Genomic DNA, 144,179 nt, shown 5'->3' with positions numbered 1-144,179 from the left:
AACAAACACATGCTCAGAGATATACACGTATATGAATGTATATATATTTCCATACGCATAAATGCATGCACATCAGATCCCAATTTGTCTCTATCCAAACTAAATTAAACGGGAGGGAAATTTCTGAGCTCCTCCAGGCCTGTTTTATGCATATGCAGTCCTCATTCACATACTTAATGAAGTGAAACACTTTGTAATATAGCAACCTGGAAGAGTTTCTGCAGACTACATTCTTAATCCTTGCAAATTTAATACACAGAAGCTTTACTTGCCAGATTCTAACATTAAAGAAATTAAATTATTCTGTGGATTCGTCCATGTAATTCTACAGTTAATTTTTCTAAGTGTGAGTATTTAGCACGTAAATCTCTCCTGATTCCAAATGGTTTTCTGGGGTTATTTGACATCTAAGAAATATTTATCTCTGTACTCCAGAGACACAGACCACAGGTACTGAGGCCTGACATCTCCTCAGGTGAGGTGACAGCTTTAAAGACATGTACATTTGTCTGACAGTCCATCAGGTTATTTTCGAACTTTTTTTTTTTCTTTTAGGATGGTCTGTGAATCAATAGAGGTAAGGTGTTGGGATGGCAGCCTCTTACCAGAGATTTTCCTACTTGCCTATTTCAACACTTTGTTTAGTTACTGACTCTCATGCCTGCTTCATAATCCAGTTCCTTCTCTGACTTGGAAACAAAGGTAAGTGGTCCTGAAAGCTGGTTACAGTAGTCTCCAATTAGTGGGCTCCTTTTTGATTTGATTTTTTTTCTGTTCATAATTATGCTGTGCTTGAAATGTAAACAATGGGAAAAGGTTAAGTGATAACTGAAATAGCCATTAGACTCTTCTATTTTCCCTCTCCTCTCTGAGGAAACCTCAAAGTTGGTGTAAGAGTGTTTTACTCTGACCTCAGTATGCTTTGACACTTGTTTTAACTGTAGTATCTTGAACATGCGGATTCTTTGTAACCCAAACAAAATCTTCCATTTCCTAGCCAGGTACCCTCCCTCCACTACTGTAGAGGCAGTATATTGCCCACTGAATAGTTGTACAAAAACTGCAGAGATTGAGCTGCCTGGTCAGGATGATAAAGTGTCCAGAGCATGTTTTGGAACTTGGAGACCTGTATGTTCAAATACTTTATCTCAATGTAGAGCAAGGAGATAAAGCTGAATCTCCTAATACTATGTTTGTGTTTCTGAACTGTTTTGTTTCTTTTGATGCCCTACTCCCTATTCTCACAGACTCCAGACTCAATTTTAAGAAACTTTTCCCAAATAGGAGAAAAAAAAGTTCATTTCCCTCAGAAACCTTTGCTTTCCTTAAAAAAAATCACAATCAATTCTGTCAACTCAGCATTGAGCATCCAATGCCTCCCAAAGTCTTACAGGTCCGATTTGTGTGTTCATTGCCTGACTACTTGCTCCATAAGAAGATATGAAAGGAGGGGATATGGAAAACTTTTTCCCTAAATCAGTTTTCTATCCTTTTCTAAAGGATTCTGTTGCCAGGGACTATAACAACAGGAGCAACTACAATGCACAGGGAAAAATATAGCAGGACTTTCAGAGTGGTTTCTGAAACTTCTCTTCTACTTACTGTCCTGGTTTGAGGTAAAACCAAACCAATTTTCTGTTTTGTAATTTTACTTTTTAGCTGGGCCTCTTCTAGCTGACTAAACTCTGAAATTAACAGCATATTGTTCAGAAACTGTTAACTCTCAAAGTGAGAAGACCTGATTATACCAAGGAATGGTGTGCAGAGAGGCTCTTGCTTTGACTTATTGCTATAACAACCAAGGTCAGCGAACTTCGCTGTTTGCCCCGTTAGAGGGTCGGAAGCAGAGAAGCGCAGACGGGTCCCACCCGTAGGGAGGAGCAGAGGGGACAGGTGACCCCAAACTGACCAACAGGGTATTCCATCCCATCTGCATCACGCTCAGTGTAAAAGCTGAGCGATAAAAGGGTCAACTCTGTTTCTTCAATGGCCTGCGTCAGAGGAGAACCGTGTCTGTTCATCTGCCTTTGATCCCGATCCGAGCATTCCTGACTCTAGTTCCGGAATTCAGCTCCTGTCCGTCACTGACTCCAGTCTGGGACTTTCCCTGTCTCTGCTGGTGACTCGATCATCATCATCCTGGGAGCTGGATACGGTTTTGTATATATTGTATACTTTTTAAAAATTATTTTTATTATTCTATTATTATTTACTATTTCCTTATGTATTATTATTTCCATTAAAGTTGTTTAGTTCTTTTTCTAAACTCGTAAATCTCCTTATCTCTTCGTCTCCTCTCTCGGGGGGGGGGGGGTGGGGGAAGGGTCATCTGTCGTTCTGCTTGGCCAATCCGGCCAAAACCATGACACTTAAACACACCTGACTTCTCCAATTCTGCTTTGCCACACAGACTATGCAATTTCCTGCAAATGTACTGGTAGCTCTGCAGGCTGGAAGGGTAGCTAGGCAATGGAACTGATGTGCTGCTTCAAGTCGGATTTTCTCCTAAAGATGCATTTATTGGACTTAATTTCAAGATGCAAAGGAAAATTCAATATAATGATGGTTTCATTCCCATCTGAAATCAAAAGAATTTATGCTACTACCTTCTGCTGTAGCAGAATAAAACCCCAGAATTTGCATTTTGCTTAAAATGCTTTTCTTTCTCACATATTTCGGTTTAAGGGCTGGAATCGACAGTTAACCAAAACTGCAGCTCCCCTTTCCTCCTAATCCACAGGAACAGTCAGGTCGCAGCAGTCTCTGAAAAAGTTCAGTGCACGAATACAGACAGAGCTCTTTAACAAATAACACCCTCTCCCCTAGCTGAGCTGAAAGGAGCTATCAATCACCCAGAAAGCCTGATACAGCTGTTCACTGCCCAGGAACATCAAGGACCAGAAAAGAACATCTTTATGCTGTAGCACTAGAACAGCTACTTTTAAAAAGCATAGTTTTCCAACCGCCTCCCCTTACCATGCCAAGTTTTTGTCACTGTTTGGGCTGGAGTAACACAGAACCAACAAGTGCATTGTGAGGCTGTAAAGGAGGAATAAATGGTCAACAAGGGTGAAACAAACACCTCTGAATTAGCTGTTTGGATAATGTCTTGGGAGCTGGCACTGCATGGAGGTAGATTTTAAAGACAAACGATAGAATGAAATTTCTTGATGAGCCTTCTGGGTACACTGGAGGTACAGAATCTAAGTCCACTGGTGCTTGAAGCATCAAAGCTCAAACACTTTTCATGATCAGGAGCCTCAATTAGTTATTTTTATTACCCTATTTTAATTCATAATAATTGTAATGCTATTTGCATACAGAATATCAAAAGAAATAGGCCATTGTAAATCAACATATGCTTTTTAATTGGCAAAATTCTTCTGAACTGAGAACTTAAAAATGCAACTAGAGCTGTTTTCTTATTTACTTATTTCTAGAATAGAATGGAAAACCTCTAGGGTCGGTTATTTTAAGCAACAGTTTCTGACAGGTTGTGAATTAACTTGGATTGCAAAGTCACCTTGAAAAGCTCATCTCACTAATTTTGTACAAAAAGAAATAAGGAACAAAATACTCTGGAAAAAATAGTGCTTTCAGTAATTCTTCTTCAATATTGTGGTTAGAAACCTCTGGAGTTCTTACATCTTGTTTTGTGGACGTACTCTTCCTCTCCCCACCCCCTTCAAAACATTACAGAACAGTATGGATTAACTGGGTAGGATACTCCTGTCTAAACATCAATGTCTGGAGAACCTACACAGGGCTGGCAAATATAATACAGTCCCTGCAAGGCGCACATCCCTCTAGTGAGCCATCTGGAATCAAGGCAAGATACTTCGAGCTTTCTAAAATGTTACTAGATGCTGCGTTCAGCAGACATCTGAATCCTGCACGTTATCTTGCTAAATAAGGCTCTGATCCTGCATCTCTCTCACTACCTTCCAGATGCAGGCTTTGGCAACGTAAGCTGTTATGATTGTGACATGCAGATGATGATGATGTAAAACTTCTGCAGCACTTTCCGGAGCAGATGGGAAAGTGTCAAGATGTAAGTTCCCTACATGAAATCTCAGGGAGTGGGAGAGGTGACATAGAGAATAAAAGGGAGAGGTGACATAGAGAATAAAAGGTGATGAATGGAAAACAGGCATGTGTATATATGTATATATACATCTAAATAAAATTAAATCTCCAAGTCACTTGCACTAAGTAGACGAACCACATCTTACTTGCATTCAGTCAACATTTAATTCCAAATAATTATTCTTCTGTGTTGAGTATGGGGAAATAAAAACAACAGTGAAATAGCCATTTCTTTTTAGAATACAATCTAACAGAATCAGTCTAACGTAGCTGTGAGAATTTGAAATCAACAGAATATTTCAGAAAAAAACCAAATCAACAGAGAAAAAAATTCTCACATTTTAAAAATTTCCATCTAAATATAAATAATAAAAAAAATTGTAGTGTTGTCTGCATTTAGTGGATGTAATACAAAAATAGACAGTAAAATAATGATATTTAGAATTCGCATCTAAAGTCTTCTAAACCATTTCACTTTCTCTGATGTTCTGAGAGGCACTATTGTAATACACTTTTAGTACAGCATATCCATATTGACTACTTTGTATATAAATACATACACTAAGTCAGCACATACTTCTTGCATTCTGAAAATTCCATTTAAAGGTATGTATGTGCTGAATAACTCTCAAAATAAATTTATTGAAAGAGTTGGAAGTTAAGATGGAGAGGAGAAGTGTAGCAGGCAAAAGAGGAAGAAAGAGCTATTTTTTGTTGGGGGATTTTTGAAAGCATTCATTTTTGAATCCGCTCTTCTTGAAGCTGATGATAAAACTCCTATGAATTTTGGTGACAAAAAGACCAGTTCCCAGACCTTTTGAAATTTTCTTCCCATCAGTGTAAGTCTCTCCTTACTGAAGAGTTGCTTCTGTGACTTCACGCTTAACTGAACAAAAGAAAACACTATTCTTCTGAGACTGCGAGAGAGGAGGCCGAATGAGTGAAAGAATAATAGCAGAGCAAGAAATAAAGAGCTAGGCTTTCTGCTGCTGTGCAGCTGAAGCCAATGGAGCAACGTGCGCTACATAAGGAGGAAGCCCAGAAAGTTTGGTAATAATTTATGGTTACGTACTAGGTATTCAGGAAGCATATGCATCGTATTTCATAGGCTCTGCCTTCATTAAATGTCGATCCAAAAGTATAATTAAAGAATGAGAAAAATACATATGCACAGAAACGCAATCACTGAGATCTTTACTTTTTAGTTCTCAGGCCCCAAGAAGAGTTGATATATTGCTGTAGCTGCTGCTTTTAGATAAAGAAGTCTGATGTGATTTGTTCGTAGGAATGGTGTAGGGGTTTTTTGGGGACACAAAAAGGTATCTTACCTGTTTTTGTCACTGCTATTACTCTCATACTAAAATGAACTGTAATTTGCCATGTTTGAATATACTGTAGTGAAAATTACAACCTGAAAATAAAGTCTTCTGGTCATGTATACAGGATGCAATTCCCATCAATCCTGCAGCTTCTGTGAAGACTTTTAAAGTAAATAGCCTTTTGCATGGACTTTCTAATTAACAGTTAAAAGGAAACAGAATGAATGCAATAAAATCAATTACTTGAATATCTCAACATTTATGTATCCCTTTTCTAGAACTGGTTTCTCCCTTAAGGACTAAATGTCCCTGGAAGTCCCGCTGGTCTTGATGCTTTCTGTGTCTTTCCTACATGTGCTGGAAGTTTTCCCTTTTCCTCAAATCTTCCCTACATCAAAACTAAGTTGCATAAACTAAGAACAATTTTGTTGGGTCTTTGCAATCTCACAGTCTTTTTGGGTCAAATGAAGAAGTAGTGTCCAAGCACCATAGAATAAGGAAATGTGGTCTGCAAATCAGTAGGCAAACACACCTAACCAAACCCAGTTTCAGGGCGATGGAGGTCCCTTGGCCAGTGTTGCTGCACGGTGCTACAGTGGTTTAGAGATCTCTTCATTGGCCAGCTGCTCACATTAGACCATGGCAAAACATTCAGTGACTTTAGCAATTGAAGGTTAGACCAATGAGTAATTTTGAAAGTCTCATTATCAATTTCTAGCGCATTTTTCAGTACTAGCACTGATCAAAAACTAGGGATTTTTATGAGGAAAAAATGAGAAAAATCAGTCTGTTGATGCATTTTTGTAGTGTCCTTTTAAAAAAAAAAAAGTCATTTGATCTATCTTTTAGGCTGAATATTGTCTTATAGCCAAAAAAACTCAACGCACTACACCCCAAAAAAAACCCAAACCAACTATAACTTATGTTTACTTCGTGCTTAAATGTTACAGGAAATTTCTTTTAAATGTCTGGAAATTTTCATTTTTCTATGTTGTGTTTTATAAAAGATCATATTTAAATGATCGAGTCCCTTTGTAATAAACTAGTACATTTCAAATTTGGACAGAATAACCCAAGAGAGCTTAAGATTTTGCTTCTGGAACTGTCCTTACCATCACCAATATAAATTTTTAAAGCTTGTATTTATACAATTATAACACAGAAGTTTTATTAATAGCCATCTGAGGTATGGCAATAATTCCCTATACTTAGAAAGTCAAAATAATTACTCTCATACTTTTATAACTTATGGCCCAGCGTACACTGACTTTTAATAGCTACTACATAATAACTGTACTTTGCAACATAAGTACTTACCACAAAATGGTATATATTAACCACGCAGAGTGTCAGAAATACAGCTGCATGTGGTTTTGTTTTGTAACAGAGAATGGCAATGCTAATGTGAATACACAGCTGTTGAAAACAACAGCCTTCTCAAGACAAAAATTACTTCATTATTACTATGTTCAGTAAGGCTGGCAGGGGTCTTCCAATGTAAGTGCTTAAATTTAATTAATAGATGGAAAAAATGTAAACTTGGACACTTTGTCCTTGCTGAAATTTTGTTTCCCAGCATCACCTCACCTCATATTGATACCTTTTGTAAAAGATCTTATTTTAGCAAGGCAGGGCATCATTTTCCAGATTCTCAGTGTCATCCAAAAGGGATATGCTAAAATGGATATGAAATTCCAGTTGAGGCTAACCTAACCTTCTTTTTTTTTTTTGCAATCATGTCTGTAGGGTCATTTCTTTATTTCTGGAAGTACCATCCTCAAAGTGAACAGGACTGTCCAAAGTATATGCAGTAATTAGTCTAGAAACCTCCTGGCTCTGGTCCAGCAAACTGATCCCTATGGAGGAAGACTGTAAGAGAATTCAGGGCAGAATCTCAGCTTTTATTGCTACCTCACAGATGAGTTCAAGATGAATATGCAACATTTTCAGCATATCCTACAGTGATTTAAATGTTTCTGATATTATTCCCATTCCAGCCAGGAGAGTTGAATCCTACAAGGGAAGTAGGACAACTCTCTTTTTTCTTTCTTTTTTCTCTCATTAATAACCAACGGGATGTAATAAACATGCAGACCACATTTCCTGAAGGCTCCTCAGCTGACGGGGTACACCTAAGGACCAGTGCGGTTTCAAGCAAGCAAGAAAGGATGACTGTGGGAGCCCTGGCAGATGCTGCGATTCTCTTGGCCCATAAGGAGTCCAACCTCGTGTTAGAATGACAGAATAGTGGTGCTTTCTGCTTTTCCTCGATACGCAGACTTGTTCATTTGTGACTGCTGACTGATCATTAAACTGCTTCCCACGGTGGTGGTTCTTTGCACCAGAGATCCTTCCGCATCCCCTGAATCGCAGCTCAAGGCAGCTGTGGGGAAGCTCTCCTAGAGCACGTTCAGAGCATCTTACTATTGCGGAGTCAGATGTTTACAGGGAGGTGACTGTCATGTGGATAAAAGGAGATTCTGCGTAGTTAAATTGTCTGTTCTACATCTTTAGAGACAAGGAAAGGCATTAATGCATTAAGGCTTTTTTCTCTGTGTGTGTTACTTTTTTCTTTTCCTTGAAAAGCAATTCTTTCAGAGGAATCATCCAAGCATTTACTCCTTTAAAGTTAAAGGCAGATCTTAGATTTAAAAGCTGAGTATATGCTAACTTTGACAGGAGGAAAAATACAGATCAGCCAGCAATCAATAGAAGAGTCTGGCCTTCTGCATTTGAATCCTGTAAGGCACCGTTGCCAGAAAGAGCTCCCTGGTTTGTTTTTAAAACACCTCCTTCCCTCTGTTCCTTCTTCCTTTGAAGTGAATTTCTTTCTCCTGCCGTTAGTGCTGTCACTGCTAAATTATATATGCCCTTGTGTTCTAAAAATTCTGCATCAGCCACAGTATTCAAGTACCACTTTTTTTCTGTGGCTTGCAGCCGTACGAAACTCAGATTGTCATGGTTTGGGCTCAAACGAATGACAGATGCTCTCCCCAGTGCCCTCCTCAAACCAGGACACAGGTTTTCAAAGCAATTCTTCCTCTTTGAATGCCTCACTACCCTTTTACTGTGTATTCTCCAAAAAGAAGGAATATCCTCCAAAAAGAAGGAATGAAGTAGGCTTGTTCCAGCGCTGCAGTATTAGCCCCCTGCCTATCTATCTTCCACAACAGAAAGATTTTCCATGGTCCAAGATCAGATTTAAGAAAATCAATCCAGTTAATCAATGTAGAATTACATTGTAAAATTAGGGTTATCTCCTGGATACCCAGTTTCCTTGGAGCAGCTATAAGGATCTCCATTAGTTAAGGTCCCAATAACATGAAACACTGGGTAAAAAAAAGAGGAAAAAAAAAGCTATTTTCCTTTCTTCCTTCAGAAAGGAAGAGTCGTGATACTTGGGCCTAAATATGATCTCAATCTAACCATGGCAAATCCATCGAAGTTTTGGCTTAATGAGATTGCAGCGAACAGCTCCAAAGTCTCAAAAATAGAAAAGTTTTGTTTTGTTTTGTTTTGTTTTGTTTTGTTTTGTTTTGTTTTGTTTTGTTTTGTTTTGTTTTGTTTCTATAGTAGTTCACAGCCTAATACAATGAATACAACAATAAGATCTGGAAAAATACACTGTCTGTTTGTCTATAATTATGTAATAAAAGCGGGAAAAACAAGATGAAGGAAGTATGTTTCCCTCTTTTGCAGGAGGATAAAGGACTCAGTTTTTTGCTGAAACCAACCAGAATATTTTTTAACAATTCTTTTCTAGATTGCTGCAGTTTTCCACTTCAAAGTTAAGCAACTAAATCTAAAGGCACCTCACAATATAAATGAGTCCGAGGTCTGTTAGAGGTGGATTATTGGAAATTGAGCAATTCAAAGAGAAGTTCTTTGGAAAGAGGAGGTTAAATGAGTAGTGCCAATACCCATCTATGGTTCTGTTACTATGGTCCCAAAAAGCCACTTTGTTGCAAACACTTAGCAATGGATCTTTTTACCAGATCCAATCACCAAAGTCAGATAAAGTTTTTCTGTTGCCTCTAAGTATGCTCTATATCAGGCCCAAAGTTAGGGAAAAGAGTGCACTCAGGACAGCCATCAGTGCGGAATGCTCTTACATTGGAGAAAGTGTTGTTCTGGGTGTACAGACCGTATTAGTATGCACTGACACTGGCAAAATGGCTGTAACCTTTTCCAAAATACAGCTCTGGTTTGGCTGAAAAAACAGCCTTTTCTCTGCTGACTTGCCAGAGGAAAAGAGAAGTACGTCTTTCTTTACTTGCAAACTGTCGGTCACGCTGCAATGAGCACAGACATCATGAGTCACTCTTCTTTGAGCTCTAATCTCTGCTCGTAGTGACAAATGAACCTCGAAAATCAATCCAGTTCTGACTCCTCAACTCTTTTGGGAGTCACTTTTTTAGGAAAAAAATAAAACAAGTATATTCCATGCTTAGGATACTAAATTAGAGCATGTAAAATTGCGAGTATATTAAAATAAAATGTCAAAAAGCCTGCACCTGGAATGGTCTTGAAATCTTGTAATGAAAATTTAAGCTAACTCCCATTTTACGTTACCCTTCTAGGCTTATGGCATCCTAGCTCCTGCCTTTTGTAGGCTACCGCAAGTTGCAAAGTGACACAGTGCATATCTCTTCTACAAGTTAGCAGAAGACGCGTACACTATAAATGCCTTGAACTACAGTAAAAGGATCTAAAATCAATTACTTGATGTGCAATTCCTTCCCAAAAGGGCTGCTGTCTTCCTACATTCATTCTATTATTGTCCAAGATGACCAAACAAAGATATTGGCTATCTTGTTTATTGTCTATATACCTATCTAGCTAGGGACCTCCTTTGCCACTAGTTTTTGTGTCAATAACTATCTATTCCACTAGTTTTCTTGGTCCGAAGCCTTCCTCCAAAAGACTAAAAGGAGGTCTGCAAAGACAGAGGAACCTTCCAGAGTGTGTCAGAGGTAAACTTTTGAGAGAAATTGATATTCCATATTCTAACAGATTTCCTTGCTTAGTATCAGAAGAAATATTTTTTTATATAACTACCTCTGTCATGGCATCCACCGCACTCTGCAACAGTACTATCCATTTTTTGGTTTTGCTTGTGTTTTCAACAAAGCCTTAAAGATCACCACCAACTTAAATACTCCCTTCCTGAAAAATTTCACTGATAATTTTAAAAGTAACACTGGACAATGTTGTAACAGAAAAATACTGGTCCTAATTAGCCTGCAGGATTGCTACTGTTGTAACTATTTTAGTTGGGGATAAACTTTGCTTAAAAATGGAAAGAATTTCATCACTGAAATTAGCACAACTCCTGCTTTGTGAACAGCTGTATCAGAAGAAAAGCATTCCTCTAAAATAATTCCTCCTCTTGCTGCCTTTTACAGTGAGTTCAATGCACATTTAGCAAATGGGTTACACAACTTTTGCCACTATGGTCACAGATGTGCAACTGATATATGTAAAGAAGACCTTAAAAAACCTATGTGTTGTTTGCCTATTCTCCTCCTGGTCTTGCTGCTTGAATTTCTTTATTTTATACCATGTTGTCTTTAATGCTCTTACATATGGTCTTTCATATACCCAGTAAGAAAGAAAAACTAATTCTGAAATAAGATTAAATTGATGTAAAAGCATCAGTTTCCATCTGAAAGCACCACTGATATGTCCAGTACCAAAAGCTGCTTTTAAATTCCCTCTGGATTTGACTAACTTTCAATTTCATAACACTTCTTCAAATAAGCAAAGGAAATGAACAACAAACTAGTGAAATCTAGCAGTTACAAGGAGTGTAAGGTGTAAGGGTGGGTTTTATTTTTATGAGTAGAAGAAGATGAGTGAAGTAGGAGAGATGCATGAGAAGAAAGCTACAACCCTTGTAATTACAAGGCTCAATACTGCAAACCCTGCCAAAAATCCCTCTACCTGTTAATCACCCCACAAGATATTTCTAATTTGGGCAAAGGGAAGAAAGTGAATAGGTAAAATGGTCAGGTGCTTCACTGTGCTCGCACTAGGGTTTAAAATACAAGAAATCATAACTTTAACCTCCTCTAGGAAGGCTCTTCAGAAAATAACAGGAAAACTTAACTATCCAGCAGAATAAATTATATGGTTGTGCAATTGCAAGAAGATTGATATAACATTAAGACACTGCAAAAGGATGTGTCAGCACAAATACGAAAGCCATAAGTAATAAAAGACTCAAATAATAATATACGCACTCTCTCTATCATCATGATGCACCGTCATTTATGGATGGACCGCACCTGCATTCCTGCTGAATCCTCTGGCATGTGTCCATTCAGCCCATTTACTGTCAAGCAAGTATTCTCCTTTCCAGTAGATGTGATTCTTTCATTGCTACTCAGAGAAAACTACAGAAACATCCAAACCTAATGGATTTTTTGGAAACTGACTGTAAAAATAATCCTAAAAAGAAAGAAAAATTAAAATAATGTCTTTTTCAACTTCTGTCTAAATTCATTTCAAATTTTGGAATGCAAGCGCAGACTTACTTTTCATGATACCAGAAAACACTAGCAATGAGAGCAAAGCTGAAACCCATAATCACAGCACAGTTTCAGGGTCTATGATAGAGGGTGCACTTGGAAAATACATGTGGGTGCAGGAGGGTTGTCAGAACTGTTGGCTTGAATTGAGGCGCATAACCTCCTATAAAATCAATACAGAGCAAACAGTAGCTAAGCGCTTCATTCAGCGCTCTAACTTCCTCTCCGAACATGCCCAACTTTTAACGTTAGGAGATACTTTTCTCTGTTCAGTGGCTTCAGAGGCAGCGAAGGTGCCAAAGTAGTCTAAGTGAATCTCCAGCCTCTACCCTTAATGTGCAGTACAGCTGTGAAAAGCTTTTAAGTACATCCACAGAAGCATAATACAAAGCGGAGAGGTTGTAGGACAGCACTCATATTGTGTACCGCCGCTAAAGGTTTTACAAGGTGAATAATCCACAGAGTAGAATTGCTGTAGTGTGACTGATACCAGGCTAGGATGCAAAAGCATTTATTGCTTTATTAACGCCCATCAAAAGTAAACATTTCTCTGCATCAGGGGAAGAGTGGTAAACACACACAGACACATGCAAACACACACACACTTTAAATTTTGAAATTCAGGCCTGAAGTGACTTTCAATGCAATCCAGGCTGATTGACAAATTCAGTGAGAGCTATTGACAGGCTGATCACAAAAGCTGATTAATTTTCATACAGACAAAAGAAATTTTCTTAAAATAGATGAAAAAGAAAATCCTGTCATACCAAGCAACCTTTGGAGGTCTACATTTCTTCAAGCGCTGTGTCAATGCGAGAATTCTTAAGTGTATTATTCATGCACTCTCAACAGCGCTGTGATGAATGACACAAAGTAACGTAATCTGTATTTTATGATTCTTCCATCTAGGCTTGACACTCATGGAAAGGTTATTTCAATTTTAAGTGGAAAACTAAGATACGGCATTGGATATGAAATAACAACAATTTTTTTCAAACTCTTTCCAAGCTATGCAGCCGTCTCCCTAAAATTTGAACTTCATGCTCGTACCATTGTGATTGCGGCTTGTACTAGGGAAGTGTGAGTCAGTGCAGCGCATAAAGACTCGCGCTTTTCTTCACAAACTCTGTTAATAAGATTTCTGGATTCATTCTGCCTAACTTTACCTGTCTCAAAGTTAGATGTCTAGTCTAACCTCATTATCCACCTTTCCTCCATGGTCAATACGGCAGGAGACACACAGGCATACCTTCACAGACACATTTATCTCACTTTCCGCCGTCGCCTGACTGAGGTGGCTTATGTCAGGAGAAGCGGAGCCCACCTGCTTCACAGTTGTCAGAGACGTCAGTGGAACACCTTGGGTCCGACAGCCAGGCAGCTCTGCAGAGCCCAGCTACGCCGCCTTCCGCTCCAGCCTGACACCGCCGAAACCGGCAGCACGGAAAAACGATTCGGAGTCAATTTTTTTATTTACTTTGCACTCTCGCAACTCCATATATCCTAACTAAAGGGCAAGTTCTGGACTATTCAGCAATGTTTGGAAAATTTAGAAGATGGAGGAAGAAGAGAGTTTAAAATACAAGATTAAAGCTAACAAAAATCTGAAAATATAGTTAATATGCTAAGCCGTTTTTCAGATTTACAGCAGCAGACTATAATCTTTACCTGCTTTAAAATGTATTTACCAAGCCTTAGTAAAAAACAAATGGAAATCGTTCTTAATGTTTTTCTAAAGCTTTTCCATGTAATTTTTTCTGCCTTTTTCCAAATGCCAGCATCATGGTTTATTAAAAGAGCTCCATCTTCTGGCAGCTGATAAAGAACAGATCCTTCATAGATGTAGAAGAAAGGCTTAAAATCATTTGCAGAATTTAATGAAAAATTGATCCTGAGTAACCAGTATCTACAGCTGCATTCCACAGAGACTTTGTGACATTTTTATTTTAGAGTAATTTGTTACTTGTTAACCTTGATTTCTAACGTTTTGTCAGGAATCTTAGTGGTTATTGACTTAAAATAAAAGGGTGACATATTAAACAATGCTGAAGAAGGGAAGTAAATGTATACGCTGACAGCAACATAAGCAAAGAAAGACAACATGCTACCCCACCTTGTGTCAGGTCAGGCTCCTGATTGCGGTCTTTCAAAAAAAAAAAAAGGCCAAAAAAGTACTGAAAATTTAGCTCAGCTTTTCGGAAAGAGCAGAATAAACATGAAACGTATACATTCTTTACATTCTTCCACATTTTGTCTGCCTGCCTTCCCAGTAGCTCAATATTTAAAAAAGATTGCCAATGCCAAAGAAGGAAGATGGCATCCCGCAGTTTGTCATTTTTAGCACGCATCTCACCCTTAATTTTATTGCTGAGGGGCTCAGTAAAAAAAAAAGGGAAATGCAAAAACAAGCAATGAAATAGGAATGCTCTTTGTTTTATAGCCATTTCATCATTAGTAATTAATTGCACGTTCTTATAAATAGTATGAAAACTGTGTTTCAGTGAAATAATTATTGAGTATTCACCCTGCAATAATATTAGAAAAACAGACAGGGAAAAATGTAATGCATACAATCCATCAGATTTTCTTGTTTATATTTTTCTTAACTTTATATTAATTTGTCTCTGAAGCTGCACTTAGTTGATTTACTTTAAAAAATCAGCCACTTCCCAGTGACACCTCTAAAATCATATTTAGCCATATTACTTTATTGCAGATAAACTGGCCATAAACAAAACTAGGTTGGAATTCAGAGGAAGGTTTTTAAAAATCCAAGCAGTAAAGTCTTTCAGTCAGCACTGGGGTTAAAATATCTCACCACTTCTAACTTCTGCATGATTATATTTGTAGACCCACATGCTGGTAATGAAGGTTATTTAAAGCAGTCTTCCCGAAACTACATTAGATTTAGTAAAAAGTGCACTCGTTGCTACTGCTGAGAAGTGCTCTCCTTTTACACTGTTTGTAACAACTCCATCCAAAGATCTGCAACACCTGAAGCCCCCACGCTCTTTCTGCAGAGGTCATCTGCCCATGGCTTGACCCAGAATGTGCATGTAAAATGTGACATGCTATCACTCAAACCTGAAGGGACTGATCATAGTAGATTGCCTAAAAATACAGACTCTTTTGAATTATCAATAATCAAAGTACATCCTTGTCATTATTATCACCTGTACAGGGCTTTCCTGACTACATATACAAAATTCACGAAAAAGTCTCTGAAGACTGAAGGAGCTCTCATCATCCTGGGTTTTACCAAGAATATGGAGGAATCAGAAGCGATGAAATTCTGACCTCAGTTTGGTTTGGGATTGCGGCTGCCTGCAGAAGTTCCCATTTATTCCGAACAGCTATCCTCATTTGGGGCTCGGCTTAAGTCTATTTCCAGACATACTGTGTCTACTGTACAGAAGGCAAAAGTAGCAAACACTATTAAATTTGCAAATTATTCATCGTAGCATTCTTTAGTAGCTAGTTATGTGTTCTTCTCACTCTTTGTACTGAAAAATTTCTTCTGTTTTCACCCACCAGTTAGCTTAATCAAAATGAATTTGAGTAAAATTGACTTGGTTATTCTTGTGTACATTGTAGATGGAGAGAAAAATATACACATTCTTTTATGTGTTTAAAGTCTTTCAGGCAAAACAAGTGTGTTTAAAGAACAGGGATGTTATGTAGGGGTATCTCTGTCAGACATTGGCCGTGTTCTTTTCCAAAAGAAATCTGTTTTGGTTTCAGGAGGTTATGAAGGTCTGAAAACTGAGTATCAGTGAAGTATGTAATCATCTGGAAAATAGTGGTGTAATGAAGAAAAGACATATTGTTCTAATAAAAACTTTGGCCCAGAGTACATACAGCATGTAAGAAAGATCACGTTCAGGAAAACTAGATTCCAGTTTTGTCTCTGTTGGGTGATCACAGGCATGTATTTAATTTTCCGTACTTCAGTTTCTCCCCCTGAAAAATGGTGGTAACATAACTTCCCCCTCTAAAGAGAATTCTGCTTAAAAAAACATGTTAGAGCATATCACTACTTCAATGGAAACTAAGGCTTCAGCAAACACATCAGAGAGGTCAGCCTGACTCGATCACTAGAATATTTGGTAGACCCTCTGAAGCCTGGCCATCGCTCCTTACTTGAAGCTCCCCTGCTGTAGGGTTTCTATCTGCTGTCCTCCAGCCTGTTTACGTTGTCCTGGACATAGGCATTTTCTCTTGCAATATGGCTTGAATGGTGCCTACCACGACGAAGCCACCTGGGTCTGGAAAGGGATGCTTGATACTAATTGGAATTCAAATAATGGATCACAATACTTAAGTCTCCCCTGGATTTTCAATCATATGGTTGTATATATAGTCAGAAGAGTGGGGGAGTTTAGGTATTCATACAGCTAAAAATCAGGAAGGATGACATTTTATAGCATACCTTAAAAATGCCAAATGCACAAGGAACCTAGCTTCAGGGGAAATGACGTTGCTACAACATAAAGAGGAAAGAGATAAAGATACCAAATTTTGTCATAAATCACATTTCATTAGATGTGTTTTTAACTATATATAAAAATATTTTCAGAGACGGAGGGAACAGCAAGCTCTCAATCTATTAAATACATCCATTTTTCACACAAATTATCTCTGTAAAATATTGTGCTGTGTCTTAACACCTCATATCGGTTCTAAATCATCTTTGCTTCTAAATTTGAAAATGACTGTGGAAACGTCGATCCTCCTTATTTTCCCATAATATCATTGTTTAATCTACTGATTCCTCTTTATGGAGCCATCAGGGCAGAGCTGATGCTGTTCCGGGGCAGGGGAGACCTCTGCTGTGGCAATCTCGTGAAGGTGAAGCTCTGCTCCTGTGCTGTGCCCTAGCCAGGACCTGGCAACCATCGGCCCATCACACATAGGTATTGAGCAGCTGGGATTAAGCATCCCTCAGATACAATCAACGAGGAATAATAAATGAAAACAATACACATAAAGTGATACACAATCCTTCAAAAGCCTGCTGTACCCAACGTAGGGAGAGTCTCCCTATAGAATAAACAGGCTCAGGACCGGTTTGTAAAGATTTACACATAACAGGCTTTCCCAGATTCTTCTGTGTCACTTAGTTGTAACTCTGGCTACTTTGAGTCCTAAAAGCAGGTATCTGATTGTCCTCTGCAGATGGAAAAAACTGTGGCATGAAGGACTAAAAATTGGGGTTTTAAGAAGCTATCATATTTTGTAGAGCTGCAGTACTATGGCTTCCTGCAGTAATAGGTAACTTCTGTTTTGTGTATCTCTGATTAAATCAGTATGAAATCCTAGAAAGCGACTGCTTTGGCTGTGTTTTACACTACTTCTCTAAAGTCTTCTATTGCCATCTCCCACCTCATTTTCTGAGGTGCTGCCAAGAGGATGTTTAGAGCTCTCAACATTCAGGAGCAAAGCTGAGAGAGGACAAGAAAATGGTAAAAAGAATAGAAAAACTGTAAAGGGAATAATTTGTGCAGTAGATGGAAGCCCCTCAGACAAATTGTACAATACAAGAAACCTGCTATGAGAAAATCCTCCCAGCCAAAAAGAGAAATAAACTGTTGTCATGCAGTCATTAAAAAGCAACATCTCTATGCATGTCTGGAATCACACATACTCTCCCAAATGCTTCAGAAACAATATAACAGGGCCACCTACTGAAATGCAGCATCTCTTTTCCATATTATTTATTCCATTTGTATTACTGAAGCAGCATAATAAGGACAAATTAATCACAGAAGCTTCAGGGACTTATTTCACAGTGTATCAAGCAATTATATATTGAAGGTGATGAAATAACAGTGTCTTTGATGTAACTTCCCACCTAGGAACTGCAAAAGAAACCACTAGAACCTAGAAAATAAGAAAGAGAAGAAAATTAGGGAGAAAAAAAATTATAAAGGAATAGTCAAGACTACATTGCTCTAATGTTCTTTTCTTTGCACTCTTAAGAGAGTCAAACTGTTTGAAAATACCTAAAAAAGATCAGTCAGAAAGAGGGAGTGAGGGGGAGAGGGTTATCATTTTTATTAAACAGGAAACCCTTATAAAGGATTAACCCTACTGTTCATTATTCATATTAAAATATACATGTATAATATAATTTAATTCATTTTACTTTTCCTATCCCTCTGAGAGGGATAGGCTGTATACTGAAGATAAACTGATTAGAAATACACAGATGCTGCAAATAAAATGTTGCATATCTGAAGAAAATAAACATAAGGCTGGTGCCAAGAGAAAATATTAATTTGTCAGTAAATGTGTAATTGTAACTGGCCACAGATTTGGCAAGGAGACAAAAAAAAAACATTCACACAGAGGAATCCTGTGCCAGAAAATAAAGAAACTAAACTGAAGAAGATAAATTGCACCCCATCAGCAAGCTGGCCAGCTGTGGTATCATTTTGTGCTCTCTGGCTAGCAGGAACTCAGGGCCAGCCCACAGATTTGTTCTGTTTTTGACAATGGCACATCCCTCAAAGAAATCAGAATACAATAAATAAGTAGATAAATGTACATATTAGAGTTACAGCCAGGAAACAAAGCGCTGGCGTTTTGTTAAAAGGAGTAACTTTACCCTGGATTTCTAAAATGTGCTCGGCAGAAGGCAGTCCTGCAGCTGTCTTGCACAGCCTTGAAAGACCTTAATAGTGCTCTGAATACCAAATAATTTAAAGGAAAAAAAAATAAAAATTACTTACTTATAATGGCAAAAATTGCAGCTACACTGCCTCCTATCTACGTGTGTCCAGAGGGAGGCATGGGGAAGGATGGTACTGCGGTCCACCTATTGACTTCTCCTGAGCTGTAATATTTCAAGCCCATAGGCACAGAGGGAATTGCTTTCAAAATCCGGACATCCCCCAGCAGGAACACAGTTGTTACCCTCACCTCACAAACAACAGATCATGGCCCAAGAGGCAAGTACATAATCAGCTCTCAGTGTTGAGACCAGAGTTTTGCAGGAAAAGCAAAATACAATAATAGGGATCCCAAGCTTCTCTTAAGTATATGTCTTCCATTTACTCTCCTTCTCTACTGCTGAGAACAAGGTTACCCTTAAAACCACACAGGCATTTTCTGCTTTATTTGTCGAAATCTAATCTATTTTTACTCATAGATAACCACGCATCTCCCTCTGTATGGGACTAAGCTGGAGTTTGTGCCAGGCACATCCATACTCAACACTCAAAAGAGCACAAGGGTAACTGTAGGAATGTGTCTGAGAGAAAATGGTCACGTGAGCCAGCCTCCCTACTATGAGAGATTAGATTAAGAGCAAAACAGGTGGTAGAAGATGGAATTAGTACATGGGAAAAACGGGAACTGAGAAGGTAGAAAACATGTTGTGCTAATGACTAAGCAATTTACTATGTGAATTCTTGTAACCAACCTGATCTGTGAATGAACTGCATGGACAGTGCGTGAACAGAGACCATAAGCCAATCATATAGCTGCCGCTAGCGCGTGCTCTTACTGCCTGTCTCTATATACTCTGTGAAAACTTGAATAAAGGGAGAACGATCATACTCATATTGAGACTCCATCGTTACTCCGGGTCCGTCTCCCACTCCGACAGTTAACAGAATAAAAAAAGAAAAGATCAAAAAGAGGAGAATAATCACAAACACCCACAGTAAACTACTGAGCCACAGCTATATGGGCGCATTATGTGGGCTTCTGAGGGAAACAGGCTGTAATGTGGAGCCCTGCACTACCTTCTAAGCTCCCATGTAATATTAGACTCAGGAACACTGTAAAATGCTGGGACATTCCTTACATTCATTTTGTCTAACAGCACTCTAGGAAGTTAAGTTTGACCTTGCCGCCATACATTGTAACTACCAAAAGAAAGCCTCCGGATTATTTTTATGGATCTCCTTTTTAAGTGTGATGCATAATATACAGTACTAGAATATGAGTTAATTTAGATAAAGACGCTGTGTTAAATTTGGCTAGAAATGTAGAGTTAACTTCTGCTGCTGTTGTATTAGCAAACCTTTGCAGCAGAAAGTAGAAGAGGACTCACTTCCTTTCTCATTCTGTCTCTGTGCAAAACTCTACTTTATATTTTGATTAGTAAGAAACTACAGTACTTAAGTCAGATAAGGAGACTAGCACTGATCCCCATGCTACTATTTTATCTTATATAGTGTTGCTATGTTTGCAAAACCTCAGGCACTGATTTCATAGAATCACAGAACACAAAGTTGGAAGGGACCTCAAAGGATCATCTGGTTCAACCTTCCTTGCAAAAGCAAGGTCTAGGCAAGACAGCCCAGCACCCTGTCCAGCTGAATCTTAAAAGTGTCCAATGTTGGAGAATCCTCCACTTCCCTGGGGAGATTATTCCAGTGGCTGATTGTTCTTATAGTGAAAAATTTTCCTCTTGTGTCCAATCAGAACCTCCCTAGGAGTAACTGGTACCCGTTACCCCTCGTCTTTTCCATGTGACTCCTTGTAAAAAGGGAGTCTCCATCTTCTCTGTAGCCACCCTTTAAATACTGGAACATGGTGATAAGGTCTCCCCTAAGCCTTCTTTTCTCAAGGCTGAACAAACCCAGTTCTCTCAGCCTTTCCTCATACGACAGGTTTCCCAGTCCTTTGATCACCTTGGTGGTCCTTATCTGGACTCTCTCCAGCCTGTCCTCATCTTTTCTGTATAGCGGGGACCAAAACTGAACACAGCATTCCAGGTGTGGTCTGACAAGCGCTGAATAGAGTGGACAATGACTTCTTTATTTCTGCTGGTGATGCCCTTGTTGATGCAGCCCAGCATCCTGTTGGCTTTCTTTGCCCCAGCAGCACATTGTTCACTCATATTGAGCTTGTTGTCCACCAGGACCCCCTGGTGCCTTTCCACAGAGCTGCTCCCCAGCCAGGTAGATCCCAGCCTGTGCTGCACTCCTGCATTATGTTTTCCCAGGTGCAAGACCTTACGCTTGAGTTCATTGTTGAACTTCATAAGGTTCTTGTTAGCCCACTCTTCCAGCATATCCAGGTCTTCCTGCAGGGTGGCTCTCCCTTCTGAAGTGTCCACTTCCCCACTCAGTTTGGTGTCATCAGCAAACTTCATCAGGGTACACTTGATCCCATCATCCAGATCACTTATGAAGATATTTAACAGTGTTGGGCCCAGTATCAATCCCTGGGGGAGCCCACTTGTGACTGGTTCCCAGTTTGAACAGGAGATATTTACCACCACCCTCTGGGTGCAGCCTGTCAGACAGTTCCCACCCACCTCACAGACCACTTGTCTCGACGGTACACCCCTGCATGCATTAGTTCTGGTTTGTGACTTTGATGGCCACAGCAGAGAAAGCCACTATCAAGTACCAGGAGTCTATTGGCTCCTATCAGGACGCACAAGTTTCTGTGTGCTGTAATATATGCTGAACACAGCTGAGCAGGACAGGAGACTTAGGTACCATAAGGAGATATCAGAAGTCCAATTATCATTAGTCTGTGCCGGTAGAGAACGCCCAGATGATGTGTCTACAGGTGAAATTAAAATGAACTGATATAAATTTTTAACACATTTTGCAGCTCCCTCAAACACAAGAAAAAGTAAATTTACAGTAAGTATAACATGCTACATGGCAAATATTTGAGCTAAGCCAAGTTAGTGATTGAATTTGTTGGAAGAAGATTTCATTAAAGAAAAAAAATCCATAACTGAAGTTGTTAATCCTGCAGCGAAACTATTGCAGCTTGCATACTTAATTGTAGAACTGAGGACAAAGTTATAATATACTTTCATGTTGTACTAACTCTAAATTTGAGGAACCATAGAAGATTTCATTTTTTCTTCACCACCAAACTTTCAACTATAACAATCCATTAAAGGTAGCACAGACTTCTGCAGTGCCTGATAAGAAAAAAATGCATCATGGCTACTATTAGTCAAAGAAAAGACCACTATTGTCTTCTGTATGTTATCCTATGCTAACTTTAAAGTTCTTATTAGCTTTGTGAGTTAAGAGTACGCTTAGATCTGCCAGCTTCATAGTGGTTACCTTGGCACAGTTCTTTTCATTTTTTTCCTCCTTAGATTACCACTGCACATTTGAGAAGGCTATTTTACACCAATGTCCTCCTGATAAATGAACCCAACACAAACAACCATTACTCAGGCCAACCCCTTTCAGTACAAGGATGATAAAGAAAATGGAGTAAAGGTAGCAAAAGTATTTGTCTTTTATTGAACTGGAAGTAATATCTAGCAACTTGGACTTCCTTTAAGTCCCCTTTATTATCTGTACCAGTGTTTTATTTTTTTTTGCTTTGAGTAAAGTGATATTCTTGGAAATAATCATGCAAAATTTATTTACACTGAAATTTGCACAAGTATTAGTATATTTGTTTCAAATTCTTCTAGTATGCCCAGAGCCTCCTCTCCAGAGTCTGCAAGAATAAGGCAGGTCTTGAGACATAGTCAAAGAAGGGGATCAGCTATTGACTGAATCATGGTCTCTCTCTCTATAAAAATCAGAGAGAGTTTGCCCCAGTGAAGACATTACAACAACCTACTCACCATACAAACTACAAAATACAGGATTTACACTTCGGCAGAAGCAAGATCCAGTGCCCTTCTTGCAGCAGTTCTGGCCAGATATTACCTTTCGGTCCTAGCCCTGAGAAGCAGAGGCTGCTTGAGAGATGTGTTGAAGAAGGGCATCTCTGATCCTCTGCTAGGCTGGCCTTCCCAGTGGTATGAAATATACTCAGAAGCTCTGGGCCAGTTTTTTTCCTGACAGTACGGGCAGTGCCCTTCTTTGTAGCACCTCTTTGTCTTCTGGGACCCGCAGGCTGGCTTCTGCTGCCACCAGCCTTCCAGTGCCTGAACTTGGCTTGCAATTTTCTATGTTCATAATATGAGAAAAAATAAAAGCATCAAATTGCGCCCCTGAAGTATTTTCTATAGACTTCTCACCCACAGGTGCACTGATAGATCACGTACAGATTTCCCTTCCAAGTGTCTTTGGTGTTCCCTGTCCTTCCCACGTGATTCATCAATATCCCAGCCTACTCATGTTTAAAATTTTCATCCAGTCATTGCTAAACTTCTCTTCATATAAAACCCTTCCAGTCTTCATTCACTGGTGCACCAAATCTTGCACTGATCTGTTTTCATTCATTTAAAATTCCCTTGTAGGGCACTAATCACGTTTATTGGTCTCAGGAGTAGTTTATAAGCAGCCTCTGCTCTGAGCCCTTCTGCTAGTTTTATTGTTTGATATTGCATGCTTACCAGATTGTACAGTGATCCTTTAAAATGTCACAAATTAATCAGGGTCACCATTAAATGACAGAATTCCAGAAAGGCTGAATATTGGAGAAATACTGCTTGTATTCAATGTATGTTATTTATTTCCAAAATTAAGAACCAAGCACATGAGATAAAAAGGGAGAGGAGACATTACATACATTTTGGAGAGGAAAGGTTAATGTATTTGAACTGGAATAAGAAAGGGGTTTTACTGATTTGCAGTTAGCTGGAATCTGCTGGTGCTTACAGCCTGCCAACCTAAATGTTTTGAACATAAATGCCATTATTCATTTCGTAGTAGTCTGATTTCAGATTTCATACTGTCTAGTCCCCCTGGTGACTGCTACTTGATATTAACTCAGAGCAAAACTGCATGTCACTCTACTGTCTCTTCTTAGCTGCTGTTGCCAGTGTGAATATGGTTGTATTCCTGTGGCAGGTGGATAAATCCTATTTACCTATATCTCCATGGATTTTTGATACCTAATTACTGCTTGGTAAGCTCTCTGAGATCATTGATTTTAAAAAAAAGCCCTTCAGCCATCCCAAGAATCACAATACAGTGCTCCTAATAATATCTTCAATTTAAAAAGTCCTGTAGTACATTTTATCTGAACAGAGCTGCAAAGGAAAAAGAAAAAAGTTATCATTGTGCTAGCTTTTTTTTCTTTAGTGTGTAGATCAGTCAATGCAACTATCATAGTAAAATATATCAGGCCAACTCAAAACACATCCTCACGCTCCAGAACCATTATCTTCCACCACACGGAAGATTCAGTCTTCTCTAGAGCACAAATTCAGTTCCTCATAATATCAGTCTCTTACCAAGATCAAAACAGGTCTTTGACAGAAAACATGAATTCTGTATGAAGTCTACACATGGACCATAGAAGCACTTAGAGACACTGTAGTTTGCCTCGTGACAAACTGGAGACAGACATATGTATTCCTTCTTTTTATTTTGTATGCTGAAACGTCTCCACAGCCAGGACTCCAAAAAGAAATTCCTAAATTACCTAAAGTAAAGTACAAAGAAATCCAAGATTAGATTTTGGCTTTAAAGTTTTACCAGTACTCTAACCCTAGGTCTCATAGACCACAGAAATGGTTATGAATGATTTCCAGGACTTCTACTGGCTGCTGGAGAAAGAGTGGAAGGAAAGAGTGAAAAAAAGAAAAAAGTCATACTTCCTGGGGACTGTCAGAATAAGGTGCATCGTCATCAAAAGAAAAGAATGCCGTGTATCCCTGGAACTCCCTGCATGGAAAGAAGTAAGACACTGAGGTGTAATTTTGACAATAGTGGCATTGTAACACTACCACGTTGCGAGAACCTTGAGCTGCTCTGTAAAAGATCTTTCCAGTCTTTCTTTTCTAATCCATCAAGTCCCCAGCTGCTGTTTGTGAGAAGCATGCACTATTTCACTTTATGTCTTTCCAGATCCACCAACAGGAGTTTTATTTCATGTATCTCCAGAATCATGAAAGGCCATCAACTTTTCTTTATTAGAAAATCAGTTTGTTCCCATAACTTGCAATCCTGTGGTTTGCTCCAGATGATTATGACCCGTATTTTAATGTCTCACATCAGCAGAAACAGAATGCAGGCATTTATTAGCACATCTGTCATTTGTTCCTAGTTAGTCGTATAGTCTATGTCTTATTAAAGAAATTGGCTACTTAGCTCCAAAAATTTAGAGCTAGAAATCTTAATACAAAGATATTTTCCCCTAAAAGTATTAAAAAAAAAAAAAAGCAGATTCTTTGTCCTAAACCAAACTTGACTTCAATCAATAGCAAATAAAAAGAGGATATTTCTTTTACAAAATCGGTGTCCATGTCTAATACTTCTAAGTATACAGAGCCATATATATTCAAAATCATAATCTCACAAATTCAGTTACAAAAAAGTGAATTTGTTTTCTGGTCTGTCACCTCACTTTCTGCTGCACTTCTTTATCAGAAACATTAGAAGTAATTTTTTTTTCTCAAATACACCCCACGGTGTTGGTGACTTGAATGCCCCCCCACCCCATGATTTCCCACACTGTCCAATTGTTTTAGTTGTTAAAGACTTTTTCTTAATGACTAACTTAAGCTTTTTTCTTTCCTAGCTTCAGGCCATCACTTCTTGTCATGCCATCTTCTGAGACAGTGTAATTCCCTTCATTCATTTTTATTGTTACCTTGGTGGTGTTTATAGACTGTGATCATGTTCCTCCTGAGCCTTCTCTTTCTTAGACTATAAAATGTTGTTATTTCCCCTATGCTTATCCTTGGACTGGATAATTCTTGTTGAATCTTATTGTATTTTCTGGCTCCCTCCCTGCATGCCCCCAGTCTTCAGTACCAGACGTGCCTGCAGTTTGTCAAGTGACAGGCCCAGCGGCATGTCAGGCTCCTTCATGTCGTTCTACTGCATCATAATGATGCATGAGCTTTTTGGTTTATTAAAAATAACCTCAGAATCTACTGGAGTTCGTAATGTGTGGTCGTATTCTCACTTGGGGCTCGCACGGTGGGCAGGGCAGGACTTGGCAGCCGGGGTCCATTTGGCAGTGGGACGGGCTGTGTCTGGGGGGTCCTGCCTTGTCTGCCCCCAGCCAGGAGCAGAACAGACCAGGGGGGCATCAAGCAGCAGCCCCAGCCCCCGGCATTGGGCACATCCCTGGGGATGGGGATGGGGATGGACAGGCCCTGACAAGCAGTGTACTTCCTACTTTCTTGCCCTAGAATTAACGTGTTTATAATTTTTGACAGTCCATTTCATACAACTTTTACTCTATTGACATGGTCAGGTCATTTTGCAATTAGCTTTTGGGTCTCAGTGGCTTTCCTACCCAGCTGGTATTGGTTTTCAGAGAATCCTTCCATTTTGCTGGAAATAAGCCAGGGGACTTGGGGGGACACAACTGAGAAATGAAGTACTGAAATGTGCTGAGCTGGGAACCTCAGTCCTCAAACCAAAAGTACGTCCTAAAACATTAATATGAATGCTGTAAACAGGAATGATATATCAGATTAAAATATATAATTGTGCTGATACATTAAAAAATTCACTTTTTACAAAAGCTCCACTTCTACCAAATTATCTTCTTCCAAGGAAAAACAGCTTCACTGAGAAAAATTCATTTGTTCTGCTTAAGAGTAGTGAACTGATAGAAAAAAAGATGCAGCAATAACTATAATTGGATAGCTATAAAGTAAACCCTTAACAATTACGGTCTCTTAACAAACCCTTAACAAAAATGATCTCTCTGATGTCACCATTGTTAGGACTACAGCACACTATGGTCATCTAAACTAATTTGAAGAAAAATAAAATCCTTACAAAGAAGCAAGCCAGCAACGGGAAATTAATAATGAAGGTAAGCAAGAAGTGAGCATGTTTCTGAGCGTTATGTTATCTTTGTACTACAGTAGATGCTATCTGCAAACATAATCATTATTTAAGTTACACTTTATTCTACAAAAGTGCAATTCCTTTTGCTTCAGTAATCCTATTCCCCTTTCTAACCCTCTTAGGTTCTTCACTTTGCTATTTGTCTGATAGACATCAAAACCATGCTACAGTATCTTGGTCCAGCTGGTATACATCATACAATATGCTATTATACAATTGATATATAAAATTTCTTTACTGAACTCACTTTACCAGATAAATCAGGATATTGAGGATAAGGGATTGCTTTCGTTTGGCAAAATCACTTTAGTAAACCTATCTAGCTCCTCAGCTACCAAAGGCCATTTTCCAAAAAGTGGTCATGTGCTGGGCCTTAACGCTGTTATGCGGAGCCCAGCACAGACGTGCCAGGATGGATAGTCATATAGTGCCAGTGGCACATTCAAAGAACCTTCCCCATCTCCTCACCACCTTTCTTGGATTTTTTTTCGTTGTCTTTTTGTACAATCTGTTGGTAAGGGGTTAACACAGCTGACACAGAAATCATGTGGATTTGTGTAAACAGAATGAAAGATTAAGCTGACCATCTTTCTCTATATTTCTCTGTGTGTCTGTCCTATCAAGGGTGGACGTGCTGAGGGAAGGAGAAATATGGAGGTCAGATTATACAGTGCAACCACATAGCCCTGTGCCGAAGAGGATGACATTCAGCCGTGCATGTGTATGTATATGTTTGTTCACTTCTGTTTTTTTTCTTAAATTTAACCCACTGGAATTGAATTACACTGACCTTTCTCTCAGTCCTTTCTGACTCTCCTCAGCATGTAATATATGTGTATATATGGAGAGAGACATATATATTTCAATTCTAATAACTAGAAGAAAAGAACAGAATCATAGTTACTTACACAATTCCATTCCGTGCCTGTCATTTCAGTAATACAAACAGTACGTGCCTTTTTTCTTTTTTCTTTTTTTTTCCCCCCACTGGAATATGAAACAAGGCAGAGGAAAACACATTTCCACACTGCCATCCACTGATTAACTCGCTAGGACAGTTATTAGCCAGACCCCATTTGCAACCCATGTGGCGTGCTGCTGGGAGAGCTGACAGCCAGAAGAAGACTGATGATGGTAAGGGGTCAAATGCTGCTTTGCTACCCAGGAGGAGCCCTCAAAATAACTCCGCTGACTTTGAAATCAAAGCAGCAGCATGTTGCCACAAAACTCCAACGTGCAGCAGGACACAATGTAATCTTCGAGCAGAGTATCTCTCTTCAGTAGATATATACTTAATGTTTTTCTCACAATGTTTAAGAAAACACTCTCATCTTCAGTCAAGTTAGGCCGGCTCCGGTGTCTATTGAAGTCCATGACAAGAGTCCCACACAAAGCCAGCCTGAGCTCTGCCTGTTATCTGTTATGTTCTTATGTTGAAGGCTTTCAAACGTTTCTCTCATTATTTCACTGACTTCAGTCTGGTTTTACAAATAGTTCCCAATCTTACACTGAAAGCTGGAGTAGGAACAAAATTATTGTATAGTTGTTGTATAAAAGAAAGTGGGTCAAAAGAAGAAAGTTGCAGGCCAGGGTCTGGATCGGTTCCAGCAACGCTGCTCTCAGCTCTGATCTCTCCTAAAGTTCTTTCCTCTGTTCATTCATTTTTGGCACCATTTCAAACATAAAGAAATAGATATGAAAGTACTCTCTTTAGTAAAAATCCCATTTCTTAGGATATCCATGTATACGTTTCTGTCTCTACGTTTTCTTTCCAATGATTTGTAGTTATTCAGCCTAAGGCTATCTGTTTAAATACATTGCTTTAAAACACCAGCATCTTCCATTTCTAGTAGAGTTTTCTCTTTTTAATTTATTTCTTTCTTTTCCAAGGTTTATCTACAGTACTGTTTGCAACTCACTATTATGTGCAAACATCAACATCCCTGTGGGGCAGTGGTGTAATGAGATTCCAGAAATTCCATTTAAGGAAGGGGTGGGAAGGGGTGGTAATTTTACTTTTAAAGCTCCTCCTCTGCCAGTCAAAGGAAATCAACCAATGTTACTTTTTGTTCCACGTATGTATAAAAATTAACTGTAAGTGAAGTGTACTCGTTACAAAGGAATACCCAACAGATTTAATTATAAGGAAAGACTGTGACACTTACGGAATAAATATGACACTATATTCAAAACTTTTATGTATCCTTCATCCACTAGAGATTACTGAGCGGACCCCACCGCAGCTGAGGAGTCAGAAATTTGATTTTTAATGTCATAATCACAGCAATTAGTACATAGTGTCTGGATTTTGACACATCAGGCAGAGGTAGAAGGGCCTGTAAAATATAGTCTACTGATGAAAGAAAAAAACAAACAACACAACACAAAAAAAAACCCAAAACAAAAGAAAACCCAGAGCAGTCCTGCAGAGCTGATTCTGTACATGTGGATGGATCAGTGCCTCCAAGTGGCTCAGCTTCACAACCGCCAGTACAATCAGTAACCCTGGGTGACAAATCTAGGTTTCGTAATTTTTTTTAGAAAGAGCTGTCTAAATGTTGAGTTATTTAATCTTCATCATAAAATCAAAATACAGAATTGGAGGAGAACATAAAAATTACTTGCAGTGTTTCTCTGTGGGAGAACAAGAATTAGAGCGAGGAGCCAGAGGCCACCGAATACTCTTCCTTTGGATTTGAGGTTCTAACAGGGGGTAAATGCCTTGTTGCCGTCTCTTTGTTTTATCTTTTCCTCCACCTGACAAGGTCAATTTATTTTCAGTTAGAAGAAAAGGCAACTGGATGACTGAATATAACATTTGTAATGGGATACAAAAAAATCTCTTATTGTCTGAATGAGGTAACAACTCCTAATGTTCTATGGTATATGATGAGTGTGATCAGCCATTCCTACTCCATGTTGCTATTTTGAATAAAAGAACCTGTACAGGACCAAGTGTGTATTATAAATGCATTTTAAAATGTTTGAATTTAAGGGAAATCACAACAGATGTGGATATAAAAGACCAAATTCTCTGTTCTATTCCATCCATTTTCTCAGTATCATACAGATATATGACTATTACGTAATTTTTCTGAAGGCGACCTGCTTTATGTGGAGAGATGTTGGAAGGCTACAATGCTAATGCAATTTCTGACTGATTAACAATTTCTTAAGGCCTATTGTCAACTAGTACAGATCACTTGGGGCCCAAGGTTAAACTGTCCTACGCAAAGTCTGGAATCAGGCAGAGAAAAACTGGATCCTCCAGTCTTCCTTCTTTATCTCCTTCTGGATACAATGGAGAGAAAGGATCAAGAGATCTGAAACAAAGTGGTGTGTCATTAGCCAAGATTTTGTCTCTGTTCTCATCTGTCTCAAAGCATTGCTGCTCTTTCAGCTTCTGCTTCTCACTGGGAAAGAAATGAGTATAATTTGACATCATTTATGCTATAGTTTGATGGGATTTTTTCTTCTGTGGTGGAAAGTGGGGATAATGGAATGGTCTCCATGGCTAAAATGTTACCCCTTTGAAGTCAATGGGACAGATTTCGTCACTTGACTGTAACTGAGAACATGCTGCTCAGCCTGTGCTAGTGCAGAAGTTCTGCATCTCTTCTCCATCATTAAGCAGTTTCAATTTACAGCAGTTGTGGATCCTACTTTCTGTTTAACACAGGGCAGAATTTCATTTTCAGTGGTCATTAAATACAAATTCATGAAATAATTTAAATAAGGGGTTGCAGTGAACAAATATCTCAGGACAATATATATCCAAAGTAATTTTGGAAGGTCAGTTAATTAAGTTAAAATTTCATCCTCTCCTTTAGTTTAACCAAATGTGAGTTTTGCTCATTTAGTGGTAGGATTTATTTCACCTAACTATGTGCCTAGTCTGGGATTGTCATTGTTCTCTAACCTGCGGAGAGAAACAAGCACATCCAGAGAGAAATTAATTCCATTCTGTATTAGAAATCTATTTCTGGCTATAATGACCTACACTCTGAAAATATCTCCACCGACTAAAGAGCTGTCTAGACAACCACCTTAGGCTAAACACGTAATTTTCATATAACTAAAGTTATGTGAGACATAGCCTATTAAAGTGTCAATGAAGTTAGCCTCATACCATCTTCCAAGCTAATCGGAAAAGGTTATCCACAACATTCACGTGCACAAATCTGTGTTATCAACAAATAACACGTTTTTAATTAATGTTTTCACTAGTTGTCAAGGAAATATCAAGCCACCTACTTTCATGAAAGCATCCACTTTGGAAGTGCACAGTCCTCCATCAACAATAGCCGTTGCTTTGTGGCTGTAGCAAATTTATAAAAAATACTGCTCTGGATTCTTAAAATGTAAGCTATACAGTGAGGGATTCTACTCAACTACACCTGAATTCTTGAAGGAGGGCAGGTTGTTGTTTAAGGGGCATATTTTGTTGTTAAAGGTGGACCTTAGTTACCTTCTTGTATCTCCCTTTGTACAGTCACTATGGACAAAAGCTAAACCACTTGCTTTCAGAAATGTAAGCCAGGCAAAATTAAACTTATAATTTTCCCTTTAGTTCACTTCAGTATTCGTAGAAGTACAAAGTATAATACAAATCTATTGACTGTCTATTAAAGAAAATTAATTAATTCTGCCCCTAACTCCTCCAAGTAACATACAGTAACTTCTGGCTGCTAAGAAAATACAAAGATATCTTTTTTTAATGTGTCATGCATTTCTGCATGCAAGCAGTGGGTAACGGTAGTTCAAGGTACTTTGTTCTTACTGCCAAGCACAGAACAAGCTTCTTACGTTTTCTCTAACCTGGTTTTATACAGAATATCCTCTTAAATGGAACCAACACTATCTGAGACATATTTACATTTATACCAGAAGATTAAAGATGTGATTTGTAAGCCGAAATATTTTTTTGGAATTATCTCAGACAGTGTTTTCCAAAACCACCCCAGAGATCATGATGCTATTTTTATGCCAGTCCCTCTGTCAATTTGTTTGCGCTGTCACTATGAGATTTCCTGCCAAAAAAGGAAGGCAGCAGATACAGTACTTTTTTGTACATGACAGCCACGTCACAAGTCTGCTTCTCAGCTATGAAATGTGAAATGTTTGTCATGTTATTGGCATGAATGCACCAGTCAACACAGTTCTGCAGTGCAGAGATGATGACACATGCTATGAATAATTTCTTTTCCTGTTATGTTTTCTTGTTACCCACTGGGCAATGTGTGTTAGGTATTGCTTTCTGTGCCTGATCTACGTAGTATTTAGAGTTGTTACAGCAGACAGTTAAGATCAAGTTGTATTGATTCATGATCACACGTCTGGAAATCCCCAGGTTAGCTTTTAGTGCATCACAGAGTCATGGCTATGGCAACACTGAGGAAGGAGAGGACCAAGAACAGAGGCTTTGAAACTCTCGGGATGAGATTTTGCAAAAAGCAGGTGTTTTTTAAAATTCTAGAACTGCTAAATCCACGGGTTAGAGCATCATTGTCCACTTCTGTGCCTGCTTGCACACTATGCGTAAAAGGCTCGCTGCTGTGAGAGACTACACCAAGGGCTGAAAATCTTTTCTTACTCTTTTAATCTGATGTACCTGCTAAAATACTTACTATGTTAATTCCAGAAGGCTGAAGACTCTCAAAAGGATGCTTATGCATATTTCAAGCCTCGTGCTGTCAAAAGGTGCCTCCTTATCTTCTGAAATTGTATCTGCCCTGAGCTACAAAAGTGTAATTTCCATTTAGTTTGTCTGAGACACGTCAAAGGGGTATAATACTATATAGTGCAGAACTGGTATGCACTGTATTTATTCTTCCCTTTCATAGAAAAATAACACACAGTAAATGTTTTCCCGTTGACTTGGGATAGTGAGAGCAAACAAGGTGGCATAAAGAAGCTGAAAGCAGCTTCTTTGATTAATTATTTCCTTTTCCTTTTATTTCCTGCTTGTTATGCAAGGAGCAGACATACCACACCGATGAGCACAGTGCGAATGCTTATATTAATAGGTTTCCCTCAAAGTACACTTTCAAAAACATTAATTTGCTCAAATTATGTGTGCATAGGGTAAATCACTTTAACAAACTAAAATCCTGCAGAGTTTGACTCAAAATCCTATCATAGGTCATATTCACAACCGTTTTAAAAGGGATACAACTGACATGAACAAAGTGATACCAACTTCAACTTATACCTGCTGAGGAATGAGAGGTCTTAATACGGTTTTGATGGATATGGCATACCTGTGTACTAACAAATACGAACAGAAAGACACCCCAGTGGCAGTCCCTCTCTACATAAGTCAGAGGAGGCTGAGCACACTTCATAACTCTTTCTAATAGCTGAAGCGTCCTGCAATTAGAACAATGCCACCATTTTAAACTGCTTTAGCAGAGGAGACTCTGCTTATTATAATGTTATGGTGGCAGTATTTTCTACAAAGTTGCATTGTTTACTTATAGCCATGTGATGCAGGTGCCAATGAGTTTAATAGAGATTACCATTTAAAGGACAGAAGCATGGTTTTTTGCAGTGTTTACGTGCTGCGTAACTTTCAGTCTGTAGACATGATGAGCATCTAAATATGAAAGGGTTTTGTCGCTGTATTAGATCAGGTACATTTATAATGTGATGTCCGCTCCAGTCTTTTGCAGCAAACAGAGAAACGGATCATTGTAACAGAACCTAATGAAAAGGTAAAGCTACGACCTCTGGGGAACACAGACATTTTCTCTATGTGCCTTAATATTAAAACAGAAAAATGTATTAAAAAAATAGATTTTCTATTTGATTTCAAGAAATTGCTGTAAGCTCTTGCTACCTTTCAGATATTTGTTATTTAAAGAATAACATACTACTTAGAAGATACAAATGCAGGGGTGGATGTAAGATATTATTATTATTCTTTTTAATTGTTATTAATATTAATTTGTACATTCCTTAAATATATTAGAGCACTTAAATGAAAAGCGTGCCAGTGAAAACCAGAACCTGGACTTTGCAGGGCTGGGGGCTGTGTCTTGAAAGCTGGGAATGTGTATGAAACCTCCTGTATTTCACCACAGCTGATGGTCAGCTTGTCAATCCTAAATGACAGTTATACTAGTATATGGAAAAGGTAAAGAAAAAAAGGTTAAAAAAAAATCACTCAATGTACAAGAACCAAAAGGATTTCGTGCTGGAGATCTGTAGATGGAAAGAAATCTGGATAGGAGAAGATCAGGAAGAACACTGACACTTGGTAGAAGCGTATCTATGTGAGTGAAATTTCATATTTAGAAATAATTGATCAGCCTGTCACTGTAATGTTTCTAAAATTACTTGTTGCTTGCCATGACCGAGGATATGAGTTGTAGATGAAGGGCTGAATAGGAAGGTAACTACAGCAGGTGTCCTGACTGCCCTTTTCACTGCAGTGAATGACTGCCAGCGTCCCAGGGGAAGGGTGCATGCAAGGTCACCCAGGTCTGCAGAAGAGGCTTACAGAAGTGCAGGCCAAGAAGGTTTTTTTCTAGAGAAGTAAGGACAGGATAATGCAAATGAAAAGGTGGTTCAATCATGCGAAAAGCTGGGGATGTCTTAGCACTGGGAGAATGTATTTAAGGATTAATTCTCTCAACTGATGAAATCTCTGTAAGTAGCTGAGAAAATACACAGATAAGACAAGCTTTCAATTGCTAAATTACTGAAGAACGTTGTAAAAAATCATGTAGTGTCCATGCCTGATTTCAGTACAAAGGAAAAGGAAAATCAGGCAATCAAAACACAGGAAAGAGAAGGACTGTAAGAGGCGGAAAATGGTAAGATTTATAGGAAAAAGGTGCTAGGAAAACAATCATTGATTGAATGAAACCTAATCTACTTGGAAAATTCGGTGAAGGCAGTAAAAAGCTCAGAAAGCTTGTGCACTGTTGCAGGAACAAAACAGAAACAGCTGAATTACTGCCATAGGACATAAAAAACTTATATTTTACAAGCAGCAGACAGGCAAGAATAATAAAACACAGTTTCTGAAAGATATCTATTATTAAAGATAGCTAGAAATAAAAGTGCTGAGGAAACACTAAGTAAATAATGTTACAGGGAAGAGTGATAGAGCAGATAAAATGAGTCAAGCACTGGAAAATAGTATGGAGGAATTTGTTTCAATGTCCACAATCAACTTTAAATAGTGATGCTGTCTCAAATCATATGACTATTTATTCATTTACATTATGCAGAAGATCATAGAATCATAGAATCATAGAATCATAGAATCATAGGGTTGGAAGGGACCTCTGGAGATCATCTAGTCCAACCCCCCTGCCAGAGCAGGGTCACCTAGAGCAGGTTGCACAGGAACACGTCCAGGTGGGTTTTGAATGTCTCCAGAGTTGGAGACTCCACCACCTCTCTGGGCAGCCTGTTCCAGCGCTCTGCCACCCTCAGGGTAAAGAAGTTCCTCCTCATGTTTATGGAGACTCCACCACCTCTCTGGGCAGCCTGTTCCAGTGCTCTGCCACCCTCAGGGTAAAGAAGTTCCTCCTCATGTTTAGGTGGAACTTCCTATGTTCAAGTTTGTGCCCATTGCCTCTTGTCCTGTCCCCGGGCACCACTGAAAAGAGCCTGGCACCATCCTCCTGACACCCACCCTTTAAGTATTTATAAGTGTTGATAAGGTCACCCCTCAGACGTCTTTTCTCCAGACTGAAGAGACCCAAATCCCTCAGCCTTTCCTCATAAGAGAGGTGTTCCAGTCCCCTAATCATCTTTGTAGCTCTCTGCTGCACCCTTTCCAGCAGTTCCCTGTCCCTCTTGAACCGGGGAGCCCAGAACTGGACACAGTACTCCAGGTGCGGCCTCACCAAGGCAGAGTAGAGGGGGAGGATCGAAACAGTCCTGAGAACTCAGGCTGGAACCCAGATTTCTTATACTGCATTTGAGCATTCATTGCTTTCTCATTCACTTTTTTGTGCATTTGCCATGCTCTCAGGCTCTCTGTCCACTGGTTAATCCAGGGACTCTGGCCAGGAGCTAGGCTTGCCCAGACTGGATTGCTTCTGTGCATAAGGAACCTTACGTCACCAAATGAAGTGATGAGTCCTGGGGAACAACCTTTCTTAATAACTGCATTGCATGTTCCAGTAACATGTCCACATGCCACCAAAAAGCCATCCCAGGTGCCAAGGAAAACTCTCTGAACATTACTTGGGCTCACCAAGCTTTTTAAAAACAGTGTTTGTTGAGACCTTCAGTTTCACAAATCTCTTTTGACCACAGCAGAAACATTTCTTATCGGTTTAGGTCATCTTCTCTTAGTGGTAAGTATGAGGAAAGCCAGAATTCATTTTACTTTCATATACTGTTCCCCTAAGCCAGTCTGCACTGCTTGTGGAGACGAAGAGTTTGAGGCAGAAGGAAGACAAAACAAATCAAATGAGTAGTAGCACATTTTATTAGAAAAGTCAAAAACAGATTGAGGAAATGTGTCCTGCTCCCCAAATACCCTGGCTTTCTACCCCTGGCCAATTGCTAATGGAACACTTTGATTATTTCTTTTTCAAACCATAGATAAGGAAGGTATACATTTATGAATGTGGTGCTCCTTTCTAAATTCATTTACAAGTGTGTCTATACAAATTTGCAGATATGTAAACAACTGCATGTTTACCTGAGGTGAAGCTAATAAATGTTTAATGTATTCTAAAGCAAAATAACCTTTTCAAGCCAGTGCCACAGCTGAGTCTAATGCTTGCTGACAGACTCTATTTTGGCAATTATTTTTAAAGGTCTGTTTCTCTTCATTTTATTAGTGCATGATAAAGTCAAGCCCTAAGGCATCCAATTTCTGAGTTAAATGATGAAATACAGTAGTTACTGAAGAGGACTAAATTAAAAAGATATAAATGATATTATGCTTGGAAAAAAACCACCTCCATGCAGAGTGATTTTTTAGAAACTTGAGCTCTTACAAACTAGTAAGTATAAGGTGACAGTATTTTATTGACAGCTCCTATGCCTTTCAGTTGTACTAGATGGTAAGGTACACATTGTTACTGAATGCAAGAGAGAATATTAACCCCTCCGACTTTGTGCCGTTTAGAGTCAGCTGGTTCTTAACAGACTTGGTAGGAAAAGTATTGACAGAACTACTGAGAAAGGCTGCAAGCTGGCAAACCAGCAACAGCTATGCTGAGGGTGAGAGGATGCAAGCTATCGATTAAAAGCCTCTTCATTTTGGAAATGGCCATGATACAGATAGAAATGTGAACAGAAAAAGCTGTCTATCATTTCAAAACATACCTTTTTGTCCAATAAAGAAGCATGAAATAACTAATCTCTAAGCTCAAAGCCATGTTTCACTAATTGTCCAGACATTTCTAACACCAGGGAAAAAGGATTTAAAGCAGAACGCTGTTTCATCTTCTTAGGACTGCTTAGTTACATTTTACGGAGCAGTTTTAGGACTGAAAGGTGTTGTGCAATATATGGATGTAAAGAGAATTGCACCTATGTCTTTTTGGATACATGAAATACATCGCAGTGTCAATAGGAAATTAATAATCAGTTTACATAATCTTTTGAATTGTAGGCTTGAGAAAGAGGCCTAGGACAGCAGCAGTAATACTAGCTTACATAAGCTATTAAAAATAAACAGCATCTAGTAACAGCATTGCAGCATGACTACTAAATGGCCTGTGAGTCAAATAAATACTGCCTTTAGGGAAAATAAGCTTATTGATTACCTTGACCTTTATGGACAAGTATTATTGTTAGTTACTGGTGTACTGGAAATAGTCAGAAGCATAGGAGACGGGAAGCATCTGACCATGTGTAAATTCCTTCACTGTCTATACATAATCTAGTAATTTAGACTCCTTTTATAATCAGTGGTGAAAAAGTGGGAATTCTAGATTGTGAAATGGCTCACGTTAGAGAAGGTATCTTCAAATAAATCAGATGAATAATTCTTGTGTTTTCTTTAGTGATAATGGGATACCTGCTGTGGATATCTACATCACAAATGTACCAAAAGAGAATGTGATGAATTCTAACTCCAAATACAACAGAAATGAGTGGTATGTGCACATCTATGTGTGTGAGAAAGCAAGAAATAGAATACATACCTATTTTTGGAAGCACACACTTTCACCACATGAACACTGGTTCATGCTGAGTTTCTGACTTTCTGCAGTTCCATCAGTACGAATGTATTGTTTAAAAGCTTCTGCTACTTCACTGTCAATTTCTAGCACCTCTTTTTCAAGTAAACAGAAGTATAACTTCCAAAATATGTGAATTAAGCCTTCCAGTTTGTTCAGTCATGAAAAGAATTCAGCCGTACTGTGATGTTCTGGTTTGAGCACTGCACTTCAAAAAGAGATGCAGACCAGACAAAGAGATGAGAGGAGAATAATGAGAATATCTAGAAACATGCTACACGTGCAAAAAGTCTGAAGGACATAGGGTTGCTTAGATTAAAAATAACTAAAAAAAAAAAAAGGAATGGACACACTTGCAGTCTTTAAATACATAAAACTGTTGAGAAGAGAAAGGAAGTAATTTGTTTTCCATTTCTACAGTGGTGAGGAATAATGGGCTTCAGTTGCAGCAAGACACATTTAGGGTAGACAGTAAGGAAACATTTCATAACAACAAAGATGATGAAGTACTGCCCGTGTAATCTCAGGTGTCTTTGTCACTAGAGGTTTTTAAGTGGTCAATCAAGCCGCTGTCAGAAATGCTTTAGCTCTAATTGATCTTGCATTGCAGGTAGTAGCAAATGGGTTACATGGCCTCGGTATATTGTCTGTGAGGCATATCTGCTAGACCCCAGATTCCACTTCCCAGAGGTGAGGAGAATTTACCACTCAGAAATGGTGCATTGTTTTTCAACTTCTGATCTTCCAGCAATTAAACTGTCATCAACAAGGACACACTGTGAATGTAGTTTGACAAAAATAAATAACCTACTTGAAGAAGAAGAAACAGGATTTGACTTATTAGTCATGCAATCGTAACATAATTCAGGTTGGAAAGGATCTTTGGACATCATCTAGTCCAATCACCTCCTTCAAGCAGCTACATATGTGCACCAGAAGGCTCTAATTGCCCCGACTACTCTGTTACTGTTGTCGTCTGTAACCTCTTTGCCCAAGGATCAGCTGCCTGTGTCGAAGTCAGCTGTGAAACCCTGGTTCAGATTTCTGTGAAGACAACCAAGTTGTGAAAAAAACCAATGAGAAGCCTCATGTGGCTTTTCTAACCATGCACTCCATGCGCATGAGCTCACAAGCTGCATTTAACCTCAGGCCCTTGCTTTTCACCCCTCCTTGAGCTATAACGTGTGCATGTTGTGCACAGCCTTGTATCTTGTTGATCCTGGCCTTGTTGGCTTGACTTTCTGGCTTGACCTCAAACATGTTTTGTCACTACAGACTTATCTGGTGATCACATCTGGGGGATGATGTGATAGAGAGCAGCCCTGTGGAAAAGGACTTGGTGGTACTAGTGGATGAAAAGCTGGACATGAGCCAACAATGTGCGCTTGCAGCCCGGAAGGCCAATCGCATCCTGGGCTGCATCAAAAGAACTGTGGCCAGCAGATACAGAGAGGTGATTATCCCCCTCTACTCTGCTCCCGTGAGACCCCACCTGGAGTACTGCATCCCGCTCTGGAGCCCTCAGCACAAGAAGGACATGGACCTGTTGGAGCAGGTCCAGAGGAGGGCCACAAAGATGATCAAAGGGCTGGAACACCTCTCCTATGAAGACAGGCTGAGAGAGCTGGCGTTGTTTAGCCTGGAGAAGAGAAGGCTCCAGGGAGACCTTATAGCAGCCTTCCAGTACCTGAAGGGGGCCTATAAGAAAGCTGGGGAGGGGCTGTTTGCAAGGGCATCTAGCGTCCTTGCGCTAGGACGAGGGGCAATGGTTTTAAACTAGTGCAGGGTAGGTTTAGATCAGACATTAGGAAGTTCTTTACAGTGAGAGTGGTGAGAGACTGGAACAGGTTGCCCAGAGATGTGGTGGAGGCCTCATCCCCGGAGACATTCAAGGCCAGGCTTGATGAGGCTCTGAGCAACCTGATCTAGTTGAAGATGTCCCTGCTTACTGCAGGGCATTGGACTAGGTGACCTTTAAAGGTCCCTTCCAACCCAACACATTCTATGATTCTATGATCACTCAATGAATCTGGTTACCTTCACCAGAACTGCTCTCCTTATTTGGGTTCTGTGGAACTGTACTTGCATAATCCTTTCTTTTTGTCCTTCGTATTCCTTGCCAGATTCAATTCCAGGTCAGCCTGGGCTTCCTCAGCCTCATCCCTGCGTGATCAGACAGCAACTCCTGCCGAGCAGCCTGCTCATGCTGCTCCCTGGCACAGAGCTAACTCCCAAGTTTGGAGCAGGTTGCTCAAGGGCTTGCCCCGTTGAGATTCTGCGGCCTCTCTGTGCAACCTGTTCCTGCGCTTAACTGCTCTTACTGCAAAGACTCTTTTGTGCACCTCGAAGAAGAGTCCAGCTCTAGTCAAAACAAATTCAGCTTCGCAAATTCAGCTTCGCAAATTCAGCCTAAACAAATTCACCTTCGCAGCGCCTCCTCCTATGTTATATGCCTACCTATATTCAGGCCCATAAATACCTTAATGGCCCTCCACTGGATTCTCTCCAGTATGTTGATGTTTCTCTTGTACTCAGGTACTTAAACTGGGCAATTATAACTGGTTAATAACAAAACATTTAAAATTATGGTTGTCTTCAAAATTTTCTCCTCTTCTGAGTAATTCTTCTAATTACAGAAAATAACTTCTGACATTACTAAAGGAAAAAATATGCTGACATACAACAATAAGAATTTAAACAATCTAATCCTTCTAGCTAGCCATTCTCATCTCCCTAGGGCTGGGATGAGATGGGTTGGGAAGGATATTTAAGGAACAACAGAAATAGGAGACTGAAACAACAGTTTTAGGAAACTGAAACTTTTAAATTGGATTAGGGCACGTCTGAAACATTCTCCTTGTTCAAACACCCTTTTTGCCTCGTCAGACTGTGAAATGCTTGTGCGTCTGTTTTGTTTATTCTTTCCAACAACCAAAGAAGAAAGGAATAGACTGCAGTGATTTGATTTTTCAAGATGTTTTCAGTCAATGTTATAGAGTTCAGTCAGAGTTTCTATTTCTTTCAACAAAAAAAATCCAATAATCTAACACAGCCGCCTTTTAACATGATCCCTCTGACAATTTGGACTGAAAATTTTAGGCTGATTGCTGAAACTCACAGAAGAGAATCAGGAACAAAACAAAGGAAAGAAAAAAAATCAAATCTATGTCATTTACTCATATAAAAATGGCTGACAGCATTATTGGTAATGTTCTAAAGTATAAAAATAAAAGTCAAATTAAGTAGCAAGAATATATGTTTAAATAACATTTAAAGCTTTAGTTAGCCCTTGTAAGCCAGATTATGGAAGCTTTTATATATTTTCTTCTGACATTTTACTACTACATTTCCAAACCAGAGCTGCCATATTTTAAGGCAGGGGCTGTAAGAAAATGGTTAAAGAAAGGAGTTCAAAATGCTAATTTTGTATTCTCACGTTTTGTGTGAAGTGGGCCCCTATGTGCAATACGCATATGATGAGAAAGCTTCCTGACAACATGAAAGATATGCCTATTTTTTCAGAGGTAATTAAGAAAAAAAGCAACAATCAAACAATGTTAGTACCATGCAACGTTTCCAGCCCCTAGTCTGAGGAGAGCTACTTCTCTCCAAATATAATTATTAGTTGTGATTAATCATTTTCCCATGCAGCCTCACTAGGATCATTGATTCACTTTAGAACTTTTCCGTTTATTGCCTCAAAGGAAGATATTTATTTAAGCTAACAGCAAACAGGAATGAAGCTGAGCTGGAAGTGACGTCAAAATACTTAAACAGGAAGGTCTGAAACACAAAAATATAATCAAAGCAAAAGGACAATGTGCAAAATTTACATATTCATTCTCACCTTGCAATAAACAAATGCAATATGACACTTGTCTTAAAGTTTGCTTGCTCCTCCTATTAGCTCTGCCTGTTTTATTTTATTTTAAAAAAATAGGTCTGTTGAATGATGACTCCATGTTTAGCTTGTATGCTCAGCTATTTTTTTTCTTTCTCATGCTACAGAAATTGCTGCATATAGACAGTCTGGTTAAAGGATACACATACGCATTCACCCTTGCACTTATCCCATCAAAATTAAGGTTCTTCTTCAGATCCAGGGCAGATCATTCAAAAAACTCTGTTTCAGCCCCTTCTGTGCTAACACTACCATCTGACTGATCACTTAAACTAAGAGATTACGTGACTGCTAGTACAGATGAAGTCTTCAAGAGCACACAAAACTTTAGTTTATGTTCCCATTGAAACAACAGGTATTTATCAGGGATATTAGTCGGTGCTAACTTGATATAGGTGCCTTTTTTGAGGCATTTGGTGGTTAAGATAAATAATTTTGTAATGATGAACCACAGGAATAACTTACTCCTACATTGGAGTAGAATTCATCAGGGTTTTAATCTTAAAATGAAATGACATAAGTAGTATTTGGGAAGAGTTCCAGCCTAGATCCCTCAGCCCTCATGGCATGGCTGAACTGTGCACTGAGAACCCAGGTGCTCTGCGGGTATGAGCAGATCTTCCACGGTGTTGTAGGCCATGCAACCCGTTGAATTTAGCTTTGCAAGACTGGAATAGCCACTGAACTGACAAAGGTCCCCAAGACTAAGCCCCATTCCTTGCCAAAACAGTTGCTGGGGAGCAGCAAGAGGCAGGCTGCTCTACAGGGAGGGCAAACTACAGCTGAGGTTAACCACAGCACAGGCACCAGTGTCCTCACCAGCAGGGCACAGACCCACAGAATCTGAGCGGGGATGCCCATCAGAATGGGTCCCACCCACAGCCCAGGCAAAGCTGAGGTAGAGTCATGTCTAATATCAGTCCAGAAAATCTAATCAACAGCTCAGGAATGGCAGTGGGCAGGGCTGGAGAGAGGCAGATGAGGCAAAGACTGGGGGCCCAGCCTGAGGTGAAATGGGGCTCCTGGCCATGGACATACTGGGTGGGTGGGGGTCCCAGGTGAAGCGTTTCAGGGCACTAAGGCTATTTCACAAAGGGATTCAAGAGCCTCAGCAGAAGAGGTTTTCACTTTTAGCAAGAAGAAAATGCTCTCAGCAGGGCCTCTGAGCTGTCCTCCTACTTCTGTAGCAAAACATCCCAGTCTCATTAGAGTTAGAATTACCTTGGGTAACCGACTGTGAAGGAAAAGTAAATGACTGTAGACAGACCCATAAAACCAAAGAAATAATTAAATAGGTCCTTGTGGATAAGTAGCATTCCAGAAAAGAGAGCAATGGTTGAGCCTATTTATTATTTGGTAGATGGTGTTCTGACTTTATGGGAAGAATTAAAGCTGCTTATTACTTCTCCCATTTTCAGTATTGATCCTGGTATCATAAAAAATAGTGCTTGGATTATTATACCAACTGGTTTCTGGGAAGGTAGAAAGTACACAAACCATATATTTCACGTTTCCCTCCTGATGCAACAGCACCGCCCATCCTGCCTGTTTCACCCATGATTAGTGTTAGTTAAATTTAAAATTAATAAAACCTAAAAGTATAGATTAAAAGAGACTTCCTTGCTCTCTGATTCTAGTTCCTTGCTTTCTGTTCTACGAAACAATTAATAAATGACTAAGCTTGGCGTTTGAAGTAATAGGTGGTTTTGCCATCACTGTTTTTTTCCGAAGGCTACTCCAAGCTATTTCTTTGCATACCCTGTAGTCAGGATGAGCAATTGTCAACACTAGTAGGTCTTACAATCAAATGTTCCTGACAGATTTTAAAAAAGAAATGCCTAATTTTATGACTAGCAGTATCAAGCTATTTATTTTATCAACAAAAATGGATCAATTCTTATTCTTGACTGAATCCTTGAGTGGAAGAGGACAGATCGTTACACAATTGATAAGTAAACAAGGTCCCATCCTGTGGGGCAGGGATGGATTATCAGATCATCACAGTTTTCTCAGAAATATCACTGAGCCCCGTCTCAAAAGTTTATCAAATTGAATAAATGGTTTGATCAGAATTAACAGCTTCACTTGATATCCACTATATTCACTTGATACAGCACCAAAGTGTTGCAAGTAAGCGTGGTAGAGAGAATCTCCACCTGACAAAAATTCAAGACAGTTCAAGCTATGTAGTGACATTTTTCTGTTTATCAGTTTTGCTTCCTTCTCTATCGCTTCCCCCAACTTTTCTCCAGTCTGTGCCAGAGAGATGCTAACACTTTCCCAACAATGGAATAACATTTAAAAGGATCCTCTTTCCTCCAGCTCTGACAGTTTTTTCAACTATTTGACTATTGGCACTCTCTATTTATCTTATACTTAATTTATCTTTATACTACCGTGGCTACAACAGTACTGCCAACAGTAGAAGAAGGTCACTAGAGCAGCCTTAGTATTGGCAAAACAGTTTGAGTGCAGGAATAGTGGATTTGCTGTGTAAATTTGGATAACCTCAAGCTACTCTTATACATAAGAAAAGTTGAACTGGCTCCCAGCTTATCAGAATCATAGAAACAGAAATCTGTATTTAAGCTTAGTTCACCAGAACTCAAGGGAAGCTGTTTGGGCTCAAACAGTTACTCATTAGTCTTAGCTTAGTGTCTGAGTATTATTTAAAAGAGCTATATAGAATTTTTAAAAAGTAAACATCCCACACAGAAAGGGTAGCTGCTTCTATTTCAGTTGCCAGCTTTAACTTTGGATGTTGTAAGCTGGATCCATACCTCTCTGAACACCTGCCGATTATTTTTTCTGCCAGGAAATGTGGTATAGCAAAAAAAAAAAAAAAGAAAGAAAAAAAACCCCACACTAGGCTAGCCAGAAGGGCTTGTAATAACTTACCACTGTTCCCTAATAAAATCCTGATGTTCTCCCTTGAGGGAAATCAGAATTTCACAGCATAAGAATCCATAAATTAGATTTTAAAAACCTGAGGTAAAATTCTGAGGGGATAGTTTTTTCTTTATTATATGAACTTTCACTGGAAGAGAGAAGCTAAAGTCACTACTTCCTTTTATGAGAGCTGACCCTTGGTTTTGTTGGGTTTTTTTTATTTTGTGGTCATGAAAATTGCTGAATTTTTTACTAAGTCTGCTCCATTTGACATCTGACTACAGATTATTTTTTTTTAATTTTTTTTTTACCTATATGTGATGCTGTTGCAATTACCAATGTTTGTACTTAGCCATTGTGAGATGTCCCACTGATTTCACAAGGATGTTATGTCAGTAGTATTAAATGCATGCATCTATGACAACAGAGAGTTTAAAATAATGTAGTACATGAAACAGTGTATGCCTTTAAGCACTTTGGCAGTTAATTTTATGCACTTACTGCATTTTATGATGTTTTGTTGCATATTGCTTTTACAGTAAAGTCTATCGACAATTTTTTTGTCAAAGCTTCAGTGTATGGTGGTTCATGAGGGGCAAAAATATTAAATTCCAACACCTATGTAGTTGCAGAGAAAAGTTTGAACATCTGAGATATAACACGGTAACTTGAAGCAGTAAAAGAAACCTTAAGTTATTTTCTTAATCGACCTTTCAGCCAGTTTCCTAAGTATGAAAGACCCAACTTACTTTTTCAGAATGCAGTCTCAATAAATCTGGGTTGTAAGAGATCAGAGGGAGTTTTATGAAGATCAAGTAAAAATGAAGGGAAAAGAAAGATGAGACACCTGAGAATTATGCCAGTAAATTAAATTTACTGAGAGTATTCCTGGGTTTTGAAACTAGCTGGCACAGAAAAGCCTGTTTCCATACTAGTAATGGCTGTTATCCGGGGAAATCGGATGGTTGCATGCAAACTACTGGCAGCCTTCACTGGAACTTTCCAACTCCAGCATCATGCCCTGGAATTCTCTGGGTAAGGAAGTTACTTGTGGCTCATGAAAAAATCATGCCAAAAACACCAGCTAAAAAGCTAAAAGCTTACTAGTGTAGGCAGTTGTGTCCTGACACTCAGAAACAACACTACACATTGCAAAAGAGCTGGTAGTTCGTGTCCAGTATTCCAATGGCATGAAATATATATTATATATATAAAATTTTAGATATACATAAACATAAAAAAAACCACTGCTGTAATAGCCATATAATGTGACAACACTTCCTGTGGCTTCCTATGTACCTTACAGTTTCAAGCCTTATGTCTGTTCTCTAGAGACAGGTTCACACTGATTCAATTTTACATCATGTCCTTACACTGGGTTAATCTAATGCTCCGTTTAGTTATTCACTATTGGTCTCACACATTGCTCTTCTGCCCCAAATTAGAGCTAACAGTCCCCTGGCAACGGGAATTTTCAAGGAAATAACCTACAGAACACAGCACGGAAGCAAGACACTAGATGTCTGAAGTGCACACGTTTCTTTTGTCACGTATTTTCTGATGTGGTTCATAGCTCTGCCGTTCTTCAAGAAAATCCTCTTACTCACTGTGTCATGATCACAGAGCACTCTCAAGCTGGTTCAGCTGACACTTCCACCATTCAGTAGAACAGCATCTTACATGGACGAAGCTGGAGTATATAGAGATGATGACCAGTAGCTACTAAAAGGCTCCACAATAACATACAGCAACAGGGAATTCCTCCTGTCTGGATAAACTCTGTTGGTGTAAAGTTAGGAAAAAAATTGTGTGGAAGGAGCGTAGCTAGACTAGACAAATAAAATGGTTCCCATGCAGCTCCAACCAAATCCAAACTTCCTTGAACTATATAGCTGCTCTGTCTACTTGCAGATGACCTGTCTATCAGCCTCCGGGAGGTATTTTGGGTGTAGAGAGCATGACCTCAAGCTGAGGAACCTTATTACAGGAGAATACCAAACACTCCTTCTTGGTAACAGAAAACAGAGAGGACAAAACTATGGCTCTTGTTGGCCAAGCCCAGCCATGATCACCTCCTGTAGCTTTTTTCAGATGATTAACGGTGTAAACACTGTCTTAAAGTACAAGAAGCTTTTGAAGGCTTTGTGAACAAACTGCTTCACAAACTGCAGACCGGAGCAAATGTCTTGGACCCAAATAAAAGTCAAAAACCACACTCACATTTTGAAGCATTTTTCACTTCAAGGAGAGAACATCAGCTTTTGGGAATTTACACACCTGACAGGTGAAACAGTCAAATTTATTTCCAGAAAAGTGTTTTGTGCAAAAGTGTTTCAATTTGTCAAATTTGGTAGTTCTCTCCGCTGACAGAGAAAATGTCAGGTGTGGTAGCACAAACCAAACTACCTCAGGTAATGTTTGCATGCACGCGGCAGGAACAAAAGGGTTTTGTTATTACCCTGGGCTCTCTGACATGTAACAGCCACAGCAGAGCCAAGCACACTGCTCAGCACTGAGTGTGTGAGGCCGAAGCAATTGTATAAAAGATCAAAAGTCACATTTCTAGTCCTGTTTCTGCCATAAATCCTCCAAGGACTTTTGTGGTTTTGTGAATATCAATTACACATCTCTGCCCACATATTCAAGTAATCTCGAGCACATACTTCTGCCAACAACTGAAAGAGCCCTGCTGCTTTGGCCAGCACTGAAAGACCACTTCTTGTCCTCTGAAGCAACGCCATCTATGTCGCTCTGCTAAGCAACAAATCTGCTTTGTCTTTGTTCAGAGCCTGCTATTGTTATTCAGGAAAAGCCAATGCAGTTACCAAAAAGCTGAAATAATCTATCAAGAGATTGAATTGGTACAGAAAACAGTACAAAAATTGAATCCCTCAAAATTTCGACATCACATCATGCAATGCTACAGTGAATAGGCTATATCATTTGATGAAGTACAATGATGTGAATGAAACTTAATTCCAGCTTAGAACTCCATACAGTCACAATTGTTTTATAATTTTGCATTTTTATTTTTCCTCTTCACGCTTTTTTTCCCCTAGTAATTTAGATAGTCGTTTTTCTTTTAACTTGTGGCATTTATTAAAACACGGCAAAAATCAATTTCAATAAAATAACACAAATCACATGTGTGAAAAGGAAGTAGGAGAGAGAACTATTATGATATAGCCCACCTTTTCTTGTTTTACTGCCATATGTATTGTAACAGCTTAATACCCTGCTCTTCTCTGCAAGAGGCAAATAAAACCAGCAAAAACTGTTAAGTGGAAAACTTCTTCGCAAATACTACTTCAAAAGGATAACAATATTTGAGGAATGCAGGACTCAAGTTGTTTATCCAGCCAGCAAAATAAGTGGGTTTTTTGCTCGTCCAAGTGCTTTAAGGTTATATCCTCATCATTTTTATAACACATACTCTAAGAGCTTACAAATATGGACAAAATACTTCCTAAAGTTTCCCTAGACCAGTGAGATTTTTCTGAAATAAATCTTTGCTGCACAGCAAACTCTGAGATGTTGTTAGATGATTTTTAACGAATCCCTCCCCTACCTTCCGAGCTCCCTTCTTTTGAGGGATTTAAAAATATCTTACATTATTTCTAAATTAGTCACACTTGAAGCAATCACCAGGGGTTTCCTTGCAGGTCTCTCAGAAGTGGTTTCTTCACGGAAATGTTGACTTTATGAACTGTGAGAGGACTGGAGAAACTGACAAATTTGTCAAGCCTGAACTGGAATGTAAAGACAGCTGGTTTGATGCAGTAAATCATGTGAAAGCTATTTCCAAGGAGTCTTTTGACAAGCTGTCAGGACACTGGTTGGAGAAGCACCAGGTAGCACTAGTCAGGAGTGAAACGGTGACAATGGTGAGGAAACTCATGTCTTTTCAGCTCTGCATGCCACTTCTGGGGAACCAGTTGTCATATGATAGAAAATATCCTTCTTGTCAGATTGATTTTATGTGCTAGGGCTCTGCAAGCTGGCCGCTTAAAAGGTGCACATCAGGAAGTGTAACTTCAGGCACAAGAGATTAAACTATACACTTCCTTTCACAGCCAGTGGTGAGAGACAGGCTCTTCCACAGACTCCTTCAAAGATCACCGGTGATCACACGTAGGTAGTACAACCATCAGCTGCTCCGCCCAGTTCTGCATCATATTCAAACTCGCTGAGGGTGCACTCTGTCCCATTGTCTAGGCCATTAATGAAGATGTATTGGCCCCAGTATCAACTCCTGGGGCACACCACTATTAACTATCCTCCAGCAGAGCTTTGTCCTGATGACTGCAACCCTTTGAGCCCAGCGCCTCAGCCAGTCTTTAGCCTACTTCACTATCCACTTATCTAGCCTGTACTTAATCACCTTGGCCTCGGAGACAAGCTGTTATAAGAAATAGAGCCGATAGCCTTACCAACTTGAGAAAAAACTCTTCTCCCCTCATCCTCCAAGCCAGTCATCTGTCACAACCTAAAGGGTTACCCAGTCTTCAGGTATGTATAGATTGTGACCATGAGTTCTTAGGGTTCCATAATAGACAAGGACATGGAGGCTTTGTCCTCTAAATTTCTTTACTTTACTTTATCACAGATTACCACAAGTACCACAAAAATCACCACTAGCCAGTATACCTACGATTAATAAAGAAAAAAATATATACATGAGTATTGAGCTATTACAAATTATTATCAGCAATCAGTAATACAGTATCAGTCCATGGTATGGCACCAATCAATAATAGTAACAAACAGTAATAGCAGCAATCAATGGTATATCAAGAATTAATTGTATAGCAAGAATTAATTGTATAGCAAAAATCAATATAATAGCAACAGCCAATAACAGCAATAACCAAGTAGGTATATACTATTACTGGTTACTAGAAACATCATTAGTGAAGAAAATTTATCAACAATGTAACATTCATATTCGTATACTTATGAAAATTACTTTTATGGCTATATAATACCTGTATCAAGAAAATTAGACAGATTTCAGAAGGAGGTAGACCACTCCAGAGGGTGAACCAACCATCCCAGAGGTGGGAGGACAAACTGAACCGACCTCAGAAGTGTGGTCCTAGAGGGGGACCAACAGAACAACAGATGGAGTCTCACTGCAAAGATGATCCATGTCACAGAGTCTGGAGTCAGCCAGGCATCCCCAGCAAGAGTCCAAGATCTCATAGAAAGTTTGTGTGGAAAATTCAGCCTGTTTAGGGAAGAAAAAAATATATACAGTATGAGTAGTTCTTAGTGAGAGGCTCCATTTTGTGTAAACATTAACTCATTTTTAAATCATAGAGACATAAGAGAGCATAGGACAACCACCACTTTGAGCATCCAACAGGTGCAGTTAATTTTTATTTTTAACCTGTAACAGCCAATAGATGATTACGTTTTCTATTCTTTCAGATCAATTTTTATTTTTCCAGACTGTTTTCCTGTTCTTACAGTTGTAACAGCCAATGGCAGCTACTCATTCTTACTTTCTGAGGATGTTTCCCCTTTTTGTGGAAAATTGTGAACAATTTTCAGCAGTATTTAAAAAGAGTACCATTATCACCACATTGATTTAAAGGAAAAGCATTATGGCAGACTCACAGCCCCACCTGATAAGCTCTGATTTTTCACAAGACCCACCAATAGCTGACATCCTTTGGCTTTTATAAGAGCCTTACAAAATTTTAAAGTCTACTTTAGGGATACTTTCTCCTTAGTCATTTATCAATAAATCTAAGACCTAAATGTTAGTTTCCCCTTTCTTGGAATTCTCAGTCATCTTAGTTTTTGCCCTAAGGGAGATGGTATAGATTTACAGCAAGTTATAGATTTCTGGACAGATAGTAAAATGTTAAATGTATCTTTTATTGGTTTTATAGCCTTCTTTTTTCTTGTCCTGTTCCTTTTCTATCTTGTTTTCCATTTCAGTTCTTCATATCACCTGTTTTTTCATGGTTTTTGTTTTGGTTTGGTTTTTTTTGTAGATATGCCTATGACAGTTAAATAATTCATATAAGGATTGTTCATGACTTTACATAAATATCTACTAATTTCTGGAATGTCACTCTATATAGAGTCCACATAAATTCTCAGATGGTTACATGCAACACCTGTTGATATCAGTGAAAGCTATGCTCTGTCGTATGTTATCATTGGAGGCGTGACTGATAAAATTTCCACCTGATAAACATTTCCAGAACAATCTGATTCCTGACATCTATATAAGAAAGGAAGATTTTTAGTATTCTGAACAGTGCGTGATACCTTGTTTTGCAAGCACATCATGTAGGAAATCACTCTGTATTTCGGTGATTATTAAGTTTAGAGTGAGATTATGGTAGTAAACAGACTACCAATTAATCAATGTCTTACTATTATCTTGCCTATGAACTTCATGATTGTCATCTCTGCATCTTCACATTTGTGAGATATGACAAATTGCAGTACCACTGTCCTAAGAAAACTCTGTAGAAAACCCTCTCCATAGAGGGCAGAGGCACTGGCCCAGAGAGTACAGAAACCTTCATCTCCTTGTTTTCTTCTTCTGATCCCAAGAGTTTTATGAAACTACTATGAAGAAGCGTAGATGAGAAAAAAGGCAGAGTTAATAGGCAGCGATGGCATTTTCAGAGCTTAAGAGATGTACAAAGTAATTACCTTTAATCACTACTGCAGTCCTTTTTTTTTTTCCTTTTTAAATTATCTCTGTTTGTGATTTCTACCATCATTTAGCCAAATACACTAGCTACGGGATATCTGAATCCTCTGGAATGGTTATTGGATATTTCTCCAATGAAGGTAATGACCTACACACTTCATTATGATCCTTTTTTTAAAATCTTGTCCACCACAGTTCATGCCTTCTGGCTTTTTTTTCCCTCTTGACTTTTTCTCGCACGTGGAGACCTGCTTCTATCAGACCAACAGGAAAATGGACAGATGACTCACTAAGAAATTGGACTGCTGACCTTGGCAACGCTTAATCTGCTGCTGTGCTAAAACTACCTCTCATCAGGCTGACCTTATTACCTCGCTGGCCTTCTCTTGTCTTCCGCTGGTTTAAAGCACTTACTGTCAGCTGCTGTTGTTCTCTTCAGGACAATGTGATGTTAGCGCCTGATAAAGCTCCTACTTGCTACAGTAACAAACCTAATAAATAAGAATAAAAGTTGCCCACCCTGAGAGAAATTTAGAGCTGTATGTCAATATAAATGATAAATTATCTTTGTCAATGCATAGCAATATCTGTTGAATATCACGTAAGTGAGACTAATCGCTATAAAATAAACATTTCATATATTATTTGTTTAAACTAAAAGCCGTGAGGCAGGCTGAGAAAAAAAGAATGAAGAAAGCTGATGAGAGCATGCATAAATTCAAATTCCTGATGATTCTATTTGGTTCTTAAAGAGTGATGATGGGATCTGGATTTTCTGTCTGAAAAAGCAATATGGATAAAAGTTTCTGTGTCGATGTGGCAAGGTTTTGATAGTGGGCAGGGGTGGCCTCTATGGAAGAAGGTCAGGGGCTGTCCTGTGACAGACACAGTCAGTTCCAGATGGCTCTGGACTCACCGCTGGCCAAAGTGAAGTCAGTGTTGCCTCTGTGAAAATGTATTTAAGAAAGGACAGAAAACTCCATAGAGAGGAAGAAAGAACATGGAGAGAATGAGGGAACAGAGATAGGAGGAGGGAATCAGAGGGAAACAGCAAAAGAACAGTGAGGTCAGAGGGGCAGGAGGTGCTCCATGGCAGAGCAGACATTCCCAAAGGGACACAGCCCATGGAAGACCCATGCCAGAGCCGAGGAAAAGAGCAAAGAAGGAGCAACAAACAGAAACCACTATGTCCTGACTGCAAACATCACCACCAGCCCTCCACCACTGCTATTCCTTGCTTCACTGAAGGCACTCAGTGTAACCTGTGGCCATAACAAGGTGGGAGGAGACGTGTCTGATGTGAAGTCGAGCCGGGGAAAAGAAGCGGTGTGTTTTCCCTAAATGTTTTAATGCTTTTTCCTTGGTTTGTTTTCTGTTTCTTAATGCCTGAAAAAGTAATTAAATATTTATATTAATTTGAAATAAATTAATTTCCCCAAGTCGAGTCTATTCTGCCTGCCACAGTAACTGGTCACCAGGTGACCTCCTTGTCTTTCGACCCATGAGCTGTCTCGCTCCTGGTCTGTTTTCTCCTCTGTCATGCTGGAGGTGGGGAGAGTGAGAGAGCAGCTGGGTGGGTGCTTGGCTGCCAGCCAGGACCAACCCACCACAGACTTTTTTGGTAATTATCTTTTTGGTAAAGCTGCTGCCCTTTTCAGTAGTCCCTACTCTTAAAAAGAAATGAAGTTCATTTAGCAAAATCCACCTGTCTAAGCCACAGAGAAGCTAAAACTCCTGCAATCCTCACTACCGTAAATAATTCAGAGATAGCTTCACATTTGAGAAGACGTATTCAGATACATAGAGTTTGATCAATTGTAATGTTGCCCTGTGAACAGAATCACACAAAAGGTTCACATGAAACTAGAAAAGAAATACTCGTATTCACCAAGGTTAAGACAAACATGATCTACATGACTCTTCCTAATGTGTCTTCTTGGAAAAATGTCCTGTTTTTCTAGGAAATGCCATCTTGGACATCCTCTCTACAGCTATATATAATATCAACATTAATAATCATATGCCAATAAACTGACCTTCTCCTCTAAGAAAAGACTATTTGTATTAGCAAGAGTTGCAAGCTCCAAATTTGGTGTACTATTATGCTCCTTCATGCTTGACTGCTTTCTTAAAGATGCGGAAATCAGTACCAGGAACCTTTGTCTATATTCAGTGCAAATGCAGCATCCAACTGCAATTTTTCAAAATAATTAGATGCTTGGTTGAGCACCTCGTTTTAGTCAATTCAGTTGAACGCACACGTAATTATGATATATCAGAAAACACTGTTTACAATGTTTATTCCTTTTTGCTACTAATCAAATTATCAAATAAAATTAAAAATTTATTTTTGAAACCACTTAGCAATTCTTAGATTTTTATGAGTTATCTAAAAGACAACAATTAAACCAATAATATTAATACACACAAACCACAAAACGGAATGACACTGTCAATATTCAAAAAAGAACAAAGAACTAATGCGGCATGAAAACGTGGCAATGAACAATCATGCAAGATTGTGTATAATAAAACTAAATGATCGCTTTTAAGCATGTATTAACCACATCCAACCAAATACAACAAACATATACTAAGCCACAAAAAAGCAACAAAATGTAAATATTCATTTCACAGTCTGCATATGAACTGACTTCCATCCTTGGCTAGTGATATCTTTGGGTTCACATAAACAGCTTAGAATAATGCCATCTAACAGAAAAATAGAGCTTTAAGAAGTGAATAAATTTAAAGTAAGTAAAAGTTTCATACCAAATCTTATAGAACAGAGTTGAAATGACCTTCAGAATGTATCTTATCCATTCATTTACTCTGAGACAGATCAGCTAGTTAAACTAAATATTTTATTAACCTGGTCCAAAAAAATCCATTCAGTTATGCAGATTTCAGGAAAATTATTCCACGTCTCAACAATATTTTTTTTTTTTGGTCAGAAAGTCTGTCCTATTGTCTAACATGAATAAGTAATTTTGGAATTTTAGCTTATTACTTCTTCTCCTATGTACCATGGACACACAAAAATAATTATTTCTTCTTTGTTTCTAATTTTTATATACCACATGACTCCACATGAGAAAAACACACTCTTGACTTCAGGCTAAATAACCCCAGGTCTTTCCGTCCATCTTTGGAGGTCATGTTTCCTAGGCCTTTCATCATTTTTGCTGATGTCCTTCAGAACCTCTCCAACTGACCTATGTTTTTCTTGAATTTTTATGACAGAAACTGAACACATTACTGCAGCTTATCAGAGCTCTTGAACAGAAAGGTTATTTTATGTATCTTACAGGTTATCTATGTCATTTGTTCTTTTTCAGAACAGAATGACATGGCTGACTCATAATCAGCTTGAGATTCGTTCCTTTTTTCTCTAAAGAACTGCCACTTAGCCTGTTGTCTACCCTCACGCATTTATGCAGTTGACGATTTTTGCTTAAGTGCAGTATCTTTTGCTTGTCCCTGCTGACTGCATCTTATGTTTTAAAACCATTTTCTTCAATTTGACAAAATGCTTTTGTAGTACAACAAAGAACTGACATCTTCAGTATTTGACATTATTTAGGAGTCTTTCTTCAGATTACCACGCTCCCCAGTTGTGCTATATTTTAGAGACCAAGGCAACAACTCCACTGCCAAGGTTGCCAGCATATTCTCATAATTCTGGAGGTCCTGAATATCTGTTCTGACACTTTTATGGAAATTGAGCTCATGCAGTACCTCTCAAGAGCTCAGTAGTCTTTTAAATAAGGTCTTAACACAGCTGAAGAATCCTTATTTCTGCAAAATTCCATGTGGCTTTAACTCCCATAGGAATCCACAAGAATGTAAGAAATCAAGTACCGCACAGGTGCACTCAAAAAATGTGGCCAGTAATGAATGAAATCACAAGCACTCTTGAGTTAAGGAAACTCTAGAAGTAAAGATGAGTGCAAAATCATTACTAAACTCTTATATCAGATACTATCACAGAGGTCAGAAGTTTTTCCTCTGCTTCCTTCCCCCTTATCCAGTTGCCGAGGGACACTTTTTCATTTTAGTCATGGTCAAAAAAACAAGTAGCATATTTTGACTCAGTCTGAATATTTTGGCTATTTCCAAATGTAAAAAACCTGTTTGCTTACCACGTTTCTGAAAATGCTGTTTCTGTTTTTCTGTAATACAGAAGCTTCAAAAAATAATCATCCAGCCTAAGAAAATAAACCGATGTAAATGTTTGGAAGACTAAAGACGAACATCTTCAAAGTTATAAAAGTTTTAAAATAAGGTGGTCTGTCTTTCATGGTAGGACAACTTCTATTCAGCTTCACTGACGCTAAAGAGGTTAAGAGCACTGGATGCCCAACGCTTTAGCTTCGGGGTATCCAAAACCACATAAGGCCCTTTGAGTTAAAACCTGAATTAAGGATACAAACATTTGGGATATCTCAGGACAGGAGGTGAATGTAACCAGTGATAAAGTCATTCTATTTAAGCCACAGGTCTTTCCCTTCCTTTATTTACTTAGTTTTGATTTCCATTTAATTTTCCTTCTACTTTCATCTTACCAAAAGACATAAGAAATATATGATTAAAAAAAAAATACACGGATGCAAAGCCAAAGTGAGAATGTAAAAAAGCAGGAGAAAAACAGAGAGAAATACATTTTGAATAATCCCACTACAGTCCACGAAGATAGAATTATCAGAATTGAGCCCTAAGCGACAAAGATTTTTCAAGAAAAAGAACAAACACTTTTTGTACTTTTAGGGTATTTGATATATATCAAAAAGTCTGGGTTTTCTTAAATTATAATTCATTTTATGTATTGAAGTTTTTTCCAGGCTGGAGAATGCAATGATGTCTAGCAAACTGACACCATTATCACACTAGTGAAAGCTAAGTAACTTAATAGGAATAGGCTTCCCAGTAACATTTCTTCCCAAGTCTCCTCTTGCTTCCCATTGTATTTTTTGGTTTCAAAGTAAGTACCTCACTACATTATAAATTAACTCCAGTTCTAATTGTCTCAGTGTATTTTGACTGTAAACCTAGCAGGGTGGAGAATGGCTTTTTTGTTCGCCATCGCATTGTTAAACACAAAAGGATTCCAGTTCATGATGGCATCTGTTGATTTCCACAGGGGGGACAATGATGCCTGTGATAATAACCATAGTTAGACTTTCATTCCTGAAATTGAAGTTGAATTTTCCAAATAAACTGGTTAATAAGGAATGCTATTTAAAAAATCAGAAAAAAAATTCTCAGGTTTTAGTGTATATGACAGAAAAGCAGTTGCTTCAGTTAATGAAAATAACAGAGCAAGAAACACTTTACTATTTTACAAGTAATACTTAAATAGCTCTTATAGAAATAGTTCTATTTATCTGTGCTCACACAATTGCACCCTTTAATAAGTTCTTTTAATGACTTCCTTGAAAATATATGCCTAGGTTCCTGTCTGCCGTTGTCTACAACTGAAGCACTTACTGAAATTCACTTGCAAGGAATGGACATGCAAACAAATGCTCCGACATTAAGTACAAGCACTTAAAAGATTAAACACCTCAGTGATGCCATTTTGCTTTTAATTACCTTGTACCTATGAATGTTGTACTTTTCTTGCGGAAATGTCTTAAGATGCTCCTGGTTTTGTTCCTGTGTTTGCAACAAAAGAAAAGATTCAGTGCTTCTGAAGTGTGGGGGTTTCTTTTCATTATCTTACTCCCAGGACATGTCTCACACGAACACATCAGCTCCTTGGGAAAATATATAAATTAGATTTATTTTTGCAGTAGCCTTCTTAGCCAGTATAAGCTTATAATCATCAGTGCAGGAAGCACAAACTTCTATACCTAGTCAGACAGCTGAGGTTTTTGAATAAAGAACAATATTCCAACATGCTTAGGGCTATGGAGTATTTCATTTAAAACACAGAAAAACTACTATGGAAAGAGATAACTAATATTCATTATTGTTCATTTCTACAGAAGGCTTTTGGGTAGCTGCCTCATTAGAAAATAAAATCCTATTGCTAAGCAAATTAGCTAAGAACACAACCACAGAGCAAGCATATTTAATGAGTGCAATAAATTTAGAAAAGAAAAATGTCTCATTTTAAACAAAGAAGTAGACTTAATACTGGCAAACAAAAACCTAATCTACAGTATCTGTGATCATTCGATGAATAGGAAACCCTTGAAACCAATGGAAAGACTAACATTGACTTCAAACAGCTTTGGGTCAGGTTCCAAAATTTACACTGTAATAACTCTTTATAGTCTATTAACATCTGTCTTACTAATGCTCAAAACCCCAGTAATACAAGAGCTATTCCTTTGTGAGAGACTTCATGTATCATATATCACCTTCTTTTACAAACAAAACTTGGACATTTTCAGACATATTTTAGAATTGCTGAACCACAGAATTGCCACAAGCAAAGATGTCTCCAGAATCACAATAGCGGAGACCTTCTTCACACCTCTGCCTACATTCAGTCTCTTGCTTTTCCCTGGATCCTCTCCCACTTCTTTTCCTTATCCCCTAAATATAGGACAAAATTGCCTCCTGCCTAGAACGAGTCTTTCTTCACCCCCTACTCCATTAGTGAGTTATTTAATCCTGGCTTCTTCTGGTCAGGGAGCCAGTCATGAATCTGCTCTGAGTGAGCTGCTGAAATACCAGCAATAGTCTGTGAAAGTGTTCCACTGCTATCGTATAACTTGTACAACTTTAATGTACATACTTTGGTCTAATAAAAGTTTTATCCTCCTCTGCAAATCTTGCTTCTTAAATTGTCATAATGTACCCATTACATTAAATGTATGTTCTATTTATTTTTACATCCACATAAGCTATATCCATGTAAGTGAGCTTCAATTACATAGAACACTAATATAATACAAATAATGAAGAATTACTCATTTTGTTACTTCATATACATTTATTTCAAAAGACTCTAATTCTGTCCTCAGCATTTCAGATTTGCCACCAGTGACAACAAAACCCCATGGACCTGGCTGTCCTTGACAGAAGGAAAATAATTTAGGCAAGCACTCTGTAGTGAGAAGCATGCTATAATCATGATTTCTTACTGATTCATTGCACATGAACTATGTTTATAAAGCTGCAATTAGTAAAAATGCATTCTTGGAAATCATCTAGAAATGATTAAACATTTATACTGTAATCATTTCAGTAATTTTAATAAATCTGGGTTTTTAACTTCTATTAGCCTATCAACTCGTAACAAGCAACACATCATTTCAGATGTACTGCAACCGATCTCTGACCCGTAACTGACTGAATTTGGCCTGTATCCATAAAAATCTACTAAAAAATCAAGTGCTGTCATCAAAGCAAAATTAAAGGAGTAGAAAAGGGTTGCCTTCGGCTGTGGAGGTATTTGGAAGTAGTTTTACAATAGCTGTCAAATGAAATGAAAGCCGATCCTTTTTGAGCGCTGCATTATTTAGAATCTGAGTATATACTTCACATTTAACATTGTACCAACAACCTACAAGACGTCTCGTGCTGAACTTAGAAAACGTTATACCAAGACAGCTGCTAATGGAAATAGTCTGTATTCCTATAGGACAATTCTCTGGCTATTGTTTACTAACATATTAGGGGAAAATAAGGTCAAACAGATTTTTCAATATTGCTTATAGACTTGACTGCCATTGCAATGAGAGTTTTGCAAAACGCATTTGAAAATCTTGCCCAGCATGTTCAAATGGCTTCAAAAATTTGAAAAAACATGAGCTTGAGGCTAGTTTCCCAAACACCTATTCAGTTTCCCGCCTCATTAAGAGAACAGTCTTCAGTAGCTCCTGTGACTAGGTAGTGATTTAATGTATAAGGCTTCTATTTCTGAAAGCTTTGATTCGATGTCTTAAGTTACATATATTTTCGCTGCACAGGAGGAAGTTTTGGTCTTGCTGAAGTGAATGGAAAGTTTTCTTTACTTTCAGCGGGATCCAAATTTCAGCTGTATTTGGAAGTTTCAAGAATTCCTAAACTGGTTAGGAACACGGACATCAATTAATTACCTCTTTGCAACCTCCCATTTCAAAACACAAGTTCAAGAAACATGGCTACCATGTTGTTGTTTATCTATGAACTTTCATTTAGTAGTGAAAGCTTTAAACACGATTTATTGGACGTCACGCAGCACACCACTGCCAAGGACAGAATTCTGGTTTTTGGTGGTTTTGTGGTGATTTTCTTCCCCTCTGTAGAGGTGCTGTTTTCTACTATGACACTGTCATGGTTTCAGCTGGGATGGGGTTGACTTTCTTTCTGGCAGCTGGGTTAGTGCTGTGTTTTGGATTGGGGATGAGAACGGTGTTGGTAGCACACTGGTGCTTTTGGTTGTTGCTGGGCAGTCAGGGCCTTTTCTGCTCCTCACACCGCCCCGCCAGTGAGTAGTCTGGGGGTGCACAAAAAGTTGGGAGGGGACACAGGCAGGGGGACACAGACCCCAACTGACCAAAGGGATATTCCATACCATGTGATGTCATGCTCAGCATATAAAGCTGGAGGAAGAAGAAGGAAGCAGGGGGACATTTGAAGTGGGATCTATCTTTTTTATCAAAATTCTGCTTATATACATCTCCTTTATTCTTCTCTTTTAATTATATACAGGGTAGCACATACAAAACTCAAATTCCTCTAGGTTTCAGTTGACTTTATAAAAGAATTCAATAGCAAATTTAGAAAAGGTAGCTGGGAACTGAAGCAGCAAAAGATGACAGAAGTAAGAAGAGAAGATCAAGTAACCATTTAAATTACTCAGGAGTGCAACTTGCTGTTTCCAAATGATTTTAATTTAATTCATCTATAATGTATAAGCTTTCCGTGATTTCACTTCAACAATTATAATTGCTAAGCAGATCTTTTACAGACATGAAAAAAAGAAACAGAACAGAACAGAGAAGTGCATCGGTGGGTTAAAGCAGAATTCCCTCACTTCGCACTCTTTCAAATTTTCCAGTTTTTCTGACTCACTGACAAAAGGCTATAAAAATGTTTCATTCATGATTGTGTCATTCACTGTTTTATCAACTTTTTTTGATAATAAAGTTTTAACTGTGATCAATACTGTTGTTTTCAAAATGTACATTTAAAAATAGAGGTCATAAGACAGGACTTAAAATATACCACCAGAAATACTCACATGACAGAACTGAATAGTCTGAAAATAAGATGATTTCTCCAAACCTTTTGATGGAAACAAAGGACGTGGCCAAGTGATGCTCATCTTTCTCAACCTATCTGCTCTGCTGTAGCTGCCTCTTCAGATGGCCAGATCGTTAGTCCTCCAGGTAATGAGGTGTGCTCAAATTCACAGCTCCATCTTAGCTCTGACTGTGGGCTATTTTCATCATGCCTGTATAATAAGGTCTTAATCATGTTTTTGCTTATAAATAAGCATGCCACATTAATGCCCGATGTAAGGTATAGGACTAAAATTAATTGAAAACACTGATGATCAAAGAAAACTGCTCCAGAAAAGGTTGTCAACAATGAAAATGACTACAAAACATAAATGCCAATGAGTTCTTCTCCAGAGGCTTCTTGAACATGGATGCATTTAAGTTCCAATTCTTGAATTGAATTTGAATTCAAAGTGTAACTAAAACATTTCAGAGACTTAACTATAACAGTTCCAAAATAGAGGGAGGGTTGTGAAGGAAAAGAGTTAAAGGCCAAGAAAGCAAATAATGATTTCCAGTGGGGCTTTTTTAAAGTCGCCAAGGAAAGCTGTCCCAGATATCCAGGACAGCAGAGGCTGGCACAGGCGAGCACAGGCTGGCAGATGACACATCTCTGAGGTACGGGAGAGATAAAGCCAAAGTCTCTGAAGGAAGAAGCCTCGCTGTTGCGATGTTGAGCCATGTATGCTGCAGTTTCAAATTGGCAACCAACGCAAATGGGATCTTGGCATGCATCAACCTGCAGCATCCAAACATCAGCGAGCCCGCGGGACCCTGTGTCTCTGACAGTGACGAACTGTCAGGCTTTTCAAAGCCTGGCCTGATGCCTCCTGCCACTGAAACACCACCAGCAAGCGGCGGGGGTTTTTCCCCCATATTTTTTATCCCTCTGCAGGTGACAACGCTAAACTGCGCCTGAACCGGGGGGCGGCATCCACCATCGGACCGGTCCCTGAGGGCACTGGCCACCCCTTCCCAAGAGGGCTGGCAGAGGGCGCTGCCTCGGCGGGAACGTCCCCAACCCGCCGGCAGCCCGAGCGGAGGCGGGGGAAGGCCGGCACACCAGGCCGGCACACCGGGCCGGCACCGAGATGGCCGCTGACAGGCCTCACCGCCTCGCCGCGGGGCGGCGGGCCTCGGCCGAGGGGACACTTCGTTTCCCCCGCCTTTCCCTCCGCTGCCGCCGTCCCCTCCGCCAGCCCTACCCGCCCTGTGCCCACCCGGCCGCCGCGGGCACAGGGGTCTTCCCGCCACCGCACAGCACATGCTCGCTCCGCCCCCGGCGGGCCAACGGGCGGGGTGGCCTCCGCCGCCGCCGGTGCGCATGCGCGGGCCGCCCGCGCACGCTCGGTGCGGGCGGAAGTGGGTTGGCGGCGCTGGCAGACAGGTACTGGCGGGGTGGTGCAGGAGTAAGGCGGGACGGGCCGTCCTGTTACCCCCGCAGGGCTGAGGGGAGCGGGCGGGAGGGCCGGCTGTGGACGAGGGGTCTGTCGCAGCCCGGAGACCCTGCCGCCGCGACCTGGGCGCTGGGCCGCCGCCCCGGCGGGACAGAGCCCGTGGCGGTGTGTGAGGCTTCTGTGAGACCTACAGTTACCTTCCCTCCCTGAGCGACCCTGCACACGGCCTTTGCTGTGTCCCCGCTTTGACACACACAGGGCTTTGCCGATTAGAAGTTCTTTTTTCTTTTCCCTTCTTTTCCCTTCTTTTCCCTTCTTTTCCCTTCTTTTCCCTTCTTTTCCCTTCTTTTCCCTTCTTTTCCCTGACGCTGGCTGTACTGAAAATAATTTTTTTGCTGCAATATGCCTATGCTAATACACCTAAGCTCTTGGTTTTAAAGAACTTCTTGCAGTTGCTGGATTGGCTCTAATAACCATTCACATCCTGAAGGGATCTGCTTTTTAGCCCTCTGTTCCTGAGGTCTGTTTTGCTGACCGGCCTCTTTTCTAGAGCTGAAATGTTGTTGAGATGAACGTCAGTGGAAGAATTCGTTTTCCTCGGGTAACATTCGATTGTGGCCTCTTTTGCACAGTATCAGATTAGTAAATTTTAATCTGAAATTAATAAAGGAGATTTTGGTTTGGTTTTTTCTGGAGAATTCTTGTTGCGTTCTAGTGAAAGTAAGTATATATCAGCCATGTTATTAAGAGTAAGAATGGCCTAGGACTTATTTCCAGAAGATAAGTGCCTGAAGATCTATAGCAGCAGCAAGCTGAAGCCTTGCAACTGAGGGAATAAGATGTGCCACACTGCTGACTTGGTTTTTCGTTCTGTTTTGGTTAGCTGACGTGATGTTTTCTCTTGAGAATTCTCAGGGAAATCACAAGGTAGACTGTTACAGAAGTTCCAGACTACAGACTTTGTTCTTCATGAATGGCCTTCTTGATTTCATTAACACTGCTGTATAACAAAAGATTTCTCTTGAGACTGGTTGCAGGTTGAGTTCATGGTATTTCTGCACAGTCTCCTTTGTTTAATGGTGTAAGTGTTCACTTTTATGCGAAAATTTTGCAGAAACTATATAGTATATGGCTGTGTCTACATATGTGTGCACATTTAAAGTGAGGCATTACCTATTGAATAATTGCTTTAACTTTTCCACAATTTGCCCGAATATTGCGCTGACTAGTATTTGTGTTCACAGGGGCTTCAGAAATCTACCATTTGACTGACCACATCAATAAGATGCTGATGCTCTTGGCTATTCCTTCATTCTTTATGAAACTTTGGTGAGGCTTCCTCCAGAGGTCTACACGATCATCTGTTTTATTGTCTGATTTGGAGAAAGAGTTTACATGTCTTTCTGCAAGAAGCATCTGCTTTGATACATAGGCATGCCTCTGACTGCTGCAGCTTCCTTTTCCCAAAATAATATGAATCCCCTTTATGTGATTTTCATGTATCCCTAAAGTATTTCTTGGTTGTAGAGAAGGGAGTAGTCTTTCCAATTTACCTTTCGCATCTTGTGTTTCCTTTGCTTTTCTGTTCCAAAGCTACTCTCTCATTAGTTATTGAAAAAAATTTTTGTTCTAGAGTAGGCTACAGAGGGATAGTCCATTTATTGTAGTGACAGCTAGAATCAGGACCCAGTAGTGTGTGTCTTTGGCTTGAGCAAAAGCTCAAATTGTTGGGGGATCTGAGTAATCCAGGCAAAGAGGTGTTGATTACTTGGTCTTCTGTGCACTGGATTGAGGTACTATGACGATACACTGTAACAAAAACAGATCCAACTTTGAATTCCTCCTCCATGAAGTTAATTCTGGAGTTAAGATAGAGAATATTAATATGCTTAGTTTTCATTCTTGTTTTTTTTTTAGGATTATGGGCTTGTAGTTATTACAGTGGAGTTGTATTGTCTGTAATATTTCATTTATTTTCTAAATTTTTGTCAATATGAACTAAAAGTGATAAAGCGTGTCTTGCATCTTATAATTTATGATGCTATTAGGGGCTCAGGGTTTTTTTTCTTCTTTTAAATATGTCTTGATGAATTTTTACTGAAGAGAATAGCAGAATTGTAATATTTTAGATGACTAGGCATAGAAGATGGACTTATTCATCAAATAAGGGCAATCTCCGCCTTCTTCTAGAAAATGCTTGTTTCTCTTGATCTGGGAGGAAAAAACCAAGACATTAATTCTGACTGTCATTACCCTGTTTTCCTTATATTACTTGTTCCTCATGTCCTTAAATATATGAGGTCTATGGGACATCGTTCCATTACTGGTGAAAGGATATTCTGATTTGTTATCATCTGTGAAAGTTCAATTGATCTTCACTGAATCCTAGAGATTCTTCTTGCCCAAAAGAACTCAGCAACTTATATGTTCAGAATATCCTGGTTCTGTCAGGAGGTCGACTTGATCTTTCTGTCATGGCTAGTAAGATGTTTTGCACTGCTGGAATGTTCCTTGGGGCTTTAGGCTATTATAAGATATGTTGGTACCTTTAGTTTAACACTGACAGTGTATGAGAACTTTTTTGTATACTGAGCTTGCTACCTACAGCTTTTTGTAGTGAAATCTCTTAGAAACTTTGTACTGCTTTACTACATTAATTGCTATACAAAATTTGGCTATTTCATGTTGCTTAGAGAAGCACGGAGGAAGGGGAGAAACAGTGATGAATTGTCTTGATAAGAACAAATTTGCCTTTCCTATGTGGCTTTGTTTTGTTTCTGTCTTTCGGTCATGTTGCGCTTGTGTTCATGTCAACAGTTATGTATTTTTTGTGGCTGTGTGGTGTTAACTTCAGTTGCAACTGCAGGTTGTGGTTTCTTAATGATTTTCAGTGTGCACGGAAGGGTGATATAACTAATCTGAAAGTTTAACTTCTGGTGTTTTTCCAAACATAATTTAAGATTTATTTTTTTTAATTATAATCAAAGTTTAAAAAGCCTACAGAAAGAAGGTGTGAGGCTTTCACAAAAAGGCTTAAATATCCAGGTTCTTCCTGACACCCTATTTTGCAGTGCAAAGCTCAAAAATTACAGTCTTTAAACGTCTTCTAGAGCCACTGTTTGATTTTATAAGTGCATAAGCCTCTGAGTGTATACTTTGTCTTAAACACTGAAGTTACCAGGCTCTCAGAACCTGTACCTGTTGTGTGCTGCACCTAAAAGGAAATGCTAATTATTTTGCTTTCTGTGTGAACTGATGAAAAGACTGTGAGTCTGAAAGCTTCTCTTGTTTCTTGTGCGTGCACCCCAGACCATACCTAGCTGCCTAATTCAGGTCTGTGGGTGTTAAAACTCTCAAGCTGATAGTGAGAAGGATGAGATAGTCCTTCAGACGTATTATAAGAATTTTTCTCCTGCTTCTGGACTTAGAGATAGAGACATTCTGTGACTGCAGTATTTTGATGGAATAATGTCCTCGTTGCAGAAGAAAAAAAAAATAACTAAAATTACTGCATATTTCTGTTGAAGGTTAACTCTTGCTCAGAGCCATTTCTACTAGGCAATTGTTTTCTGGTGCACTGTGATTTAAGATGTTTTTTATGCTTTTGGAATACATGTTAATGTTTTGTATGCACTTAAAACAGAACTAGTGGATTGAAGTACGAGTGTTCCACTGTCAGAAATTTACGGTCTAGAAAATTAGCAGGTAGACAGTCAAGGCTAGGGCAGAGCAGCACATAAAAGTTCAGCCCATAGCCATCATCAGTGTTATATTTCACTTGCTTAAGCCAGTGATATATATCACTTCTTCAGGATATTACTTCTGGGTTCTCATACAGTGTACATCCTTTCATATAATTCTTTGCTTGTTAAAATTATTAAGTTTTTTTGGTCACTCTCTCTTCGTATTTTTGTCACTTTCAGCTATTGGAAGGTTGAAGTTCAGCCTTCAGTGAACTGTAGTTCACTGCCTCCTTCCTTCTTCTGTGTCTGTGTGTGTGTTGTGCATCCCTCCTGGGGACTTCCCTTCCAAGACTGTCCTATGGTGCTGTCTGCCTTTCTTGCAGCTTGTTTTTTTTAACCACCCATCTTTATGAATAGCTCTGTTTACGCCACTTACAGACTTCTTGAGCAGCGGACTCAAGTTTGGAGGGATTCTTGTTAATGTTATGCAGTCAGCCTTTTGGGAACAACAAAGATACTTGACAGACTTATTTTCACTTAGTTGCTATTCAGGAGAGCTGTGAGCACCAAGGGCGGCACTAAAGATATCTTCATGTAGATTTGGGAAGCCAGTGCTGTATCAGTTTGTTTTTGAAAATTTATTTTTATAGCTCTTAGAGCTGGATACTCATGTCTTTATTTTTTAATTGCAGAGAACAAGAATCTGGGAACTTTAGTGGTTAGCAGTTAAAATGCATGACCTTAGTTTTATATGTACAGAACTTTAAGATCGGGGAAAAAAATAAACATGTTGTTTTCTACTTGAATGTTATTTACATAAATGTCCTAAATTGCAGGAGTATCCAGTAAGTAAATAATATGGGCAGGTCCCACTGCATCAGCTTACACATGGCTCCCATTTAGAAATTTTCCTTTGTAACCGTGAAGTCACATGTGGAATATTTGTCCCATTAAAATAAATGGCAAAGGCTCTTTTTAAATGAAAGCAAGGGAGTTGCAGAATTTGAGGGCAATCATCAGAGAGCGATGAATTTTTAAACCTCAGTTCCTTTCTTTGTTTTAACAATGATGTTTGAATTTTAACAAACTGCATTTTGCTGTTAGACATCCTTGTGGGAGGAAAAAAAGCCCAGAAAAGTCTATTTAATTGCTCAGTACCGTAACAGAGAGAAATATATATTGAAAAAAAAAAAGTGTTAATCCATTATGTTCTACATCTCCCTAGCTCATTATAGTGTTGCTGGATGAAGATCAATATTGCTGATTAACTTTGAAGTTGACTGTTTCTAGGTGGAATAGATCAGCTTCTCAGCCTGCTAGAATATGGTGTGAAGTGGATACTTTCAACTGAAAAGCTTTGTAAGACTCATAGTTGCTTTTTTCACTAGAAGCTTGAAATCCTAGTAAGCCAATGACAATACTGTTCTGGTTCATGTTGAAAACGTACAGATAAAGACATAATTTTTAGCATCAGTTAGTGATATTTTATAGAAATTCTAACTCCTAATACTTCAGTAGTTAAAGCAGTCAACAGAGACAGAAGAACATCTGCACCAGGCTTTTGCCTCTTCTTCAGCTCAAGTAGAAATTGAAACCTGTTGGTTGTTGTACCTCCCAGCTCTGTGCTGGGCTGGGTTGACCTTGCCTGGCCCCCGGGTGCCCATCAAGCCCCTCTGTCACTCCCTCTCCTTGACAGGACAGGGAGGGAAAATACAACGAAAAGCTCGTAGGTAGGGACAAGAAGAGCACTCGTCAATTACCATCATGGGCAAGAGACTCAAACTTGGGGAAATTAATTTAATTTATTGCTGATCAAATCAGAGTAGGATAATGAGAAATCAGAACAAATCTAAAACCACCTTTCTCCCCCGCCATCCCGTCTTCCTGGGCTCAGCTTCAGTCCTGGCTTCTCCACCTTCTTCCCCTGAGCAGCACAGAGGGACATAGAATGGGGGTTGTTGTCAATTCATAACACTTCATCTCTGCCACTCCTTCCTCATGTTCTTCCCCTGCTCCAGCATGGGGTGCCACCCATGAGAGACAGTCCTTCATGAACTTCTCCAACGTGGGTTCTTCCGACAGGCCACAGTTCTTCACAAACTGCTCCAGTACACATCCTTTCCATAGGGTGTCACTGTATCCTATTGGATACATTTTAGAGATATATATATATATATTGGGTCTGTCTGGGACGAAGTGAACTGTCTTCATAGCAGCATGCATGGTACCGTGTTTTGGATTTGTGACTAAACCAGTGTTGATAACACAGCAGTATTTCAGCTGGGGGGACATGAGTGAGTGTCTCTGTGGGTGCCTATGGGCTGGCCAGGGTCAAGCCACCACAATAGCACAGACAGTGAGAAGGTAGAATTCTTGTCCAGTGCTTCCTACAGCTCACCTGTGAGGTTACAGCAGGACTGAAAAAGGTGTCACACATGTTGACTTTTGATTAATGTGCTGTGCCCCTCTCCCCTCCCCCCAAAAAAACCCCGCAAAACCACCAGCATTGAAACCAAAATTGGTCAACACCATTACTGTTGAGTTTTGTGGATGTTATTATGTCTTTCTAGCGCTTTGGCCATCAGGCGTTATGAAGGAAAAGAGTACCGAGATTCCAATTAGAGATTCGTGAACCCTTGTAAGAATTTAGTATCTGGTGTTTCGTATCAGGTAACTGACATTTGATAATACTTCAGTTTTACCCCAGTAAAAGAGTGACATTTTGTTAACATTTTATGATGTGTTGAAGCTCCCTGCCCTGCTGTCCGGTCCAGGTCGTTGATCTTCATTGTTTGTGTCTTCTGGGTTCCTTTCAGAAGAGTAAAATTCTCTGTGAGGCAAAAGACTCAAAAGTTTAAGTAATTGGGTGTAAGTTTGTCATTTATTTGTGTGAGGTGTAAGCCAACATGTTCTACTTTGCAGTTGGGACAGGTTAACATTGTACGCAGATAATTACTGAGGGGAACGTTGTTAATTTGTAACTGTTACTAATTCTTGTCCAGTTACCTGTCTCTATATAATTTCTGCTTGTATCCCACATAATAAACTTTTTGAGTTGTCTCTTCTTAGTAGTCAAGTTCTTAAATTTATTAATCCGTATTTGGTAAACTATGTCTGTTGTGCAGACTGCATGGCGTTTTGAGTAACGGTGCCTCCTGGAGCCTCTCTGTCTTCTGAATGTTGTAAGGCCTCCTTATTTCATGCACACTGGGGAGGGAGTTACAGAGAAGCAAGTTGCTTGTTGACTTAGGTTGTAAAGTAGGGGAATATATACTCTAAGCAGGGAAGATGCATGGAAGTGTGGCCTTGTTAACTTTCCAGTTACTGAGTCACCCAAGTTCTTGGGGCTGCTGAGTATTTCGGAGTAGATGAGGACTGATTTTCAAAGTCTAAGCTACAATTTAAAATTAGACCTTCAGGTCAGGAGCTAATATTTTTCTTATTTGAGATATGGTACTTATCAGACTCGCTAGAATGTATTTTGCTTTTAAACGCATACTTTATTGCCTGGATATAATAGCTTAAGAAACCAGAGGCTGTTTTGCTGTTACCGCTTTTTTAACTCTTAAATGTGTTAAGAAAAAAAAGCTGATATTGCTAGTGAAAGGTTAACTAGTCTTCTAATAATTGTAGGTTTAAAATTATTGTATATTATGGACAACTTCTCACTTCTGTATATGACAAAGTAAGAGCTGCAGTCTGTGACAAATGATAAGAGAGACGTACATAAATTGGAAGCTAGGAGAACTCATCCTGCTTATACTCATTTTGGCTGAGATACACTTGAACAAAAGTATTTTATAGAATTCTCATTAGCGAATGTGAATTCTTGGTATTATCTGTCAGTCAGGAGTAACAGCACTGGGGAATTTCTGGAAAAATGGGGAAGGAGGAAGGATGGACTCATTCAGAACTACAGAAATAGTCATGAGCAATAAGTGAAGTTGGGTATCTTTGGATACTGGAGTGACAATAAGATGGAATTTCGATTTTCTGAAGAACCTGGTATTTTTTTAAAGAATGTCTGTAATATTGCTGAGTGTCTGCACCTATATGCATTGACTTATGTTTATAACTTATGATCCAGTGGTCTTTCCATTTGGCAATGGCTTCCCATTTACGTTTAACTGTAAGTGAATGTTTTGTAAGATTTCAGTCTGTCTAGCACTGAAAAAGTACATCCTAACTGAAATGAAAACATATTTTAAGTTTTACTTAGTAGAATACCAAGTTTTGTGTCAAAACTAAAGTATAGGAAATATATATTTTATTTTTTTGTTGTTGTTCTTCACTGTCATATAAGGATTGCTAAAACTCTGTCTGAAATTAGGACTGTGGCTACAATACTGCTACCCAGGTTTTCAGAAATTAGAAAGTATTTTTTGCTTAGTTTATTAAAACTTCATGAAAACAGAAGATTGATAATGCTGTGACTTTTCTGTAGATACCCTCTTTAAATAAAAATTGTAGAGCAAAAATGCAGATACCCCAAGAAGAACAAGATGACCATGTAATGAGAAAATATAACAATAACTACGTACTGTTAGATGACTTTCTTATTTCTCATATGTTTAACCACTATAATAGACTAATCCTCCTCTCCCCCATTTAGCACACTGAGAACAAACAGTAGACAAGTCATACGTTTCTTAGCTTTTTTCCAGTGTTTAGTGTTTGTAGATGCCCATTTTATTTTCTTTATTATTTTTTCTTTACTTGATACATCAATCAAATTTTTTAATCTGTACGTAAGCGTTTTTTATTCATTATAAGTTAAAAGGATCACTTCGGTTTGATGCAGTCAGATTGTCTTATAGGGAAACAGCTGGATATAGAGACTGTTTATCCACGACCTGTCATTCAAAGTCTCTCTTTGGTTTTTAATGTGCATTTCTGTACAAAAAATATTCACATTATTTATATTACCCTTTGCATTCATATATAAAGTAATATTTTGTTGACATTTGCAGTGTTTTGGAACGTTTGCAAAATAAAGTAATTTGGATGTCTGTCTGTTGCCAAGGAAATGTTACTTTCTCTCCTTGCTATTTGTGGTACTAAGAGATGAGGCCAATCCCTCTGAAGATTTTTAGTGTTACATAATTAAACTTCCTTATTATGAAACAGATAGATAAATACTCCCCTTCTGAGTAAATTGCAACTTCTAGTAACTCTTTATTTGAACAAGATGAGTAGCTTCAGGTGTCTGTTTATCATTTTTGTTTAGATAAAGCAGCTATGCCTGTTCAATTGCTGAAGATCATTAAAGGAAAATCTGAGACTCCACTACCAAGCCATTTGCAGAAGGAGGAACTGAAACATTTGCAAGAGGGCTTTGATCATACCAACAAATATTTTCAGGTAACTTACTAATAAAAGAATTTTGGCTTATTTTGAAATACCTTCTGGTATATTTGTAAGGGACGTCCATATTCCAGCTCAGTTGGTGACTTGCTAGAGCTGTATGTCTTTGTGTGTATCTATTGCATACCCTTAAGCAACACAAAATTATGACCCTGTCGAACTTTGTTGCATGTTGCTGTTGACTTCATTGATTCACAGTTCTGCCCCTTCCTCTTGTCAGACTTAAATTTTATACTTTCTTAGTTTCTAAACTGTAGACCCATTTAAAAAACACATTAATATGCTGAAGGCTGTGCTGAAAATGGAGAGATTGGGGGAGGTTAAGTGGTATTTTGTTTTTAAAAAAAATAGAAATAAGCACCACCATCCTGTTAAAGATCAGATTTCAGAGTAATGATTTCTAAAGCAGTTTTCCTTTCTTGTATGAGGCAATGCGATATCCAGTGTTATGAAAAGAGGACTCTGTAGTAACTACCTGCATCAAGATACAGTTAGGTTTTTTATCATTACCAAGCGTGCATTTATATTTCACTGTAGTCCCAAATATACTTCATATTGGCAGTACAATCCTAGTGTACTAGTGAAATGTAGAATTTTTTTTTCATCCCTAAAACAAGTATATTCTGTAAAATGCAGTGTCAATTCTTGAGGGTTTTCTTTTTTAACCTGTTAAACTTTTTTTGTGAATGGGTCTGAAAAGCCTTTTAATCATCCCTGACACTTAAGGGGCAGGAAATCAACATCATGCCAAGCTTGCCTTCAGTCTGTTACCAAAAAAAAAAGGCAAAAAACAACAAAAAAAAGCAATCTAATTCTGTAGAAGAGCGTAGGTGGCTTGAATCTTTAAAAAATAGCACAAAAAATTTAAAAATGTGAGCTGAACTGGCCTGATGATTTTCTGTATCCAAAAACCATTTTTGTATCCTCATGTGTATATTCCCAGTTCTATCTCTACTGCTTATCTGACCCTGTGATGGAGTCTGTTGGTGAGAAAAAAACTGCCAGAAGACTATCCATATTGATGGACAGAGGGTAGTTTGCTGCTGCTCTCACTCTCTTGACTGGTTCATTATGGTGTCAAAGAGATGCCAGGAGTAGTGCAATTAGGTAAAGCGAAGGAGCAAAACTGCCCTTTTTGGAAGCAGGCAGCAGTAGTGGGATAGAAGGTGATTTGATTGAGAATGATCCAGACTCCCTTAGGTCTTGTAAAGGAACAAATGGAAACATCAATAACCAATGCTGCTAGTAAACAGGATTTTTATTCCTCAGGGTGTAGTTTTCTGTCACCATTCACCTGTAGGGCAAAAAGGCTTTCCAGCTTTTAAGACCTATGTCCGCAAGCACCCTTGACATGGAGGAACGGGGATTCTTGTTCACAAAGGAAATGCTGAAAGAGACAAAAACAGATTATAAATTAGAAAATGTTTCTGCCAAAATAAATGTTTCCATTAGGAAACCAGAACAATTATTACCAGACCATGATTTAAAGCATACATGCAATGTTATGGCTGATTACTGAAAGAGAAAGTGTATAGAATCTGTTTCTCATACTCCTGCCTTATGTTAAGAGAATTTCATACTGCTGCCGACACGGATTAGTAGGTGACTAAAACAGCTTGGCATAAAAACAGTACAACTGGAGAGCTGATAAAGCTAGTGCTAATGCACCATTGAATTCATAGGAAAATCCAGTTCTGCAGGCTGAGCTTGAAGCAAACCTTAGAATGCACTAATGTTAGGTTACCTTAGTGGTGGCACAATACACTGTCACACTAGACCTTCCAAAACAGGGATCAGGTCCTGCTTTGAGGAGGGGGGAAGGGGAGAGGAAGGTTTTTATGAAGTGTATTCTGAGAAAAAGCAACAAAAAACATCCAGTATGCTTCTCTCTGGCTGTTGTGCCTCAATCCTTTCGTTCTTCAGAAACTTTTTTGCTTTCTGGCATCCCTCTGAACAATAAAAATTTTAATTTAAATTTGTGGGAACACAGCACAAGCAGCGTCCATACATCCTCAGTCATGATGTCCATTAACTGAACCTGATGCCTTCTGCCATTAATTCATCATCCTCTGGATTTTACTGTGGCAAAGGTGAAGCAAACCTGAAAATCAGATGCCAAATCAGCTGTTGGATCAGTCTGAAGAACAAGGCTGTGGCAAGGAAGGAGGCAGGTTCAGTAGAGGAACTGCCTGTAGTCAGTTTAAGAGTCAGTCTAGTGGCATGTGGAATGGAGAGGTTTTTGGAAGAAGTTTGTCTATGAGCTCAATAAGCAGTGCAGGATTTGGGGGGAAAGAGTGAATTTGAACAGGTTTTGCTACGGTAGGTTTTGTTGAAGTTTGGTGCCTAAGAGTTTCAGGCATGTTGAGAAAGCAGTGGGTAGTATTTCTGCGGAGGAAGACAACTACAGTGTCGTTGGTTGGGCCAGACTATTACAGCAAAGGATGTGGTCCCAGAAAAATTTGAAAACTCACTGGAAGATACTTGGATGTAAAAGTTAAAATAGAAAGTAAAAATGGTCAGAAAGCAGTCCCTCTCTCATCAGTGTATTCTGCTTTTAAATAGCATGCTTGTGCGGATTGAAATTTCTTTAGTAAGAAAAAAATATATATGTAAATACAGGATGTTCCTGAGGTGACTTTGTTTCATTGCAAAGAAAAATTCTGTAGTATTTTATTTCCCTGTGAGTACAGTTCAAGGCAATCTCAGCAAGAACAATTATATATAATACTTCACATTTTAAACAAAGCTGTAATTTTGAAAACAAGTGTCAAACCTTTCTGTAAGTATTCATAGACAAATCTCAGAATTACTTTACAGATGCTGATTGTTAAAATAAATATTCGATACTTAAGTCTCCTTACAAAACTCATTTGCCTTCCCTGTGAAAAGTAGGAACTTAACTGTTAAAAACATGTGGTCGTAGATTTTTGACCTTCATTTTGGTCTTAAATGAGGCATTACTATTGTCTCAAAAGCAATAAAGCAATATGGTACATGTTAAATCTAATTCAACGTGGCTTTTTTTTTTTAAGTGTAGTAAAAATAAAATATACTTTGGATTGGAAAAGGATGATTTGTGGAGTCAGTATTTCTTTATAAAACAGATACTAAAGTAAATTGTTGGGTTTGATTTGGATTCCTCCTCAGTCAACATGTAGTAGGACTAATTTTGCTCTGAAAAGCTTCTACAGTAACAGTTCACTGCTGTGTATTTTATCCTAATTTGATTTAAGAAGCGTTTACTAACTTTTAAGTCAGGCTGACTGTGTTTACTCTAAAATCATTATGATTTACCTGACTGTCCTCTTAATACTGCTTTTGTGCATTTATAGACAGATTACCCCTGTTGTCTCTTTACAAGAAATACTTTATTTCCTGTGCTGTTTGTGTAGTTCTCTTAAACGCTTCATAGAATCTGTTTTCAAATTTTTGTATTTTTCTTTATTGAACCAATTTCTGTGGTTTTATCCTTGAGAAGGATACAGTGCTTTACCTGCCATACTGTGGAAGAATGCATTTGACTGACATTTTACTACTGTTGAAAGAGAACCTTTTTTGATGAAATACCGTCTTTTTAACATAACGCATTTGTTCCAAAGAGATGTTAACAGCACTGAAGTTGCTGGTCTGTGATTTTTGCTTCATTGTAACTTCAACTTTACTGTAAAGAGAATATTTTTGACATAATTAATAGAACCTTTCCATCTTACAGAGCATTTGTATTATTGACAAATTAATTGGTCTCTACAGATTCAAAACGTAATAGTGTTCGCCCAGCAGTACGTTGGGTTTTTTTTATTATTTTTCCCCAGATTATTTCTCTTCAGGTATATCTTTTATCTTTTGACTGTTATTTTGTTTTGATATTTATGTTGTAATCCTTTGCCAACATTTTTGGAGAAATTGCTGTATATTTTAAGATTTGAATCACCCTACCTGTTTATTCACCTTTCAGGTTTTGTGCCAAAACTGTAGACTTTGTGATATTATTGTAAATAATAAAAGGTACTTCCATAGGTACTATTTCATTGTTTAGTCTAATCTTATAATCTAGTCAGTAGCATCTAAGCAGTATTAACATGTAATATTTCCTTTGTTATATCCCAAGAATATTGGTTTGCAATGCTGTCTTTAGTGATTTCTATGAATTTTAAGATTTCACATGGTAATTTGCATTCATCGCATCAGTTCTACCAGTTTTAGTTTACACCTGTTTCAGCTACTATCAGTGTTTCAGTAATTTAGAGGCATATAATCTCAGTTCACGCTCTTTTTTTTTTTCTTTTTTTTACTTTTTAGGGTATAGTTATTCTTTCCTATCCATTAACGAAACTCGGAGATGGGACAGCCTTTTTCAAGGTTGTTCTTCAAGGTACTATATATGAGTGTACATTTTAAATTTATTTTGTTGAATGTCTTGACACATTTTATTTGACGTTGTGTTATTACATCACCAGTACCTGTTTTTTTAGTGTTCAGTGAAATGTTTTCTTTAAAATACTCTCTAAAGGCATTCATTCTCTACAAAAGTAGATTATTTTAAACTTATGCCAGGTACGTTATGGAAACAATAGAGTCTTTATATTTCAGTGGACTTCTTGTTGCAGAATCTTTTAAAATACTGTCCTGGACATGCATTAGGTATATGTACAACTCTAATAGTCTATTTTTAAACTGCTCATCATAGAGAAGGACTAAGAAAAATGCACACTTAATAGTTACCTTATAATATACATAGTATATACTATGTAAGTGCATATTTAATACAGGTCAGTATGTTTATTAGCAGCAAAATATTTGTATTTCATTCTGGTTTAATCTAAGCAGTTAAAAAATGGAATTTCACCTGACTGCTCAGGTATTTGAATATCAGTGGACACGTTAACACATTAAAAGACCTAAGGTCATCATGTAATAAATGATACTAAAAATAATGTCCCTTTTAAGTCCAAAGCTCATCACTCCCTCTCCATTTCCTTCTCAGCTCCTTCCTTACACTGTTTAGAGAATCATCACTTGCTCTCTCTGAGCTTTCCTGATTCTATAAATTCTGTGACTCTGATGGAACAGCAGGCTGGGGGTTCAGATCCTGCCTGCTGATACTGCTTGTGACTGGTGTTAGCAGAAGTGGATGAAGCTGATGGGACCTGAGTCAGTTTTCTTGCCGGCTTCAGAGTTCCCAAAGAGGGACGCAAAACTTCCTTGAGGCTTGCTAATTTCACCTGGCTGTTCAGGAGGGCTGAGAGCTTCTGCGCATTCTACATGGCCTCAAAAAATAAGTTTGCACATCTAAATCATTAGCGTTGTTTCTGAAACAGTAGAAGGTAGAGAAATCTAAAAATAACAACATAATTTCTGCTTCAGTCCTCCTAGAAGGCTATTTATTGATATGTCTATGTCCTGGAATATCTCCAGTTTATATAGTTCTACAAGATGATCAGTGTTAATGTAAAAACTCAAATGTGACTGGATAATATTTCCTCTCTAATCCTATACACCGAGTTGTCCAGTTGGCAGTCTTTGTAATTTCTGTTCGATGTACGCTGATGTACAATGTGTGCACATTTTAAATGGTCCTCTTACGAAGAATATTCTGCTTGATATGTCTGTAGTTAGCACATAAAAGCAGTTGTATGACTATTTGAAAGGATTTTCTGTTTGTAGATTAATTGGAATGAAAAGTGTTAGACTTTGTAGATTAACTCTTCCTATTGCTGCCTTGTTTTGGAGAAGGTATGGTGATTGGAATCATTTCTGCTTTTTTTCCTCTAGATTTGGATAAGTGGTGTTCACGGATCAACAGCATCAATATTTTAATATATGGAAAAATGGCAGAGGATTGTGCAAACATTATACGCAATGGGGTAAAATATATATTTTTTTATTTTAGGAATCGTTTTCCGTAGATGTATGTTGACTTCTTAGCTTGTCTTTGTATAGCTACTACCAAAATTAGAAATAGTCTGTTCAGTCAGTTCAAATCTATAAATATGAACTAGAAAAAACCAAAAAGTATTTGCTTATGTAAATTCTTTCTAACAATAATATTGAAATAAAGCAATTCTTTTTGTCAGTGCTGTTTACCTAGCAAGTAAAGGATCATGAATATGGATGACAGAGAAGTCATTGATTTACGTCCACAGTTTGAATGTCTATTGCCATTTGCTAGAAAAGAAGGCTTAGTGGGGACCTTATCACCATGTTCCATTATTTAAAGGGTGGCAACAAAGAAGGTGGAGACTCCCTTTTTACAAGGAGTCACATGGAAAAGACGAGGGGTAATGGGTACCAGTTACTCCAGGGGACATTCCGATTGTACACACAAGGAAAATTTTTCACAATGAGAACAATCAGCCATTGGAATAATCTCCTCAGGGAAGTGTTGGATTCCCTGACATCGGACACGTAAGATTCAGCTGGACAGGGTGGGCCATCTTGTCTAGACCGTGCTTTTGCAAGGCAGGTTGGACTAGATGATCCCTGAGGTCCCTTCCAACCTGGTATTCTATGATATGATAATATAAAAAAGCTAAAGATAAAAGCTTTTTTTTTTTTAAAAAAAAGTTAAAACTACATACACAGTTTTCTTTATTGGCTGGGTGCTGGTGTCTTGCCTCATCAGAGATAGAAGGTTGTTTGCTTAGCTCTAGGGTAAAGGACATTGGCAAGTCAGCCTACAAATTTGTGAAGCAGTGTTGCAACTAAAGAAGGAAAAAAAACCCATAAAGTAATTACCTCAACTTAATTTTTTTAATTAGATTGCCTATCAGTTTGCCGACATTTCAATATTAGACAGATATCATATTAAAATTAAGTATGCAATACATTATGACCTCATGTTAGTGCTTTTTCATTTGCGATATAAATTCACACTAAATCACAGAATGGTTGGGTCTGGAAGGGACCTTTAAAGATCATCCAGTTCCAGCCCCCCTGCCATGGGCAGGGACACCTTTCACTACATCAGGTTGCTCCAAAGCCCCATCCAACCTGACTTTGAACACTTCAGTGATGAGGCATCCACAACTTCTGGGCAACCTGTTCCAGTGTCTCACCACCCTCACAGTAAAGAATTTCTTGCTTATGTACCCTTATCAACCCTCTTTCAGTTTAAGATCGTTGTCCCTTGTCCTGTCACTACAGGCCCTGGTAAAAAATCTCTCCATCAAAATGATCGAAAGTTATTTAGTGAAGAAAGTAGGTCTTTGTTTTCACGTTGTTAGAAATATTTGTTACGCACAAAAGTTAAGGGCTTTCTCAATGTGGAAATAGCAATGGCTTAATTAGAACTTTCTCAGGGTGTTTTCAGCTCAAGTGGACTAGTACACCTGAACTCTGTTGATCTGTATGTTGAAAAAGGGTAAAAATTATAGCAGACCTTAGGGTACGACATCAAAATATCACTTAAAGACCAAGTTGCTCTGAATTTATGGAACATTTAATTTTAATTTCAGTTCAGAGACACGCATATTCTTTTTATGTAATTCTGTCTAAGGTTAAATAATGACTTTGCTTGGTTACCAACTCTCTTTTTTTTTTTTTCTTTTTTTTGAGTGGGAAAGATCTATTTATATTGCTTGAGAGTGATCTTGCTGTTTCTGGATAGTGGCTTACACCCTGAATTTTATCAGCTTCAAAGATGCATGCATCAGTTCATGAGATGTATGGGACCAAAGCTGCTAATTTAAGGAATTACACCTATAATTAGAGCTGAGGCATTTATATAACGTATAGTGACCTATATTATAGTTTTTATATAATTATGTGCTTATAAATATTCAGCCACTGAAAACCTTTGAATCCCTAAGTTTTCAACATTGTTAATCTGACTAAATTAATAGTAATTTGATGAATATGTATAGATTAGAGAGAAAAAACTGAATGTTTCATTATTGCTTTTATCATGTAGACAATCCTCAAACAGCAGGTGACATACGCTGTCTGCCTCTTCAGATGGGTAAAAAAAAGTATCTCGTCCAAGAAAAAGTTTAGTGTTTCTCTTTTTTCAACAGAGATGTAACTGCTCTGAGATTTTTATCACTTTTCAAATTTTAGTTGAAGTCAGTAAAGAGGTTTCGAAGTTACAGAACATGTAGGACAGACTGACGTGAAAGTGAAATTTATCTCTGTAAAAAGCAAGGCTAAATATAATAACTGCTTTATAAATGTTTAGGGAATAGTTGAAGAAATTTATTTGAAGTTATTTATGAGCTAGTGCAGCATGTGAAAAAAAATAAATTGCAGGATCATGTGCCATAGAAATGAAAGATGCTAGCATATATCTTTGTAGACCCTTCTCTCTCTTTGTCACTCTTACCTTGCCTTATTTCCAGTCACATAATTTGTTTTATTAAATATTAAACCAATATTAATAATGATAAATAATATTAACAGAAATAATATTAAATAAATAGGAAGAATACTTGCTGTATTTTTAATGAATCTGTAAAATACTTCAGAAGTCCTGCTTAGCAATGTGATTCCTTGTAATTTGAGGATTTTTTTCTGGCATCAGTTACCATATGGCTTCCATCAGCAGACAGTCGAGCTTGTGTCATGAACTGAACGTGTTAAAACTTTGTTTTTGAAGAAACCAATGAGTCTTAAGAAACATTTTCCAGCAAAAGGTGCTTGCTCTGACAGATGATATGGTGGTAGGTCTTGGGAAGTATACATTATCTGTAGTGTGCAGTCTATTAAATAAATGTCTGGGTGAGAGGGCAAAAAAAAAAATTCGATAGGACATCTTCCTCTGTTTACATCTACTGTATCCTCCAACCAGCACTGTAGGTTATGTGAAGGAAGAGTCAGTAACACCTTGTGATTGTGAATGAAGGATTTCACAGACAGAATTATTTCAAATGAATTTAGCCATGAGGAATAAAAATTACCTAGATCCTTTAGTAGAACACATTTAGAGATTGTGCCGTTAATTTGACCTGAAAATTGGTGAATGGCCCTTTTCAGCCCTTTGATACGTGTGAGCTTGAGAGAACACCAGGGAGGGGCTTTGGGCGGGGTGGTACAGTGTGCAGCTCAGAGTATTCAATTTTACATTGGATCTGCTGTGAATCAAAGCCTTGCTATAATGTTTGTCATATGCTACGATCAGGAAAATCAGTGCAGTCTGTTTAGGGCAGAAAAATCTTTCACAACCACCAGATATGTATAAAATAAGAAGTGATAGTATTTATACAGATTTCTCAATTCCACAGAATTTTGACAGTGAGTCCAGGATAGGATGTTCCTGAACTAATTTGCTAAATATAAAAGCTGTGGAATCATTTTAAATTTAAAGAACAAGTCAGTTTTATTGTCCTGATAAAAATACAAATCTTGAACAAGGCCCTGAGTGGCAATTAGAAGTTGGAAAGATCAGTACTAAAGAGCTGAGCAGGAAACCACAAACCACAGGCAACAACTCTTAGACAGCCAGAGTGCACTAAAGCCAGTGTTCGATCTTCCCCAGTGAACTGAACTTTCATGGTACTTTCCACATGTACCAAATGAGATTTTAATTTTGGAAGAATCTGAAGGAACAGAATGATTTCTGAAACTAGTTGCAATTGGGCAGCTATGAAGTAGATTTAATTTTTTTAAAACCAAAGTTTTAGCCTTTAAAGAATTACTTCAGTAAGGTCCAGTACTTTTTGTTTGCTGCTTACAGTTTCACACTTCACAGTTTTTTAAATCTCCGTATCGTACTTCCCATACTATAACAGCTTTAGCTAATTAGTCTGGGGGGAGGAGCAGGCTCCTCCCAAAAATGTGAATAACCATGTTGTTCTTGTCTCCTGAGAGTCTTCTGCTTCTGTAACAGAATAACCATTAGCAAAACTTTTGTATTTCTTTTATTTCTCACTTCCTTTGAATGAGAGAAGTAGAATTGCTTTTTGCTGTTAAAAAATTTTGGTTGAGTTTGATAGTTTGTGTGTGTGTATATATAAATATATATATATGTGTGTGCAATATAATACTCTTCTGTTGACATGAAAATCCACCAATTTATGTAAATGGCTTTGATTCCCAAGTCAATTATAAGGGAACTTCTAGTAATTACTCTTAGCTAAAGGTGAAATGGAAACTAATCTATTTTGAAAACTAATATAGCAATAAATTTCAAAGCACTGTGCAAACCTTATGTAAATTTTTTTGTATGTTTAGAAACTTCTAGTCACAACCTGTCACGGTGGGCCATGAATTTGAATATACCTGTTCTTTCTACCTGTAAAAGTAGATTCTGACATTAGTGCTGCCTTTTTTCCTCATTGAAATTGCGTAGTCCTTTCACAGGTGTTTTTTGAATGTCATGGTACTCATTGTATATTACATGGGAGTGATCTAATATTATTCACAAAAAAAGTTTCCATTTATTATCAGCCTGTGTAAAGGCTTGAGTCTGTGTAATTCTAAAGTTCCTTCTGATACAGGAGAACAAGACAAGCCAAGTCAGCTGTACAGAGCTCCAAGCCTGACTCAGCAACCAAGTCACAGGATCTTGTGCAGCCTGCAATCTAATAAAATGCTGAAATGGGAATAATGTATAGCAAGGCATAGCTTTTTAGCTGAAGGTTGATTCCGCTGTTGAACGAACACCACGAATAGCGTCAGCAACAGTGAAAGGAAAGACAGATGCTAACACATGGTTTCTGCTAAACAGCTGAGTTTCCTGAAGCTTGTGTTTGACTGTGCGTGTATCTGGAAAGAGTGGAACAGCTTTAATCTATGTTAGCAGGATGCAAGGAATATTGAGTTGTCTAATTGTTTTGACCCATTTTAACTTATTTAGCCTTGAGTATGGCTTACACTTAGGTGACTTACATATTTTCTTTTAGTCAAAATATACATTGTATTCCCATTTATGACACTACATGAAAATCACCATGCCCTAAATAGTTTCGTTGTGTATTAAACTGTCCGATTAAACTTGTTTTCTGCAGTAATTTTTTATTTGCAAGTCCTTTAATAACTAAATATATCACTGTCACTTAAGCTAGCAGCCTTTTTTTTTCTTGCTCAAAACATTAAGGTTTTGGATCTTAAATCATTTAGAGTAGCATTGTCAGATTGCTGAAATAGCAAAAAAGAGCCATCATAGTGCAATATTTGGCTAAAACTGTCAACTTTAATCAGAAAACTCTTTTATTTGTTGTAATCAAATAAACACATGAACAAAAGTCTTTCAGTAAAAGCTTATGGAAGTGCTTTTGGTAGAAGGTCAAATAGAAATAGGGTTCCAAGTCTGTTTATTGGAATGGGTCACACTGGTACAGCCTTGCTCTACAGTTCTGCTGCCGAAGGAGCTGACTATAAAGGAGCTTTACATTGTTTCAGAGTTCCCAGCATTATCTTTGTTTTGTCAGATACTTTTCTTATCATCTCTTTCTCCTAAATGTATTTTCGATCTTCTCCCTTTTTTATATTTTTTTTTTTTTGTAAGGTTGCTACTAAAAAGGCAAGTTGCTGCAGGGACTTTAAATCATCCTTTTCTTGTTCGCTTTGGGGTGTCTGAGGAACTTTATACCAAAGTGAAAATGCAGTTGCAAATGTAATTTTTCCCATTCCAGAATCTCAGGAGTGATGCCACAAAAGTTTGTAATGTCTCTTTTGCTACCAAAAACCTACCTATTGATTCCCCTACCTGTGTGACCCTTAAGGAAGAAATTGGAAGATGTCAATCCAACCAAAACAGAAAATATCTACAAGGAAGGTCTCTTCAAAGTGCAGCTGTAACCCAATAAGAAATAAGCTCTGAGAAAAGTGTGTTTTGTCACTTCTGAGCTGATGTGTGATTCCTTTTCTAGCTTATTGATCTTACCCAGAAAGGAGCCACTCTTCAGTATATTTGAAGGGGAATGATTCTTTTGCTTTATTCAGTGTGACGCTTCCCCTCTAGCCCTTGTCAAAATTAGCACTCAGTCACAGTAGCATCAAGAGCGTGAAAACTTTAGCAGAATTTGAAAAAAAATCCTTGCTGGCATTGGTTGGAAATATGAATTCTGTGGGTAGAAGAACTAAACAGAGAAACTTAAAGGCAGCGTTTAGAATTTGTTCAGGATTTTTGTTTCTTGAATGTCTTGAGACTTTAGGGTGAAATTTCACATCACATACTCTTAAAATAGAGTACGTGGTACAGCCTGCGTAATCACCTGTTTATCATCCTGTCCCCATAGGACACCTTCGTAGTTGCAGGATTTAAGTTGGCAAAATCGCCTACAGAGAGAGAGGATGGTAGACATGGTTGCCACTTGGAGGTGTCTGAAGAAGCTGGATCAACCATTTATGTACGTGGGTACCCAACTTTTTTTCATCTTCTTTTCTCCAAATACCAACATTAACATTTTGTTTTACAGTAGGAAAAACAAAATCTATTAGAATCTGAAGTACTACAGGTTATTTTAGCGTGTCCATTGGGAAACAATCAGAACATATTTGTGTGAGTATGTATGTGTGCATACAACTTTATAATACCCCTATCCATGCAAGACCCAAATTATCTCAGGCCTCCCAGATAAACTTCTGCTTGTTGAGTGCAGAAATTTGACCTTAGTTGGCTTTAGATAGATCCCTAGAGCTGTTCAAGGTGTTCTTGTGCATAACCCAATGCACTAATGCAGACAAGGTAGAAGGTGCAAGAGTGGTCTTAGGTCTATCATTTTTAGTTTTCTCTGGGCTACGAGTTTGCACTGCGTTAACTCGCATCATTACACTTTGCCTTTGAAATACATGGATTCCTAGATTCTAGATTTTTGAAAGAGAATTACACCCCTTTTTTCTGAGGAGAATACTTGTTCTTTTGTACTATTCTCACATCGATACTGTTCATCTTAAATGCTTCCATCTGTTGAGATACGGGAGCAGAGATACGGGTGTGTTCTGCTCCTGCTTCTGTTTGTCTGTGGTAATATATCAGCAGTGCACCTTTGTTGTGACCACTGTGTCTTTGCTTCAATAAATGTTTGCTACCCTTTTTAAGCCTAAGCATTAGTATTTTTAAAGTTATAGGACTTATAAAAATTACAGAAAATTTGGATATTATTCTACATTTGGAAAGCTGCAGTTGAGGGGGAGAGGGACTGGGTGTAGAATGAAACTAAGGTTTCAAAAAACTTGCTGGAGACACTTCAATGAGATATTTCTAATATTTCTTATGAAAGTTATCCCAACAGGGCTTCTGATGAGAAAGTGTGGCACGTTGTTGATGACTTTAATTGTCTACTACTGTTGAAAAGAACAAGGATAGCATTGTACTAAGCTCTCAGTGACAGTGCTGCAAACTCCGTGCTGTAGTCAATGAAAAGGAAAAGGCACGATCACTGGAGAGCAATATAGCATTACATTATATGGTGATATAGTGTAATGATGATATATGGGTAGAAAAAGTATGTTTTCATTGAAAATAATAGAAAAACTGTGCTCTGGGTCTGGGCAAATGTATCTAAACCAAATGTACCTAAATTTTAGGCACTACCTGAGGCACACAGTTGAGTATTGGCAGAACCTCATGACATGCAGTCAAATCCCAAGAAAGATGTGCAGCTCACTGAACATGTAGGTTGTGCTGAGGAGGCATCTGTCTCATCATTGACCACAGAATGGAGCTTGAGGCACTTAATTTACTGACACACTCATTGAATGCTTAAAATTGTACAAGTGATCCAATTTTTTTGCGTGCCTCGCTTTCTCAATTTTAATTGTTCACTTGACTATTTAAAATAAATAAATGGCAGTAAAACTAGCTTCAGGAATGCAGTTGAGGGTGGAGAGCCAAACCAGATCACTGGCAGGGGTCTGCGCTGCTGAGGCTGTGTGCAGCTGTGACATGGGACCCTGTGTCCGGCAGACAGGCTCTGGTGTTGCATCTGGATGGCAACTGAGCCCTGCGTTTCTCATTATAGGGTGGGGATGTCTTGGCCTTACATCAGATCACCACGATTAGTTCTTTACAAGACCTTAAACTGAAGATAAATCTGGCCTATAAGCATGGCTCTAAAAGCTTAGGAACGACCTTTAAATAGAATTTATCCCATCCTGGTGAATTTTCCTTGACCATTTTTTTTTTTTTTTTAATTTTTGATTTTTCCCCAAAGGAGAGTCACTGAGAGTAGACCTGCTCTAAGCATTGACATGTATGCAACCTAAACCTATTTAGGTTCTCTGTGAAGCAAGTCACTATTACAAAGTACAGTTTTAAAGTTGTGGCCTCTGACTTTCAAATGCTGACTCTGCTACAATGTGACCTGACTTATATTCAACCAAGTGCGTTTCTATTTTAGAAAATTGATGTATTATTTTAAATAGCTTTGTCTGAATGAAATTAGAGTAAATATTATTTTATTTTTTCCTGTAGGATAAAATTTTACTAGTTTCAGAGGTGATTCACATAGCAAAAGTGCATATAGTGCTGCTCTGCATTTGCTTATAGCGTTATATTTGCTTTAGCGTTGTCAAATCTTGCTATATTTGCAATGCCTTCAATTTTGTAATTAGAGAGTTTGCTATTTTTTCTCTCCTCAGATTTATACTGCACCAAGAACAACTGCTGCTTCAGAAACTGCATCTGTGGTGAGTTTATATTTGGGATGTTTTTAAAATGCTTGAAACTAACTGCATGTAAATAAGAATGTGTGGAATTCTTTTTCTTTCCTGTTTATTTTTATTCCATACTCTCATCCCAGCAGTCATTTGTTTAGCTTTTCATTTTGCAAATAGTATGCCTGGAAAACAGAATAAAATTTGAAAAAGTAGTACTTTTTCTATAGTTGCAGCATAGTTCCCATCTTGATCTCAAAATAGGCTGCATGTTGGTTTAGGAAATAAGAACTAGAAAGGTAACTTCCATTCCAAAGAAGATCTAATGCTTCTGCTTTAAAAAAATGGAAATATGAACCTTCCTTTGATTTAAAATCAGACTTCATGTAGTGGTCTTAATATTTATTTTGATTACTGTTTGGAACAAGCCTTTATGTGTCTAAATTAAAGTTGTATAGGAAATAGTATATTAAAGGCATAGAAATTGGTGTGTGAAATTTTATTGTTCTTTATCATAAGGTTAAAGATTTAGTACCAAAGATGATACAGCTTGACTTCATGTTAATTTTATGAAGAGTTTCAACTGTTTCCCCTGATACAGTAATTGAAACCCACAGTTTTCAGTCAGTTTGGCAGAACTTGTATTCTTTAAAAGAGACTAATCAGCATATAACGTAACCTTAAGATGAGAGTAGTCCTTAAAAAGTAGAAGCTAGTCCGTAATTTCTTTAATCTTCCAACAAGTGTGCTATTTTAATGGGAAGACTTACACATTTTTTTTTAAGATGAAATAAATCATACTTGAGGGTGGATGGTGTTAAAAGACAAAATTCTGGGTGAATGTTTGAATAATTTTTTCTTATTCCCTAATTTTATCATGCCTTTCCAGTCCGTTGCACCGAAATATGTGTATACTCCTCTGAATCACCTCAAAGATGGAACTATAGTGAATTTGTATGGCGTTGTGAAATTCTTCAAGACTCCATACGTAAGCAAAGGAACTGGTATGTAATATATTCAAGAGATTTAAAACTTCCTACTCTAAACAGAAGTGTTCTTACTATGTTTGTTAAAAATCAACCAGAACAACAAATTCAAGTGATTCCTTGACCATGGTTCTCAGCTAACATCAAACAAGTAGGTAAGGGATATCTGAGTTGGTTTAGGCAGACTGGTGGGAATAGCAAATAAAGAAAATATTTATCAAGCTAATCCTATCAGTATAAAACAGGGAAAAGGACCCGTAGAAAAAAAATAAATTACAAAGGCCGGCACCTGTCCTTGTGGGAAAGGATTGTTGTGTAATTATGTGCAATTCTTCCTTGAGATTTTGACAATAAGTGTTACGATACGCTATAAATGCGGTGCTAGCATATTTCTTACTTGTAGAAGCTGTGCAAGTACTGAATCATTTTTTCTCTCTGTGAGGTGAACACTTACCGACTGTGCAAGTTTTGCTAGAAGATTGTACCATTTTGCTAGGTGCTCAGTAAGTACACAGCTAGGTGATATCCCTGCTGAATTCAATTAAGCAGTAGAATTTCTTATTTGATTCAGAATTAATCAAAGTATTTTCTGCTTCTTATAAATTTACTGTGCATTTTAAGGCTGCAGGGTTTTTCCCCTTCTAAATTGAACAAAAAAGAATAGATTATGACGGTGACTGTTGATTTTTATGGTCTTAATTATGCATGCAAGTTTCTTGAATAATGTCAATAGCCATGAATTTGGCTTCTAAATACAGAAATTTAAGAAGAGAGCATTAAATCAGAACAAAGAGTTAGTGGCTTGTCTGCAACAGATTTTGCAACCTTTTGCGAACTGATCTGTTTGATCTTACTTGCTCAAAAGCGGCTAGCAGCAGTCTGAAGGTGATGCCCTCAAGATAAGGCATTAAATGCCTTTGTGAGAAGACAGTCCTACACCTGCAGTACCTTGGCTTCCAGAGTGAGGTTTCCTTACAGTTAGATAGGTTAAAACATAAGTGAAATAGTTGAAAGCTGTGCAGACACGGTGACATACCCAAAGAAAGTTCCAAGTCCAACTAAGGTTCAACTAATGGCTCCACTTTTTGAAGACCAAGCAGTCTTCAGCCTTTGAATCAGTTTAGAGTGTATGAGAGGGAGAAACGTCCTTGAGGTCTGTGCAAACGTGTGCATGCTAGTTTCAGTATGTTCATCTGAACTATATTGATATAATATGTATTGTGCGCATGCTTAATTACTTCCATTTGGTGCATCTAGTATTCTTCTAGATAAATAGACACACTGGTATGAAAGTCCCTATGGAAAGGAAATTTTTGCTCTGACTTGTAGCTAAAGTGTGGCTTCACTGTACTTGTAGTTAAAGTGTGGTCTAACACTTGCCCATAGGAAAAACAAGACACGTGGGCTCCTCTCTGGGCTATCGAGTGTCAAGGCAGCCACCAGCCCAGTCAGCAGTCATAGATAGTTACGTTATGCAGAGCGACATATGATTTTTCAAGAATATATCAGACTGAATATATATATCGTATATTCAAGATTATATTAGGTCCACAAGCTAATGAATGGCTTTTGGGAATTTAGCATCATTTTTACATACTGTTGACCGTGTCAACAGAAGCAGCCATGTATCCGCAGCAGCAGGGCTCAGTGCCCTGGTGTCCACAGGAATGCGGTTCGGTGCTTCCCAGGCACTTAGTTGTCAAAATGTATTCCCATTGGTGTTTATTATAGGTGGTGACAAGGCTTGCTCCTAGAAAACCTTTCTACATTTTTAGTCAATGTTGAGAACTCAGTGTTTCCCAAAATAACTCTGAAACATAAACAAAAATCAAGTCTGAAGAATACAGGATAATCTAATTTAAGCATTTACATTTAAAAGCAGATGTAGTCATTAAGTTGGGAACTGAGCCAGTAACAGTCCATCTGTTTTTTTAGTAAATATAGTGCATGCTGGGTTTTTTTCCTCGTGAGAGTAAATTAAAATGAGTATTATCATATTCTACATAGTCATTGATACAGTAAAGTTACTTTGGTAAACAAGAAATTGCAAATCTTTAAGACGAAACATTGTTTTGTATAGGAAAAAGCAAATGTTGTTAGAGAAGGCTGTGGAAACGTTGGATGTCACTGTTTTTTCAGAAAAAAAATGTTTTCTGATAATATTGTAGTCCAGTAAACGTGGAAAAGTACAAATTCCAATTGCTTTACATTATGAAAGTTACAACACAACCGATATTCCTAGTTGTAAATGAGAAATAATAGTAAGTGCAAATATCCGCAGGAACTCAGTGCGTTTAGACTGGAAACGGAAAAGTGTTCTGGCATCTAATAAGAAATGCAAACTTCCATAAAATACTAAATTAAGCGTATGCATGTTTGCTGTGGGTATAGCAAATCAAGTTATACTGCTAGCTTAGAAGTAATTGTAATAAAAATTATTCTGACCCTAAAGCAGAATACTTATGGAACTGTGGTGTGATTTACCTACAGTTAATACTTAAATAATAATTAATACTTTAAAAGTATTAATTCAAAGAAAGACTTCAAAGGTCGGAGATGGGTTCCCAGACATTAGTGCATGGGTGGTGGTAGGTTGCCTGGGGGCTTAAGGAGAAGGGTTCGGGGCTGCCAGATTTGAAAAAGGGTTGAAAAAGGGGAAAGCGGAGTCTCCTGGGTGTCTCTGGCGAGGCGCCGGCAGTGGGGGCTGCGGGGGCCTCTGTGAGGAGCGGCCGGGGCTGCCCCGAGCCGGACACAGCCGGTTCCAGCCGGTTCCAACCCACCCACCCCAGGGCACGGCTGAGCCCCGCAGACAAGATGGTGGCGCCTCAGGGAAAATGTATTTGAGAAAGGGCAAAACAGCCTTGAGAAAGGCTGCACAGCCATGAGGAGTGAGTAAAAAAGTGTGAGAAACAGCCCTGTGACACCGAGGTGAGGGGAGGAGGAGGAGGCGCTCCAGGCGCCGAAGCGGAGATTCCCCCGCAGCCCACGGAGAGACCACGGTGGAGCAGACCGATCCACACTGCAACCCATGCAGGACTCGCACTTGGGCAGGGTTATCCCAGAGGACTGCAGCCCATGCAATGATCCACGCTGGAGCAGGAAAAAAGTGTGAGAAGGAAGGAGCAGGAGAGAAGAGGAACTGTTACAGACTGACCACAGGCCCCATTGCCCGTCCCCCTCCACTGCTCCAGGGAAGCAGGGTGAGGTAGAGATGTTGGGAATGAAGAAGTGAAGTTGAGCCTGAGAAAAAGGGGTGGGGGGAAAGGTGTTTTAGTCTTTGTTTCTCACTATCCTACTCTATTTTTATTGTCGATACATTAAATTAATCTTCCCCAAGTCGAGTCTGGTTTGCCCATGATGGTAACTGGTAGGTCATCTCCCTGTTTCTATCTCAACCCATGAGCTTTTCCACCTCATTTTCTCCCTCCTCCTGTTGAGAAATGGGAGTCAGAGAGCGACTAGGTGAGTGCCTGGCACTGTCCAAGTTTTTCAGACTTTCCTCTTCTTTGGGTCATAATAAAATGAGGATAAATGTGGAGAAGTGGTCTTGGAAAACAAGTTTCCTTTGAAGATAATCTCAGGGAATGAAAAATCTCTAGCTTAAAAAGAAGAACAATAATAACACATAGTATTTATGCTTTCTCAAATGGAAGGACCAAATAGATTCACAAAACTTCTTTTGGGTGGGAGATCTCATCACCAATACTCCTTCCTGCTTGACGTGCCACTAAAATCTGTAAAAGGCTTCATTGTAAAGATACAAGTATAATCTAGAACTATACAGAGCAGAGAACAGTATTTTGGTTTTAATGAAAAAGATTGATAATTTATTTCAATATTGATTTACTCTATTTGGTCTTCTCTGCGCAGGCTGACAAACATCTTTCACTGTAGTGAGTGTCTCAAAATCTTTGTCATGCTGTCTGGTGATTGCTTGCTTATGCTAGTCCTGTTCAAATGCTATCAGTCTTACAATAGCTATGTAGTATATAGATATATAGAATACATATATATATATATATTTCAGAAATTGGGTGCTCACTGATATTCTCAGCCTGAAATTGTAATAGATTTCTTAGCTATATGTTTATAAGGAACTGAAAAGATTAGCTTTATCTATAATAATTCAGGATATTGCCAGTGGTGAAAGGTACTTTCCTCTTGAAAAATATTGTAGGTTTAAAACTCAGTCTTAAAAGCAAAGAAATAAAAAAACCCCACAAATCTTTTAAAGGTTTTGTTTCCTTTCTTCACATTGCTGGCAACAAAAAGGATAAGAAGGAAATGAATCAAATGTAGAGAGGACTACTTTTATTCTTTGAGTAAATTACAGAAGGGCAGTTCTTGAAGGATCACATGTGGTCTGGATTTGTCATTTGTCCAGCTGCTTTAACAAGACTTTGGAGACCTGGGGACTTTGAATATCTTAATTAGACAAGCATTGATAGCTGGAAATTATTGACAGCCATTCTTTCCAGATATGTAACAATAAAGCTAGGTGCACTGATTATCAAAGTAGTATGTCTCTGAAACAACTAGTACAGATTTTTGCAACTGATTTCTTTGACAAGATAATCACTTCAGTTTCATAAGTAGTAGAATTTAATAGGGAAAATGATGGTTTACTTAACAACTAGTCCTTGCCTAGATGTCATTAATAACTTCCTAATGTATCTTCCCTGTGTATTTTCAGTTGGTAATATAAAAAAAAACCAGCCCAAACTCAGCAATGTCAGTGGAGATCAGTGACACGATTTGAAAAGCTTCTGATTTATGAAGAGAGTTGTGATTCACTTGCTATTTTATCATTAAAATCTCTAAAGAAGTTTTAATTCATTTGGGCTTTACTGTAAAAATATTCACTATTCAGTTAAATATGTCAATGTTGGTTTTTGGCTTTTTTACGTAACCCAGGGTTATGTCTGCTTGAGAGGGTGCAAAATGCTCAATGATTGCTCTGAATTGCCAAGGCATGAAATGGCTCTTGTCAGAAAATTCTGTAGTTGCATTAGATCTCACACAATTCTGCACTAATGCATTATCTTTCTGACACTGTGTTAATAGAATCATAGCTTTAGGCTGGAAGCATGGGCAGTGGAGCCACAGTGCTTACTCCATATGGGTCTTTATTCACTATATAGATGTGCCCCTAGGTATGAGATATTGCTCCTTCTTCCATGTGTTAAAGTTTAAGGCTGAAGCTTTGCACTCTGTTCCCACTGAAAGCAAGTGGTATCTAATTTAGCCTTGTCAGTTTATATAATCTATAATTAAATGTTCATCGTATCGATTACCATTATCGCATTAGATGAATGTTACAACACCGATGAATGAAATGAGTTTTCAGTATGATTATAAATTATTAGTTATTCCATAGAATGTGGTTTTAACTGAGCATGCTTCAGCTCAGGTTGTGCAGTCAGGAATGTCTGTACATGGAATTTTATGTGTTTTGAAAACTGAGTACTTCCAAGAAAGTACTTCAGGTCCTGTTTGGCACAACAGGCTTTCTGTCTGGAAGGTCTGTTGGAAGTGTTTAAAATTACATTCTAGCTTTCCTTCCCCAATAGTTTAAGAGTCTTAGATATTTAAAATTTTTTAACGAAGGTGATTCTCTCCTCTCTTAAGCCCAAGGACATCTCAAGTATTCAGCTTCAGTAAAAACAGTAAATATAGAAGAAAAAAAAAAAGAACCTCTGCCTTTGTAGTGTCCAATTACAGAGATTGTGTGCTTGACCATGAAAACTTTTGGGACATTACAATGTGACACTACTGCTTCCCCAGCTCTTTCTCTTTCTTTCTGCAGATATTAATCAGTGTTTTCTATAATGCAGGAGAGAATTATGGCAAGAAGAATCCTTGCAGCTAGTAAACAATAAGTCATAAGAGTTATGTCCCATTTTCCTGGGGAAACCCCCACCTAGCTTGTTCTCTTAGTATATTCATATGTCACATATTGAAATAAAGTCTCATTTTAGCCTAACTAGACATGCATGGGGATGGTAACTGTAAAAATTAATGAAAGGTAGCATTTTCAGAAAGTACGCTTCTAAAAACCTTGCACAGTTCCAGGTCAGCAGTTCTACATGCCCAAAATACAGCTTAAGAACAATAAATCAGATTCTCAAAGGTATTTTGAAGGCCTAAGTTTTATTTTATTTTAATTTTTTATTTGATCTGGTGCCAAATTCATCAAAATTCTTAACCCAGAATTTGTTTAAAACTACGTAGCTGAAAATAAATTACATGTGGGCAACTTGAATGAAAACAGTAAATTTTTAGTAAATAGTAGCAAACCAACTTTAGAGTACAAAGAAAACTAGTCACAGACTGTTGTGGTATCTGATGCTCTGTTTGTGAGGAAGCAGACTCAGGGTTAAATCTGCAGTAGTTTTGTTCTTTAAAATATTGTGTTTTGGTTTGTTTTTTTCCAAATCAGAATATTGAGCATGTATTTAAATTTTGCAGAACAGAATAAAAACGGTTGCAGAGGAGAAGATAGTGATTTAATTTCTGGAGCCTAAAGATGAGAGTAATATTCTTTTACCTTCTGTTCACAGTGGTTTGAGAGTGCTTCTTTTTAAAATACTTGCTGTTTCCTATTATCTAATATTGAAAATAAATAAAAGTTTAAAAAAATTTAAAAAGTAAATGAAAAATTAAACAGTTAGATAAATAGTTAATAGAAAGAAATCTCCAGACAGTTACTTTGATCTACAATTTACAAATGCTGGCATCAAAGCATCTGTTTAGCCAGATGCTTCTGGTAGTTACTGAATGTTTGTATCTCTTAAGTGCATTGCCATGCTAGAAATAACAAGGTGTAGTAAAATATCTTCAGTTTCATTCTTTAGAGGTTTTGTTTTGGGGTTCTGCAGTGTCTGTGTTTGTATGTACATACACACACAGATATATGGGGAGTGTGTGTACATTTGTATTATTTTTCTTCTTATGTTTTGCTGAATATATTGGTAAATTAGCTGGTTCAACTGCTTGGTTTTAGTCCAAAGACATTTGTGTATTGAATGGCCTCAGTAATTCTTGAAAACAGCATTAATGGTTCATGTAGTTTTGAGGAGAGAATAATTTGCTCCAATAATCTCACTCTCTTTTTTGTGTCTATTGAAATATAAGAAACAGAAGGCAATCTCTAATCAGAGTCCTTCATTGCCAATAACATTGTCAACGACCTTTTTATCTCTTTGCAGGGGGAAGTTATTGATCCAGGATAGCGGGTTTTCCACTTAAATGTTAGTCAGGAATAGATACGCGATTGCCCAAAAAGGGATTAGTAATTAGATCAATGATTTCTACCTTAAAAAAAATAGACAAGCATATTTGTTAGGAACTACTGAAGTCCTCGGTAAAACAAAAATAAGCATGTTTAATCAGCAAGTACTGAATGCCTTCCTACAACATCAGTAACTACGAATCTGCAAGGCTTTTGTAGACATTCTGGTTTTCTTACAATGACAGAAAAATAAATTTGTAAGTGAAGCTGTGTGTTTTGGGGGTTTTGTTGGTTTTTTTAATGTATCTTTACACTGTAGAGAGATGCTGACTTTCTGACCATGTTAATGACTGATGTAACAGTCCATAAAAGGTCCAAAATGCTAAAGCATTTATAAAAAGAAAGCTCTAATCTGAAGAATGAACCTAAACCATCATTACAGTGGAAGAAACTTTAACTTTTTAATGACTGTTACAATTGTACAGGGCTACAAAACATTCATGTTTCAAACTTTAAAATCAGGACCTAGAAGCTTGGAGATCAACATTCTCCATGTAGTTAATATAACCTTTCACTGATCTTGACTTGGTATTTTATTGATTTTAAGATAGTTCTTGCAATAGTCATTAATTCCTTTGCCTAAATTTCTTTTCTAAAAAGCTGCTTCACCATGTAGTTGTGGGTTTTTTTATGGGACGAAATAAAAACCCAAATCATAAGTTAAAGTATTTTTAAAGAACATTAAGGACTAGTCTGAGAGGGTATCAGGAGCATACAAGACAGATGCAGCACTGTATTTCCTCTTTAAAACAAACATTGCTTTTATCTCCTTGTTAGCAATTCTGAGGTGTTACAAGCATCCTTACAGATAGCTATCCATTGCTGGTGGTCCCTCGCATGATGTTAAGCTTGAGTGGGAGTACTTGTTCATAATAATTAAGTGTATTAAAAAACCCCATAGGTGCAATTTGGAGTTCTGTGTAGTATCAGCCTAAAACCAATGCTTTTACTGAGTCAATCTAGTATGAAAGTAAAAACTTTCTTTTCTAGTATAAATTTGCTGACATCTATGGTGTTACACTTTTAAGACAGATTATTACAAGTAAAAATTACCAGAGGTAAAATTTCCCTTCTTAAGAGAAGTTATCAGTGGAGTAAATTTATCTAGTAAAGGAAAACTGACACCAATATGTGAACTTCCTTAACTTCCTTTTTTTGGTTTTCTGGGTTTGTTTGGGTTTTTTGGGTTTTTTTGGTAGCTTGGTAACTGAGGGATTTTGCTTCACTGAAAAGTATATTGTGAAAAATCAGACGTTTGAGCAATGACATTTATTATATAGTTTCCTGTAACACTGGGACATTATTTAAATTCAGCAATTCTCTTTAGAGTTTGACTCTCATTATTTGTGCAGAAAAGTGAATTCAATCACTAAACTATAATCCTGCTATGGAAAGCAGAAAGCAACTTTCGCATTCCAGCTGGAGAACGAAAGACAGGTGACTTTATTTTTAACCTTCAAAAAGGATTTGCTGGATGAAAATTTCTTTTAAAATAAAAAATCAGTCTTTATGCTTTGTTCTTGAAGAGCTTAATTTTAATTAGGTTTATTGCAGAAGTGATGTTTTGAGGTCATACTTAAGAATGGAACTCTAAAACTATAGAGACAAAGAACCTATATTATGTATAAGGTGTTTTCTGTCAATATAAAGCAAATATAATATTTTATACCACTTCAAGCAGGATGATTATTAGTCTTTTGAGCATGCTAATTGCACAGAAAATAGAGGGAGTGTGTTAACTTTTTCCCCCTTAAATAGGCAGCTGCATACGTATGAAGCTAACTAGGTTATAGCATCACAGCATCAAACAGTTTTAATCTGGAATGCTTTTGTTATTTCACTCTCAGTTCCTATGTTGGATTACATCAATGCACTGTAATGTGTTATTCTGTATTCTCAAAGGATTTTAAATCTATGAACCATATGGTTTTTTCTTATTAATTGCTCATTTTGCTCATATCGCTTTGCAGCAGACCTGTTAAGTTAACCTCTAGAATTCATACCCACAGAAATACAGTAGTAAATACTTGCAATTTTGTGTCAGCCCTTGGCTATACTTTATTCATGTCTGTTTATCCTGGCAGAGAATGTCAGATTAGGTGATACATGACACTTGGCCTTGTGCCTTTGGTGGGAGTGTACAAAAGAATACTGCTTAGCAACTTTTGACCGCAATAGTTAAAAATTTATCATTACTGAGTTTGTGGAAAAATCTTGGTGAGGAAGAAGAGTATCTGTTTTATGGAAATACTACAGATTTTTGTATCTGTAGGAAAACAAGTTTTTTTTTCTTAGTAAACCTTCATTGGATTTGTTCTTTCAATACTTCAGTCGCTCAAGTCATGAGATAATTTAAACTTTTAAGTTTAAATCATAGTAAGATTTAAGGGTATATTTGCTGGAAACAGCAAAATATTTCTTTTAAAAGCACAGGCAGTGCACATACAAGCATGTATTTTAATCCAGTCTAATCTACCTGTCTTCATGTTTGGGGAGTCTCTTCACTGAGTTTACATATGATAATTTTCTTCTTTAGACTGCCTTCTTACAGTTTTTATATAATGCAAATCTGATGGTTCTACTAGACTGGTAGTATTGTTTTTTTCAAAGCTGTCTAGGAATTATTTATTTATGTGTCTGTCTTTTTGTAAAAATGCAAGATGCAGATTTTATGCACTTTGTTTTAGCATTATAACATGTTTGTTCAGTTTCCAGGTATGTAAACTCTGGTTTAGTGCCATTATCTCTAACTTGTAGACTTATAGCTAAGGGAAGTTGGGATTTTTTGTTTGGTGGTTTATTTTTGGGAGTTAAAAAAATATCTGTCACAAGCAAAACAGATGTGACTTGGGGAATTTAATTAATTGCCAGCTAACATAAACATTTAATAACTGATTCAGATATTGAGAAACAAAGAGGAGAAACATTTAAATGCGTAGGGAAGACACCTTTCCCCCACCTTTTCCCAGGCTGAGCTTCACTCCAGACACCTCTCCTTTCCCCCTTTCTAGTCTCCACTCCCTTCATTACTGCTGCAGGTCACTGTGTCTCTCAGGGGAGCAGATGGTGGCACAGGAGTTTGGGGTCAGTACGTAGCAGTTTCTTTCTGCTGGTATGTGTTGCTTACTCTTTTTTTACTCTGTATGTTCCTTCTTAGTGGTGTCCTCTGCTCCAGTGTGGGTTCCTCCATGGGCTGCAGCCCCTTTGGGGGAGTACCTGCTCTGGCATGGGTTATCCATGAGCCCCAGTCCCTTCATGACCGTACCTGCTGTGGTGTGGGCTTACCAACGGACTACAATCCCTAACTATTTCTAAAAGCCAAAGTTTTGTGTACATAAATGTATTAAGGTTGTCATCAGCTTGTAATTGTATTTGTCATTGTAATTCAGCCCTGAACTGTAAGTTTCAGTAAATGCTATCATAATAAGTATCCAAGACAAAAGCACTGTGTCTTCTTGATTAAAAGCAACTAGGACAAGACATGTGGATGTTTGAGGTTCTAAACATACAGCCAAATTGATATTGGGCGTTTGAAAAGTTCTTAGGCAGCTTAACCAGCTACCATGCTATGAAAGTGCAAGTGTAGTCTCACTCAATTTTATGTTTGTAAAATATCTGAGCACACATGCTTCTGTAAGCTGAAATGGAAACTACAGGTTTCATTTATGGCATCTGCAAATACTGGCCTAATCCAGGCTGGTTTTCTCTGTCATATATCTGTCTTGTTTTGAATTTACTTTTTAGATCATTAATAGAAGTGAAATTCTATTACTGAAGTTTAACTTGAAAAGGGCACATTTCAGATTCCTGCTATACTTCATGACTACTACTGTGTGACTCTATCCTTGCAGTATAGATCCTGCGTATTTTGTTGAAGTGAAAAATAAGTAACTTATGCTTTAATTTGCTTTTAGATCTTGTAGAACTCATTACCTCTGCAGAAGACAGTGCAAAAATAAATCTTTGAAAAGGGTTGTACAAGATTGTACGTATCCTTCTCATTTTATAGAGGAAGTAACTGAAACCTGAAAATATAGCATACCTGCTGCAGACAGAAGAAAAAGGTTTGTGTGTTCCTGGCTCACAGACCTCTGTTTGGTCACCCCTTTCATTTTCAGTTATTTGGGCTAATTATCAGCAAGATGGGACACACTTCAGTTGTTATGCTACTGTAGCTAAATTGACTTTGGAAGAGTTAGATAATGGCAGAAAAAAATTGGCCATATGGTTGTTCATCTCAAGTTCAATATCTGTATATTAATAACTCCATAATGCCTATAACTCATTCAAACACTTTTATATTTTACAGATTATTGCTCAGTTGTAACACTTGTGGACCCATCAAATGTCAAGTTAACATGCACTCTTTTTAATGGAAATCTAGATTCCCTACCAAAAATTTACAAAGTTGGAGATATTGTTCGATTTCATAGAATAAAGGTATGTACTAGAATGTGGCAGGGTTACGTGCTTGCTTTTTTGCAGTGAGAGGATTGTAGGAATCATTTAATTCTTCATGTGCTGAAATTAACACTTGGAGACATTGGATAAAGCAACTGAGTGGTAAAACAACTGTGGTTGTGCTATGGACCAAAACTGGAAATAAACTATCAAATTTTTTAAACATCAGAGCACTGAGCTGATACCTCTCTTTAAAATGTGTTAGATGTTGTTGTGACAACTTCAGAACAGCATTCTTTTTTTTGAATATTTGTTAAACTAGTTGGCAAAAATCATGTGGTAATACTTCTAGGTGAACAGAATTTAACTGACGTAAGTGTGCACAATTTATTCCTCTTCAAATTAATACAATTGAGGGATTACTTCAGAGCTTCTGTTGTGGAGCAGTTTAGATCTGCTGGAGAGTTACTCAAATGTAATCTATCTGGGGTTGTTAGTGTGCAACATGCTCTAGCTGCTTCTTTGATGTTTATCCTGGCTTACCCTGTATTTATCTGTATCAAAGGCCATGAAGGACTCAGTATTTATAGCTTTGGTACTGCTTCGGCTGGGTGTTTTTCTTATGCCTGCTGCAACTCTGTAGGGAAGAGGAACCACACTACTGAGACTGAACAGAAGTCCTGTAATGCTAGACTGTACTTAAAGAGGTGCAGAATAGTACCAAAGGTTTGTTTTTACCATGTTACATATTAATTTGCAAGATAATCATATATAATTATATAATTTAATTTTGCGTAAGATAATTGTAGCAAAAATGAGTAAATGTCCTGAAAGAGGCCAGTTAAAAAAAAAACAGTTTGCATATTAGAACATTCTTGAGAAATCTAGGAAACTTAGGATTGTACAAAAGAATGATGAAGGAGACAAAGGTCAGTAGTACTAAGCATGTATGGTTTGATATGCTGTAGCAGGAGAACAAAGAAAAATAACCCAACATGACAATAAATGCAAAAAGTGGTAAGATTTATACAGTAATTGAGATTTGTGTCACTGAGATTCAGAAACAATTTGTTATTCATGTATATTATATATACATTATAAATACTTACAACTGAGACAGAAATTAGCTAGCCTATTCTGAATTAATATAAAGCTTCCTTAAGGTCATCTTTATGTATAATTAGAATTAGTAGTATTTAGATTTTGAAGCTTGTGTTGCTAATCAGTACCTGAGATGTGTTGTTAGTCTTGAATGTTCATCGATTTGACTTCGAATGGGAAAGTCTTATCCTATATTTTAAGTTCTCTCTGAATCCAGTATGGGTGAGTGTTACACAGATATACTAATTTCTGAAATTCAATGGAGGTAGAAACATGTTTACTGCTTCTGAAATCAAAATACATATTACATAATATATGTGTGAAAAAAGAGAAGGTACAAAGGAGCTTGATTAAAAGAAAAGAACTGAAAAGTTGTATGTCTGTGGTAGGTTAATAGTGGATTTTTTTGAGACATGGGAAGTACAGGTTAAAAAACAAAACAAGACCACTTTCAGAGAAGTTATGCATGCACCCTCTTTTATGCAAATCTAATAGTGTCTTAGCTGCGTTATTTACCTTTAATATAAACCTACTGATACAGTACATGTAAGGAACCTCACCATTCTCAAATTTTTGAGGAGATCATTCTAAAATCCTTATCAACTAGTACTTCGTAATTCTCCAAGATGATGTTTCAGTATTTAAAGATAGGGTCTGTTAATTCCATCCCCTGTCCTGATTTGAGACAGAACAGGACCAATTTTGTTTTCAGTAATTTTACTTTTCAGTTAAGTCTCTTCTAAATAACGGCAGTCTCTGAAATTAATGACATATTTTTCAGACAGTGTCTGCTTCCAGAGTGATAAGGTCTGATGGTTATAGTTAATACCAAGGAACGGTATGTAGAGAGGCTCTGGCTTATACTTATTGCTATAACAGCCAAGGTCAGCTGACTTTGTTACGTACCAAGTTGTAAGGTCGGAAGCAGAAGAGTGTAAAGGGGTCCCACCTGTGGGGAGGAGCGGACAGGACAGGTGACCCAAAACTGACCAACAGGGTATTCCATCCCATCTGCCTCAGGTTCAGTATAAAGATGAGGGATCAAAGGGGTTAACTCTTCTTCTTCAATGGCCAGCATCTGAGGAGGACTCTATCTGCCTTTGATCCTGATCACGCATTCTGGTATCCAGCTCCCATCCATCACTGAGTCCAGTCTGGGACTTTCCCAGTGCCTGCCAGTGATGTGATCATCATTCTGGGAGCTTGATACTGGTTTTGTATATATTGTATATATTTAATTAGTTATAGATAGTATTATCTTTCATTATTAATATTTCATTAGAGTGGTTTTAGTTTTTTTTCCAACCCATAAGTGTCTCTCCCTTATTCTCTCTCCCATCTCTTCTAGGCAGAGAGAGAGAGGTTAAAGAGAGCATCTGTTGTTCGTTCAGTGGCCAGCTCAGCCTAAACCAGACACCCCCACTTACACTGTTTTTTTTTCAATCACAGCTGAGCTGTTTTAAGCGTTTTCCAGCCCTAATCCATATCTCCTCAGATGTACAAGCTGACAGCTTGTTTAATTGCTTTCTAACTTCGAAAGATTTGGAGTCACTTAGTTGTCTTTTTCTGCATGGCGATGTTTTGACTGCGCCAGACTAACAAGGAGTTACTTTGGATATTTTCTTACCTGATCTGAGCAGGTAAAAATCTGACAGAGAAGCCTGGTGCCAGCTGCTGGGAGTGAAGTGGGAGAGGTGTGACCTACAACCAGTGTAGTATGTGTGATTGCTGTGCAACATAGTTTTCAATTCAAAAAAGAAATCAACTAATTAGAGTTCTAATTGCACTGTCTGCAGTTCCTCCTTCACTCTCCTCCTTTTGTCTTCAGGCCTTATCACCTTCTCTTAGCTTGCTTCATAGAAAGCAGTAGAGGGTAGCAGAGACCGTAGTCTGTCAGAGCTCTGCTTACCAATGAAGACAGATATACGTAGTCCTTACAGCGTGTGTTCACATTTCCATGTCCCAGATATGTTTTTGAGAGACTTCCAAGAAGTTGACATTGATAGCAAACACATTTTAAAAATGACTGCTCCCTGATATGCTCTCGGCTGCTAATAAGTAACTTCTCCTCCTAGTAATGTTACTTGAAATAAAAGCCCTCAAAACCAAAAGTAGTTTAGAGAGGAGATATTGCTTTATTTGACGTCGGTTGCTAGGGGGAAAACCCACAAATCTAGCACACTTTACTGGGGATATTCACCCATTATTTATACACAAAATATTCTCATAATTCCACCTACCTAATACATAACTCCACCTAGGCTTACATATCCATTAGGATGACCAAATAGCCTTTTTGCACATGCGTATCAAATTTTGCTGCGTTGGAAAAACACTTCTGCGCAAGCGTGAGTGTCTTGATGGTCGTTTGGGTAAGGAGACCCTTCATCACATTATCCTTTTAAGGTATTGAGTCATCTCAGGACAGTAAAAGTTTGCTGTAAGTTTGCCAACTTCTTGAAGATAAGAAGGATGGTCTTTGAAGTAGCCATAACTCTATCCCAATTGGTATAGGGGTACATATTTCACGTGTAGAAGAACCTTGAAGTGATTAACTACTTCTGGTTGTCTCCTCATTATCACTATCTGTAACATCAGCTCAGTGACAAACTATTTTTACACAGTAAGAAGGTTAGTAAGAAACAACTATTTTAGAAAAAAAAGCAGAGGCCTGTCTTTGGTAACAGTAACATAGGTGTTGGAAAGGTCTGGTGATTCAGAGCTAATAAGAACTTAATGGAGAGGATTCTGTTGGGATTACTCTGGGTAGAGAATCATTTTATTTGCTCAGTATGTGTTGCAGAGAATGAAAATTTTAAGTGTCTTAGTAACTGAATTGAAAGATTATCCAGTCTTAATTACATGTCTGTTAATATTTCTTGAAGTGCATTTTTATGACTTCTTATGATGTTTTCTCATAAATTATAGTACTTAGTGGATTGCAGCACTGTATTTGGGCCTTCAAGCACAGTCAGTGCTCTGCAGAGAAGACTGTGTAGGAAATCCCCACACCCCCCAACATAAAAGTTAGGCCTGTGATGTAATTGTCTGGGCTTCCTCTGCCTTTATGGCAAAGAAGCAGTTGTCTCAAGGGGAGTTTTCTTGGAACTTTTTTTTATGGTTCACTGTTGTCCTGGTTCCGTCAGGGATAGGGTTAATTCTCCCCAGGCTCTGGCAGGGACAGAGGTATTCCATCCGGTGTCTGAGCCTGCCCACTCTGGGCTGCCGGGGGAGGGGGGCAGGAAGTCGCTGCTTAGAGCGGGCTGGGGCATCCTGGTCTGGTTGGTGAGCAGCGGTTCTGGTTCCGTAATTATGTTTGTATATTCCTCTGTCCGTGTTATTGTTGTTGTTTTCTTGTTCGTTCTGCTGTTCTGTTAAATTGCTTTTGTCTCAACCCATGAGTTTTGCCTTTTTCTTCTGATTCTTTCCCATATAGGGAAAACTCAAGAGAGCGGCACGTGGTTCTTTGTTGCCATCTGAGGCCAAACCACAACTGTGGATGTTCTTAATATCTTAGACTAATGCCTAATATTAAAGCCATTAAAGTGAGGGAAGACGCAACCCGCTGGTACTTACTAAATCTGCAGTATCTTATCCTCACTTGACTTGGGAGTTTTGGCATATGCTCTGCCTTTCTTATATTACTCAAACTTTGCCATGACAACAGAACTGTTAATTTCCTCATTATTTTTTTTCTAGTATTCCTTACTACCTCTGAGTGATTCACAAACAAGAATTTATTTCCTCCCTCCCAGTGAAATGAATTCGTATTTGATTTACATTTTAATGTTTGGGAATTGGAGAAAAGCGAAGCATGTTCTTATTTAGGTGTTCATTTTGTTCAGCATACTCTAGTTGTCTGATACAATCATGGTCTAGGATGTATTTTGGAGGGTCTTTTTCCAGAATACACAGCATTATAGAGCTGTGTCACTCATGTGGAATACTCGGAGGATGAAGACCAAAGGAACAACGTCTTATTCTAGACCTTACTTATATGACTTCCTCAGCATAACTCAATCTCTGTAGCAATTACAAAGCATTAATTCTCTAGCTTTTTGTCACAGTAATCTTGACATTATTCTCCTCTCTCACTTTCGTGCCTTGACTTCTTCCGTACATAGGCTCCAGTTGCTGGGGTGTTTCCATGTTTTAAAAGCTCTGTGGTTCAGTTCAGACAGGTCTGAAACCCACGCTGTCTTGGACCAGTGGCTCTTAGATGCCATTCTATTCTGTGTTGGGTAGCTGTGCAGTCAAAAATAGAAAAGAAAGAACCCAAGGAAATAAGCTGGATACCTAAGTGAACTAATTTTTTGTCTTGACACAATGGAAAACCTATATTTTATTCGTTTGTGTTTTTCCATCAAGTCTCTGCTCCAGCTATTCTAGACCATTTTTAAGTTAAAGGGCAGTCATCTGTCTCTAAAACTTTGTGATGCTGAGTGAATGGGGAGAATTGAAGAGCATCCCTTTGTGACTTGGAACCCCCATCCCCTAGCATAAGGTAAATTTTTTTATCCATTTTCTAGAAAGAAATCCTTTTTCATAGCCATCATGTATAAGAACAAATCAGAAGAGTTTGTGGTTAGTATATTTTGTTCTTTTTTTTGCACATATCCCAAGTTTCTGTCTGGGCTTTTGGTGGAGTTTCACTTGAAATATAATCCATGTGTAGGCATTTTTCCCAAATTCCTACAGATCTTTTTAAACATTCAGTACATTCAAAATATATAGTAATCTGTGCTGGGGAACTTTATGGATCTAGCAATAGTAGGTCTTAGTATGGCAAAGGGAGTGTTTCCAAGGATAGTAGTTGACTAAAAGAAGTGCATTATTTAAAGAGTTTGCCTGGGGAGGTTCTGGAATCATATGCCTGGAATTTTTCAAGGCTCAACCAGCCAAAGCCTGGTGTGACACAGTGCTAACAACAGCCCTGACCTGACGATGAGGTGGGACTTCATGATATCCTGAGGTCCCTGCCAACCAAAATTGCTGTAGTTCTGTGACTGGGCCATACCCTTCTAGTACTTGGACAGTATCCCTTTTCAGTGCAGTCATCTGTAACCCTGTCTCTACCTTCATAATATTCAGATCAGATTCTCTGTTTGAGAAGGAGGAGATTTTTTGGTCACTGCTTATTTGCATAAGGTATCTTGCTTCCATGTCAACTGAACCCTGTTTGGGTCACACAGAGTGGCATGTGGTTGTATGCATGTGTTTAATTGAGGGGAATACATTGTTCACCACAGTAACTACAATTCTCACAGATACATTGCCTGTAGACAATTTTGAACTCTTCACTAGGATCTCACATATACTACATTTCTGCAGTTAAGGGAAGACTGGGTAGCAGCATGTGAACATTGATCTTCTACTATTTTGTTGCCAACCATGAATCACAGAGATCATAAGTTTTTGACTTCTGGTTTGGTAAAAGATACCTTACAATGACGTCTTGAGCTGAACGTATACTCAAATTGGAATAGAAGTTTGGACAGTGCTTTTTACATGGTGCAGTAATTCAAATAAAAAAAATCACCAAACCACAACACAACTTGATGTCTTGAAATAACTTTATATGTGTAAGTAATAATCAGGTTTTAAGCTTAATGTACTCCTGTTTCAAAATATTATCTTGAATCCTACTATTTCCACAAATCAATAGCTAATTTTTTTTTAGGAAATCTTCATTCTTAGTGTAAGAACACGTACATTACCTTAGCATATATTGGTTTACAAGGCATTTTTTTGATACGCTAAGACGATCTGTGACTGCAGTGGTTTTGTAATAGTCCTTTGCTTCTGCAATTTAGCAGTCAGTTTTGATGGAAAACTACCTTGGAGATGCTATTATTCCAGCATACCCTACTTACTATCGCACTTTTCTCTTCCATTGCGTGAAGCGGGTAACACCAGCTTCTGTTAAAAAAAAAATTAATAATTAATTCAGGTGGTTTAGGTTACTGTAAATCTATTTATAAATATTTCAAGATTAGCTTCTTCTCACTGAACATATTCAGGATAGAGTTGTACCCCATAGAAATCACTAGAGTTTATTGTCCATGCAGTCTGTTGAGGTGACATTTCTTTTGTTCCTTAGTTTATAAAAACTATGCCAAAGACTCCTGCAGGAATTTACTTGCTTGCTTAGAACAAGACAAATACATGCTTTCTGCTCTGTTTTTGTTTAGCTACCATTATTTATTGAATTTATTTAAAATTCTCAGGGAATTTTTTAAATGGTAGCCATCTGCCCTGCTTACCCATCCTTTCCCCCCACCGATTCTTTTTAAAATTCCAAAAGGCCTCTAGAAATGACACAAAAATCTACTGAGGGGGAACTGTCATGTATACAAAAATCTCAGATTAGCTCTTTTCCCTAAATTTAATCCAATTTCAAAATCATTTGTGTGAAGAAAATATAATTAGTTCACAGTATCACTGTTTAACTTGGTCTGAGATCTACTTAGAGAGCCATAACGAAATGACATTTGCCCATGGATTTTGTTCATTTTACGCTCCAGTGATTCCTTATCACTTTAGCAATGATTTGTTTTTAAAGGACAAGCCCAGAGAATTTCTGTTGGCCGTCATTTGTTCTGTTGGTCTGACATAAATAATTTTCCAGCTATGAAATATTTTGTTCTGTAACACATTCTACATTTACTTTTCCTGTTTGTTCTGCTGTTTGCTAAATAATGTTGTTGAATGCTGTTTACCTATGAGACCACTCAGTGGCTTCTCCACATACCTATGCCTAAGGACGTTTGATTTTGCTTCAAGATCATCCATTGGTAATTTTCTTTTCATGATACTTGAGGTTTACCTTCTCATGTATTTTGTTGCTTTTGTTATTTTATATCTGCCTTTCCCTACATTAAGGATGACTTTAAATCCACTAAATGAGGGTACTAGGAGATGTCAGAAATACAGTATGCTCAAGCACAGCCTCATAAGTGCTCAAAACATGACGTAAAGGATTTGGGAAATGGAGAAAATAGTCCATGGTGAAATATTAGTGGAAACCCAGGGACACAAAGTAGTTTCTTGAACTGCTTTCCTGGAAGATTTAGAGCCTTCATAAATAGGCTAGAGGTCTAGGACAGAATTTTTAGCAAGAAAGAAGTCAAGATATTTTGATGATGATTTAAAAGAATTAGTGAAGAAGTAAGTAGGTAAATTGGAAATCAGAACACTTTGAGGAACATTTGACATGTCAGACAAGATACTTAAAAACATGCTTGAAATATCTTTTGATAGCGGATGAATGAGCAAAGTGATGAAAGAGACTTTTCCTCCCCTCTGGATGTTATCTATTTTGAGAAGGTATGGAATATGATGCCGGTGGCAGCAGCTAAAGTAAATCTGTGTATTGGATAATGTCTTAGTGTTATAGTGGAACTTTTTTTTCCATATCATGGGTAATGGGCACGAGTTGATTATGAAACTATGTATTCTCCTGATTTATTTATTTATAATATTTATTATTATTTATTATTGGGGCTCTTCAACCTGGAAAAGAGAAGGCTCCGGGGAGACCTTATAGCAGCCTTCCAGTACCTAAAGGGGACTTACAGGAAGCATGGGGAGGGACTCTTTATCAGGGAGTGTAATGATAGGACAAGGGGTAATGGTTTCAAACTGAAGGGGGGTAGATTTAGATTGGATGCTAGGAAGAAATTCTTTACTGTGAGGGTGGTGAGGCACTGGAACAGGTTGCCCAGGGAGGCTGTGGATGCCCCATCCCTGGAAGTGTTCAAGGCCAGGCTGGATGGGGCTTTGAGCAACCTGGTCTAGTGGGAGGCGTCCCTGCCCATGGCAGGGGGATTGGAACTAGATGATCTTTAAGGTCCCTTCCAACCCAAACCATTCTATGATTCTATGATTCATTGGCCTCTCTTATGTTATTAAGATCTAAACCTAAAGGTTAAAAGACTAAAGGTTTTCAGTGTTACAGTGAAGAAAAACTACATCATGAATTGATGTTCTGGAGAATGCTTAAGTAAAGGAAAGTTTATCCTAGAGATGATCCTTAATGCATTTATACTTTATGTCAAAGTAGCAGGGATTAAAGGAGTTTCTGTCACCAAGATTAAACTGCTTTGTTTATGAATTTCCAAGGAATACTTGATTGTTGTGCTTTTCAAATTTCAGTGTTGTTATAAAATTTAGGCCTAAATCACTGGCGGTGTTCGGGTAAAAAATGTTGCTATTTAGGACTTCTGTCACGTCTTTCAGATTCTGCAATTTTAAATCAGTAGGATTTTCAACCATTTGAAAATTGAGCACTGGGAATCCTAAACTATATTGTCTCCAAATGCTGTATTCAGAAGTCTTGTTGCTTTTTTGGTAGGCATATTTTAATTAAAAATGGATGGATCAAAAGAGGCAGTTTGAGATTTCTGGATAATGAGTCATGCAGTGCTTTGATATATATAAAAAGGTGCAGGGAACAATAAGACCAGACTAGATCCTTGAAGGAATGCTTCAGACATTGAACCCTGTGTTTTATATGGTAGCAGATACATAGCTAAATCAGCAGGATACAGGGAACCTGCCATTTGCAGGGCAGTAGACATAAGAGTAATTGTGAAAGCTGTGTTCATAATTCAAGGGGTGAAAGCTGGTCACTGTTTACTTTATAGAAAAAAAAAAAATAGCTCCTAGAACTGATGTTTTCTTTTTCAGTTTCTTAGTATCAGGAAATGGGGCTATTGCAAGAGGCAGGAAACAGGAGTCTGTAATACCTTTGCTCCACCATCGCTCTGCTCTGTGACCCCTAAAAATGACTTTCTCTTGTGCCTCAGTTTCCCCATTTGTAAAAGCAATCCTGATGTGTTCCCCGCACAAACATTTTGAGATTTGTGAATAAAATACTTTGCACCAACGACCTATATTTACAGGTAGGTATTAGTCTGCCTCTTTAAAAAATGTTTGTGTTAGATTCTTTTTTGCTTATTCACTTTGTTTCCTTGTTAATGTTAATTTCCTAATTTTGTTTTTGTTTTGACTCCATTCTAATAGCACTAGGAACAAAAATAATCAATGGTTTATTTTTCATGGGCATGATAAAACAGAAATGTATGTATATTTCGATGCAGTGCAACCATTTATTTTTTTTCTTCATATTTTGTTACAGGTCAGGGAATACAATGGACAGATGCAGGGAATTACCAGTGCGGGATTTGCATCCTTGACATTTGATGGAACTGTAGGAGCGCCAGTAGTTCCTCGAACCTCTAGCAAAGTGTACACTTTCATGGATGAAGAACAGAAAACAATAGAAGAATTACGTGTTTGGGCAGCCAGTAATCTTTCCATCTCTGGACCAGGAGCAAAATTGTCTGGTGTTCAGCCAATGCTGTACTTTGACCTCACTTGTCAGCTGGTGGGAAAAGCAAAAGTGGATGGATCTTCTTTTCTTCTAAAGGTAGATTTATTTTTTTTTAAATAATTTTATTTATTTATTTATTAAGACATTGTGATTCAGTTTTCAATAAAACCGGCATATTCATCGATTTAAATAATGTTATACATGTGTAATAATGTAATGTTATAATGTAATACATATTTTGAGGTTAAGCAAGTTTATGATCCTTGACCATTTTATTTCGATGAAAACAAAACAGAAATCCCAGTTCTCTTTAAAGTTTAGAGAGCTTTTGTAAGATGGCATTGGTATGGATCATCATTTCACAAACATTTGTAGTTAAATACTGACAATATTTCTCAACTTTAAGAAATCTTGTAGTTTTAAATTTTGACCTTGTTTTCTAGTTAGAAGCAATTATTGCTAATTTTTCTACATCTGCTGGTTATAATTAATGCAGTAAGTAGCACTATTTGGAAAATGATTGAATGGATTATGTTATCTGTCTTGATGGATTTTAAGTAGCTTCTTTTAGTTATATAGTGATACATAAGCGCTTTGGGGATCAGGGCTTACTAAAAGTACAAAATGCAAAGTGCCATGTGACAGGAGAGTACTTTCCAAAGGTGATCCTTAACATCAGCTAAATAAAATGGAGGTCTGCATAATTATACTTTTTTAGCTCCAGATGTTTGAATCATGCTATTCTGAAACTCCTCCGTATTTCTTTTTCTAAGTTGGTGGTTAAAATGTGAGTGATAAACAGACTGTTATTTTTTATTTTATGACTTCCTAAAATTGGTCTTACTGTATTAAGCTGTATTGTAACAACATTTAGAAACAACACACTGCATTATTACTTCATTAAAGCAGCAAAGATTTTTCTGGTGCAGAACAATACATGCACTACACAGAAACAAACCTGAAGTGTCGTCCTATAATATGCTTTGCAGCTGTTACAAATACTTTCATTTAATTATCCCTTGCGAAATAGATGTCAAATGAGACCCAGAAAAATTTCAGAACTTTGTGGACTGTAAGAAGACTGTTCATTAAGAAGTATATGTTCAGCATTGAAGGACCCTTTACAAGGACAGAGACAAGTGCTTTCTTATATTTCTTTACACGCTTTTCTGTGTTTTAAGATCTGAAGTTGATTTTGTCAGTTTTGTATAGTGAAGATAATGACTTGGAGGGAGGAAACTTAGCATAGATTTGGGAAGGTAAAAGTTTGAAATCAAATAACAGTGGATCAAATTTTCTGGTATGTAATTCCTTTGACAGTATTTTTTTAGTAGTATAAAATATTAAATACTTAAATCTGTATTAAAATACATCAGAGAAGCTTAAAAATGGTAAATTAACATTGGTATGTTGTTGCTAATTTCCTCCAATTTTCAAGCAGGGCAAAATCCCTTTCTCATCAAATGTTGGTCATGATAGAAGAGAAGCCTTTTTAAAAAATTGTAGAAATCTCTCTGATTATTTTGTTTATTCGCTAAACAAACAAACAAACAAACCCCCAGCATTCAATACTAGCTCAAATGGAGTGATCATTAAATATTATTATTATATTATTGTGGTTATAAATTTTATAATGATGATTTAAAGTTATCATGTCATTTCAAGTATATCAGTTATATTAGTGGTTGATTATAGTATAAAATATAATTATTATTTTAAGCATTGAGCTCATGTAGCTAGTGAGGATTGCTTCAAAGACAGCTAAAATGAATTTCAGTGATTTTGTGCATCACCCATAGCACAACTTTTAATATTACACTTGATAAATTAATTGGGATATGCACAGCGCCTGAGGCTGACATGGCATAAAGACAATATCGCTAACTTGTTAGTGCTTACCTTTTTCTGAGAATTTTGTTATTCAAACTGTTGGAGACTAAAAAACTCACAGTATACTATAAATTATTCTGTTATTTATGCCTTTCATGAGAGTTTTCCTATTATTCTTTTATTGCCTTCTGTCTGTCAGTTAATTTTTCTATTAAGCTATGTCATACAATTAGCACAGTCTGCTGAAGAGAAACAGGTTTCATTATGTCTTTCGCGTTTCAGTGTTTTGCTGACCGTGGTAATCAAAGATTGTCACTAATTATTCCTTATTTCCAGTCGTTCATGACTAGTAATGGAACCATTTGCTGTTTCTTATCCAGAATTAATTTAATCAGTGTTGGCTGTTTGACTAGTGTTGTTTTTTTGAAACCAGGACTTCTGGGTTTTCATCCATAATTTGAGTAGAGTGAAGCTGGCAAGCTCCTGAGGTAGCGAGCTTAATCTGTTTTCATATTTGTGCAGTAAAAGACAAAACCAACTCCTTTTCTAAGGATTTTTTTTTTCTTGTAAAGAAAGCTTACTGGCTTACAAATTCCTCTAAAAGGTACCCTTATGCTAGCCCTGTTAGTTTCTCTGGTGAAGGACGTTTTGAAGCTAAGTAGTCATCCTTGTATCTGACAGGTAGCATTCAGGTTATTTCAATCCGTTTGTCAGTTCCATCTCCTAAGTGTAGAACTACTACAGTGTCCCAAGTAAAGCCAGTTGAAAAATAATGGGAAACTCAACAAACTTCAGGTTCTTTATTTTGTCAAAGTGACTAAATTCATAATATATATGCACTAAATCGGTGTTCCTCAAGCTCAGTTCTGGAAAAGGTTTGATAATTCAAGCAATCAGTTCAACCTCTCTTTCAAAGGTAGTTTTAAGTATTTCATGATACAGGATCAGAAGGTAATAGGCTTTTTTTTTTTTTTTAATCTGTGGCAGCACGTCCCATCTCATTATCTGGGTCCTTCAGAATACACTCTCATTTGGGAACATTAATTTGATGTTATGGGTCATGTTCACTGTGAACAGTTTTCCCTTTTATCTCTTGATTTTGGATGAGTATTTCAGCCATGAGTTATTCTCAGTGTATTTACACATGGCTTTGCTGATTCTTGGATCTTTTCCTGTGGGTCCTTTGATCCACAGCAGTTAACCATAAGGGGTAGAAACCCTTTAAAAATTAAGCTTTGGTGATTTTTTTTTTTCTCCCCCTCTGCAGCGCCTACCTCATGGGACAAAATGCCTTGGCATCACAAAATAACAGAAAACTAGCTTTTGTTGAACCTATATGCTTGAAATCCTATCAAATGCAGCATTTCAGTCTTACAGTCCAAATGCCTCTAAATTTTTCTTTTTCTGTGCCAGTATTTCAGACCATTATTTCTGTTGTTTTTGAGAAGAGTATATCTTCAGGAACTCAGGAAACCGTAGTTTACAGAATATATCGTGAGCAGCTATCACTGTATCACTGAAATTTTATTGTTTTATTTAAGTAGTAAATCAAGTAAGATTTCGGTTCTGAAGTGGTAAATCTGTTGGTAATCTTACTTTTTCAAAATTACTTTGATAGCTTAAAAATATCTCTATTGATATTTCAATACATAAGTGTACCGAGAACTTACCTTTAGCCAAAAAAAATTTAGAATCCTCATTATTTGTTAAATACTGATGTTTTTCTAATGTGTTCTAGATAACTAACAGTGTGTACTGATGTAGAAGACCATCAGTAATTAAGGGAGTATATCAGTCTTCACATACTGTAACTGGAGTAGTTAAAAAAAAAAACCTATAGCAGGATTAAAATATTAAATATAGACAGTTCTGCATATGGTGAATTTTAACTGCTGGATCAACAGTTGACGTTTTGCTGGTGTTGATTTTTTTTTTTTTTAATATTAACAAATCACAGGTCTTAACACTTGATCATATTCTCTATAGAGGTTATTTTATACTCTCTGGGTAATAATAATAATTAAAAAATCCCATGAAAACTAACTTAGATAATTTAAGGACTTTAAGACTGAGACTCCAATTAAGATTTCTTATTGTTATCAATTTTTAATCAAACAACAAATTTGTTTAAAAAAAAAAAAGTTATTTAAAATCTCAATCTAAGGTATTGAGCGTATTGAAGTAGTTCATTTCCATTGCAGGTATGGGATGGCACAAAATGTCCCTACCCAACATGGAAGGTGCCTGTGGAAGCAAGAGACCTGGAAGGAGAAAAAGTTGTTCTTCATCAGCTGCGAAATCTAACGGTGGACATTCTAGTCTATGATAACCATGTACAGCTGGCAAAATCACTTAAGGTAATGCACATTTTCGTATTTCTAATTCTCATTTTGTAGCCTATTTTCTGCTTAGAACTCAACTTCAGAGAATGTATTAATTCAGTTCTGCTGTTAGTTTCAGATGTTCCTCGTTATCTTTCACTGTATTTCCTATACCTTTTATTTGAATGCAAAACTCCATCAGCATGTGTAAAACAGCATCATTATCCTAAAATTGCCATGAAAAAAATTCTTCCAATTAAGCAGTTCTTTCCAGGCACTGGAATCCTGGGAAAATAATACACTCAGACAATGTATTCTATACTTCAGAATTATTTTTTAAATAATACAAGGTGGGGTTAAACTTGTAGTCCCATTAAAGGCCCGTAATTCTAAAGTCAATAAAAGATTTTCTGTTCTATAAACTCCTGCAGTTTACAGTGCAATCTTCATTTAGTGGGTCACTAATGTTGATTATGCTTAGATAGAGAAAACAACAACATAATTAAACATTTGATCTTCAGCAATACTGCCATCTTGCTTCTGAATATAGTAAATTAGCAAAGAATACATCTTTCATTTTATGCCTTGCCCTCTATACCCAAGCATCGTTTTTAAGAAAGTTTTTACCAGAAAATAAAGATAAGTGATAGTCATTTGTTAGGTTGGGGCTATGAGCAGACATGAAATCAATTTGATATATTAATGCCTGTTCATAAGTAAATGACATAGCAAAATAACTTGCCTTTGTGGAAGAATTCATAACAAAATTTGCAGAAGTATTTCATTACTTACAGGTTCTCTTCCAGAATTTTTCTCCACCTAACTAGTGTAATCTATTGAATTAAATAACTGCTGATGTTCCAGTGAAGCAATATGTTTTTAAAATTAAGGGAAACAATATTTTAATATTGATAAAACATATTTTCTTGAGTAGCTGATGATACTCCCTTTATTACTCTCCCATTTATATTCAGGAATTCCTGTTGAATATGTGGTACGTGGGATGTCTTCCATCAGCTCTCCGTATTTTTCCTTCCTCTGAGCCCTTTCTTTCTTATCTCTAAAACATCTGTGCCTTTGTTGGATGCTGCACTGTGAAGCAGAAGCTCTAATACCGGAGGGAACTGTTAAGAAACCTGGTTTGACCTACTGAGCAACACGGGCTGTTTTTCTCCTTCTGGCTGTGTCCAAAGTTGCAGTAGTTTCACTCATGCAAGCTGTAGAAGTTTTAAGTTAGGTCATTTTTGAACACCGCTTCTCAGTGGATTGTCTTAGTGGAGTTATTGAAGAAAAAGTGCTGATATTCTAACAATTAAACTTAAGAAAGATTTATTAAGTTCAGGTTGCAATACGTGCAATTGATTTTATTTCACAAAATAATCTAAAGATAATGAAATTTTGGCAGATTCTTCCTAAAATGGAAGATTTGATAAAAGGGGTTTTTTTAAATACTAATGGAAATAATTTTAAATCATAAGAAAGTATTATAGAAATACTCTGTGTTAATCTGTATAATATTTATTTAGTTTAAGGTCTTGTTAGGCAAAGATTTTTTTAAAAAATCATTTATGTAGAAGTGTAAAACTGGAGAGTGTTTAGTGTATGCATGTGCACCTTCCTAAGTGTGAACTCGAGAACAGTGCGGACCAAAACTATACTAGATGTTTTGCCACTTTATGGTTTCAGAAACAATAGCAATAGAAGTGCACTGTTTTTCAGCCATCTCTTCTGCATTTGACAGTAGCTTAGAATTGCCTTTTTTAATGTAAATTGTTACAGAATTGCTAGGTTACTCTCTCCCGTGTTGTCGCGTACCATTTGCAATGACAGTTGCAGCTCTGAAATGATGTTTATGTAGGAACAATCTGTTTTATGCAGCCTTGATACGAAGAAGGGCAGATTGAAGAAAAAAAAAAAAACCAAACCTGAAATATTTGTTCTTGTTTTAAAATTGTATCTGTGCATGCATGTTCAGACAAGGAAGGTCTGAGTAAGTACTACAGTCTAGAGAAAGTGGGTAATGTATTACAGTGAATTTTTAGTGAATCTTGGAGCACAGTGTGAGGGATATTCCTGCAAGAGTATGTTAAAAGCTCCTTGGTTGGATTGTCTGTCCAGAGAACATTGAAGATATGAGTATTTTATTCTATTTTCTACGACAGTCAAATAATGTTTACAATTTTCAATGGAGAGAACTTTAGTAATATTGAAGGTGTGCTGCAGTTGGTACTGTAAGTAGACTTTTTGTCCCCTATATTTACACTGCTGGATAAGACTGTAGCTTTTCAGCATTTGCTGCCTTATCAGAACACAAACAATTTTCAGAAATCTCATCTCTAAGGCAGGTTATTTCCTGGGGCATAAAGACACAAGCAACAGCTACAACTAAGCAAAGACAATGGCGTTCACTGCTTTTTCCCAAATTTTACTCTTCCTCTGACTGCCTGGGGTGCATAAGGCTTTCTCGTTACTCCAGGAACCCCAACCTGCAACTAACTCTCCGGAGCACAGTTGCTCCCCGTAGGTTGTAGTTCATTGTTTTTCAGCCTTTCTTATTTCAGTTTTTCCAGAGGTTCTCAGGATTCGCTCAGACCTTGCTGTACAACTCAGGAATTCGAATATTTTCAGCTGTTCCTCCCACTGTATACAGTGTCATCTCTTTTTTGATAGTAGTTTGGACTAAGAAGTCTTGCTTGCTTTTCTAGTGGCTGAGTCACATTTCCAAGCTGCAGCCTAAATGAGTTAGATGGCTGTAATATCTAGCTTCATGATTTTCATGCCTGAGTAGCACTCCTTTGACCTGTCAGTGGTATTTTCCCCACTTCTGTCTTTGTACTCATTAAAAGGGGAAACAGAAACCGAACGAAAACACCCCCCATCTCACCCCAAAGTCCTCCAAACCTTTTAATGATTTAAGTTGGTATTTTTTATTGCAAAGGACCACACCCAAGTGCTGTGTATATGCTTCCTCTCATTTGCTAAACGTTGTGCACAGTTTACTCAGTAAAATTAGACTGTTGATAGGATAAAATGATGACGAAGAAATCTCACTGAATATCATCAGCCATAAAATAGGCATAAAAATTAGTACAGATCATTTTGTTAGTGATTCCTGTAGATAAAGACAGCCTCTTGTCATGAGTGTCTTTCTGGCCAGATGTGAATATTTAACTGCCGTGGTAAATGACCGTTCCAAATTCATCGGTGTCTTGAATGTGAACACAACACTATATGTTTTGAAATAATGATGAGATTTTGTACAGTAAAAGTTGTTTTAATTAGCTAGTTACAGGAAACTGCATATGTGACTTCTTCATTTTAATTCTTTTTAGTCTTAATATGTATTTTTAAAATAGTCATATTTGAATTAGAATGCAAATAGGGTATTAGTATGTTTTATATTACTGCAAGAAATGTGTTCTTACTGCTTTAATTTCATTTTAAATGAACTTGCTTTAAATGAGGTAGGTAGCTCATAAACAACTGCTGTAGTCAAGTAAGGAGTTGGTTTTGTACTAGATTTTAGTGACGGCTCTGTAAATCATGGTGTTTACTCTAATGTAGATTATAATTTCTTCTCAGTCAAGAGACTCCGTCTGCAGGCATTCGGTGATCAACAGAAATAGAGTAACATTTTCAGCCGTGACCCCCCCATTTGCTCGCCGCTGCTAACAGTGAGCAATGCTGCCTCCCAAAGGAATTCACGGAAATTGCACCCCGTCTTGCACGCTCAGGTGTGGTGGGCTGTGCTGACGTTCATAACCTTCCGCACTTTTTCAGTGTTTGCCAGTGCATCTCTTTAGTATCGTTCTAAGTGATATAGAATACGTAGAATAAAATGACATTTTCATAAAAGGGATCTAATAAAATGCATATATAGAAAGATAGATTTTTAGCGTGATCAAATCTTGGGAAGTTGAGTGCTGCACTAAAACATGTAATTCACTTGACTTTTGCATGAATTTCAGCACACAAGTTTAGAAGACAAAACCCGTACTTTGTGTCCTTGGCTTCTGGGCTCTCCTCTCCCGTGTTTAATGTTTTATGTTTGTACATATGGTAAAAACTTACTTTTTTCATACATTGTTTTTGAAAAGAAGAAATTCTTCTATTATAATAGACTTTTTCCTGCTTATAAACAAATTACTCTTGAAAAAAAAAATAGTAGTTTGGCACTATCATCTTGACAGAAGGTTATTTGATAAGCAGAACTTAGCTAAGAACTTCTAAAAAAACTTTCTGCAAAAGCATTTGTCATAGTCATTAGATTAGTTTTATAATGTGACTGTCCCTTGCATTTTTGGATATTCAACGTAATAAAGTGAAATTTAGCATCTGGAAAGAAAAAGACATAAATAGCTGCCAGAAAAGCCTCTTAACTCCATCTAAATGCATGTGCTCTCCTGTTGATATACTTTGAATGAACAAAATGAGCAGCCCCCTAATAGTGCAGATCAATTAAAACTCTAGTAAGAGCTCCATGCCAGAAGCAAAAATAGGTGCAGGCTGAAGTGCACTTTTTATGTCCCTCACGCCTGGATTTGAAAACATGCTACCTTTATTACATATTATTACTGTTTAAAAGAGCAGTTTGATACCAGCATTATATAGTCATAGTCTGTTCCTTGATACAGAAGAGAATTCAGAATCAAGATGCCACTCTATCTTTTTTTATGCATATATACATACGTGGATACGTGTCGTACTTAGACCTGGCCAATCCAGTCTTATAGGAATACTTTTTGGGTTTCTACTGGTTAAAGTTACTCTAAAGCAGGAGTTGAAGCTGAAGACGTAACAGACCGGCTGCTGTAGTATTAGCGTTAATTGAACTAAATTTAAAATAGTTTTTCATTTATATATGGCTATTTAAAAGATACTTAGAGCAAATGTAAATCCAGGTTATTGAATGTGTGTAGCGTGCCAGCTATCAGCTGGATCCTAGGTTATACCTTAAAAAAATATTCGGGTGCTATTTACTTTGGTTCAAAGGCCTTCAAAACATATCAAAGGGAATTAACTATGTAACTAAGTCTCCAGATTATCTACATTTAGAACCTTGGTTTTGGTTTGGGTTTTTTTTGTGGGGGAGGTGGATAATGGGAGGGTATTTTGAAATAAAAGCAAAGTTATAAAGAAGTGTTCGATGTTCAGCACTCCATAACTTCTTTTTTAATAGGTACTTGTATTAGTTAGCCTATTTGTGTAACTTGACAAAACAGTTTCAGAGAACACAAAATAATTCTAGGCAAAACAAGAAGCATATTCTCCATCTACCTGAGGAGAAAATCTAACAGTTAGGAACAGTGCCAAAATCATTCCGTTTATAACATGTGTTGCCTTTTGTCCTGGTGCTGGAAAAATGTTATGTGTAATGTAAGAACAAGATATTAGAAAGAAATCTGGGTTAAACAGATGTATTTGTCTGTATACAGAAACAAATAATATGCCATGCATTATGATGGACATGAGGTCAACTGCTGAGTGCAATCATACATGGACAAATCACAGCGCGTCAGTCTATGGAAGGCTGTGTTGTGAATATAGAAGACAAATTGTGCCCTCAGGAAACAAAAATATTGCCTCGTTTGATCTATGTTTTTAAGTCTGCTGGAGAATCAGATTTTGTAAGAAGGCTTATGCTGGTTCTGAATCAGCCTTTGCTACCAGTACTGTTGTCTGATAAACCAAAATAAGCAGGTCACCCAGAGAGGTTTTGGACTCTCCATCTTTGAAAATATTCTAAATGCAGCGGGAGACAGCCATAAGAAACCTGCTCTAATTAACTGTGCTTTGGGCACAGGGGTTGGACTAGGCAGTCTCCAGAGGTCCCTGACAACTTCAGCTGTTCTGTGATACAGTGAAAACAGGGAAGGAGCTTCCTGAGGCCTAGGATTTTCCAAGTAAATAGCTATTTTTGTGTTAGCAAATCTTTTTTTTTTTTTTTCTTTAAGATTGGAAGTTTTCTGAGAATTTACAGTATTCATACAAAACAAGCAAGTGCTGACAATGAAGATGTCTCACATATAGAATTTCATCTTCATGGTGGCACGTGTTACGGTCGAGGAATAGGAGTCTTACCAGAAAGTAACCCAGATGTTAAGGAACTAAAAACGTAAGTTCTGTGTATTTTTTTTTCTAGATCATTCTGGAAAAATCTAGTCTAATATAACAACTGTACAGTTTAGAATTGTAAATGCATGTAAGAACCAGAAACTCTGGAACAGAACATATCTTTAGCGCTATAAGGTGAAGACTAAGTATTTTGGGGGATAGAGATATAAAGATTAATTTTTCAAATTGGAAATACAGTAAGGATTAAGGTGGTTTTAGAGTGCTGTAATAATAAGGCCTGGCTACATTAACATACTTATTCTGTTTCATAGTGGCATGTAACCTTTTAAAGATAAAAGCTATGGTTAAGCAGGTAAATTTGAGCACCTTTTAAGCATGCGCGTATGTGTTACTTGGAAAAGGTGAGACTTAAAAGATGTTAAAAGTGAAGCATATAATAGAAATGCTTTACTGAACTGTATTATATACATAAGGAAAGACTAAGTAACCAAAGTCCACGTTCCTTTATCAGGAATTCTGTTTCCGGTGATACAGATTTCTTTTGGCACTATTCCATGTTTAAACTTCCAGAAGTGGTTTGGAAAAGTGTGTCTCCTCTGCATCATTAATATGCACTCCTGCAACTTCTGGCTCAATTAAGTTTTATGTCTCTGCTGGAAAATTTATGTCTGAACATTATACCTGTCTATTGGTAAACAGTAGGTTTCATATAAGTATATGTATAGTCATATATATATGTGTTTATATACATATGAAAGAATTCTCTAGGTTATAAAATATTTAGACATTTTTTTTTAGATTCTTAGAATCTGTGGATCTGGCAGAAAGTCAGAATATGGAAAGCATGTCTTCAGTGGAATTAGATGGCACTTTTAACAATGTTACAGGTAAGAGCAATGGAAAGCTGGTTTGCTCTTTCTTCTAACATATATATATGGTCAAGATAAGGTCACAGTTATTGCTTCTCTAAATGTATAATGTTACTTTCCCATACAAAGCTTTAGAGAATTCTTTTAGATTATTAGACTGGAAATTGACATTACCCTCTCCTCCTCTCTCACAGCAGAAGCCTTTCATACACACATGGAAAAATACTTTTCATAGGAGGTACTGAATAAATTATTAAACATAGATGGTGTTCTAATCATACTATATTAGATCATAAAGCAGAGTGACATAACTCCCTCCTTCTAAAGGGGGATTCCTCAGAGACAGGCACTGAAAACACTACTAAACAGCAGCTCGCTGAGGAGCCCTGTTTGATGGAAAGCTGTGTCAGTGACAGAGTTGCAAGGTGCTGTGCCATGGAAAGGTAGTGTCTTATAGACAGTTTTACAGATCCAATATTATTCTTCTAATGGCGTTTTTAACCCAGAATAAGAATAACTAAAAGTGAATTAAACTCTAAAGATAGTTGGACACAGTCTGTATCTTTGCTTCTAGCTTTTAAAATCCTATATTACTTAGCCATTAGTAACATACTGTGACAGGATATTTCTAAAAGGGTACAAAAATCAAGAATAAATAAATACTTCATGTGTAGATCAAAACACTGCAAATTCAGAAAGAATTTTACACAGTTCTACTGTATATGTGTGGTGGAGGTTGTTCAGAGGCGGGACCACACAGTCCATATTTTTTTTAGAATAATGTATTTATGTTCCTGTCCAGAAAGATTACAGAGGGATGAATACAGTTTATGTGAGCGCTATTATTCACAGTATACGTTTGAAAAGTGTTCATTTTGATGGGCATTGCTATGCAGTAGTTTCTGCTCAAATATATTAACTCTTGATATCTGATGTTTGTCTCCTGTTTGCTTTGCTTTTTCCTTTTGGTATATTGTTTTCATGCATTATTAGTATTTCCATTTTCCTTTGTTTAGCTTTTTGTTTCGTGTATCTCTCTGCCTATCTATCTATTTTTGTGTGCACATGATAAAGAAGAAAGGAAGGAAGGAAGGAAAATAATTAGGAAATTCTTCTTGATTTTAGATCTTGAATCACACTTACAGAGATGTCAGCAGTTATCTGTTACAGGTAAGAAACATTTTGACCTCAAAGTGAATTTTATTTTTACTAAAGAGCAAGAGTATTTTTGAGACATCAGCTCAAAGGTTGAAATAATATCTTTTACCTATTATAGTAAGAGCTATTCTAAGAGTATAAATATATAAATGTTACATTGGTTTTATTCCATTTTTAAATGAATATGGCATGTTTATATATTTTACTTCTTTTTGTTTTTTTCTACACGTTGAATTTGTATACCCTGAAGTACACCATGCTCCCACAACCTGTTGTGATTTATCTTAAAAACTGTAGTAACATGTTGTATTGATAAAACTGAGCTGCAACTGGGGAGGGAACAGAAGGTGAGAATTAAGGGAAAATGCATACCTGCAGTGGCCTCTTCCCATATTCCAAATATTATGGTGTTTAATAGGTACACGTGGCCTTTTTTTTTTTTTTTGCATGTTTTATTTTTCAGTATTAACAGATCATCAGGATTTGAATAACACAGAACTGAGAACCATTCTGAACAGCACAGCTCCTCAACAGTATCGCATTAGAGCAAAGCTGAGAACTTATAAACCCCAGAAGCTCTATCAGTCTGTTAAACTTCATTGTTCCAAATGCAACTCTTTGTAAGTGTTTCACACAACAGAAGTAATTAGGAATTGTTCTATGTTTTGGTGTCCTGGTTTGGGATGCGTAGATTTTCAGTGTATTTTCATCCTCTTTTTTTGTGTAAAATGAGGTAAATATAAATATATTTCATATTTTGCGCAAAGATTGGAAACGCACTGAAAATAGGTAGGAAAATTTTATATCGTCAGATGAGGTCTATATACAGAATCCTTTGAGTGGTTTCAAAACAATCATTTTTCTCTATTTTCATATTTGGCAGTGCATTTTTTCCCATACTGAAGTTGTCTTTAAGTACCTGTGTTTGTCTTGCAGTTTTAAAATAGGATATGTAAAAAGATGTGATAGTCTCCAAGTGAATGAATAAAATATCTTTGACTAAAGTGTATCTTCTAGAGAAGGCATCTGTTCTTGATCCAAAACTGTCAGGGAAACACCATTCACCTTGGTATTTTTGTCCTTTTTCTGAACTGTGTTAGTTCACTGACCATTTTATCATTGTTATTTCCCTTCTAATGTCGTTTGTCATTGTATCAAATAACGCTCAGTCAAAGAATCATATGCTATTTCTGATGTATATTCATCGTAAAATGAAAGAAAGTTTGTTTGAAACGGCCTATTTTTGATTAAAATACTGTGACATGCATTACTGTGCTATTCATGATCATATGAATCCTGTACACTTTTTTTGCCTAACTTAGCCTACCATCAGTCCTAAGCAAACAGCTTTGTTGTTACTGTTGTAAACTATTGCCTTCTTAAAGTCGTGGCACATTAGCATTCTCCTAGCCTTTTGAAATTTTTTGTGCAATCAAGATTTATTCAATACAAACATCACTGAGAAAAAAAAATGCCCCTCCTATCCTTGTCTTACAGCTTTTGGATGCAAAGTAGCACGCTTGCGGCTTGCAGCTTGAACAATATTAGTCCTTATCAGATGTTGTTGCAACATTCTCTTGGTTGCTAATGTAAGAGGAAGCGCTTCATCATCTTCACAGCATACAAGTACATGATCTTTATTGCCAAGTATTAAAAGGAGATAATTGCCAACTATCTGTGCCATTTTTGTCACTTTTTTGATATATTTGCCAAATCTGTATAGTAATAAGCAGATGCAATTGTTAGAATTTTGTTTATTCCTTATGAACTTTATCCTCATCCCACAATTTTCCATGACTACCACAGATTTTTATATATTCTTGACACTTGTATGTCTTGTATATGTCTTGTAACAATATGCCTTGTAACAAGACACTTGTTAGTGTCTTCATTTTTGTTCATTGGAGTTTCCTCCCATTTCACATATCGCTGCCTTTTCTTTGCCACAGAATTAGGGCAGACTTTTAACTAGATAGATTTGTGAGGCTTCAGTTAGTATATTTACTACTACTACTACTACCACCATCCTGCTGCAATGATGGGACTACTTGCAGTACTTTTCCAGAAATTTATCTTCTCTCGGGTGAGCTAAGCGGCCCAGGAAGGAAACGTGATTTAGGGGAATCCTTTCCTCTTACATCTTCTGTTGTGTCAGAAGTTGTTTCATGTTCTAGCATATGTTGAAGAGCCTGACTGGACAAAGTTCAGTGCAAGATTGATCCTTTATCACTTTATGCAGTAAGATGCATATAATGCTTTGGGTATAATACCCTTATGAGAGATGTATTTTTGGTTTTTAGACTTCAACTAAAAGCTTCTCTCTATGTAGCAAAATGTGGAAACACATTGGTCTAGTTTTATATATGTACCCACAGTACAGACATTTAAATCCTTGCGTTTAGTTTAGTTCAAAACCACTTCATTCCATTCCCACCTCTGTGGAAAATCTACAGGCAGGAAGGCTGGAAGAGTTTAATGGGTGTATCTGGAAAGGTGACCTGTTGTGTAGGGTCCATTGCTTTTGCATTTAAAATAGTACTACAGGAACACAGGTGGAAAGAGTTCATGTGAACAGCACTGTATTCATGAAATGAAAGTTCAGGTTCAGGAAGACCTCTTGTGTGCCAATTCTACAGTCAGAAGAATAACAGAATACAGCAGAAAAATAACAAACTTTGGTTTCCTAGCCAGGAATTGTTCTATTCATTGGTGGAAGCAGCTGCTTTGGGGTTTGAAAGTGAAACTGTCAGCATAATCTGCAGGAGTTGATGGTATTTATTCTTTAGCTCCACTCGGAAGCTTGGTACCTGTTTTCTTTCAGTGTCTTATGAAATAGCCCAAGCTTTTGTATTTATTTTTTTTTGGTCACAGTTCATATTCCACCTGAAGCCCGCAGGTCTGTCTTACTTAGGAGAGAACATTCTAATGCATTTTTTCCTTTGTGTGCCGACCACTGGCTTTTTGGTAATACTGGTAAAATTTGAACGGCCTGCATTTCTTCTCTGTGGATGACAACTGGAAATGCACGAGTGGTGCACTCTAGTGCTCGAGCAGGACAGGAAGGAAAGTGTGTGGTGCAGAGTTGCAGATCTTCCCTTTACAGTACCTATGTGAAGCTGTTCTGCTCCTGCCCTTTTTTATTTTTTTTCCCCTCAAAATATGCAAAGTAAAATAAGCTAGAACATAAAACTTGAAATTATCGGAGTTTATACAGTCTTTTCACTCTACTGCAGTGGTATGCAATTGTGTGGCCCATTTAAGGCCCCAGTGAAATCACATAAGGCTGATATATTTGTTTTTCCATGGATTTACATATGTGTGGATGAAGCCACTAGGCTACTTTTGGTCCTAAGTAAGATTAGATTACTTAATATATTTATTAACGTGGAAATTAATTATCGTGTCATAATTTGCTATATAAGTCTAAATGTTTAAACTGATGTAACACCCTCATGACTATATTTTAATATTTATTCGGAGTACTGCCTTCCTTGTTCCTAGATTGCTTAAGGAGAAGCTGTTAGATTTTGCTTATTCATTTTGGAAATTATTTTAGGCGAGAAGTTCCAGATGGAGATGATTTTGACTTAATTTTACAAGGCTCTGAAGTTACTACCCCAAACCCAGAATTGCACAATACGTCCTGGTATGATTCTGTAATGTGGACCACACCAGACCAGAAACAAAGGAAAATAGCTATCCATTTTGTAAAGCATGATGAAATGCTTCAACAGCCTGAAGATACTTTGCTTATGATAGAAGGTAAGATAAATTGAAAATATACCACTTACGACACAATGCCTATTCTGAGTATCACCAAAGTTAAGATACATTGAAGCTGTATTCAGTGTAAGTAGTGACGATCATAAATGCATCTTCAAAGAAAAGAAAAACTCAACTGGAACTTTGTTACTGTTGTGCAAACAGGAAAAAGTCATCTGTGAAGGTCTTATAAGGTACTTGTATCTATTTTAAAACTATACCATTAAATTTATTGTTGATTCTGCTAAAGTTAACATCTGAATATGTTTTTCTTTCCTAGCTGTGCTTGCTGATTTTTCAGTTCTGGTTTGAAAACTTACTGAATCTTCTAAAAAAACCCCTGTTTTTAGTCTTGATATGGAAAAGTTTTGGAAGTCTTCTGATAATACAAGCCTACAATTAACTTTGTCAGCCTCTGGATGTCAGTGTTGTTTCAGATTAATAAAGGTTCTCAGTGTGAGGTTTTTTTTGTTTGGTTTGTTTTTTATCAGATTTTCTCAGGCAAGAGAAATAGCCACTGAACTTTAAACAAAGCAATTTAGCATGAATACTAATAAGGAATGCTCTGAATAGAATAAAAGTAATAAATAATTACATATAGCACCATTCTGAATTTAAAACAAAGTCCTCAATTGTGCTCAAGTAAGCGTGTGAATAAGCAAATGTAACTCAGGTGGTCCTTTGCGTAAGGGTCAATGACAAAAGCCCTTCTGTTTTCTGCTGTGTTTTATATTCAACTAGTTCTGATAGCAGCTTTAATTCTGACATATTCCAAGTTGGATTTTTTTTTTCTTGCAATCTAACCTTATCTTTGTGAAAACAAAAGGAAGAAGAATCTATTGCTGCTCTATTTTCCTAAAATTAACTGAATGATATAACTGGGTAAATCGTTTTCAGATATTAAAATGTCAGTAGCTAAGTATATGTGTATGTGGATATAAGCACTTTTTTCCCAGAACTTCAGTCATGAACCTTGCCAAAGCTACATGCTATTCTCATTTTTATCTTTAAATTTTTCAAGGTGGAGATTTTGAAGTCTTCCTAGAAATCTTACCAACGCTTTTCCAGATACAGACCCACCCTCAAAGGCCAAACACATTATGATAATTACTAGACAGACATGGTCTAGATTCTACTCATTTGTTAAACACAAGCAATTTTCTCTTCTACAACACAGTAGTCTATTCTTCCCTATAATCATTAAGCTGAAGCAAGGACTTCTTTTTGAGTATTTGGCATCTTTTGGCCTGGAATTGATGAAATAGTTGGATAATGGACAGAATTTTACGTGAGCTTGGAGCAAAGGGAATCCATAACCATTGCTACAGATAGTTGAACTGAAGAGTGAAATGTTACAGTTAACAAGTAGATTACTGCTCCTTGCGTATCCTCATTATTTGTACATGAAATCACTGTGATTCATATCATTGTCAACCGCTGGTAATTCTCTGTGTTTTGTTCCAGTCTCTTAGAAGCCAGAATACATTTGTTTGATGTAACTTAGTATTGCAGCAAAGTTGAAATTCTGGAGACCTTTTAGCAATGTCAGTTAAAACTACCCTGAATTTTGTATGTTAATTTCTTGAGTGAGAGTTCAGATGTATACGAGAGTCTCTATCTGTGGCACTGTACTTGGAAAACCTTCGTTTTCTAACTTTTTGGGAAGCCATTTCAAATATCTGTGTCTCTGCTTTCTTTATTTTTTTTATTAGAAGTTAAGTTAATTTAGGAGGTTTCATGTTGTGCATTTTTACATCACCAGTAATTATGCAATTTTATTGATTTTATTTTCTTCTTTAGTTACCTCTGCAATACAAGTAACAAATATATGCAAGCATCACTTGTCATGAAGTCTTTGAAATATCTTAATTATGGTTATGATAAACAACACAGTTGTTGAATATATTTATTTTAAAACAATTTGATCAATTTCTTGTAACTGTTGTTCACGAGCTGATTAAATCATATATTTATATCAAACTATTTCCCAATAACTGTTCTCTGTGTGTTAAATCAATACATTTTCCACATTTCCACTGAATTGTTGAAATGTCAGAAAGATTCCATAATCAGTTCTGCAGTCCATATTACAGAGACTGAAGACAGGTTATCTCATGATTTATAATAAATTTGAAAGAACTTTTTCCTGTCACTGGAATTGGAAAGCTGTAATAGATTAAATTTCTGCTGTGGTGTTCCTAGCATGGCCCCAATTTAGTCGCACTCAAATTAGCGTCAAGTTTGATGGTTCTGCATTTCCCACCTCATGTCAATTATGACGTAGTTGAATAGCTACGTTTTCATAAACTGCTGGTTAAAAATTAATGGATTTTTGCCACTTAAAAGCTGAAAAAACAGTTAACTGAGGAGCAATTGCAAAAAGTGTGTTTATTCTTTTTCTTTTTTCCCCCGAGAAAATTGCTAGTAAAATCATAGTGGAAATTCTGTTAAAGTGATGCTAACACAATACAACTTCATGATTACAGTGATAACTCTGAGGAAGATATTAAGGCATCTGCGCTGATAAATGTCCATCTTTGATACTTTGAGTCTATTGCTGAGTAAGAATGAGAAGGTTATGGATCATTTTTCAGTTTTCCATAATGGGTCTCAATTTTTATTGAAAGTCCTGAAATCAACATCTAATCAGCCAAGAAATGCAAGTTGTTCAATTTATTCTTGATTGCAGTTTAAAAACACATGTTTTTCTGTTTTTGACAGGTGGAACACTGAAAGAAGTCTGGAAGCTTACGAAAAGATTTAAATGTGTTATTCCTGTGAGATCCACAGAAGAGAATCTTGAATTATTAGATCTTTCAGCTCCTTTTCTTTTACAAGGGAACATAAAATATTATGGGTAGGTTAAAAGCATTTGTTGATATTTTAGTAGTTGCAGTAATAGGTAGAGATCATTATCGTCAGTAGTTCAAACCACAGTGCTCAAGGGGTAACTTGTACAAAGATTCTTTGATGCAAAATATGTAACATGATCAGCAGTACTGAGATCAGGGATGAAATGTCATACTAGTACCTTGTATCAAAGGACTCAACTGCAGTTGGACCTTATCTTGCTCTATAAATCTTATGCCCTTAATTACACAGCACCCCAGGTTCAGTCTTGCGTGTGGTGTGTGGTTAGGGCAGTATACTACAGAGATGTAAATGCGCATGAGTCTCTTTAGGCTGCAGAGTGCCTAAATCTTACACTTTTAGTCCAGATCTTCCATTTTTGGGCTAGAAAAATACCATTTTCTGGTCTTACTCATTAGATCGAAGTCAAAACATATGTTGCTTTGAAACTGTGGACTTGTGTTTTGGGGTTTTTTTATGGATAATATTTAAATAGAGACCTAGAAAATAATTTCACGCTGTCAATCCATGTCTCATTCTCTCTCTCATTCCCAGTGTTGGGAAAGCTTGGGTTTTGGAAGAAATACAGGGGTTTGGACAGCCTTTCCTCACCATTTGCCATTTTTTGAGATCCACGACACTTCAAAATGTCTTACCTATTTGTAGATGTCAGTCGCTGTAGGGGCAACTTCAACAGGTTTCTGAATTTCACAGTTCCAGGGCTATGCAACACGGTACACCCATCTAGGTGTGGTATCTGGGCTGTGCCATGCAATACCAGGTTCCTGCTGAAGGAGGGCTAGCAGTATGATCTCCCAGTACGGCACAGCAGCATGTAGTTACTGAGCTCAGAAATACCAGTCTACCTCATGCAAGCTATTGAGTCCTCCTTCTCAGCAGTACTAATAAGCCTTCAAGCAGAGGGCTGTGTTGCACTGCTTCAGTCCCGTATGCAGTAAGACAAATTCTGTGCAGAAATATTGGATGTTTCACATGAACCCTAAAGCTTCCTGTAAGGGCCTGATGCAATGAATGCAGATAATTATTTCTCTTTGTTATATATTGTTTTGACCTTTCCAGATATTTACCCAGCTACATACAACTCACCTTCAGACATAGTTCTCTGTTTAAATGGCTCTATTGTAAAAGCCAAACTCTCTGTAGCGTATTCCATGATTGTTTATAGATATTTAGGAAGGAACCTCACAAGGATGTTGACATTTCAGAGCTTTGTTCCACGTGCCTTTTTTATCAGTACTTAGCAACGAGTTTTCACCAATACTTATCAAAGGTTAAAAACATTCTGTATAGTAGAATGGAAAGCAAAATTATTTTTGCTCTAGGAATGAGCTTGAATACCTGTGTAAATATTTATATGTGTGTGCCTATGCATGTATATTCATATATATATATATGTAAAAAAAAAACCAAGCACACACTTGCATATAAAACCAAAATTCACAGCTAAGTTACTTTATTGGAGTTTGGGTGTTTTTTTAAAGGAAAAAAAGTAACTTAATTAGCTTGGCTTTATATCGCTTGAGCAGAACTAGTGCTATTGATTTTTATGACGTTTTGCATGTAATTCTAAAATATATTTTTGCACTCCCACTGAGTAAGGAAATCAGATTTTTATTTTAATTCTGTGCAGAAAGCTTCTAGTATAAATAAATCAGTGTTTGGTTAGTCTCAGTATCTTGTTTTAAATGCTAGGTGCAAGCAGTGTTCAACTCCAAAACCTATCAAGGGTCTAAGTTCCATTGCAGCAGAACAACGACCATCATGGGAACCGACTGAAATAGCACAAGGTCAGCTGACATCATATTGTCCTGAAATAGTTTTGTGCCTTGATTCTGAAGTGTTTATATGAAATAGTTTGATTTCTGGCTTGCAATTTTGTGCAGAAATATGCAGAATGCATAACCACAGTAATTTGTGGTTATGCCTGAGTATAGAGCTGTAAAATTTATTCACCTTTTACCAGTTGAAAAAACATATTTCCTTTTGAAACCATTACAGTATGAATTAAAGGATTTTATATGTTGAATAGTTTTTTCTACCATAGGTGTCACTAGTAACACCTATCGTAGTACTGATGTGATTAATTTTTTGTTGCGGATGTCATTTTTAAACTGCGTACTTGCTTGCAGCCCTAAAAGTTGGTCTTGCTTTTCCCTTTGAAGATACAGTTTTCCTGACCTGAACTAAAGGGAGTCTTATTTAATGACTAGTACAAGTTAGACTTTTATCTTCTGCAAGCTTTATCAATGCTAAGCATATTTGGGAGAGTCTGCAAGAAATAATATTCAAATGAATGGAATTATACCATAACATATATGTGTGTGCCATGCTTTGTGTTTTCCTTGTGTTACTTTATGTAGTCAACACATTCAAATGCTGGAGGTAAAATGGAGCTTAAAACTTCACAACACATTGAGGAAAAAGAATATTTTCATGTTTATCAATTCATGTTCTAATATATTAAGGTGGAATATCTAGCAGTATCTAAGCTTGGTAAAGACTTTATAAAAGAAAAACACTATTGAGCAATACAGTGATTCTCTTAAATAAACTGTCATGATTATATTTTATTAAATAAATGTAAAGTGATATACAACTGGCAGTGTTACAACACCTGCGATTGACATTTAATTCTCAAAATGAAAACAATATCCATTAAATGCTTTTTGGCATTTAAATTATGTATATTATTCTTTTATCATCTATATTTTCAGACTAAATGATAACCTGCAAGTATATCAGATCAGTTGAACATAGAATGACTAGCCAATTTAAATAAATGTACCCAGAAAAGACTAATGCAGAGTTGCATTAACTTTGTATGTTTAAGATATTTTATATTTGCAGCATAACAGTACTACTGCCAAGTGAGAGAATGACTGTAGTCATTTACTTATGCTGGAATATTTTCAGAACTGCCAGCAAAGTTTTTCTGAATAAGACTTTGCCTGGTAGCTTTGAGTACATCATATGAAACAAATTATTTTCCTCAGAAGATGTGTTTTCAGGTGAAATGCTATCTTATTTTCACTGAATTAAGAGCAAGTCTCCTTTAATCTTCCATGGATAAAATAACAGGAGTAGGAGGATCCTACCAAGGTAGGACCTAAGATCTAAGCAAATACTAGCATTTCTTTTACTAGGATAAGTACGTAAAAATCTTTATGCATTTTTATAGACTTACCTATTAAAGTGTTTCTAGGCAAATTGCAATGCGCTCTCAAAATATGAACTACATTTTGCTATTCAGAGGCTCTGTTTTTTGGCCTGTCAATTTATACTTTTAATTACAATATTAAAAGTCAGTTACTATTAAAGGAGGGATATTGTCAGCTTCAGTTATTATGGTTTGTCTTGAATATCCGCTCTGAGAAACAGATCAATATTTTTTTCTACAGTTTTAGGTATTGAGCCTCTCCAGTATGTTTTCATTATGAAGTTTACACTGATTGATGGAACAGGAGCACTAAATGCGTACCTTTTTGATTATGTAAGTAAATGTAGATAAAGGTAGACTATACAGATTATGTGGGCTTGGGTTGTATTTGTTTTTAAAATAGCAAAAGTAAGTACAGAAATATTCGTTCTACGTTGCCTGTGGTGTTTTGCAGGGACAGTTACAAGTGCTGTAATGTTATTAATATTGTCCATTAATGAAGATGCACAGAATGTAATTTTTAGTAATTTTTCAGTAAAATATCAGAGTATAGAATATGAAAATGTAAAGACAAAATAGAAGCTTGTAGATAGATTATTTGGTATTTCCATAGACTTTTATACATTTCCTTGGCTGAATTTCTCTTTTATCAGCAATGTTAAATTATGCAGCCTGAATGCTGTGTGAATGATGGGAGTGTTTCAGGATTTATCCAGGTAACTTCTGGATTAGCTCGAAATCTCATTATCTCTTTTTTTTAAGTCTCGATAGAATCTATCCATTCAGTAATTCTTGATTTTTGTTTCATATGAGCATGAGTTAGAAGAAGCCGCCTTTTTCCTCTCTACATAGGCAGGACTTAGCTATAGCTGAACAGGTATTTGTCTTTGATTCCAGAAGCAGTTTATTCAGCTACTTTGCTAACCTTAGAATTAACCTATCTTCAGTTTTCTCTGAAGCGACTTAAGACTATTCCTGCCACCTGAGTCACTGAAGAACGGATGGGTTCCCTGTCACTACACGCTGTAAAATTATTTTACCTTCTGAAGGCTAAAAAAACACCGTTCATTCTGTCTTCTTCCATATAAGAGTTGTTTTCATATTCAAGTTTTTTTTTCTTCCATATCAGAGTTCTTTGAAAACTCTAGCCATCCTCACTGTTGTTCTGGATTCTTCCCAGGTGGCCCAGATCTTCCTCGAAGCGCTAAAACAGTACCCTAGCATGAGGCATTGCCAGATAATGCTTCTCTCAGTGTCGCGATCACTTGATTTCTTGTTTACTGATTCCTGGTATAATCTCTTCATCTTGGAGTAGAACCTCGTCTTTAAGAAATTATTCCTCATTCTTTGTTTGAGCAGTTGATTTGGTTTGCTTAAAAGCAGTATTTTATACATGTATCTGGTGGAAAGTGTGGGGAGGTGGGTTTTTTTTGTCCTGATAGCTTTCAAGTTTGTCAAAAATTAATTCTCATTCTTTACTCCTGTATACTTGCAGTTGCCCCAGCTTGGTTTTGTCTGTAAACATAGTGGGCCTATTTGCTATTCCATAAAGCATGTCGCTGTTGAAAATTCTCAAAATCACCAGACTTAGGACAATCCCCTGCAGAATCTACTTTGAACATCTCTCATTTTGACAGTAAACTACCAATTACTCTTCAGGATTTTTTTATTGATATCCTTTTTACTCTAATTCATGAGCTTTATTATTAGATTAGTAGTTTGATGCATGAGGATGGTTTGAGTTATAATTTTTTTGTGATGCTGAAAGTGGGGGATTTCTGACTGACAAGAGCTGGTCTTTGCTTCCTACATCTCCAACTTAAGGTCAAAGATTTTTTTGTTTTGTTTTGTTTTTTACACACACATGCATACACCAATTTTAGTTACTACCCTAAGTTTTGAGATGGCACGTCAACCATTTTGAAAAGGGGAAATAATAAAAAAGTTAAAAGAATTTGGTAAAGAAGAGAATTATAATCTAAAATAGATTAGTATTACATTGTACCTTTTGTCCCTCTGTGTGTTTTCGTCTCATATTTCCCAGAAATTCGTATCTGGGAATATCAGGATCTTAGTAGACATTTGGAGTAATCTGTCTACCCAAGTGGAAAATAGTCAGTGTAGTGGTACCTCAGAGTTATAACTTTGTCCAAAATGGGACGGAGAAACAATTCAGTTGGATTTCTCCCTCCCCAGCAATACTATTTAATGTGTATATATCTGCATATTTTCCACTATTGTACTAAATGACTTTGAATGGGACTTTGAAGGGAATACTCTTCCTTGATTAATTTTACGACTCTAAGTAAAAATATTGGAAAAAATTTAGTTGTGTTTTTTAGCAGCAAAGGAGGTCAAAGACTGCAATCCCTGTTTCAGCTACTCATCTTTTCCTTCTGCTGTCCTTTTTCCTTTTTATATGGAGAAACTAAACTGCAAAAGGAGGGTGGGGGAAAAGGTTTTAAACCATCTCTTGATGCAGAATTCCAAAAATCTCTATTTCAGGGTAGCTCAGATTCTTATCAGATACTGCTCAGCACTACAGTTTAGCTTCAGGAAAAAAAGCACAATTTCTTCTGAAGTGCCAGCTGCTGGCATTCCTGCTGGTGGTACTTCAAAGACAAGCCAATACCTTCCAAGTCTAAACTTGGGTCCTTCAGCACCACCTGAGAAGGAACTGGGCTACTTTGAAGTGCAACTTTACACTAGCTTCCAGTCGCACTTCTGTAGGAACACTCTGTTCTTTTCTTTCCTTTACTCTTTATAGGAAAAGTAATAGAAGGAAAAAAATCCGAAAGTTTCATAGTGACAAGAAGAATTGGAAGAGTGAGAGGAAAAAGTAGTTATCCGTGTCAATTTTGCTGCCAGATTATCTGATCTTCTAATCGCTTCCATTAAACATGTCATACAAAAAATTATGCAAAGGGACATTGTTCTGTATTTGTGTCTTTTAACAAAAAGGAGAAATTGCCACCAAAAACCTGATGATGAGTCTTTAGAGAGAAAAAATCAGGTAACAAACTTGGAAAGAATAAAATGGGAGTTTTGTCAGTCATGCTTACTGTATACAGTTTAAAAATACATAAAAAAGGTTTATTTAATGTTTCAGTGTTCCATTCTTTATTTTATGCCTCCATTCAGAAATGTATCTCACAGCATAAGCCTTTCTCCATCATTTCTGAAACTAGCAGAAAATGAAACTCAAAGTGGGGTTCCACTTGTATGAACCCAGGTTGCAGTGCCCCCTTGTTTTCAGAGGACTTTGTTTTTCTCGAAATGTTCTGCTCACTGCAGTGAGGGACTGTTGAGAAGGACTGACCATCCTCTCCGGCCATAAAGTTATGGAGGTTTATGAGGAATATATGCCAGTTATATATACAGACCTACATGTGTGCTTTGTGGGTGGCTGTAGTCCCTGAAGACTCCGGGGTACTGAAATGCAGACTTTTTTTTTTTCAGAATGTTTGGGTTTCTTCTGTATCTGAACAATTTTAGAAATATTTTTTTTGTTGTGTTCTTTTGTTGTGTTACCTATCTGAATAATTTTAAGTCCTTTTAAGGATAAAAGAACATGCAGTCAGGGTTCTGGCTAATGGTGTCTTACCCCTCTTCCAACACCTCAGACTTTTCTGTTCTCTTCCAGGAGAAGTTTTTCCAAATTCCTGCCTCTGAAATCTTAACTAATAATTTTCTTCAGCAAAAGATGCAGATGACCATGAATACACTCTGTCCTCCAGGAAGAAAATTAGGTCAGCTTGCCATTCTTTGAAAAGGGGGCTGGGAAGGAAATGAGTCTTTCAATCTGCTATTGCTCATGCAAAGTCTTAAAACTCAAGTTCTGCATGGGCAAAACTCAAAACAGAAAAATGCAGGAGTCTGTAAGAAGAGTTCCAATTAATTTGTTTTGATATATTTCTTTAATGGCAGAACTCTCTTTTGAGAAAGAAAAGTAATGGTTCAGTAGATTTTCATGTAGCATGCAGTGATGTGTGAATACAGTCATGTCTGTGCAGGCGGTGACATGTCATTTGTATTCATATGGAAGTTAACTAGAACACCCTTGCACTGAATGTCACAGCACATTAGGGAAAACTGAAAGGGAAATCAGCGTATGGCACATGCTTTGGGTGAGATTCTGCTTCTGAATGCACATGCTGATTCAGAGCATCCCTTGCTACAGGAAACATCCATGGAAATTGAGCAAAAACTTAATCCAAACCCAGTCACAGAGGTTTTTATGCAGTATTTCTGTTGTGGCAGAAAGTAGCTCTGCCCAAACCACACACATCCAGCTATATGTCTGCTGCAGCTCCAGCCTCTGGAGCGTGCTCCCTCAAAGTACCTGGCTGTCACTGACTACCACAGCCATGCTGGAGTCTTTACCATACTTATAAAAACTGGCTCCGTTGTAAAGGATATAAAGAATGTTTTCTTTGAGACTGATGAAATTGTCTCATTGAGACATATGGGGATGAGATTTTATTATTGGAAAGTCTTTATATGTGCTGTACTGTGGTACAACTACTGTTAGCAAGTGTTCGGGCGGGGGGGTGCCAGGGAGGGGGGGAGGCTTGGAAGATTGTCACTGAACACCATTTCAGATGGTGTGGGAAATTTTAAGATACAAATTGTAATTTCAAAATTAGTAATTAATTTTTCGTCCTATTAACTGTTGTATATAAGATCTAGCTCAACATATACTTCTCTCCTATGAAAGTTAGAAATGAGTATTAAATAATAATTTGGATTTTGTTTGTAGATGACTTGCCATGGCTGGAATGCTTCATCAGGTCCTATAATGTCAGAGATGCGATGAAAGATCAAGTCTATTACCAAATTTTTGACACTACAGTTGCTGAAGATGTTGTATAGTGATGTGTTGCTAACAGGAAGTAATCCAGTAAGAATCCAGTTTTGAGGGTTTTTGGAATCAGAGACCGTAGAAAAAAATCTTTGTTCCTTTCTGAGGAATTCAACCTGTATGTATGAAGTTTTAGTTTGTATATTAATGTGAATGGTAATTATGCTTTAATGTACTTACTACTTTCCTGGCATACAGCCTTGTGACCTGAGCGCAAGCAGTGGTGCTGAGCTTTTCACTGGAGGCTGCTTGACTCAGGCTGATGGAAGCAATCTAATTTCCATCTGTCCTTCAAAAAGGCAGCGATGAGGTTACTCTAAAACTGGTGAGTTTTACTTAGAAATGTAGTCAGAATGATGGTGCTTTGTTCATTTCTGTATTAAAATAAACAATGGCAGCAGAGATAGGGAAAGGGAGCTCTTCAGTAAACTTTCTCTCAGACTAGCGTATGTTGCTGTTCTCAGTAAGCCAGCTCGACAGAGAGGTTGTCCATTTTAGACACTTCTTTACCTTTGCACTGATACGTAGACAGAACTCTTCCTGTTATTCATGCTAAGGTAACTGCTATGTGTACCAGTTACCATAGATTTTGTTGGAGTTATGAATGTCACCGTGTAAGAATTATCACTAAAATTAAAGTCAAGCCATGGAAGTAAGGTAGTGTAAAATTGTAAAATTAATATTGACATTCGCTAGATAATAATGATTTTTAAGGTGGCCCTATTGGGTACCAAAGTGGTTAGCATGGTTATTAGCTGGGTCTGTGTCTTCAAAGGCTTTCGCGTATCTGGCTAAATTTACTGTCAAATTACAGTGCCCAGATCTATCTTTTCTGTCTTACATAATGAGATTTGATGACTAAATTTAGAGATATGGCACTGATCTAGTGATATCATAGTTTCAAAATACTGCTGGACTAGAAAAATTACTTGGTGTTTTTACTTTGCATTCAGAATTCCAAAGAACAAATTCAGGACATGTTTTGCCAATGATAATTAATGCAGAAATTCCTGTCAAATCAAATGCTTTCCATCAGAACAAAATTACTTAATATTTACAACAGCTGTTTTTTAAAGGAGCTCAGAAGTGAGATGGAATACTTATAGTAGATGACATTTTATTTTTTTATTTTTTCAGGGCTGTTTAGTAGATTATGCAATTTGTCATTTAAAATTTCATCTAAATATCTTCTGATGATTTTCTGTTACTATAAAAAATTATACTGGGTTTATATGTCATAAACCAGGAAATTATGTTCTTTATTGATTGGTGTATAGGAGGAACCAATATTAAAAGTGGTTTCTGAATATTTCCTTTAAAAAGTAGAAAAACACCCAACTTTGGAATTGAAAGAGCAGTTTACCACAGAGCAGTACTGCCTTATGAGAGCCTGCCTGAATCTGTGAATAAACACATAAGCAAACAATAGTTATAACAAATTATTAAATGGATATTATAAAATTTTAGACACTGGCCATATCCATACTATTTCAGAATTTAGGAGTTAAATTGAAGGCAATCTATTTTACATTTCATGTATATGCTGGATGGAAATGTTAGAAAGGAAATGTTTTTATTTTTAGATTCCCGTTAACAACTCTGATTGATAAGGATTTTTTCTAAATAAGTCTTTGTAAAGTAATAAATAAGAATATGTTTTGAACTTCGGTGTAAACTAAATCCATTTCCCCACATCCCTTGTCTGAGATCCTTGCCAGTAAACTCTACATACACATCACTTGATTTTTTTTACCACTGAATATTCTATTAAAATGTTTAATAAAGATTTTTCCAAATACTGAGGTTTTCTTGTACTTGACTTTAGTTCCTTGTTCATAAGACTGAAAACTTCGTCATCAATAGCCTTCATTCAAGAAAGTGCTCCACATGAATGTTTGTATAGTTCATTAGATTGAAATATACATGCTTAATTCTCTTTCTAAATATAATTAATAGAAATAATTTTAATTAGTAGTGAAAAATTATGTATTTGACAATATCACTGTGTAGAAAGGAATTAGTGCGCAGATAGTTGAAAATGTTTGTGTCTCATTGGTAGCCTTTATATGGAGCAATGGAAGTCACTGAAATGGGACTCTGACCATTAATTACTCATTCTGGTCAATGCTGAGGCCTGTGAAGAGCTGACTGGTGGATGGAAATCTTGAGATTGCCGTGTTCTGATCTTACAGCACTGAGGGACCCCAGTTTCTGAAAGCTGAGCATCCCAGGCAGCAATGACTTTTAGCCATCACCAGCACCCTCCTTAAACAGAAACAAAAGACATGTTTCCCTTGGTCAGTTTCTTAACCAGGTATGTGATTTAAGTTTCTAAAACATCAATAAAAAGTCAAACCTCTATTCTCATAGTTCACAAAAATTACTGAATTAGATCATAATGTATATAAAGGCACTCAAAAGGTGAACCTATGATAGATCAGTGTAACATCGGTACACTCAGAACCAATGAAAACTCCTGGTGTCTCATCTTCTGCCAGCCACGCACATGCCAGCATACGGGGTAAGTGCATCAAAACATCAGCATCTTATTAGAAATGTGGACTAAATGGCAAATATGCAGGGAATGTGAAGTAGATAGCACGCAGCAATGTCACCACAGGCAAGGGCAAAGAATATCTGCTTGTAAAGGAGAAACTGTGAGGGAAAATACAAAAGCTATAAAAGAACAATAAGGGAACACGAGCACATCCTTTCCAGTTACACAGGTGAATGCATAAAAACGGTAAAATTGTAATTTTTTACAAAAAAAAATTGTAAAAAAAATTAACAAGCATTTTCAGAAAGAAAATAGATGTGGAATAGTATTTTCAGGAATGCCTGTATGATTCATCTCCTTGAAGTCCTTGTTTTAAGGGGTTTTAAACACAATTGGAAGTCTCTCTAAAGTCAATTGAATGTAAGCTCTTGGGTGCCTCATGCTCTCTTGAAACTCCAACTGGAAAGACAGAATGTAAATAAATAAAGTATATTGCAGAAACACGGAGGCAGTCGTGGTAGATGACCTGCTGTTCGGTAGTGATTGAACTTTCTCATCAGCTTTTGCTGTTATGGGATCCAGAGATTTACAGACAAGAGTTTGAAATGCTTTGCTTAACACTAATCCTTTGGCTACTGAGCAGCAGGAAGTGGGATTGCAAAAAAGACAGTAGAGCCCACAGGCTGACAAGCTGAGGTTTGCAACAGAAGGAGGACTTTATTGTGTTAACAGGGATGAGTGCTAAGCTTTTCAATACCACAATGTTTTACATCACAAGAACTTATTCATGTTAGGTCACTTTTTGGCCAAAGACACTGCATTAATACGTGAAACTGGCAGTAATTGGGGCACTGCGATAAGGGGCAAGGCTGAATATTGCAATGGAATTGTGAAAAACATTAAGCAAGTATATATGTTCAAGTTCTTCTGATGAAATGGAAGCACTGCAGGAAATTTTCCAGTGGAGGAGAGGAAAAAATAAGAATTTACTTCAAATAAATATTATTCCAGGCGTACTGAACACTGAATAATAAGAATTGATAACAAGGAAATTCATCGGATGAGAAGGAAAAAGGAGTTTCAGAGAACAGTAGCAAAGGCAAGAAGTGATAGTAGAGGGTCTGTATGAGACGGTTTGCTGCAGTTCGTATTCACAGCATTTCCTATACATGAAGTTCCCAGTAAGATCTATGGAAACATCCATCTGATGACGGATTACCAGATTTGCAGTGCTTGAAAAATGTAGAGCAGAATTATGTTATAATTAATGAGTTCATGTTTGTGGTAAAGCTATGGATGGACTTCACTCCAGAACAGTGCTACAGTGTGGTTTTCCTTCTTGTTTTCTGCAACAACTCCGATACATGCATATAGAGGTACCTCCATAAAACTGCTGCAATATTATCATTTTTCTGCATACACTGAGCAAATTGAAAATCTAGGAATAAATCTACATTTAGTAGATACTTGTTTTAATTTGGATTTTTGCAAGTAAACTAGGAGGAAATATGCTTAATGTGGAAATACACTCCAGAGAGGAAAACATGATTTTTTTTTTGTCTCATAACTGTTCTGTTTCACGCAAACCTTTGAGCATAAATTTTTTTCTGTACCTTTTCCTGTGTGTGTACAGCCTGTGGACTACCACTGGAAAAAAAATACAGTTTTGTGAAGTAAAAGCTACACCTTTATAACTAAGTCCATATTTAACTGTAATTTTGAAGACTGGCTATCAAGTAGCTTTGAATTATGGAGGTGTTACTTTGCTGAAAGCAATTCTCTGAATGGTGGCAGTTTAGAAATGCTGCTTGAATTTTGTGGGTAAAAGAGCAGCAAAACTGAACACTGAAATCTGCTGATCAGACAGATTTAAGTACAGACTTTATTCCTTTCTTCTTCTGTCTACAAACAACACCTTAAGCAACTCAAAACCCCTCTAAAGCAATGTTTCAAATGAGAAATATGATCAGTCACAGGCGGGATGTGTATTCCCAGAGGGGCTTTATTGTTTTTAGCAGGGGGATGGGTAAGGGGCTTGCACCAGACAGCAGTGTTTAATGCTGTTATTCTGGCATACATTCATATACTCCGTCTTGAAGGATACTCTTTTCCTATCACCACTTACTATGCTAAAGGTGCAAAGTCCCATAAAAAACTGAAGCAGTTGCAGTGATTGAGTTTGACATAAACCCACAGTATAAAGAGATTTCTAAGGTCATCTTGACATGCTGCCCTTTGGTTTCTCGTCATGCATAGGTACACTGGGACATAGTGATGTGCGTAAGCTCTCGCTGCCCATAAAGCTATGGTTGTCTTAAGGAGAGACGACCACTTTACACTTCCACTACTTGCTGTGTTTTGTCGAGGGCAAGGAGAACGGGGAGGGATTGCTTTTTCCTTACAGGTCAGTCAATGCATTTTAACAAAGTGCTGCTGGTTGGGTCCTTCTCGCAGGAAAAAGAAGCAGAAAAGAAAGCTGAAAAAGCCTCATTTGAAAGGATGGGAAAGGTCAGAAGTTACACGTGAAAGAAGAGTTAGGAATGAGGCGTACCCCTTAAATATCTAACAATGCACTTCTAAAAATCAGGTACTGTAACTTGAAAATCACGATGCAAATCTGTTGACTGCCATGGTCTATATGATTTGGTAATTAATAATCTTTTGAATATTACTCCAGTCTGTACATATGTGATTAACTAGGCTACTAATTCACCATTATGTTTTTAAACAAGTTTACTTCCTCTGGATCCAGTTACTTGAAATTGTTTCTATCCGAACTGAGAGGTCAGTTTGTTTTTCCTTTAAAAACTGAATGTGTGGAAAAAAACCAACCTTGGCAAAATTGCAATATTCATCATTAGCTAGATGCATTCTTGCACTTCACCGAGTGCCAGGGCCTGCTCATATCAGATCGCTTTTTCTGGCAAGGACTATATTACACCATGATACCTTGTAAGTGTACTTTTTCACAGCAAGCTTACCAAGGCATCGTAAAAATAGCAATAGTTTTCAAAGCTCGTTTGGGTCTTCTGTAAGGCCTGGGAAAATGTGAGTGTCCTTGGCCTACTTTTCAGTCTTGGTAAAGAGGTGGCTGATCGGATGCGATGGGGCAGGGAATTCTTAACTCATTTCTTAGTGGCTATGGCAAAGGTACTCAAGCCCCATTTTAAATATTGAGGTCATTGGCAAATATGTGTCAGGAAAGCATAGAGCTGGACCAAATACTCCTGTCAAGAGCCCGTGCAGCAAAGCAAATCAGAATTGGAAATCAATTCCAGTTGAAACTGACACAAGAGAAAATGTGACAGTGATGTGTTCGGCTTTTGGTTAATTCAGCTTTGGGAAGAATTCTGGTATGAAACTTGAACCAAATAATAAATAAAAACTTAATCTGATGAAAAGTGTAATGAAACTAGTTGCTCAAATAGAGCCGTGACCTCAGAAGAGGGACTCTATTGAGAAGCGCTTTTTTCCTTATTAGAGATCAACTTGTCTTCCTTGAGTGTTTCATTCTTTAGGCATTTCTTCTTCATTCAGTACAGAGGTTCCCAATCCAGTCCAACCAACTCTTGGATTTTCCATCTTATTTTACTGGAGCTGAAGTCTAGCCATCTATGTCAGCATGGAAACACCATGGCTTGGAGACTGTCATTGCTTTGGGATCTAGGAGGCTATCCTGAACATATCAGGTGACAAGAAATGTCATTAATATTGATGAATAACTCCTCCATGTAGTCTTTTCTGTCTGTAGTGAGGCGGCTGGAAGACTGTTGTACAAGGAGTTAGAGAACTGCGTGCTCGCTGCCATCTCACATATACAGGTGCACTCTGAATAGCCTGGGAGTGCTTACCAACGGAGTAATCCGTGATTACCCACGTGTATGCCTCTTTACCGTGGATGTCATGCAGCTGCTTTATACATTGGCATTGTTAGTCTGGCTTACACCTTTCTCCATCTATACATAATAAATGCCTAAGTAACTGATTTGCATGTATTCAATACATATTCAAGCATATGGACAGTGCATTATCTTGTGCACTTCAAATAATATATGCACTCTTTTGGAACCATACCTTTATTGAGATAAGAGTATTGGAGCGCACTGTCCAAGGGACTCATCGGAGCTGAGTCCCGATTCCAGGCTTGGCAGCTGTCGGTGGCTGATGAGTCTCCACCAAAGAGTGACAGTGAATAGTGGGCAAACCCCACCATGGACCGCAATGCCGTGCAGCATGCTGTGACCCACAAGGAGGGGCTTCTCTGATTCTACAACAGCTGAACTTCCCAGCTGTCACCTTTTCTCTAATTTCTAGCTGCTCTCCCACTCCCCCTCGTCAGCAGGACAGGGAAGGAAAAACAACGGAAAAGCTCGTGGGTGGAGATAAAGATAGGGAGATCACTTATGGGCAAAACAGACTTGACTTAGGGAAGATGCCCAGCCCAAACCACAACATTCCTCATTGTTGTTCCTAAATCTCTTTTCTCTGAGGCGCCACCACCGTGGCCGCGGGGCTCAGCCGTGCCCTGGGGTGGGTGGGTTGGAGTCGGCTGGAAATGGCTGTGTCCGGCTCGGGGCAGCCCCGGCCGCTCCTCACAGAGGCGCCCGCAGCCCCAGCTGCCGGTGTCTGGGCAGAGACACCCATGTCCAGGAAATGTCTGAAATCTGTAGACCCAGGAGTGGCTCATGCACATAAGGACACTGACGTCTTGCTGTTGGTGGCTGAGATGTTGATGATTTTAGTTAAAGAGAACAGCGTGAAAACTGACAGCATAATAAATAATGCGGAAAGTCGTTTAATCCAAAAATTCTAGCCTGTTCGCTGATGGAGCAGGGCCAGGCTCTTGATGAGATGGGAGGTTTTGGTAAACACGAATAGGTTTGGTTATGATCCATAAATGGCTCGCTTTCCCAAATTAAAAGCAGAAATAATGTGGGACAGAAATGTGCGGTGTTCTGCCCTTTTTTCCCCAGCTGTCTGAAAAACACATTATTAAACACTTAGGGGTATATTCTTCCCTGTACTAGATGCACACAAGTTAAATGGTAGTTGGCAATAGAGGACTTGGGCATTTTAATCAAGAGAAGAACTTAACACTTAAGGCCTAATTGTACAAATAACCCATCTGTCTTGTACAGTGTGGAACCAGAGTGATATTTTTAAGGCTAAATCAACACCTTAGAAATTAAACATTCTGTTGCCACTTCTACCCAGCTGTACTTCAGGCAGTGGCACTATTATCCATTAACTCATCTAGTCCTAAGCGACACGCAAGTGGACGGAAAGGGCTTCAAATAATTGAGCAAATGATTATCACATCTCTTCTTTTAATGGTACTGGAACGACTTCAGCCCCAAAGGTGTATGTACTCACGGAAAGAAAACATGTAAAAGAAAGAATTGGGAAATTCTCCACAGATTTCTTTTAATATGGATTTTATTATTATTTGCATATATTGTATAATAAGTGCTTTTCATGTAAATAAGATCATCATGACAAAATCTCTAGCGTGAGGCTTTTATTCTTCCCTTCATTCTGTAATGGGAATCTCTTTGGCATATATCTAGAGGATGTTTAAGCTTTTCTTGTTTACGCTTATTGTTCTGATTGCAGCAAGATGCTTTCAAAGGGAAACCCACTTTAAAGATACACAAATTGAGGATGATGGCTGAAAATAGAGAAAAGACAAGCATAGGTACAACCCCAGTAAGCCTTTTGTGAGTCCTTCTGCAGTACCATCCAACAAGACTGTGACGTTTATTTATTTGTTTTGTTTTGTTTTGCCATAGGCTCATTCATTTGGGTAGCCACTTAGGCAAAATCCAAAGTTAAAACCTACACAGTTTTTTGTGAGGCAGTGGCTATCATCCGGACAGTTCAGTCCCTTTTTTCAGCGATTATCTTTTGCAGCCACTTGAGACACAAAGAGCATTGCGACACTGAAGAAGCTTCAAGGTGTACCAGTAAATTCAGGTATTCATTCAGGACAGATGAATGGAACAAGCGGTCAGGTGAAACTATTCCCCAGTATCTGAAGTAATTGCTAATATCTGAAGTAAACAACGTCCAGCTCTGAATGAAAAGCTGAGACCACCAAGTGAGATTCAAACACAGAACAGGAATGAAAAAATAAATTCTGACACAACGAGCTGAAAGGGAAGAAGGATTAGTCAGAAAAATTGCCTTTAGACAATCACAATAGCAACCAT

At 37.6% G+C, this 144,179-nt stretch overlaps 1 protein-coding gene and 1 long non-coding RNA gene across 7 annotated transcripts; one reads left to right on the top strand and one right to left on the bottom strand.

Moving 5' to 3' along the window:
* Nucleotides 1-49,177: 49,177 nt before the first annotated feature.
* LOC134510995 (uncharacterized) lies at nt 49,178-61,548 on the bottom strand. Its single transcript, XR_010069767.1, has 3 exons — nt 60,441-61,548; nt 56,855-57,018; nt 49,178-49,813 (listed from the first exon to the last, which is right to left on the bottom strand). It is a non-coding gene; the product is annotated as an uncharacterized LOC134510995 (long non-coding RNA).
* Nucleotides 61,549-61,818: 270 nt separating this feature from the next.
* Nucleotides 61,819-137,245, top strand: POT1 (protection of telomeres 1). 6 transcript variants are annotated; one of them, XM_063323307.1, is made up of 21 exons: nt 61,819-61,867; nt 63,122-63,206; nt 70,788-70,921; nt 75,224-75,296; nt 76,697-76,788; nt 83,098-83,208; nt 85,442-85,489; nt 86,346-86,460; nt 98,043-98,173; nt 108,375-108,665; nt 112,601-112,756; nt 118,675-118,835; nt 119,594-119,682; nt 120,790-120,834; nt 121,286-121,442; nt 124,379-124,584; nt 127,306-127,441; nt 129,148-129,242; nt 130,854-130,945; nt 134,256-134,361; nt 135,372-137,245. In XM_063323307.1, exons 3-21 carry the CDS (start codon nt 70,799-70,801, stop codon nt 135,482-135,484), a joined length of 2,340 nt encoding a protein of 779 aa, XP_063179377.1. In that variant the 5' UTR covers nt 61,819-61,867; nt 63,122-63,206; nt 70,788-70,798; the 3' UTR covers nt 135,485-137,245. The 6 variants fall into 6 exon arrangements, with proteins under 6 accessions (XP_063179377.1, XP_063179378.1, XP_063179379.1 ...); XM_063323308.1 differs by lacking the exon at nt 63,122-63,206 and having other exon boundaries at nt 61,839-61,867; XM_063323309.1 differs by lacking the exons at nt 61,819-61,867; nt 63,122-63,206; nt 75,224-75,296 and having other exon boundaries at nt 70,793-70,921.
* The last annotated feature ends 6,934 nt before the right edge of the window (nt 137,246-144,179 follow it).

This window comes from Chroicocephalus ridibundus, chromosome 1, assembly GCF_963924245.1.
Source record: "Chroicocephalus ridibundus chromosome 1, bChrRid1.1, whole genome shotgun sequence".
NCBI classification, from domain to species: domain Eukaryota; kingdom Metazoa; phylum Chordata; class Aves; order Charadriiformes; family Laridae; genus Chroicocephalus; species Chroicocephalus ridibundus.
The sequence above is the reverse complement of the archived record's forward strand: the minus strand, read 5'-3'. Positions and strand labels throughout refer to the sequence as shown.

Excerpts from the sequence above, each read along its gene's own strand:
- POT1 (XM_063323307.1), top strand. The coding sequence starts at position 70,799 with ATGCCTGTTCAATTGCTGAAGATCATTAAAGGAAAATCTGAGACTCCA. Across the intron at positions 86,461-98,042 it reads ATACGTAAGCAAAGGAACTG|ATTATTGCTCAGTTGTAACA; the intron begins GTATGTAATATA and ends TATATTTTACAG. Across the intron at positions 108,666-112,600 it reads GATCTTCTTTTCTTCTAAAG|GTATGGGATGGCACAAAATG; the intron begins GTAGATTTATTT and ends TTTCCATTGCAG.